The following is a 124,233-nucleotide window of genomic DNA, read 5'->3' on the forward strand; positions in this document are numbered from 1 at the left end:
CACATTGTACAGCCTGCTGTGTGCTTCCAGCTGCCATGGTATTGAGCTTATGTGTCAGGGCTCTCCGATAAGCATGGTGCTGCTCCATCTGAGTGTTCTGTGGCTGAAGCCTACACCCTTCACAACTCCAGCCAGGAAGATGGCCGGACATGTGTCCTTCCCGGTTCTCTTGATGGACAGCAGACATCCTCAGTTTCTGGTGCTTCAAGTCCCTGGGTCATGGCTATATCCCTCTGAGTCTCTCCAGGATATGCACTGAGAAACAAGGGAGAGCTCGTACTCACAGGAGAGTAGACATGAGAAAAGGGCTCTTCTGAGACACACATAGCCCAGGGGCAGGGTTCCGGAGCTTCCTCCTTCAGCCACCTGGTCCACCTGGGGGAACCTGCCTTTCCTGATCATGGTATCTCCCCTGCTAGGTAAGTGGAACTTTTCTGTATCCAGAACAAAGGGCCTGTCACATTTGGTTTCTGGTCCCCCTTGGAGCTCAGATGACTGGCTACATGGAAGGAACAGATGGAGCTTAGACACTAGGAGTCAATGCAGTATATTTATTTATTTATTATTTAAATTTTTTTATCAAACGGGTGTGGTGGTGCATGCCTTTAATCCCAGCACTTGGAAAGCAGAGCTAGGAGGATCGCTGTGAGTTCCAGGCCAGCCTGGGACTACAGAATGAGTTCCAGGTCAGCCTAGGCTAGAGTGAGACACTACTTGAAAAGAAAAGATTATTTGAGACAGAGAGAAAGAGAGAGAGAGAGAGAGGGAGGGAGAGAGAGAGAAGAGCAAATGAGAATGGGCACACAAGGGACATATGTCTGGTTTTACATAGTACTGGGGAATTGAAGCCAGGCTATCAGGCTTTGCAAGCAAGGGTCTCTAACCACTGAGAAATCTCTTCAGCCCCTATGCAGTAAATTTTGTCTACCTCACAGCATGAGCTTACAATACAGCTCAGGCATATCCTCAATCCCATTATCCTTCAGAGGGCCATTCACTTCCTGTGTTCAGTTCCATCTTCACTGGCCCAGCATGTCCTGTTATTGTGACCGGCCTTTCTTGTCTTGTTATTTATTTATTTGTAAGGAGAGAGAATATGGGTGCACTAGGGCCTCTTGCCACTGCAAACAAATTCCAGATTCATACACTACTTTGTGCATCTGGCTTTATATGGGCATTGGGGAATTGAAATCTCAGGCTGTCAGGCTTTGTAAGCAAGCACCTTTAACCACTGAGCAATCTCTCCAGCCCATGAGTGGCCTTTCTTATGAGTGGTAATAATGAGTAAGAGTTGATGCTGGGGTAAAGTGGACTAGCACTGTAGTGATCGATCAGCAGAGGGCTGTCTGCATGTCCAGTGTACTTGCCCACTGGCCCCTGGAAATGATCCTCATTCAGGCAAGGAAGCTATCTCAGAGAGATCACACAGCTAGAAGGAAGAGGGCCCAGACAAAGATAAGGAGGAAGTGGCAAGAACTAAGCCCTGTTGGGCTGCATCTTCTCACATTGCTGAGTGCTGAGCAGCAAGCCTGGATCTCCCTGTGTTCTAGTGCATACGTGCTTCTAGCACGAGTATTGTGACCACTGACACAAAGCAGAGCCCTCGCCAGCCAATGCCATGAGTGAATACAGACCAGGGAAAGGTAAACAAGGATGAGGACTGGCACTTGAGGGGATGTCAAGACAGCAGGGTCAGTTCTAAACCAGGCCTTTAACCCCAGGACCTGCTTGTGGGTCCTTGTGTCATTATTTCCTTGGAATTGAAACATTCCCTTCTGGAGGTAGGAGATGAGCTCTTGTAACTTACTAGGCTCAGGCAACTCAGAAAGTTAGGCTACTCTCAAGTATATGAGTAGTAACAATTGCTAGGGAGGGAAGACTCTCCAGTGGAGCTGCCTGCAAGTTGTGCAAAGTGCTCTACGGATGCAGCTTTCATGAACTGTCACCCGTGCTGGGTGGGCTTTTGGCGATATAGCTGACTTGGAGTCACAGTGCTCCTGTAAGTTGCCCCAGTAAACTGGTTCACTACTCTAGACTTGGGTGGAATTATTTCTTTGGTTTGTAGTAGCCACTGCCACCCTATCTAAGGTGAATAAGATGTTTGCTCATGTCTCGCCAAGACAGTCACACATCTGCAGATCAGAAATTCCTGCAGCAGAAGAAAGGCCTGTGCCCTGAGTCTAACAACACAAGAAGGGAACTCCCCCAGCCAAGGCCACATTCCTGGGGCTCCCTAGACCTTCACAGAGCCCTGGGCCAAGGAGCTGTCCAGGATGTCTCAGGACCTCATCTTTAATCTCAGCAACTCGGGATCAAAGGGGCAAAGCAAAACAGGCAGACAAGGCTGACATTTTTCTCATAAGCATTCAAACACTCGGTTCATTAAACAAACCAGGAAAAAAAATCAAAGAAACTGAAAGTTACCCATGATCACAGATTCCTTTGCCTTTTCCTGAGGCCAGTGACTGCTCCCCCCTCAGTGGGTTTTCTACTCTATCCCTCCCTGTCTCTGTCACTCCTTGTGGGTCTTTCTGTCTCTCCTAATGGAGTCCCCAACATGATTGTTAAATGTTACATGTACTCAGCATTTGAATCTGTCTTGGCCTATTTGTGCTGTCAAAAGAGAAGACCTGAGTCAGAGTAGTTTGTGAAGAACATAAATTTCTTTCTTTCTTTTTTTTTTTGGAGGGGTGGGGATAGGGTCTCACTCTAATCCAGACTGACCTGGAATTCACTATGTAGTCTCAGGCTGGCCTCGAACTCATGGTGATCCTCCTACCTCAGCCTCCCACCCCCCTCCACTGAGTGCCAGGATTAAAGGCATGAGCTGCCACACCTGGCTGGATATGTGTTTTGTACAGTCCTGGAAGCTAAAGTCCAAGATCAAGGCCCCAACATATTTAGTGTCTGGCGAGGCCCACTCTGCTTCCATGATGGCACCTTGTTGAGTCCTCGCCTGGCAGGAGGCAGCAAGGCAAAAGAGCACTGCCCTTCAGTTTGAAGCCCTTTTACAGGAGTGCTGTGCCATTCTTTAGGGAAGGGCCCCTTGACTCAGCTACTTCTTATTATTCTTTTCATTGTTTTGTTTTGTTTTTGAAGGTTAGGTCTCAGTCTCTAGCCCAAGCTGATCTGGAATTCACTATGTACCCTCAGGGTAGCCTCAAACTCACAGTGATACCTCTGCTTCCCGAGTGCTGGGATTAAGGCATGTGCCAACACGCCCGGCTTTCAACTACTCCTTGATCGGCACACCTCAAAAGTAGTTGCAGAGCTGGAGAGATGGCTTAGCAGTTAAGGTACTTGCCTGTGAAGCCTAAGGACTCAGGTTCAATGACCCAGTACCCACATAAGCCAGATGCACAAAGTGGCACATGCTCTTGGAGTTCGTTTGCAATGGCTGGAGGCCCTGATATGCTCATTCTCTCTCTCAAATAGATAAATTAATTAAGTATATATATTTGTTGCACTGGAGAGTCAGGTGCAGCATGAATTGTGGCGAGCACATCGTTGCCAAACCAGAGCAGGGTATACCTAGAGGGACTCAGAAATGGCCCCTGTAGCCGCGAGCACACTGTTCCCTGCATGCTGAAGGGTAATGTTGCTGGACAGAACACCTTGGCCTTCCGCTCAGCCTGCTGTGCAGGGCACCCACCCTAGGAACCCCCAGCCTTAGCAGCAGCCACTGCCACCCTGTGACCTCCTCTAACTTCTCCAGAGCCCTGTGAGTTGACATTGTCTCTTCTCCCATGACAGGTGAGGAAACCGAGTCTCTAAGCTAAGTAACTTTCCCGCAGCCAGCAAATGCAAGAGCTGGGATTTAACTCCTAGTCTTTGCAGCTCCAGAGTCTGACATGGTCTGGGATTTGTGTAAGAAGAGAAGCCCAGGACCCCAACAGCAGAGGCCTCGACAGACAGTGGTCAAGTATCCAGCCCATACTTCACCTCAGCAACAGGTCTCACCTGGCTGCCTAGGTGCAACCGTTTGCAGGTCTCCTAGCTGATCAGTACTGTTGTGAGCACCAAATCTTGATTGGGTGGCTCTGTTTGAGCCTCTTATATCCTGATCACTACCCACTGCTTTGGTTGGCCTTGGAGTCACTGTGAGTCCATTGCTGACTGTCCAGAGTTCCCTCTAGTCCCTCTGGCTCCCTTCTCAGCGTCCTTGTTCCAACCCTTATACCCACTGACTATCTCCTAAGTTCCCAGTATCCTTTCCAGGGCCCATTCTGTGAGGCCTCTGCCCTCTCACAGAACTCCCTCTAATCTTGTCTTGACAATCAGCCTCAGGGGCTTGGGGTCTTAGTCCTTAGGTGCCTCAGGTGGACATGGCCAAATGTCTGAAGCTATGGTTCCATCAGCTTGTCTTCATGGTTCCCTTGGCCTCTAGTGAGCCCCTGCCCCACCCCACCTCTAGCTGGAACCTGACTCATCCCTCCCAGCTCCTGGACATGCCAACATATTATAGCTACTCTCCTTTCTCCTAGACAGCAGCCCCTGGGGCAGGGGGACTTGGAGGTCTTTGGTGGCTTCCCTAGACTCTCACAATGAGACCCCTGTGTGCATGCAGGACAGCTAGATGGCATGGCTGTGTGTATATCCTATCACCATCATCTGGATTCTTCTCTACCCCCAACACATGTCCTCCCATGGCTGACTCTGGAGAGGGACAGCCCAGTCTGAGAAAATTGCAGAGAATAGAAGAGACTAACCAAGTCCCACCAGTCTGACATAAGTGTTTGCCCAATGATGGCTGGTGGCAGCTCTGTTGGCCCCAGCAGCAGAGAGGCTCAAAATACTCTTGCCATGCAAAGGATGTGTGCCTGCTCTCCAGAGACCAGAGAGGTGCAACCTACACTGCAGGTTGTGGACTGTGCTTCCTATTGTCTTGCCTCTGGGCTCCCCAACACTTCAGGCTTCTGTCTGGGGCCTTAATCCAACTAGTTCACACCATCCTTCACCTGGCCTGTGGTTATTTAGACATGATGTGAGCTGGTCCCATCTTGGGCATTAGCTGATAGGCTCACAGCCATGTTCCATTGGATGTGAATGAAGAAGTTTGCAGTCTTAGAAGTTGCTGGAAACATTTGGGAATTTAGGATGAAGGTGGAATTGCAGAGCAGGGACACAGAGAAACTTGGCTGTTGGCAATATTGTTGAACTGCTGGATCAAGCCTCATATACTTTCACCTGAATGAGGAAATTCCCTTTTGTATTCCAAATACATTTAATTTATTTATTTGCAAGCACAGAGAGGAAGAGAGAATGAGAATGAATGAGCATGCCAGGGCTTCTTGCCACTGCAAACGAACTTCAGTTGTATGTACCACTTTGCGCATGTGGCTTTATGTAGGTACTGGGAAATAGAACCTGGGTTAGCAGTGTATACAAGTAAGCACCTTTAGCTGCTGAGCCATATCCTAGCTCCACTTTGTTATTTAAGCCATTTGGAACTGGGTATCCGTATGTAGCAGCCAGAATCAAGAAAGATCTCCATTAATGTAGGCATGAAAGATAGAAGGAGTAAGGCGCTGTTCTGACTCTCATGCCCTGGGGTCCCAGCATTCAGACCTGCAATCGGAGGAATTGGCCCAGCCTCAGACATTCTTAGCCTATGTGTGATTCTGTGCATGTGTCACTCAACACAGCTGCAAGTTCCTTGGAGGGTTGGGGTGGGAGGATAGCCCCGGACTGTCCAGGGACAGTTGCACTTCTATAGGCTGTATGGTTTGTTGACCTGGCACAGCTACACACTCTGACATTCCTCCTGTTTCCCTTTGTCTCAGCCCCAGGCCCTCCTGCACACCACCTGTCTATGGCAGGGAGTTGGCAAGCTGGACTCCACCATACTCTTCTCCACAAGGACCACTCCTACAAACCACGGGTCAGAAGTCACACAGTGGCAGCCCCATATGCATGTAGCCAAGCCAGGTGTGAAAATTACTCTCTGGTTGTCAGCTTGGCAGAATTTAGAATCACCATGGAAACAAATATCTTGACATGCCTGTTAGGGATTTTTCTATATTTGATTAACTGAGGTAGGAAGACCCACCCTAACTATGGGCCGGGCCATTCCATGTATAAAAGGAGAAAGCCAGCTGAGCACCAGCACTCACCTTACTCTACTTCCTCCTGCTGATATGAAGGTGTGACACTGCTTCCTGCTCCTGGCAAACTTTTCCCACTATGATGGATTGATTCTATCCTCAGGAAACTGTAAGCTGAAATGAACTCTTTCCTTCCCTAAGCTGCTTCTGGTTAGGTATTTTGTCCCAGCAATGAGAAAGTAATTGATACACCAGGTAATGTTCTTCTCTGCTGATTCAGAAAGAATTTACTGGTGGAAGGCAATCAACAGGACAAAAGACCTGAAAAGCATAGGCTGTCACATGATCTACAGTGGCCAGTGTTTGCTGCTGGCTTCAGCCTCACTAAGGAAATGAAGCTAAATCAGCAGTGGGTGGCAGCCCAACCCAGCATGGCACAGAGCAAAGATGTTGGTTTGATAGTATCTATCAGAGAGAGACTGTGATGAACAGGTGCAGCCATACTAGGCACTGGAGACAATCTGATGGAATCTATCAGAAATTACTCAAGCACTTCCACAAACAGAGCCCTGCATCAGGAAAACACTCACATGAGAGCCAGTTGTGGTGGCACAATCCTATGACTTGAACCCTTGGGAGATTGAGGCAAGAGGATGATAAGTTTGAGGTCAATCTGTGCGACATAGTGAGACCTTATTTCAAAAAAAAAAAAAAAAATGGAGGCTGGCACCTGAGGTGGCAGAAAGAATGTAAGAGCCAAAGGAAGGGTGGGACTCCTTACAACATGCTCCTCCAGCCACAAAATGGCGTGGATAGCCATGACCTCACAGCGCCTGACACTACTTACACAAGACCATCACAATAGGAGGAAAAGATCGTGACATCAAAATAAAAGAGAGACTGATTGAGTGGGGGAGGGGATATGATGGAGACTGGAGTTTCAAAGGGGAAAGTGGAGAAAGGGAGGGAATTACCATGGGATATTGTTTACAATCATGGAGGTTGTCAATAAAAAAATGGAGGCTGGGAAGATTGCTAAGTGGTTAAAGTGCTTGCTTGCAAAGCTTGTCGGCCTGGGTTCAATTCCCCAGTACTCACACACATAAAGCCAGATGCACAAAATGGCACATGCATCTGGATTTCATTTGACGTGGTAGGAAGCCCCTGGGCACCCATGCTCTCTTTCTCTCTCTTATAAATAAATAAAGGTAAAGATAAAAAAGGGAAAGAAGGAAGAAGGAGACGAAACATAAGGCAAACCAGTACACAGAAATGTCCAGTGAAGCTGGTGATGATGATGGTCATCATCATCATCATGAAGAATCATCATCTTCATCATCATCATCCTGGGCTTCCAATCCTGAGAAACTCACCATGGGGTCAGCAGTTGAGAATGAGGCTCTGCTTTACAGACCTACAGAGAAACTTGTCTCAGAGCAAGACACCTAGTAGCAGGGAGAGCCAGGTGAACTGCTGGGTAATGCAGCACCTCTGTCAATGACACCCATACATAGGGAAGTGGTCTCATAAACTCTACTAACAGGGGACAGTTCCCATCACCTAGTAACATTGTAGCATTGCTAGCCACATGAAAGTAGAACACTTACAGTCAGGCACAATACCTGATGAGTGACAAGCTGCTGGAGTGTTCCTCTATGGATTTGCTCTCTATCACTGTTTTTTGGTTTATCCTTAGGCATATAAGGAGTTTACTATGAAACACTATACCATGTGTCACCAGCACAGATTCCCCATCCTGTGGATTACAGCAGTCCTAGGTTGCTTGATGAGGCCACATGGAGTGGCTGGCCCATACCATCTAGGTCAGTGTGCACTCACTCTATGGTGTTCACACAAAACAAATCCTTCAATAGCACAACGCATTTCTCAGAGTGTACCCTATTGTTAAGTAACACATGGCTAGATGTATAATCATGCAGAAAAAATGGCCCAGGAAGGTCCTTCCAAACTGCTTCCTAGGCCACCTCTCAGGGACCTGTGCCAACCTCCACTGTTAGACCTTCAGCCCCTGAGAGCCCATATGGTGTTCTGGGGCCACTAGGACCCGCATTGTGCTAGTCTGTGCCTCAGCTCAGCCTGTGCCAGCTTGGCAAGGCTTGAACCTGCCAATTCTGGCCAGTACCCAGCAGTTGAGCCCTAGTCATTCACTGGGGACTACCTCTGTGTAACCCTGGCAGGACATCAGGAGTGGGGCTTCAGTGGCTCTACTACACCATACCACACTTGCAAGCTGGAGAAAGCTGCAGGAAAGTGGGGCAGATGAATGACAGGATTGAGGGTGAAGATGAAGATGCAGTGTGGAGGGCTCCTTGCCAGGAAGAGAGTGTGAGGCAGACAGAAGATCAGAGCCCGAGTTCCTGGGAGGTCTTCAGTGCCAACTTTAGGACTGGACTTTTCTGAGCCTGTTTGTCCTTTCTGTGACTCCCAGGCCTGTATAGACAGGCCACATTTAACATAGGATCCTGCAGCCAGGAATGACCCAAGATGGCTCAGGACTAATTCATCCCAACCTTGCAGGTTGACCCTGTGAATGTTGAGGGGTGCAGACATAGAGGAGACAGCAATGTTGTGGTGAAAAGAGGCCCCATTTGTCCTAGGCTGGCCTGGTTTGGGGTCAGATTCTCTGGAAGAACAGTCTGGCATGGTGTTCCTGTGCATCTGGCTTACATGGGTGCTTGGGAATCAAACCTGGGTCCTTAGGTTTTGCAGGCAAGTGACTTAACCTCTGAGCCATCTCCCCAGCCCTTGGCATGGTGTTCTTATATGAGCTACTCCTTGGGAAGTGCTTGTTTTGTTCTGTTCTACCATATCAGGACACCCTGGGTAGCTGGAGACAACAAATTCGTTGCTCAGGGTTCTAGAGTCCAGGAAAAGTTAAAGACAAAGGTGATGGAGGTGCCAGAAGATTCGATATTTGGAAAGGACCTGCAACCGTATAGACAGCCTCCTCCCTTTGCCCCCATAGTGGGAAGAGGCAAAGAGACTCTTCCCGGCATGTTTTTTTTTTTTTTTCCCCAAAGGTAGGGTCTCATTCTAGCCCAGGCAGACCTGGAATTCACTATGTAGTCTCAGGGTTGCCTCAAACTCACGACAATCCTCTTACCTCTGCCTCCCAAGTGCTGGGATTAAAGGCGTGTGCCATCATTCCTGGCTCTGGCCTGTTTTAAAAGGACTCTGATCCTATGCATAAAAGTGGAGCTCTAATTACCTCTCAAGGGCTGTCTTCAAACTCTGTACTTGGAGATGAGTTCTGAGTGAACACAGGGGGATCTCAGGAAGAAGGGAGGGATGCAAGATGTGTTTTATGTTTGGGGACCAGCCTCAGCTGACTCGGGCACCTTAGGCAGCCATGCTCACCAATGAGAGGCCCCTTGTGCCCTCATCTACTGGCTGTTAGCTAAGGTCTAGGTATATGGCCCCAGGTCAGGGGGCTGTTTTCTGAATGGAATGCTGAGAGCCATGAACACCCAGGGGCCGCATGGTCCAGGTGAGCACTGTGTTCCCCACCCTATGTAAGGGCTAGCACTGTATTGCAAATGCTTTGTTTTCTGTGGGTCCCCTGTCAGGTATTTGCTGTTCAAATGTCTACCATGTGGTACACACCCAGTGGGGGACAAATAACAGGCAATCAGTGGTGGGGCTTCAGACTCACTGTCCTTTTACTTCTGCACACTTTGGACCCCTCAACGGGCCGGGCACAGCTGGGCTTAGTTCTGGTGCTCACCTTGAACATGCCCAGCTCAGGACACAGGCTCCTTACTGTTGCCACATTTCACTAGACACTTCCCTTTGTCACAGCTCATTCTGATTGTCCCACATTTACACAACAGCCTTCAAGTTCGGTCTAGGCCACCTGTACACAGATGATCCTTCTTGCACCCAGCTCTGGTATGAGCCATGGACACAAGATCCTAAAAGTGGTCAGCCTTCTGGGACCTTCCACTCCTGTCCATTTCAACATTCTACTCCCTGGACTCTGAGAAGATGGGGAGGGGTTATTTCTGATGGAAACCCTGGAGGCCAGCGGGAGCCAGACACCTGCTGAGATCTGGTAGGAACATCCCTGGCCAGGGAGCTGAGACCACCATGGGGGTGTTTGCAGGGTGAGCTCAGCACATGCTCTAATACACTCGCTCTCCAGTCCAGTGCAGCTGTTTCCTTAGACAGCTCACCCACTCCTGCTGTGAATAACATGGACCCTCCTCATGCTGCCTATCTGTGGGGCCCACCCACATCCCTGAGTATTAAGCTCAAGCCCTCCTCACTTTCTGTTACTTATATTACAGTGTAGCATGTCCTCTGCATGACATAACCATAATCATCATCATTGTCATCATCATGAAGCAGAGCTGATGTCACTTGGGCCAGCAGCAATGACATTGAAATCAGCAGAACAACACAGTGGATGGCTAGATCTACAGTAATGGTGATAGGCTGTGAATATCTACTCACAGGAGGAGGAAGAGTATTGAGACCTTCACCTGAGATTCCAGCCATCACTTTCTCCTGCTCCTAGCTACACGAGGTCTGGGGTGCTGGAGTAGTCAGGAGGTGGAAGGCTGACTGGGGGAGGTGGCCCTTCAGTGGTGCAGCTTTTCCTGGGTGGCCCTTGCTTAGAGGTCGGACATTTTGGTGATGCTCTTGTAATAATGCCACTCACTGGTCCATCAAGCCAGTCTTGGCCAGTCATTTCTTTGGCTAGTCTGTGTCCTATCTGGGATGAACAGATATTTCCTTATATCTCACCAAGAAAAGTATGTGTTTAAAATGAAACTCCTGGGATTCCAACCTTGTTGACTAGTGCTGGGCCACGTAGGGGATGCAGACTCCACACCCCTTCCTTTCATTGAGGACACTGCACACTTCTGGGTATGTGAGTCATGACACTACTTAATGCTTTTCTGATCTTGGACAAATGGCTGAATTGCTCTCACCTGTTTCCTCATCCGAACTCCAGTTCCTATCAGAGAGGATGTGCAGTTGCTGTGTTAGGTGAGATCTTCCTCATTAAGACCAGAGTCTCTGTTTTGGCAAGTGCCCAAGGAGAATGAGTCCTGGGCTTCAGAAGGAACTGGAAAGCTCGTTTCACAGGGAAAACCAAATTCAGGGGATGGTATTGCTTTTCCCTGCTTCACAGCAACCTTGAGGGTAACCTGAACTCCTGCCTGGCTCCCCGTTCCTTCATCCCACTCACCTAGCTGCACTGAGGCTACCAGCTATGGCTTCACTCTAAGGTCACTTCTCTGTCTAGTTACTCTGTGCAGTGCCCTTCACAGCAACTGGAGAGCCTCAGATTGGAAATCACAGGATGACTGCATTACTATAACCAAAACCCAAAGGAGGGCCCTCAGCATGAGAGAAAATTGTCTCAGTAATAAAATGTTTCAATCTGCAGTTACATGTTATTATAGATTCTAGACTCTTTAAAAACACTTTCTTTTTATTTATTCATGTGTGTGTGTGTGTGTGTGAGAGAGAGAGAGAGAGAGACAGAGACAGAGACAGAGACAGAGAGAAAGAGTGGGGGGAGAGAAGAGGGAGGGGAAGAATGGGTGGACCAGGGCCCCTAGCAACTGCAAACAAACTCCAGACACATGTGCCACCATGAGCATTTGGCTTATGTGGGTTCTGGGGAGTCGAACCTGGATCCTTAAGCTTTTCAGGCGAGTGCCTTAACTGCTAAGCCATAGACTTTTTCTTGAGATAGGGCTTCATGTAACCCAAGCAGGCCCCTAACTTGATATATAGCTGAGGGTGATCTCAAACTTCTGATCCTCGTGCCTCTACCTCTCAAGTGCTGGCTCATTACTACTACACCTGGCTCATATTCTGGGTCTTAATGAATGTGTCGTGCTCTGTAACTCAGCCACTGAATAAGCTATGGTGGCAGAGGCAGGCTGTTGTTAGGCAGCAAACTCTTCTTGTCCTTGGAAGGGCCACGCCTGGTTCACTTGGCTAGAGCCTCAGACCTCCTGGGGGTGAGGGGATGACAGCAGGTGGTGAGGCAGCAAGTGACCTTTTTGTTTTATGATAAGAAATCCAGAAATAGACTCCACTGACTATTTTATTACCCACAGCCAGATGTTGGTGCCAGCTGTGCCCTCCCCAGGAATACCTTCATTTTTCTTCCCAGTAAGCTGGCTGACTAGTGCAGCTTACAACTCTTACTGTTTGAGCACATGGAACCTAGTCCTGACCACGAGATCTGGTGCAGACACCTAAACCCTCAGGCTGTGTGGGTGCATGGATGCTTCTGGTCCTCACTGTTCTGTGGGTTTCACGGTGAGACCTGATTCCCTTCCACAGACGCCCTCTGGCTGCAGGAGGGAGCCTAGGCAGGACTTCCCGCTGGAAGGAAGCTTGAAATAAATGCACAAATGCAACTGGATGCCATTTGGTATCATTAGACTGGTTGCAGCAAAGGCTGACAAAATAAAGTCATAGTGCTGGTGGAAGTAAGCAGTGGCAACCATTTCAGAAAACTAGTACTTTCCTATAAAGCTCAACATACATCTATGGAGTTACCTTAGAGGAATAAAAAAAATGCCCATAAGGACTTATGAATTCGAAGATAGCTTTATTTATAACAGACTTATGAACTAAAAGAAACTTAGAAATGACCCGGATGTCCCACATGTGAGTATGTACCAGAAAATGTGGCTGTCATTCAATAAAAGACACATAACACCAAAAGAACAAGTTACTACATACATGACTTGGATGAACCACAAAAATCTGTGAAACAAGGAGTAGTGGCTAATGTCTATAATCCCAACACTTAGGAGGACTGCCCAGAGTTGGAAGCCAGCCAAGGCTAAACAATGAGTTCAGGCTCCTGTCTAAAAAAAAAAAAAGAAAGAAAGAAAGAAAGAGAGGGAAAGAAATCAAGCCAGGTGTAGTGGTCCTAGTAGTCCCAGCACTACGGAGACTGAGATAGGACCGCGTTGAGTTCAAGGCCAGCCTGGGGCTACAGAGTGAGACCCTGCTCTGGAAAACAAAACAAAACAAAGAAAAGAAAACAAAAGCAGAGTGTGAAAGAACCATCTAAAACTATGTGTTTCATGATTATATTATACGAAGCTCTACATGTGAAAATACTAGGAAAAACGGACCAAAACCCCAGCAGTGCCCTGAAGGACACAATATCGCTGATGGCAGTGCAGGTTCCAGGGGATTTCATTTGCAAAACACTTCGGCACTTTGTTTGCACGTATATTTGACTTTACCTTAGTAAAAATATGCATTCTTGGTCATTTCGAAAGTCACATGGGCTGAGGAGGGGTACGTGGCAATGGCACAAACTAAACAGAAAATCCAATGCCACTTGTAATTAACGTCCAGTAGCTGTGGCAGCATGCCTGACTTTGACAGCCAGGGTCGACGGTTCGAGCCGCCTGTGACCGCGGGAGATCCCCGGCTCCCGGCCCACCACCCAGCTCCGCCTTCTCCGAGGGCCACGCAGCCTGCCAGGCCTGGGGCGCCCGCCGAGCCCGAGCAGCGACAGCGGCCGCAGCGGCGGACGACGAGCGCGCTTCCGGGCTCAGGCACGGAGGCGGAAGTCCCGCCTCGCCGGCCTCCCGTGAGGCCAGGCGCAGCGCTACGTAGTCGGAAGCTGCTGGCGGCTGGTGGGCGACCTGAGAGCCCTCTCCGCTCGGCTCTCCCGCTGACCCGACCCAAGCTCCTGCTCGGCCAGTCGGTAAGCGCGCGTTTCGGACTCCCGAGCCCCCTGACGCCAAGCCCCGATGCCCAGTCCCGACTCTGTGGCCCGCCCATCTCCATCGTCCCCTCGGCCTCACGATCCCGGGTTACCTAGCCCCCCCGCCCCATCCCCTAATCACCCTGACATTCCGACATCTCTGCCTCTCGGTTCCTGAGCCCTTCAGCTCCCAGTTTCCCGGCCCCGACCTTCTACCCTCCCCGTTTCTTGGCCCCCGACTCCTCGGCCTCCGACCTCCCATTCCCCAGTTTCTTGGCCCCCGACCTCCCATCCCCCAGTTTCTTGGCCCCCCCAACTCCCCGGCCTCCAACCTTCCATCCCCCAGTTTCCTGGCCCCCGAATCCCCAGCCCCCGACCTTCCATCCCCCAGTTTTTTTGGCTCCCGACTCCCTGGCCCCCGACCTTATATCCTCTAGTTTCTTGGCCCCCGACTCCCTGGCCCCCCAACTTTCCATCCCCCAGTTTCTTGGCCCCCGGCTCCCCAGCTCCCGACCTCCTATCCCCCTGTTTCTTGGCCCCTGACTCCTTTGGCCACCTGGCTCCCGGCTCCTGGTCGGCTTCAGCAGCTTGCCCTCCAACTTCTTTTCCACCCTCTCCCAGACTCCTTGCTCTCCGAACCTGCCCACTCCAGCTCTCCAGGTTGTTGGCCCATGTATGTCTCTTTCAGTACCCTGGTTCTGAGCACTCACCGACACAGACCTGGCCTGCCCAGCCCAGCCGGCCTGGGAGGGCCCATTGCTCTTCACCCTCAGAAGTGTTTCTCCAGAGGTGCCGCGAAGCCTGGCTGACACCCTAGCCTCAGCTCACTTGATAGCTTCCTGCTTTGGCCTTTGATGTAAGTACTCAGATGAGTGAGAAAAAACACAAAACCAGCCCCTTGTCGAAAGTAATTCTTCTGTCTCAGTCTCATGTTCCTGATTGCTGTGTTAATGATCACAGGAGGTAAGGTAGCCCTTAGGTGATGTTCAGAAGGCACCTGCTCTTCAGAGCAACGAAGTACAGTTCTTAGATGTGGGTTTTTTGGATACTCTGGACAGTTCTGAGAAAGACTATCAGTATGACTCTGTCACCTATGCTGCAACCTTAGGGCTAAGCCATGTCTTTAAATGTCCCTTTTCCTCTCAGAGGTTGAGAGTGCTCTGTAGGCTGACAGGTAGCTTTATGAAACTCTGGAAGCGTCCTCATTTGCTTCAATATTTACTGAAGTTGTACTTATGGAAAAAGGAGTGTTACTGTCATCTTGATTTCATGTTAAGAGTTATTGGGCCATTTGTCATCTTATGTTAATGTTATAAAAGTTAGGAGATACTTGTTTTCATACTGTTAAACTTAGCATTTCAGATAACTAAGGGATCTTAAACATCCAAAGTTGATCTCAGGAATTCCTCATACATTCAAGTACATTTCCTTCCTCCATAAGCCATAGATCTTGGTGTAGCCACTGTGAGAAGAATGTGTCCAAAGGGCTTTGTAAACTGAGACCTCCCAGGGTCCCAGGGGTGCATGAATAGATAGATGTCTGGGGTGGTAAATATTCTGCATTAGTGAGCCATGTCATGCCTAAGTCTTACAGTCAGGAGTCTGCATTTGGGCTTTCGCCTCATAATCTGTAGTTTTGTAGTTTTAGGACACTGTTCTGACACAGAGTTACACAGTGATTTAGGGGTTCATTTCAAACAATTACAGAAGTCAAATACATTCTAATATCATATAGTAAAAAATGGGTCCTAGTGATGTTAAGCAGAGAGTTCAAGATACAGGAGGTTTGGTGGGTTGAGAGTCAAGATTCCCTTCAGTGAAGAGCTTTCAGCAGATGTGAGATTAAAAATAAAATACAGCCAGGCTTGGTGGCGCATGCCTTTAACCCCAGCACTTGGGAGGCAGAGGAAGAGGAGCACTCTGAATTCAAGGCCATTATGCCTCGAAAAACCAAAAAAAAAAAAAAAAAAAAAAAAAAAAAAAAAAAAAAAAGAAAGAAGAAAGAAAGAAATATAGACTGCAGTAAAGAGATGTTTGGGTTTTGTGAGCTACACTACACATTAAGCTGTGCCTACATAATTAGTAGAAAGCCACTCTAAGGGCTCCTCTTCAGTCCAGCAGAGAAAGATCAAGGAGACGACACTAAAACTGTCAGTGGGACACCTGTTACTTCTGCTCCAGAGTGCTGGTGTGATTTCCATACTTGTGCCGCCTTCTGAATGTGCACCATCCTCTGAATTCGAGGGAGCAGCACTCAGGTCTGTTGAAGGATGTACTCTTTAGCAGTCACACCTGATTGGTGGATGGATGGTAGCCCAGGTCCAGTGCTAATGTGAGAACTTGGGTAAATTTGTATCTGACATTGCTTCAACTTTGACTTTCCTGGTCATGAGTCAAATGTACTACCAGTTGAAATTTAACTTTGCTCAAAGTAGCAGATCTATGACCCTGACCCTTGTTGTACCTGCCATTGGCCCTGTGAGTTGTGGTGGCATTCTGGTAGTCTGGACCCATTATTTATCTTGTACCTCTGTATTCTCACCTTCATGCCTGAGGATGGCTCCACAGAGGACTTCTATTTACAGACCACTCAACATCATCAGCCAGGGACCCATTGTTGCCCCTTTTCACAGACTGAGGGCTTCCTTGCACCAAGTTGGAGAGCAGGGAGAAAGGTTGGGAGTACAGAGTACTTGGGCACCCTGTTGGGGTGTTGCCCTTTAAGTGGGGGACAAATTGAGCAGCCAGTCTATGTGGTTTCTAAAGGCCACCCCTGTGAGTCCATGAAATGACAGGGCTTTTCATAAATTGTGCAGCCTGGTGGGACACAGTGACTAAGTAGTTCATGATATTCCCAATTATACTTGGGTGGCTTGGGCTTCATAATATCCTGAAATAAGCTATATGGAAGTTCTCATGAAGATACCAGTTCATTTTCTGTCTTGTACAGTAATCCATTGTAAATTTAAGGGTTTGTTTTTCTCTCCTTTGCAGCACAGCACCATGGCCAGCCCAAGAACCAGGAAAGTTCTTAAAGAAGTCAGGGCACAAGATGAGAACAATGTAAGTGATGCATTTGGACTAAGCTTGGGTGGGCTAGTGAAGGTCTTGGAGTCCGGTGGATCTCAGTGGTATGGCTTTGGGGAATGGGGCTCCCTCTGTGCTGCACGGGTTGCTCTGAGAATGCTTGGTCTCTCATCTAGAGGTTTTTCTCATGTAGGAAGTTCTTTCCTTTCAAAATGATTTCCTGGGCAGGTTCTGGCACCTCCAACTTTGCCTGGTGGCCAAACAGCCCCATTGGGCTTGTTAGTACTACCTTTCTGTTCCAGGCCTTACATCCTGTGGCCTGCCCGTCTTCTACATCCTCTTGGGGTACCTGTTGAGTCTTTGGGTCTTGGCTCTGCCCCAAGCTGCCTGGTGAGTTGCTTGTGCTCCCCCTTCACAGGTTTGCTTTGAATGTGGTGCATTCAACCCTCAGTGGGTCAGTGTGACCTATGGCATCTGGATCTGTCTGGAATGCTCAGGGAGACACCGTGGGCTTGGGGTGCACCTCAGGTCAGTGTTCTGCCACTTAGCCCTTGCAGATCTATATCTGTCCTATTTTTTCTTGCTTGCTGCCTAAAGTTCAGGAAACTTGGGGACTCTATTGCACCATGCTAGGTGGCCCTCACTCCACTTGGCCTAGTTGGCTTACCATAGGAAGCATCTATATCTGCCTCAGGACATAGCCTCTCATAACATCACATGGGGGAGGTTACCAAGTCTCCTGGTACTTGTTAGTCAGTTCAGTCCTCTGGTTTCTAGCTTTGTGCGCTCTGTTACAATGGACAAATGGAAGGACATTGAGCTTGAGAAGATGAAGGCTGGTGGAAATGCTAAGTTCCGAGAGTTCCTGGAAGCACAGGAGGATTATGAGCCCAGCTGGTCCCTGCAGGACAAGTACAGCAGCAAAGCTGCAGCTCTCTTCCGGGACAAGGTAACGACTTGCTAGGCATACGTGTGTGTGTGTGTGTGTAAGTGCGTGTGTGTGCAAACGCATGTGTGCATGTGCCCACACACAGAGCCATTCAGAATATGGCTTTTGTGGGTCTGGAAGGCAGGTCTCTTCTGTCACTCCAGCTACCTGTTGAAGCCATACACTATGTAGAAACAATATGGTATGCACACTATTTCTCTTCTGCTCCCTTGTCAGGTGGCTACTCTGGCTGAAGGTAGAGAGTGGTCCCTGGAGTCATCACCTGCCCAGAACTGGACTCCACCTCAGCCCAAGACACTGCAATCCACTGCCCACCGGTACCTCCTCTGACTTGCTGGTCAGGCCTCAGCTCTACTCCCTTTAGTGGTAGTTGGGTCCCCACAGAAGCCTCATTTCTTCCACTTGTGGAAACAGATCCAATTGTGAGGTGCTCTGAGAAGTCATTGTGAAAATTGCCTTTGTAAAATTGCTAAGACAGTACAGGCTTCTAGTGGAAATGTACCCAATGAAGATACAGCTGTAGGAAGAGGTAGCATTAGCATTGTCCCTTCCAGGAGGTTTGCACTTCTGCAGGTGTGTGTATGAGCCTGTGAATAGGGCCCTGTGGGGGAGCATGGGACTCCTTTTGAGAGTTGCTGGTTCTCTAGTACAGACCCTAAGATGGTGCAGGCCTCTGGAGCACACTTGTTCCACTGAAGGGGATGTTCCATCCAGTGGTTGGTGTAGGGTGAACGAGGCACCAAAGGCTGGCATCTCCTCTGCCCCCCAAGTCCTTCAGGGATCTGGTCTCCTATTATCACTGCTGACTTGAGCCTGTTTCCCAACCCTGAACTCTGCCTTTCTTGGGTGGCCCAGACCCTAGTCAGCTGCTGTGGGACTGTGCTTCTTAGGGCACAGGAGGGCTTTCTGTAGCTGTGCCCAGGCAGGCATCCTATGGGCCAAGGCTGGTGCCATTTTGACCCCAGCTATGACACGAAGGCCCCTTTCACACAGCCCATATGGTTCCAGTGAGCGTTTCTGGGGCTTCCCACTCCTCTTAGTGCTGACCTCACTGACCTTTGACTCTTGATTTTAGATCCTCTGGCCAGCCACAGACTGTGACTGCCTCTGGGGACAAGGCTTTTGAAGAGTGGCTTAATGATGACCTTGGCTCCTATCAGGGGTAAGGATCTCTCAAACCAGGGATAGAAGCAGGCAGCTGGTGGCATCTTATGGGCCACACTGTGAAGGATTATCCATTAGATTAGGGCTGTTTCCTTCAAGGTGGGCTGGGCATGCTCATTCTGTATATAGCAGAGTCCAACTGTGTCCATTAATAAGGGGAGTCCCAGCTGGCTCAGGTTTTAATTAGACTCTTGCATGTGGCAAAAACCCAAAACTTAAAAGATGACATACTTTCTCCTGAGTTTACCAGGTCTGTAAATTATTATTATTATTATTATTCTGTATTTTTAAAAAATTTTAGGGCTGGAGGGATGGTTAATGAAATGCCAAAGGACCCAAGTTCGATTCCCCAGGACCCACATAAGCCAGATACACAAGGTGGACCATGCGTCTGGAGTTCATTTGCAGTGGCTGGAGGCCCTGCCGCACCCATTCTCTCTGTCTCTGTCTCTGTCTCTGACTCACTGTCTTTCTCTCAAATAAATAAATAATTTATCTGGATTTGGTGGCACACACCTTTAATCCCAGCACTCAGGAGGCTGAGGTAGGAGGATGACTGTGAGTTTAAGGGCAGCCTGAGAATACATGGTGATTTCCAGGTAGCCTGGGATAGATGAAGACCCTACCTCAAAAAACCAAAGAAAAAAATTATATTTATTTATTTGAGAGAGAGGGTATGGGCATGTCAGGGCCTCTTGCCAGTGTAAGCAAACTCCAGATGCATTGTGCATGTGACTTTACATGGTACTGAGGAATTTAACCCTGGCCATCAGACTTTGCAAGCAAGTACCTTTTTTAGCTAAGGCTGACCTATAATTCACTATGTAGTCTCATCCCCAACTCTATAAATGACTTTTAAAAAAATTTATTTATTTATTTGCAAGGAGAGTGGGGGAGAGAGAGAGAGAGAATGAGAATGATTGTGCCAGGGCCTCTATCCACTGTAAACTCCAGACACATGCACTACCCTATGCATTTGGCTTATGTAGGACCTGGGGAATCGAACCTGGGTCCTTTGGCTTTGCAGGCAAGCATCTTAACTGCTTAGCCATCCTTCTAGCTCTGAATGACTTGATGCCTCCGGTAACCTTTGTCACTGGGCTTGAGTCTTACTTGGAACCCTTGGTGTGATATGGCAGGAGGGACATTTTAGGTGAGCATGTACATGACTTGTGGATGCCAGGCTCTTGCCACTCAGAGTGTTAGGATTCATGGCTGTGGCTAGTGTTGTTTGTGCTCATTCTCAGGGCCCAGGAGAATCGCTACGTGGGGTTTGGGAACACAGTGCCATCTCAGAAGAGAGAAGATGATTTTCTGAACAATGCCATGTCATCCCTGTACTCGGTGAGAACATCTAGTTTCTACAAAGTGCCTCTTGAAGACCCATCATTGGCAGTGTGGGCAGTCCTGGGATGTGTACTCTTTGGTCTGATCAGAGGTCCTTTTTGCTTCCAAGAAAGGTTCTTTTCCACATGTGGCTTCCATTGTGTAGACCCACATATATCCATCCACTTATTTACTCTGGCTACAAAGATATTTACTGAAGTCTGTTCCTTAAAGAGCCATAGGTTACTTGCAGGTCCTCTATAACTGCTCTCCAAGGCTTGTCCTGAGCCCAGTGGGAACCTGATATGGCCTACTGGCCTCTGGGCTGTGTGAACCAACCCAGGAGGTCAGGTTCTCATGCCGAGGCAGGACAGGGCAGAGAACTGCCCACAGCTTATGTTCTCCTGGAGTGTGGTGTTTGGTCTCCAGGCATCTGCTGCTTTCTGAGCTACTTCAGGTACCTGGAGGTTCCAGAGCAGATACTGTGGTTATGATATCCTTGCTCACTGATTGCTGTGGAGATAGACTGTGTCCACCGTTTATTTTCCTTAATGGCTCTTAGGAGCTCCAGGTATTCAGTGGCCTGAGAGGTGGCTGCAGGGCTGTGGCAGCTGAAGTCAGTCTGTCTGTAATCACACTGGCAAATCACACTGGCTATGCTGAAGGCCTTTCAGTCCCAGTGATCACTTCATCAGCTTCTGCTGCTGACCCTTTCCTGGGAAGACTGCTGAATGCAGATGTTTCAAGCATAAGGTTCCTCTGTACAGCATTCAGGAGGAAAAGGGATCAATAGTGATAAATATGAGATATTTCTATTTTTTAAAAAATTGAAAAAATTTTATTTATTTATTTATTTTGAGAAAGAGAGAGAGAAGCAGATAGAGAGAAAACGGGTGTTCCAGGGCCTCCAGGTGCTTCAAACGAACTCCAGACATGTGCCACCTTTTGCATCTGGCTTATGTTGGTATTGGGAGTTTGAACCTGGGTCCTTTGGCTTTGTAGGCAAGTGCATTAACCACTTTAGCCACTAAGTCATCTTTCCAGCCCTCTTTTTTTTTTTTTAATATATTTTTATTTATAAGAGAGAGGTAGAGAGAATATGTGCCAGGGCCTCCAGCCACTGCAAAGGGACTCCAGATGCATGCGCATCTACTTTGTGCATCTGGCTTTATGTGGGTACTGGAGAAGTGAACTTGTGTTCTTAGGCTCTGAAGGCAAAAACTTTTTTTTTTTTTTTTAGTTTGAATTCTTTTTTTTTTTTTTTTAATTTTTATTAACATTTTCCATGATTATAAAATATATCCCATGGTAATTCCCTCCCTCCCCACCCCCACTCTTTCCCATTTGAAATTCCATTCTCCATCATATTACCTCCCCGTTACAATCATTGTAATTACATATATACAATATCAACCTATTAAGTATCCTCCTCCCTTCTGAAGGCAAAAACTTTAACCACATCTCTCCAGCCCTGAGATATTTTTATTTCTTAGTAGCTCTAATTTACTTTCAAAGGTGTCAGGGAAACAACCTTGAATTTAGAGGAAGGTCTGTGACCTCTGGGACATGGGAAGGGATGAGGACAGCAAATACAAGTTCAGCAGGCTTCCTAGTATGTCTGTGGCCATGGGCACTGGTGACTGTCCCCTTGCCATGGTTGGTGTTTGAGTCTTCCTTGGGACAGTACTGAAGGGTTCTGAGTGCTATGCACTGCATCTGATGAGGGGATATGAGTGCTGCAGTGGCCAGCAGCCTCTTCTCGCTGGACACAGCAGCCACAGAGGTGCTTGAGTGCCCTCTGTCCAAGCGTCAAGACCATGGCATGCATGGAGTCTGGGACAGCCATACTCATTTGTTCTCTGTTGCTTCCTTAGGGCTGGAGCAGTTTTACCACTGGGGCAAGCAAGTTTGCCTCTGCAGCGAAGGAGGGTGTAAGTTATCTCAGGATGCATGCTATCCACCCTTGGCCTGGGGTCCCTGCACATAATTGGGCTTCACTTCCCCAGCAGGCAGACCTGAGGCTTGACCACTGAAGGATGGCCCAGAAGCCCTTGTTATAACAGCAGTTGTTTCTCTGCATGTCACATACATGCTGTCTGAAGAGACTGACTTGTCCTCACAATAGTGAGGTCGACATGACCCCGGTCAAGTTTCAGTGAATAGATGGTGGGCTTCTGTGTCTGAGTTTCTGCTTCTGGGTCTGCAGCCTAGTGTGGGGTGGCCTGGCTCCTCTCCTTCACTTTTGCTTGAAATTGAGGAAGGACTCCATTGTAGTTGGGACAGACTCCATGCTTCATGGAGGGTGTATCTGGCTCTGATAGTGACCCTGCAAGCACTGCTGGGAAGATGCCAACCAAGCCAGACAGAACAGCCTTGAGGAGAGACCACAGGTCTGGGATTAAGCTTTGTGACCTTGGACAGGGGCAGAGGTTAACTGCTCTGCCAACCCAAAGATAACAGGTGTGTAGTGCCTACAGCCATTCAGATAATTAGACTGGTGGCCATCTATTGGCTCTCACTGTCTGTTTGCTATGCAGCAGCTGCTGGTTGCTGTCAGGGCCTACATTTCCTCATCTCTAGAAGGCCTGGTGCCAGGGGGTCCAGGTATCTTCTAGCCTAAGACTCTCTGGCCAGTACTTTTCTCTTTCCTCCACTGTTAGTGACTGGGGTGCTGGGCAGCTGCATGCTGAACACTGAGCTGTGTTGGAGTAGCTGTTGGGCCGACATCCACAGTCTTGGGAACAGAATCTGCTCGTGGCTCCCCCAGCTTGGACATGTCCTAGACATGTCCCACCCCCAGCAGTGTGGGGAGTTGTTGCGTGGAGTTTAAAGTTTGTTTAGAACTGTTTTCTTTGTCCCCAGGGAGTCTACTGTTTGCCCTTAAGGAGCTCCAGGCATAGAGTTGACACATGTGTACTAGTGAGCCAGCTCTCCCAGTAGCCCCTTGCACCTCAGAACTGCTGCAGGTTAATGCTGGCTGCCTGGGTTGTCAGAAGAGAGTCCTGGAACTGACCTCACCCAGGAATGAAGCCTTGTGGTCAGGATCAAGATCTTTGACTAAAAGCACTACCTGTTTTTCTTTTTAGGCTACAAAATTTGGATCCCAAGCAACTCAAAAGGTAAAAAGAGGAAGCTTTGATGTATTTAAAGTCTTGACCCAGGTGTGGTGGCACATGCCTTTAATCCCAGTGCTTGGGAGGCAGAGATAGGAGAATTGCCTTGAGTTAAGGACAGCCTAGGAGTCAGAGTGAATTCCAGGTCAACCTGGGCTAGAGAAAAGTCTTGAGAGTCTAATGTCACACAGTGTCTAGGAAAGTCCTCTGTTGTTACCCATGTCCTGAGGGTTCGGAGCAGAAAGGCCCCTCCTATCCTCACAGTTAGCATGAGCGCCTCAGTGCCTGCACAGCTGTTGGAGCCAAAAGCTGCCCTTACTCAGGGTTTCTCAGATCACACCCAGTGGCAGGTGTGAGGCTGTTGTACCTCAGCCTCCTTGTTTGGGAAGGAACTGGATTGTCTGGGCCATGGTCTTTAAGTCTTGGGCTATTGGCCTGGGAGAAATATTATTACAACTATACAGAGTGGCCTGAGTTCTAGAAACCATGGCTGTGCTCTAGTTTGTTCCTTACAAGCAGTGACAAGTTTGGGCTTGGCATTTTATTTTTCTTCCAAACTTGAGTGCAGTCTAGAAGTTGCCACTAGGTGCTCAGGTCTCTGGTGGACTATCCTCCATGATGTGGTGGGTTGGATTTTAGGATCTGCCTTGTGTCCTAGATATGGGAGGCAGGGTCTTGTGAGACATCTTGTCCCTGAAGCCTGCAGTACTCTTTGTGTGAGCACTCTTACCTCCCAAGGGTTCTTCCTCCTTCCTTATCTCCAGTCACCCACCTTGGAGACCCCCCCTACCTTTGTCTCAGGACCTCTTAAGTTAGGCTCCTGAGACACATCCAAGATTCTGGACTTTGGTAAGTTTGGAGTAGAAAAAGTATTGCTGTAAGGTCCAGAAACAGGCTGGTGTGGGTCTTGTGAAACCATCAGAGATTGCTCGGGCTGGACATGGTGGTGCATGACTGTAATCACACAGTTTGGAAGCTGAGGCAGAGGATGAGGAATTAACAGCCCCCAGCAGCATAGTATGCTCCTTTTCTAAAGACAGTGTGTAGAGGTGTGCATTCTTGGGTGCTTTTGGGTATTGCTAACCCTGCTCCCACCACCTGGTCTCTCTCTGTAACTGCCTTCATGCTATCTGGGTCAAGTTTTGGGGTTACAAGCAGCAGCCAGAGCCGGTAAAACCCCCTTGTCTGCTGGTGCATGCCACCCCACCTCTGCTGAGAATGTGCTTCATTCCTGCCTGTGTTGCCTGGTGTGCTCGGGTTATCTGTGTGTGCTATGCTTGCACCTCCTCTCTGGCCTGCTGGGGCTAGAGGTCCTCAGCTTCCCTAAAACCTACTACCCAGCCAGAGCAAGCCCAGCTAGACCTGGGGTGTCCTAGGAAGCAGGGTGCTTAGCTTAGTTTTCATTTCATGGCATAATTACCCCAAACCAGTTAACCTTTGAATTCACACCCTTCTGGCAAGGAGCCTTCCTGTGTTATGGAACTATCCTCCATAAAGCCTTTTGTCTGAGTTTGTCTTGAGGTTAGGAGTAGGCCTGTCACATCCCCAGGTGACTTAAGACCTCATGGCCATAGCCATGGTGGAACCAGGAGAGGCTGTAGCCTTTCTCCTCTGCTGCTTTTCTCTCCTAGCCTCCTCATCTCTCTACAGTTCCCATTTCCCCCCACTTCCCTCTTCCCCTGCGGGGCAGGTTCAGTGCCTGCTCTGGGGAAAGGAGAGAAGTGCCTGCAGTGGGTCCATGTCCATCTTGTCCTATGGACTGGAGCCAGAGCAGCTGTGGTGGTATAAGGGAGAGCCCTGAGCATGAGAGAGATTCCTTTGCCTCCTGGTTCCCTCATCCTGGTGCTACTTCCTCTCCTGTGGCTGGGACCCTGCTCCCTGTGTGTGTCCACATCCCCTGCCTTCTTGCTGGCAAAGCTTGTGCTGCCCTGTGCTGACAGTGACCTACGGTGAAAGTTGCTGCATGGGGAGCTCATACTGTTGCTTCCAACAGGCTTCGGAATTGGGCCACAGCCTGAACGAGAACGTCCTCAAGCCTGCGCAGGAGAAGGTGAGGGTGGCACCAACTGTTGAGATTGTGTGTGTCTCACTGAGGTCATTTGTGAGTGTATTTGGGATCAGCAAGACCTGGTCTACCCCTTCCTCTGGCCCAGGTGACCTGAGGCCCCTCATAGCTTTCTTACTCCCAAGGGTGTCCCTGAACTTGCTCTTTCCACTGCCTCACCTGGAATCAATCTGACTTCAGAAGGGGGTGGGAGGTATGAACCCTGGTAAGGGTCACCATTCGCCACCCCTCTTCAGAACAAGAGCCTGAGCCAGGTGGCAGGTGTCCTCTCCAGGGAGGAACAGGGTCCTTGTGATAAGATCTGGTGAGGCAGAGGCCAGTTGGGGTTATAGTGGATCTTCTGAGGACTTAATGTGGCAGATCTCCCTGGCACTTTCATGTGACCCTGTACTCAGAAGCTTCCCCCTAATAATGCCCTTTACATTGTGCAGGTGAAGGAGGGAAGGATTTTTGATGATGTGTCAAGTGGGGTCTCTCAGTTGGCATCCAAGGTAGGGCCACTCTGCAGACTTGCAACATGGCCAAAGCCAGTCTCCATATTCCAGGCCCCACTGTTGTGCTTGTGCCCCTTGAAGGCCTGGATCAGTTATGTCAATGGCCACTGCCCTCTGGTTTATGAGGGCTTGAGGAGTATGGAAACAGCTTGGCTGGTGGGGACTTGTCAGCCACTAACCTGTGCTTCTCTCTCCCCTGTCTTGCTGCTGTTGGCCTGTCCCTTGGTAAGTGCCAGTGCTATTACTAGCTGCTAGTGGTCCTGTAACTGTCTCAAAGCTTGTTTGGTAGGGTGTCAGGGGCTCATTCAGTTTCCCAACACAAAGTGCTTAGAGGATGGGAAGGCCTACTGAGGGCCTTTAGGCCACTGTGCTAAAGACAGAACCTATGCTGACATGGAGCTCTCACACGTACAAAGCATTGCTTGTGACTTTGAGGAGGCCATGCCTTTTATCCTCCATGTGAGGTTGTCCCACCTGCCATAGCAAATCCTTCTGGTCAGGAAGACACAGGAGGAGGGCAGGGACAGTTGCTTAAGGAAACCAAGCAGCAGACGCCCTGTCCCTCATACTGTCTGCATACCACTGCCATGTTGTATATGTTTGTGTGTCTGTATGTGACACTCTTCCAAGTTTTGTCCAGGCCTTCTCAGCTGGGCAGTGCCCATTTCTGTTTGTGTCAGTCAGAGGTGCTATGTGGAATGGGCCCCAGCCTGTTTTCCTGTTTCTTTCCAGGTCCAGGGAGTTGGCAGCAAGGGATGGCGTGATGTTACCACCTTCTTTTCTGGGAAAACTGAGGACTCCTCAGATAGGTAGGCTGTGCCTCAACTCCAGGCCCTAGGTTCCTCTGCTCTGCCCTGCCCTCTCTTCTCAAGGCTTCTTTCCATGGGCTTCCTAAGTGGCAGCTGGTGTCCCAGCTAGTACTCTGCCCCCATGCTATGCACACAGGCCTCCATCAGAGACACAGTGGCTGCCTTCCCACTCTCTGACCACCAAGGCACCTGGCTTATGGGCAGAAAACCTCTTTTTTCCTTCATCTGTTCTTTGGCAAATAGCCTCCAACTTGCGAGGTAGGCAGGAGTATGGGCCGAGATAGCAGGAAGCTCAATCCCTTCCGGCAGGTTCCATATACCTGGCCCCAGGCTGTGACTCACTGAGAGGATTTACTCTCCTCTAAGAGAAACAGGCACCACCTGGTGGCGTGCTGTGACCTCACAAGGGTGGCTAGGAAGCTCTTAGCAGGACCTAGCAGCCCTGATCCAGGCAGGCAGAAAGCATGGCTCTGTTGTGGTCACTGGCCATACTCTGGTAGGGTTTGGTGTACCAGGTGGGGGCTGGGCTAGCATAGAGTGCTGGGTCTTATTCTCCAGGCCCCTGACACCTGAGCAGGCTGAACACTGACACACACCAGCACAAGTCTGTTTCTTTGACAAATACTGAGAATTTCTTCTTCTCTGTAATAGACCACTAGAGGGCCACAGCTACCAAAACAGCAGTGGGGACAACCTCCAGAACAGCACCATCGACCAGAGCTTCTGGGAAACCTTCGGGAGTGCTGAGCCCCCCAAGGCTAAGTCCCCAAGCAGTGACAGCTGGACCTGCGCAGATGCCTCAACGGGGAGAAGGAGCTCAGACAGCTGGGACGTGTGGGGTTCGGGCTCTGCTTCCAACAATAAGAACAGCAACAGTGATGGCTGGGAAAGCTGGGAGGGTGCCAGCGGGGAGGGCAGGGCCAAGGCCACAAAGAAGGCAGCACCACCCACTGCTGTTGATGAGGGGTGGGACAACCAGAACTGGTAGGCCCCTGCTCCGCTCCGGCCCCAGCCCTGATGGGCTACTGCTGTGTTTGCACTTTACCCTTGTCTTTCGTTCCTCCTGTTTGACCTCTGTGGAGACAGCATCTCAGGCAGGATTTGAGTTGGTGCTGCCTGCCTGATGTGAGGTGGCACTCTTCAAGGTCTCAAGGGACCTGCCATCCACCTGCCTCTTGGGTTCTCTGAGCAGCTGTCCTGGACTCTGGGTTCTTGGGACCTGGCTGCTATCATGGCAGCCCTGACATGGCTGGGATTACAGCCCGTGCCACACTATTGGGCAAGCCAGACATTTGGTTTAATTTTTTTTCTTTAAACTTTAAAGACTTGCTCTAGTCCTCTTTTCTTTTTGAAGAACATGCCTGGAGTCTTAACGATGGAAATGAATGCCAAAAGCAATACTGGAGCTCGCACTGCCACCGGTGTCCTAATCTCCATGTCCATGTCCCTGTGGCCTGTGCTGTGAAACTCACCCTTGTGACCCTCTGCCTTTCCTGCATCAGCCCTGCCCAGCCTTGGTTCGTTGACACAGCCCTTCCATAGATGGACACGTGCGGCAGAGGGGCCTGCGGCCCTCCTTATGTACCTAGCTGCTCTCGGCATTGAACTCAGCAGGCCTGGGCGCCCTAAGCAGCTGAAAAGTGAGAAGAGCAAAAGGCTGGAACAGCTTTGGCTTGCCTGTCCCTTCCCGTGCTGGGGATGATGGGCCTGGGGTGCTTCAGCAGCCCATGTGATGGGGACCCTTCACCCCAATACATATTCACGACAGCCAGGGCTGCTTCCAGCATGGGCACTAGAGGGTCAGACACAGGTGAGCACACCTGGTCATGTCTTCCAGCTGGCCCTGTCTCATGCCTTGTGGACTTTGGAACACTGGTGCCCTGCAGATGAGATCTGGCATGTGATGCCAGCAATTGGTGTGACTGCCTTTCCTTCCAAGAGTTCCATGATACGCTATGTGGCTGTGGCTGGAATGCCCAGCTGAGCCTCTGTCTCTCAATACCCACTTCTGTCTGACCCTCAGTTTGACCAGCAGTGCATGACATGAAGCTCAGTGTGGTTTATATGTGACATGCTTGCTACCCTCTGCTGGGGATGTATTTTTTTGCAGTGCCATAAAGAGCCATTGGGTCCTGAGCTTGACCCGCTCTGGGGGTTCATGGTTCCCTACAGGATAGGTACATCTTGGATTTGGGGGAGCCCTCCTAGGTGTATGATCCTTGGGTAGATGTGCCACCTACCAGTGGCCAGGTCTTAACTTTGCTGAGCTAGGAAGGGAAGGGGTGTTACCCAGTATTGGTTACTTAAGACAGCAGCAACAGGTGGATGAGGCTTGGGATATACACCACAGGGCAGATGAGTCCGGCAGGTAGCAGCTGAACACCCAATTCATTAGACCCTGGTGAAGCTGCCTCCTCTGGGGTTATATTGAAAGTGAGGTGGTGGCCCTAGCTATCACAGTCCCCTCTGAACCTTCTCATGGCCACTTCTGTAATTCCTCCTAGCAGAGGATGAATGGGAGTGATGGCCATCCAGGGCAGGGTGACATGAGCATCAGAGTCTGTATCCTTGAACCTATGCATGGTGCCTTGGCCAGATAGCATCTCAGACAAGCACAGAATATATGTAGACCCGGAGGCCCTATTGACCTCTGCCCCAGCCTGAATGGGGTCTTAGCACAGAGAGACCCTTGGGGTAGCTTTCAGAGGGGCCTACTCCATCAGTGCTTTAGGCTGGAGCTTTAGGGTTACTACAGGTGTGAGTCCCCGGGCAGGATTTGGTCTGTCTGAAGCTTGGTTTTGACATGTGGTCAACTGGTTAGGGAGGGGGATTCTAGTATCAAGGGACCAGCTAACCTGGGCTGGGCCTGTGTAACAGAGTTTCTGCCCAGGGCACTGGTGTGATCTTTGAGCACAGTCCTATACTTCCTGGAACTATTTGCAGGGGCATTCTGAGTGTCCCTGGCCCATCCTTTCATCTGTGTCATTGCTCCAGACAAGTGGCACTTGCTGTTGGACAGCGCACCAAGCATGAGCATGAACAAACCCTTGGGTGCATCCATGTGGGGAGCTGCCATTGCTGGGGCTAGTGGAAATGACCTTGGTTGTGACACTGGGCAGCTTAGTCCTATCTGAGCCCCAGCATTGCTCAGTTGTCCCGGCTGGTGCAGGAAGAACAAGACATGACACTCATGGTGTACATAGAGATCTGGGAGCGCTTAGGTTCCCTGGTAGAAACTCAGTGTGAGGTGTGGATGCATGTGCGTGTTCCTGGGCTGTAGCTACATGTATGTGTCCAGGGATTACCAGGCTGGGCACACTTGGCCATAGTAAGGGTCTACAGAGACTGGGGCTCAGGCTTCTAGTCACAGGACTTTTGGAGTTTTGGATCTCTAGAAGCAGAGACTGGGTCAGGAAGTGAGGTGCTCTTAGCATGCACTAGGAAAACAAACTGCATATCTTGCATGGGTTAGTTGTTGGCCAGGGTAGCCTGCAGCCATGCATAACCCAGGCATTTGACAAGGGTGCCCTAGTGGGAGGGGCATCAGGAGAGTTGGCCCAGAGAAAAGCAGCACCTGATGGAGGAAGTGTCTAACATTTGCTGTTAACTCAGATGTGAGTAGCCTCCGACCTAGTGGAATGTGTCTCAGTCTCCAGGAACAGCATAGCCCAGGGACCAGAAACTTGGGTCCCTATTTGTCTTTACAGCAACCCAGTTGGAGGGGGGTCCACAAGGACCTATAGAAGAGAGGCTGGCACCTGTACAGCCACTGGTCCTGATGGGTTCCTGAGCTAAGTCAGAAAAAAAGATGAGGAAAGTGTTGGGTGGGCCAGGACATTGAGGCAGTGAGTCAAATGTGATGAGTTGGGGGTCAAGATGGGCAAGACAGGATCTATAGGAAATAAGGGGTTGGTTGGGTTGGAAACCACACCTTTAGTAGGGGTAGGGATCCAGTCCACAGGACCAGCCTTTAGGGAGCTGTAAGGAGCCAGGCCATGAGGGCCTTAGAATGGACTAGGGGGCTTGGTTCAGTGGGTGGGAAGGGCTCAGGAGGGTAGATAGTGCTGGCTGTCCTAGGTAGGGGCAATGTAGGCCTGAGCCTGGAAACCACCTATAGATTGGGGTTCTGGGGCAAGCAAGAGGGGGAGGGGAGAAGAAACTCTGGCCACCTGGTGGGTAATGGAGTCCAGGTGCTGTTCCAGCCTATCACCATCCCTGTGGTCTGGCAGAAGACTTCTAGTGCCTGGCACCTACCAGCTTTCAGCCCAGGGCCACCTGTATTGGTCTTTGTCCTTGAGTGGCTTTCCCCAGAGCTCCTCTCCTGAGTCAGAAGTGAAGATACTGGTCCCTACACACTGCCTCTTAGCCCTTGCTGCGATTCCCACCCCCTTGTGGGATGGAGTTCTTTGTATTGGGACCGCTGTCGGTCTTGGGGACACATCCTAGGAGGCAGATGTGAGGGGAAGGGACTGAGGGGCGGGCTAAGCAGTGACGTCAAAGAAGGAGCTCTCATAAGCCCCAGTCTTCCTTTGGTTGCAGCAGGACCAGGGTAAACCCGAGTGCCCTAGGGAGTGAAGGACGCTGTCCTTGGAGCAGGAGGAGGTTAGTGACATCTGTGGTTCTGGGGCTGGGTGGCTGAGGGAATCTTCAGAGCTGCACTGGGGGATGACAGCTTAGTAGAGAGAGAGATTGGGGTAGGTGCTAAGGTCCAACCTGCAGAGGAATTGGGTGCAGCTTGAGGATCTTCGCAGCAGCAGGGTCTCAAGACACCCAAGGCTGTGGGGCCACAGAGGGCAGGTGTTTGAGAGGGGGTTGTGTTTATCAGCTGTGGCCATCTTGCACCTTGGGTGGGAAGGGATCTGTCTTCAAAGCGTGGGTCAAGAGGGTCCAGGGGCCTGGAGAGTGCTCGTTGCTGTCTGCTTCTGGCTACTGACGCCTGGGGCTCCTACTACCACTGGCTGCTCATCTCTGGGTCAGCACTGGGACCTTTGTTTAAATTTCCTGGAAGGAGATAAATATGCTGGTGTGTATGAGCCTTCTGCCTTGCTGCTGGCTCCCTGGGGCGATAGCCCTGAGCACACTAGGAGGGTGTGCAGATGGGGGTCCTCTGTTCAATGTGGTGGGGATCTGGATACCAAGGACTCCAGGTTGCCTCAGGCCACATGTCCCAGACTTGATCATGTTGGTGTCCTACCAAAGTGGCATCCCTGGGCTATGGGCACTGGGTGGCCTTGGTCTGTATTCTATTAGCCTTTCCTTTAAGCAGCCTAAATCTGACTTTGGCTTCCAACCTCTGAGGGAATCAGGGCTGTACCCGCACGTGTACCCTGCACCCCCATCCAGCATCCCTAGACCAGCCTGCTTCTGCTCTCATCTCAGATGTCCTTTTCACTTGAGAATGAGGCTGGATGTGTGCAGACCTTCACAGTAGGAGTCCATCCAGGACAGTTGGAGCTACCATCTGGACTGGGTTTAAGAGTCCAAGGCCTGTAGTTATTTTTGGTGACACTACAGTGGAGACTCCACTGTGACCCCAGCTCGGTCTTTAGCTCCTCAGCCCTGGGTGGCAGCATTTCTATAACTAACATAAGGCCTCTAGGCCCCACATACATCTCTGGACAGCCTGCCTGCCTCACAGGGGAGCAAGTGGAGAAACTGGCCTAATGCAGGGTGGGGTAGATGTTGAAGGGCTGTGACCTCTCCTCCTACAGGCTGCACACCATGAGCCTCAGAGGCCTTCACCTCTGCCTCTGGATGTGGCTGGGCACCACCCTAGTGCATGGACAAGGACAAGGTAAGGAGGGCCATTCTGGGACCAATAACCCCACTTCCTCTGGGAGGAGTCCCGCTGCAGACCTTTGACCTTCCCCAGTAGCCATTTTCCCCACAGGTCAAATGCCTGCTTACGAACCATTGTGGCAACGAGCAGGACAGCTTTTGCCTTGGCCTTTGGTCTTGTGGACTTCAGCTTTGCTCGGGGTGCTTTTGTTTTCTACCTCTGTTACCCCCAAAGTTACTGGCATACTCCATGTTTGAGTCTGTATTACTGTTTTGTTTCTCATTGTTGCACAAACTCCTTTCATTGTAGTTTCAGACAGCACACAGTTGGATAGAGAGAACAAGACCCGTTCCATCTCTTCTGAGAGGAAAGTACCCTCCCGCTGGTTTCTCCCTCCTGCACTGTCCTGTCTGGGAACATAGTTCTGAGGCTTCCTCTGCATAAATCTTGGGACAAAATGCCTCCACCTGCTCTCATCCTATTGCTTACTCCAGCCACTCACTCCCCATTGAAGACTCCCCTTGTATCTGACTCCCAAGGAATATGTACAAGCATTCAGGGAACGATTTTGCTGGAGGCTCCTCCCTAAGAAAATGCTGGCTCAGGCAGGTCTCTGGAATGAGTTTCTGTGTCCCCGGAGCCTACACAGTCATAGGATCACATTACAAGCGGATGTGGCACCCTCCTGCATATGGCTGGTGTTTGTTCTTGGTGGCATCTGATCCCTGCCTGAACCTGTACCTTGGGTTATCACAGGGTCTAGTGCCATCAAGTTATGAAAACCTCTTCCCTCCGCTGCTTTCCACAGCTTGGGCCCAGATCTGGCCTGGGACCCACCAGGCTTCATACCCAGAAAGTAACTTTATGTCACCATGGGCAGCTCCCTTCCCTCAGTCAGAGGAACTCACAGGTGGGGCCTATGGGCCAGGAAGGCCCTGCTGTCATGTGAGCCAACTCAGGAGTGATGCTGTAAAACCAACTATAGCTAGGCAGAGGCAAGCACATTGCCGCCCCCATTTCAGGCCTCAACATGACAAGTGGCCCCTCATGAGCCCCTTGAAGGGTTTGTCCATTTCCTCAGGAGGGCTGGCATGTGGCCAGGCATCCACCTGGGAGATGCAGCTGTAGTTAGCATGAGGGGAGTGTGTGCCTGTGCTGTCCCCAAAAGAATTTCTGAAGGCCTCCACGATGTCACACGGAGAGGAGACAAACAAAGCTCTATGGACAGGAGAATGGCCTCTGTTCACAGCTGGCTTGTCAGAACCCCCACCTCATCCAACACATTCATGCCTTTCAGTAAGACACTCCCAGAGCAGCTGGGCCACATCCGGAGACCAGCTCATTCTGAATGGGTCATTGTATCTACTGCAGGAGCCCCCAACCCCTGCCCATCTCTCTGTGACACAGCTCACAGTGGAAGAGGCCTATTTCAGTCCCATTTTCCAAAAATACCCATTTGTACTATGGAGCCCAGAAGCTTCCTAGGAGGTCAGCCCAGTCCCTACTGAGCTCTCCTCCCCTGGCCAGTCATGGGCACCCTGTTCTCTCCATGGTGACAGTCACCTCCCAGCATGGGTGCTGTGTCCTCAAGCTGCCTGTATAAGTATATGCACAGAGACACTGTGTGTACAGGCACTCATCACATGCAGCTGCAGATCTGCACCCAGCTTGCCCACAAGGGACAGGCTAACCTCGCATGGTCTTGGCAGCTGGAGGGGTCTGCGACATCACAGCCGCTTCTCCGGTGGCACCAATAGTCTGAGAACTCCAAGACAGCTACCAAGGCCCTGGGTAGTGGGTTGGCAGCTGCGCTTCAGCTCCACATCTCTAGTCATCACAGAGTGGGCACTGACCTCCTAGATGCTAGCCTGAGCCTTCCTCATGGTGGGGGCTTCCTTGGTGAGACCGCATGCCTTCCTGCTGAAGCTACGAGCATGGCTGTGCCACCAAAGACCCAAGGACAAGGGTCTCTTACCAAATCACTGCAGTGGGGCCATGGTCTCCTCAGACATCTTGGGGTGGTGCACCTTCAGATTCCCCAGGATGGAACTGCACTCCCTCAATCCTCTCAGAGCAGGGTCTTCAGTGGGCACCCTCAATGCTGGATGCAGGAGACCAACCATCCTGTTTTTGTAGTGAGTGGCCGCCTGAGACTGGCAGTGTTGCCTGAGGACCGGCTGCAGATGAAGTGGAGGGAGGCAGAGGGGAGTGGCCTTGGCTACCTGGTGCAGGTGAAGCCCATGGCAGGTAAGGGCCTATGCCCCCTCCTAGCCCCTCCTCACCATTCTATTAGGACTGATGCTAAAGATGATCAGCACATGGCCACTGAGCCACTGCAGCCAGCAGCTACCCTCGCTGTCCCAATGCCTCCAACTGATGGCATGGCCATCACTGACAGACATGGTCCCTGGTCATTTTGTATCCCTTTGCTTCAGTCACATCAGGCATATGTTAGCAAAACATGTCTGCATGTCCCACATGGAACACACACACAAAATGCTTAGGACATGCATTTTAAAGAAGCGTTCTCGGGCTGGAGAGATGGCTTAGCAGTTAAGCGCTTGCCTGTGAAGCCTAAGGACCCTGGTTCGAGGCTCGGTTCCCCAGGTCCCATGTTAGCCAGATGCACAAGGGGTCGCACGCGTCTGGAGTTTGTTTGCAGAGGCTTGAAAGCCCTGGCGCGCCCATTCTGTCTCTCTCCCGCTATCTGTCTTTCTCTCTGTGTCTATCGCTCTCAAATAAATAAAAAAAAAAAAAAGAAGCGTTCTCTTCTCAGAATGAGTTTTAGAGCCTTCAGGAACTGTCAGAATGGCCTGGGTCTTTGAATGCCAATGAGCATGTGAGGGGACTGACAGTGGGGAGCTACTGAACCCTAGTCAGCCCTTGAGTTCTAGGGATGGGGCCATGATGACTCCTGAAAGGCTTAGGACAAGCTGGGTGTGGTGGCCCATGCCTGTAATTCCAGCTCTTGGGAGGCTGACTCAAGGAGGGCTGCCTTGTATTCAAAACAAGCATGGCTACACTACATAGTAAGATTATGCCTTTAAAACAAACACACAAAAAACCCTAGGTCCTTCTTAGAGGATGATTAATGACTTTAGCTTCATATGCTAGAAAAGAAAAACTGTAGATATCATATTCGGTCAGTTTCACTGCTCATCTAGAAAAGTCTCAAACATAGCCTAGCACCACTAATGTGCTCCCATGTTAAAACTATTTCACAGCTCTCTTTATAAGGTTGGGTCTCACTCTAACTCAGACTGACCTGGATTTCACTATATAGTCTCAAGCTGGTCTCGAACTCATAGAAACTCTTCTACCTCTTCCTTCCGAGTGCTGGGATTAAAGGCATGCACCACCATACCTGGCCAGAAAGATTTTATTAGAGCTTAGAGCTTTAGGAGAGAGACCTTTAAGAGAAGGAGAGCTTAAGAGAAGGAAGGAAGACAGTTCTTGACCAATGAGGCAACAGCGGGTTTAAGAAGCCCAGCTCCGGGCTGGAGAGATGGCTTAGCGGTTAAGCGCTTGCCTGTGAAGCCGAAGGACCCCGGTTCGAGGCTCGGTTCCCCAGGTCCCACGTTAGCCAGATGCACAAGGGGGCACACGCGTCTGGAGTTCGTTTGCAGAGGCTGGAAGCCCTGGCGCGCCCATTCTCTCTCTCTCCCTCTATCTGTCTTTCTCTCTGTGTCTGTCGCTCTCAAATAAATAAATAATAAATGAACAACAAAAAAAAAATATTTAAAAGAAGCCCAGCTCCTAAGAGAAGGAAGGAGGGGAGACTGGACAGTATAGGTAAAGCCCCCTACAATTGTCTTTAAATACTCAGTTGTGTTTAAAATTTCTAGCTTGTCTAATAGCTGTCTTTCACAATTGACTTGTCTCAGTTGGGATTCCAAGTAAGGATACACACTTTTTTTTGAGACAGAAATCTTTCTATGTAGTCCAGACTAGCCTTGAATTTACAACTCCCTTGCCATTGTCTCCTGAGTACTGGGGTTACAAATGTGCACCACCACTCCTGATTGAGGCCTGTTGGGTTTTTGTACCTCAAGTCTTTTTTTTTTTGGTTTGTTTGTTTTTCAAGGTAGGGTTTCACTCTAGCCCAAGCTAAACTGGAATTCACTATGTAGGCTCAGGGTGGCCTTGAACTAACAAGTGATCCTCCTACCTCTGCCTCCCAAGTGCTAGGATTAAAGGCGTCCACCACCACGCCCAGCTCCAGTCATTTTTCACCTGCAGCAGTTTACCCACTCTCTCCTTCAACTATTTGTAGGAGAAGACAGGTCTCTGTCTCTCATTTGCAATGGTGTCAGCTTTTGTTCCTCTTCCTGTATCTCCTGCAGATTAGTCGTTCGATTTTAAAAGTTTGGTCAGGTTCAAGTTGAAGTGTATTTGCTAGCAAGGATGGCTGCCAGGCCAGGGATGTGCGGGTGTTCCTGCAGCATAGCTGGCGGTGCACAGTGTCTGTTCTTTCTGTGAAGTTAACACTGGCTAGTAGGTGTGGGACAAGGAGCCCATGTCTCCATGAGCTTAATAGTTACATATTCATCCCCCCATCTCTTGGTGACCACACTGGAGACAATAGGACACATCTTTGACTTTTAAACATGAGGCATGTGTGTTGCCTTTCCTGGGTGGTGCCCCATCCAGCCCTCTGCACATATCCTAATTTTATATTTATGTCAGCCCTCACTAAGTATTCTCACAATGGCAGCTGGCCATTAGTCATACATCTGTCCAGGTGGGCTCATTTTCTAGTCTGTCTTCCTTTTTGTATTTTTCTTTTTTTTTCTGTTTTTGGTGTTGTTTTTGGGGGGTGTTTTCAAGGTAGGGTCTCAGTGTATCCCAGGCAGACCTGGAATTCACTATGTAGTCTCAGGGTGGCCTCGAACTCACGGTGATCCTCCTACCTCTGACTCCCAAGTGCTGGGATTAAAGGCGTGCACCACCATGCCTGGCTGTTTTTGGTTTTTTGAGGTAGGGTCTCATTCTAGCCCAGGCTGACCTGGAATTTACTATGTAGTCTCAGTCTGGCCTAGACTTACAACAATCCTACTACTTCAGCCTCCTAAGTGCTGGGATTAAAGACATGTGCCATCATGCCCAGCTCTTTTTGTGTATGTATGTGTATACACACATACACACACACACATATATACATATATATACACACATATATATTTAATGTAGTTGTCTGGCCTCAAACTCAATATCCTCCTGCCTCACCTTCCTGAGTGCTGGGACTACAGGTATGTGCCTGAAGCAGTTCGTCTTCTGCTGTTAGAATATTTTAAACAATTGGAGCTTACTTGGCCCATGGATTACCCTGTCTGTGCTGCTGCCCTGTGTGGGGCTGAGGCTGGGACGGGGAACCTCGCTGTGTGAGGGCAGTGGTCTACATTCCTCTCAGGTACAAAGGGTCTCTTCCTCCACTTCCTCCCCTTCGTAGCACTTGAGGCCCCAGGAGGCCCATAGGTTTTCTGTGTGTGTCCATAATATGGCTGTTTCTCTTCAGCTCTACTGCATGTCCACTTCTGGCTTGATCCTCTCAGATGAGACAGAGTCTCCTTTGGAATCATGTGATTGTTGTTACTGATACTTGTAATACTATCTGTAGATGATGGTCTTATAGGGCAGGAAAAGTGAATGTTTTCTGCATGGCAGCTTCCTCCAGTAAGGTTTTGTAGGGGACATGTCTTTACTCTTTAGTTTTTTGCATGTGGGTGTAATGCAGTGTGTGTGTGGCACATGCACATGCATGTGCCCATGAGGTGCCCACAAGCTTGCCTTCAATAACATGCACTAGCCTGTGGTGGCCAAAGCTCCATCACTTTTACATTTAGTCTTACCTAAGCCAGAGTTTCTTAGTGATTTCAGAGTTTACCCTTTGTGTGTGTGCACATGCACGTGCATGTGTGTTCACACATATGTTCTAGAAATTCTTGGGTCTCTGCTCCTCTAGGGTTACAGGATGTGCACGGACATGTCCAGCTGTTTATGCGGGTCCTCATCAGGCCCTCATGCTTGTGTAGGGAGTGCTCTTAACCACAGAGCCATTTCTCTAGCTCCAGAGGACACTTCTTTGCACTGACATTGGTTCTTCCCTGTCCTCCCATCAGACCCTCATCCTTTCCCCCTAACTCAAGAGGAGCTAGAGAGGTCATTCTGGAGAATTACACTACACACACATGCCATGTACACATTTGCACACATATGCATATAACATGACACATGCATGCAGGGCACACATGTACACAGTAAAACATATATGCATATTTGCACATACATGCATACACATTAGCCCATATACACATGCATACATATGTATACCTTCTCATGGCACACACCTCACACATAAACTCACAGTACCATGCATTCACATGCATCCATATCCACCCACAGGCATATGCACACATGCATGGCTGCCTTGGTAGCTCCAACAGCTCTCCCACCACCCCAGGGAACTCGGAGCAGGAGCTGATGCTGACCACCAAGACCCCCAAGGCCACAGTGGGGGGCCTAAGCCCTTCTAAGGGCTACACTTTACAGATCTTTGAGCTCACAGGCACTGGACCTATGCTGCTGGCACGGAGGGAGTTTGTGAGTAAGTCTACTCTGCTCCCCTGCATGCAGCCAGGGGTGACTGTGGGTGGAAGGCCTCTGGGCTGGGATCCAGAGGTCTGGGTTTGTGGGCTGCCCATGCGGTACCTCTTTCCCACTTCTACCATTTCTGATCACTTCCCAGGGTGTGGGAGGGTCTGAGGATGTGCCTCCCAAGAAAGATATGTGCACAGGCCCCAATCCAGACCCTCTGATCCCACTCTGGGCTGGGGTCCTGATAGTCCCTCCTCTCTTTGCAGTTGAGAATTTGAAGAGCCACTCTCTGGGCAGGGGCAGCCGGAGGCCAGTGGGTGCCAACCAGGAGACTACTTCGTTCCCTCTAGGGACTCCAGACCCTAAGCAGGCTCCTGAGCCCAGCATCACCTTCACCCTAAGCCAGGACCCGCCCATTCTTGGTAGAGTGACAATGGGTCCTGGGAGTGGAGTAGCTCCCTAGAGCTTCATGTGCCCCTCACTGCGTGGTCACCAGTTCTTTTTCATGTCGGACTACATGCCCTAGCTTTAACTTAAGTTTTACCTGCTATGTTCCTGGACTCCAGGCATGGGAGGCATCTGGTCTCTGCCTTGGAGGCCCAGCCTAGGTCTGGGCTGTACGAGGTAGCAGCTGTGTCCTTCCCCCAGGAGTGCCCAGCAAAGATCAGAGGAAGCTTGAGCAGAGCTGGTTCCAAGGCCCTGGAGTACAGAACCCTCTTCAGTCAAGCACAGACCCAGCAAGGCAGAGCCACATCCAGGCCTCTGTCAGAAGGAAGCAGAAGCTAGGTAAGCTGGTTTCTCTGTGCCACAGGGCCAGGCAGAGTGGGGCTGCCTTCCTGACCAGGTCTTCATCACATCAGGATCCTCAGGTGGAAAGTTCTGCCTTCCCGGTCAAACGCGGAGCTGAGGGAGGACCTCTGTCTCAGACTTGAACACTAGCCCCCCCGAGGAGGGTCCTTATATCCAGCCTCTGTGCCCTTGCAACATCTCCAAGTGAGGGTCTGCTAGGGTGATGTCACCCTACCATTTAAGGACTTACAGGCAGGTGTGGCCTTGCCCTTTAGACTAGGTGTCAGAAACTGAGGAAATACTCCACTGCTTGTCTCAGGAGTATTCCAGGTCCTGTTTGGCTCCAGGATCTAGCCTACCATGTCCTATCTATGACATATCATCAGGGGTTCCAAATAGGGATGTTTTGTCTGCGGAGTCCAAGGCCTTTAGCACCCTGTGGTCTCAGTAGTAACTGCTGGATAATCTGGAAGCCCTGCCCTCCAGGGCGGGGTTGCCAGGAGCTGTCCATGGTTCTGGGCTTGGGAACATGGGTTCTAGAGCTCTCAGGGGGTACTGCATAATCACATATAGATCCAATGATGCCAGGCAGAGACGGACCCTAAAGATAAGGCTATCATCAACCCTCTTTAAGAGGTTAGGTTGGCCACAAACTCCCTGATCAGGATCCACATGGGATTTTCCAAGCCTGGTGAGATCTGAAGTCCTCAGAGTCTCTGTTCCCCCTTCATAGACCCTAGGGAAGGGTGTTCTGGGAAGCTTGAGCCAGGCCTCATACAGAACTGCACCCCCTCCCTGTCTGCCTCAGCTGTCCCCCAGTTCCACTGCACGCCACCCACCCCTGCTGACATGGTCTTCCTGGTGGATGGGTCCTGGAGTATTGGCCACAGCCACTTTCAGCAGGTCAAAGACTTCCTGGCCAGCGTCATTGAACCCTTTGAAATAGGACCAGATAAAGTTCAAATAGGTGGGTCCCTTCTTTTTTACCCTACACATGGCTTTGGCCATCACAGTCCCTCACCAGTAGTGGGGTGGTGGTTCCCTAGAGAAGGAACAGGGACTGCTGTGGCCTCCCAGGATCCCCAGCCTATCAGGTGGAATGAAAGACCCCACTGATGGAAGCTGATGATTTCACCCACTTTCTACATGAATTGGAGCTTCTGCAGGGCAGGGCTGCCACCCTGGTATGTAGGAATGGCTGGCACCAGTAGCCTCTTTGGAGATGGCCCATTGAGAGTCCTGAGCTCTGCAACAGTGTCTGTTCATGGGAATGGGACTCTGGCAGGCTATGTACACAGCAGACAGCTATTTGGGCCTGGGTCTTTTCCTGTGTTTTCTCATGGGACACACAACATTCTACACTCCATTCAGGGGCTGTGTCTATTACTCAGTGGAGTAGCACTTGTCTAATATGCATAAGGCTGTGGGCTCTGGGCACTGCAGAAAAAGGAAGAAAAAACCCGTAGCTTAGCATCTTGACCCCATCCCTAGGCCTGACTCAGTATAGTGGAGACCCCCAGACGGAGTGGGACCTGAACTCTTTCCACACTGGGGAGCAGGTGCTGGCAGCTGTGCACAGCCTCCGCTACAAGGGAGGAAACACATTCACAGGTATGTCCTGAACCTTGAGGTCTGGGCCTTCTGGAACCTTGCTTTACCCTGCTGCCTGCCTCCTTTTATATACAGTCCCCTCTGAGCACCTGTGTGATGTGTGGGTGCTGAGCCCACTTCACAACCTATGGAGAAAAATCACCCTCTTTTCACCTTAGCAAAAGTATAGGCCTTGCTGAGTGTGAGTGGCTTATCTGATTGCACAGAGCTTTGGTCTGTTTTTCTCCCAGCTGGATAACTGCCAACCGTGCAGGTGGGCATGGCCTTTCTGGGCCACAGCTACCACTGCTCATGGGTGTCCTCAGGCTGGCAGAGCAGGGCCAACAAGGTAGATAAACAGAAAGTCCTAGGATCAAGTGCAAGGAGCAGCTGTGGCTGAAAGAGAACCTGAAGGAGGGGTGTTGGCTGCCTGTCACATTGTCTCTGCCATTTCCAGGCCTTGCTTTGACCCACGTGCTGAGGCAGAACCTGAAGCCAGCAGCAGGTCTCCGTTCAGAGGCAGCCAAGGTGGTGATTCTGGTGACGGATGGCAAGTCCCAGGATGATGTGCACACAGCTGCCCATGTCCTTAGGGACCTGGACATTGATGTCTTCGTTGTGGGTGAGTCCACACAGCATTTGGGCCCTGGGTTGGAGTTCCATGGCTAGAGTGGTCCATGAGCTTGGACATGTTAACACCCTGGCTTCACTACCCTGACTGGAGAAGCAGATGTATGTTTGACCTCTGACTCTCAGCTTCTGTATCTGTGGAGCCCAATGGCTGAGTCCCTGCTTAGTCTGCTTAGTGGAGCTGCACATGGAGCCAGCCACCTTTTTCCCCTGGTTTTTCAAAGTAGGATCTCACTCTAGCCCAGGCTTACCGGGCATTCACTATGTAGTCACAGGGTGAGCTTGAACTCACAGTGATCTTCCTACCTCTGCCTCCCAGTGCTGGGATTAGAGGCGTGCGACAACACACCCAGTACCAGGCACCTTCTTAATGCTCACATAGGCACTGAGCATGGCTGCTCCTTGCGGAATGGGCTGGTTTTCAGTATCTCCAGAATCTCTTGGCTCTGCCGTCTTTGCTGCCGCCCTCCCCACTCGCACTTTTGCCATACTCACCAAGCTGCCCCACACTTGTTCCCGGCCTAGATACTGTCATTGTGCCTGGGGACTTATTCGCCTCCTGCCCTGACTGAGCCATAGTGAAAATCATGCCTGATGGCCTCTGGGACTTCAGTCACATGTTGTCCCATGGAAAGGAAATTCCAGGTTTGGGGGAGTTATGCTGCCAGATCCTCTCCCACATGAGCACCCAGCACCTGCGCACACAGCCTGGCCTGATGCCAGAGCTCCTAGGACCACCTCACCTGGGCCCAGGGCATGCTAAGCACTCTGGCCTCCCCTGGGCCATTCCCATGTCTCTCTGGGACCTCATGGGGTCTGCGCACAGGTCTCCAATATGCACTCACCCTCATGTTGGGCACTGGACAGAGCCTTCCACCATGGTCCTGTTCATAGATAAGACGAAAGTCTCCGATCAGGTTATTGGCACTTGCTGCCTCTTGCCTCTTGAGCAGGTGTGAAGAATGCTGATGAGGCTGAACTGAAGCTCCTGGCATCCCAGCCACTGGACATTACTGTTCACAATGTGCTGGACTTCCCACAGTTGGCCACCTTGGCTGGCCTCCTCAGCCGCCTCATCTGCCAGAAGGTCCAGGGAAGAAACCTGAGCAGGGGTCCAGGTGAGCGGACATCCCTGCAGCCACAGGACGACAGGAGGTTGTGGCTCCTTTGTGGTTTACCAGGCCAGTTCTCAGGGCCCGGAAAGTCTGTAGCTAGGGAGAGAACATCAGGCCTGGGAAGGCAATTTTCCAGTCCTTCCCATACATGGCCACCAGGGGGCAGAGGCAGACCTGCCCTCTTGGACTCATGACCCTTCCTACCCACAGTCACACCAGCATCAACAGGTCCGACCCTGCACCCTTTCCTTGCACCCACCAACCTGGTTCTGACCCATGTCACTTCCTCCAACATCCACCTGTCATGGACTCCGGCCCCCCACGCACCCCTCAAGTATCTGATTGTGTGGCAGCCTTCCAGTGGTGGTGCCCCCAAAGAGGTAAGAGAGACCCTGCTGGCAGCCTCTACCACCCATGTGAGTAGGGGCAAGGGGCAACTGGCAGGAACTTCAGCAGCCGTAGGACGGCTGGGGTCTGCAGAGCTTTGGCTGAGCACTAGAACAAAGGCCTGCAGATGACCAAGTTCACAGTCAAAGAGAAGAGCCAAGGATGGCGGGTGTGGGGGCAGCTACATACACACTGTAGCCCTGTGTCACCCCAGCCCACATTCCACTGATGAAGTTTTCCTGCCCCGCCCCCGTGCCCATCCCTGTGTGCCCCACGCTGTGTCCAGGTGGAGGTGGAGGGGTCTGCTTCATCCACAAAGCTCTGCAACCTGACCTCGAGCACAGAGTACCTGCTGTCCGTGCTCCCCATCTACAAGGGCGGGGTCGGAGAGGGCCTGCAGGGCCGGGCCTCCACTGGTAGGTTGGGGGGGGGTGCCCTCAGGATAGCACCAGCAGGGCATGGCTGCAAACAGTCCTGGGTCTGAAGCACCCCAACAAAGCTCCATTTCAGACCTCCAACCCACTCCCTCTTCTGTATAGAAGCATCAGATCACAGCTTGTTACTGCTGCTGCTCCCAATGCCCTGGGGCAACAATCTTGCCTGGCCACTGACTCTCAGCCACCCTCCTGGAATTGCCATGCACCCCTACTTAACAGTTCCACTGAGCTATAACTCATGTGTCACGTGGCTCAGCCATTTACAGTGGACAGTTGGCTTTTAGGATATTCAGGGTTGTGCACCTGTCACCAAGTCCCATCATTAGAGCTCACTCAGCCCAGAAGAGAACTCTGCCCCTCTGTCAGCGTTCCAGGCTACTTGACCAGCTCTGGCAGCCTCTACTCTGCTCTTCCGCTTCCAGTCACTCGCAGAGATGCCATCACAGACCGTACGACCTTTTGTGGGGCCCTTTCACTGTGAGAACTATGTCCTTTCCACTTTGGGGGCAAATAGCCTTAGGCCCGTAGGGAGACCTGTATCTCCTAAAACTGTGAGCCAAAATATCAGCCCAAGTGAAGTTTGGGGACAAGTGGCTTAGAGTCCTGCACTCTGTTTGTTTGTTTGTTTTTGTTTTTCGAGGTAGGGTCTCACTCTAGCTCAGGCTGACCTGGAATTCACTCTGTAGTCTCAGGGTGGCCTCGAACTCTCGGCGATCCTCCTACCTCTGCCTCCCGAGTGCTGGGATTAAAGGCGTGCGCCACCACGCCTGGCTGCGAGTCCTGCAGTCTGGTTGGCAGTTGCCAATTGGACCTTCCCCTTCTGCATATCCAGCAAGGCCTACACACAACTCTATCTACTGAAAGCCTTGTCATTGGAGCATGGGCCTCTTTGTTATGTATATGAGTTCTACATGTTTCCCAAGTGCCACTGACAGTCACCTTCTCCTCAGCACCCCTGCCTCCACCCCGGGCACTAACCCTGGCTGCCGTGACACCCAGAACCCTTCACCTCACCTGGCAGCCCTCTGCTGGGGCCACTCAGTACTTGGTGCGGTACTTGCCTGCCACTCCCACCAGGAAGGAGCAGAGGAGAGAGGTGCGAGGCTGGGGATAGGGAGGGGAGGTTAGTGTGGGCTGACTACAGAAAGCAGCCCATGTAGCTCTGTCTCCCAAGGTGCAGGTGGGGCAGCCCGAAGTGTTGCTGGAGGGCCTAGAGCCGGGCAGGAACTATGAAGTTTTGGTGCAGAGCCTTCGAGGACCAGAGGCCAGTGAAGCCCGGGCCATCCAAGCCAGGACTTGTGAGTACCCTTCCCAGGCTGCCTGTCCATATAGCAGTGCCCCACTCTGGTTCTTCAGCCTGGGGGGTTACAGACAACTCTGAAGGTCCCATAAACCCAGCACTGCTCAGCCTTTTCCCCAGGCAATGGGGAGGGTATGTCAGCCTCTGAGGCCTTGCTATCCTCTGCAGCTGCTCTGGGGCCCCCAAGACACTTGGGCTTCTCAAATGTGAGCTACAATTCAGCCGGCGTCTCCTGGGAAGCCCAGAGGCCTGTGCGCCTGGTCAGGATCAGCTACATCTCCAGCGATGGTAGTCACTCGGGGCAGGTGAGAGCAGGCCTGTCGTGAGGGCCTCCCATGGTACTTGACATCTATGCGGACTTAGGAGATCTCAGTCCCCTCAGCCCCCCACCCCACTTGCCCTCTCTCCACTGGTTCACATGCTCACAGTCCACTCTGCTCAGCTTCCCCATGTCCAGCCGTGGGGCTGGTACGGGGAACAGTGTTGACATTGCCCTAAATATTTGGGGAACCTGGTCTGGTGGGAGGTTGGGGGAGATCTGGAGCAAACACTCACACATACACACACACGTGTGTGTGCAAAGTAATATTGTCGGGGGAGGGGTGGCCATGTCTGCTAGAACTGTGTGTGGAGGCAGGAAAAGGAGGGGTTCCATGGTTGATTTCCTTTTTCTCATTTTGGGGATCACAGGGTAGTCTTGGCTGCTGGTCTCTGGCCTAATTTATCCTGTCAAAGTCTCTGGGTACCTACTGAGTCTGTCTGTGTCTCTCCCACAGACACAGGTTCCTGGAAATGCCACTTCAGCCACCCTGGTCCCCCTCTCCTCCTCCACCATGTACACTGTCCATGTCACCTGTTTCTACGTTGGGGGTGGCTCCTCCATGCTGACTGGCCATGTGACCACCAGTAAGTGGGGGAGGTCAGGGCTGGTACCCAAGCTGGGCAATCAGGTTCGTAAGCCTGAGATGGGCATCTGCTCTGGCTGTGCTAAGGCAGTGGGGACAAGTATCTGGACAGGTACAACAGGTGGACTACATTACGACGCTAGGCTCAGCCATACTCTTCCATGTGACAGTTCACCCCATGCGCCACACGCCATCTCCACCTTCATCTTCCAGGGAAAGCCCCTAGCCCTAGCCAGCTGTCGGTGATGGAGCTGCCGGGGGACGCAGTCAGGCTGGCGTGGGCTGCTGCAGCCTCATCTGGCGTGCTGGTTTACCAGATCAAATGGACCCCCTTGGGAGAGGGGAAGGCCCATGAGGTGTGGGGGCAGGGGTGGCTAATCCAAGGTCCCAAGGCCAAGTGGGGCTTAGGCTGCATGTGTTCCCACCCCAGACATCCATCTCGGGGACAGCCATCTGCCCATGGCCTGGGAGCCCTAAGGTGAGGCCCTCTATGAGCCAGGTGGACCCCTGGGCCCTCCTCTCTGCAGATTTCTGTCCCAGGAACCCTTAGCACAGCTATCCTGCCTGGCCTGGGGAGGCATGTGGAGTACGAGATCACCATCCTGGCCTACTACAGGGATGGCACCCGCAGTGACCCTGTGTCCCTCCGCTACACCCCTCGTAGGTGGTCCTTTCTGCATTCAGCTGGGTTTGGGGCAGGAGCAGCACCTGGGGAACCTAGACTCTCCTGCTATATGGGCCCAGGACGTCACACCCCCAGAAGCTGAGAAGCAGATGCCCCAAGTCCCTAACTAACCTCTAGCCTGACCACAGGTCTGTAGAGCCTTGCTGAGCTAACAATGGGGTGAGAGGATTCTTGGGATCCAAATCACCTGACATGAGTGATACTGCCTTTGTATGAGGTGAGAGGGCTGTGGAGCATGCCAGAATTAGGGGACAGGGAAGGGGCATTGTGCAGGGCTGGTTAGTTGCCTGGTCTTCTGGCTGCATTCTGGAGGGCTCTGAACCCCATGTTATTTGGGCTGCTTGCCAGGTACAGCAAGCAGGAGTCCCCCATCCAACTTAGCTCTGTCCTCGGAGATTCCCAACAGCCTGCAGGTCAGCTGGACACCTCCAAGTGGCCATGTCCTCCATTACCGGCTCACCTATGCGCTGGCCTCAGGCTCGGGCCCTGAGAAATCAGTGAGTCTGATGAAGAAGAAACTCCGGGGTCTGTGGTGCCTGTGCTGAGGATGGCAGGGTGCCCGCAGATGTTGGGGGACAGCCTTGCAAAGGATAGGAGAGGCTCTAAGACGGGCAGCTCAGGGTTTCCTTTCCCACAGATCTCCGTGCCAGGCCCCAGAAGCCACATCACACTCCCTGACCTGCTGACTGCCACTAAGTATAAAGTCATGGTCTCAGCTATCTATGGAGCAGGTGAAAGTGTGGCAGTGTCTGCCACAGGCCACACAGGTAAGTGGTCACCAGGATTTCAGTTGGAGGCTTAGCCAGACTCAGGCTCAGGTCAGGGTTAGATCTGGTCAGACACCAGATCTAACTGAGAACCTAGACCTGTGGCAATAACATGGGGAGTGGGGAACCTGGGACCTAACCATTCTGGGGTGACAGGAAGATGGGGGTTTCCTCAGAGAGTCCCCCAGCCAGCAGGCAGCCCTCACGCAGTCTGAGGTCATGACAGTCTGCCCAGCAGCCAGGGACTCACACTCTTAGCTTCTTGTCAAAGCCAGCTAGCCCTTCTCTATAAGTTGTTGGAAGTCTTCAGGGCCCAGCATGCTAGGTGTGCAGAGCAAATCAGGACAGACCAGAGTCAGGGTGACTGGGACATGACCAGGAAGAGTGAGGGAGGGCTCTGTCCAGGAGGTCTTCCCCATGATGCTGTAAGGACATGGTCAGGTCTTCTATAATAGCCTAGGACCTCTATCCTACAAGGCCAGACCAGCTGTAAGCAGCCCTCACTTGCTATTGTTCTACTCTGGCTTTCTGAACAGCTTCAGCGACCACGAAGCTGCCACCTCAGTTCCCCACTGACATTCTTGTGGGCTCAAATGCGTAGGTATGGATCCTCACTGCTCAGTGGATGCCACCACTTTGGCCGGCACTCTGGCCATCTCTTCACTTTCATTGATTTTGGTCATGGAGCCAATCTATAACCTCTGTCCCCAGGCCTGCCCCCGCCCCTGATGCTGCTTGCTATATCCAGGTTTCTCCTGACACTGCTCTCTGGGGCCTGGGGCATGTGTGGAGTCTGTTCCCTTCTGGAGCACAGCTCTCAGTGGACCCCCACCTTTGGTCTTAGACTACACAGGGCAGTAGGGTTACCTGCTCACTTAGTGAGGTATCAGGGTAGCAGCAAGGTGGCGACCACAGGGCTTGGGTGCAGAAAGCAGGCACATGGGGTGTGGTATAGGCCACCGTGCCCATGAGAGGCAGGACATTGGCCTATGGAGCAGCCCTTCTCCTGACGGTTGGACCATTCTTGAAATGGCTCACTGGACCTTCCATCTCCTCTCAGCAGCCTGCCCGGCTCTGCGCCCAGACAGTTCCCTTCCAGGTAGGTCCTGCACACCTGTGATCACTAGGCTTGGTCCTCTGCTTGCCCTGTTTTTTCTGGGGCTCCTCTGTGGGGGTTGAGTAGTTACAACCTGTGACCAAACTGAATGCTAGAATATGTTGAGTGAGGCCAGAACTTTTTCAGGTGGCCCACAAATCTGGCAGGGTGGTTTTATTCCTACTTCAGAGTAAGAATGCTGAGGTGATCTGAACTCACATCAGCATGTGCAGAATAGAGGCAGAGGGGGGCTTTGTTCGCTCTGGACTAGAGAGGCCCCTGCTGCTAGGCAGCTGGGGTGTGAGGTCCTGAGCTTGGAGTCCTCATTTGGCTCAGAGAGACACTTAGCATAAAGTATGTGCTGAGGGGACTCTGCCCAGCAGGGGACATCCCTGGAGGTTTCTGGTGAATGGACAGCCTCTGTGGCATGAGGGCTATGTCTTGCCTGTTCCCCTAGCAAGGGAGCCCCAATTGGGCTGCAACTGCCTTGAGCCCTCTGCACAGCTGGCAGGACTAGTCGGCAGTGATACCAGTAGACAGCGGAGCCAGTTAAAGGTGGGATCAAGAGGACAGGGCCAGTGGGACAGAGGGACAGGGATGGCTGCTTCCTTGAAGGGCTGGGCTTCTGGGGGCCTGTCACCCTGAGGCTTTCTGGCAGTGCTGATAAGCACCCAGCCTAAATGTGATTCGCCCACTCTGCATTGTTCCAATTAATACTGGTGCTTGGAGAACTTGCTGAGTGGCAGCGCCTCTGTCGGCTCAGCCTGTGGTGGGGCAGGGCTGGGATCAGGACCATGGAGGGTCCTCAAGCTGTATGGGGTAGACTGAGCTGTGCTGGCCAAGGAGAACTTGGCAAGCTTTTTCTTGAGGGGAGAAAAAACAACAACAGCAACAATAAGTTGGAGGCTGCATGAGACTAAGTATGGGTGCTGGAGTGCTCGACTTTCAAGGAAGTAGTTGGGCTCATGGTTGGGGCTGAGTGCTGGGGGTTCCACCCTATCCTGTCCCTGGGCCTCCCAAACTGGGGCATTTTCCTCAGCACCAGATCAGGAACAGAGGGAAAGGAGGCAGCGTGGCTTGGAGTGTGGCAAGCAATGGGCTGGGTTCTTCCCTGGAGGGCAAGGGTTAGGGTTAGGGCCTGTCCTAGTGGCCCTGCCCAGGTGTCCTTTTGGGGTCCTCCCTCTCACCTCCTGCTACTCCTGCTTCCAGCTGGAATCTCTGCTCCTGCTTGTCCTTTTCTCTCCATTGTCTCTGGTCATTGTTCCCTCTCCACCAGGGTTTGATCTGATGGTGGCCTTTGGCCTTGTGGCAAAAGAATTTGCCTCCATTCAAGGTGTAGCCATGGAGCCCTCTGCCTCGGGCGTGGCCCCGACCTTCACACTCTTCAAAGATGCTCAGCTGATACGGAGGGCCAGGTGCGAGGGGACAATGGGATTGGGAGTGCAAGTGGGGGCTGTGGAAAATCCAGTAGGTAGTATTGGCATTGGAAGAGGTCTGCCACACTTGCTGTAGCCCCACCACGACATTGACCCAGAACTGATACAATGTCAGCACATCATAGACTTGCTTTAGCCCATGCATTCCAGAAAGTCTCATTTGACAAATTAATAAAATCTCACATGTGGAGTGAGGCCCTGCCGCATTGAGCAACTTAAAGTCATGCATGGGTCATTCTGTACACAAGCCACCCAACTCTGTCCCCTGTGACTGGCAGTGGCATAACTGCCCTGTAGCCTGACAGGTGACTCCACCAATATCCTAGGTATGTGGCCCATGTGGCCCCTGGTAACTGGCAGTGACCAATCCAGGCTTACTCCACACTTGAACCATAAACCTAAATGATGGGTGATACACACAGAATGACTGAACACAGGGACAGGCTTGCTTCTCACAGCCTCTCAGGACACAGGCCCAGGCACACAACAAAAATAGAAGGCCTCATGGAGGTACACAGGGAGCTCTGAGAGGCACTGGCCTTCCTACAGAGATCACATACTTCTCAGAACAAGGGCTAACGGTGGAGAAAGCATGGCCTCGGGTGCTGGCGGCAAGCCCAGCAGCTTGTTCTTATTTATGCCCTTCCATTAAAGCAGGCAGAGACTAGGGGACCAGAAGCAATCTGGTCAGGTTGGAAGAGAAGGCTTTGGGGACACCCTGTTGTCCAGGTAGCTGAGTTCTACACAGGTTCAGGGGCAAGTGGGACTGACCACAGGTCACTGAGTGAGGAGCTCTTCCATTGCTGAGCTTGGACCTATTCCTTTTTTCTTCCTTTCTTCTTTCTTTTAAAATATTTTAAATTTTTATTTATTTGTTTGACAGAAAGTGGGAGAAAGAGAGGGAGAGACAGAGAGAATGGGCATGCCAGGGCTCCAGCCACTGCAAATGATCTCTAGATGCATGCTTCCCCTTGTGCATCTGGCTTATGTGGGTCTTGCAGAATCGAACCTGGGTCCTTTAGCTTTGCAGACAAATGCCTTAACTACTAAGACATCCCTTCAGCCCTCTGTTTTAGGTTTTTCAAGGTGCATCTCACTGTAGCCCAGGCTGACCTGGAATTCACTATGTAGTTCTCAGGGTGGCCTCAAACTCATGGCGAGCCTCCTACCTCTGCCTCCCAGGTGCTGAGATTAAAGGAATGTGCTGCCATACCCAGCTCTAATTTTACTTTTTAACAATACATATAAATATGAAAAATTGTCCATATTAACAGGGTAGTACATAATATTTCTATAGCTACATATGTATATTGACTAATTGTTAAATCAGATTAACATGCTCATCTCATCAAATATCTATCATTTTATTACAGTGAAAGCAAATCCTTTCTTCTCACTATGAAACATAAGGCCAAGTTACTGTCTGCAGCTGCCCTTCTGTCCAGCAGCATGCCAGAGTTCCCTGCTTGCTGCTTCTGCCAAGCTCTGTGTGTTCATGTTGTTGCTCATTTTAATGACTGTCTCTTGGTTTTCTTCACTAACCTCTTTCTGCTGCCCTGGTCTTGCTGCAAACAACTGCCACATTTTCATGTCTTTGTAGCTGGCATGGAAGTTCTGTCACAGAGCAGGTGGCTCTGTTCCTCACACCCAAGCTTTAACCTGGCTGTAGGGCAGGCAGGGCTGGAGCCCAGGCAGCTCAGGGCTCTACATTTTACTTCTAACCCCCGAGTTCTCACTGCCATCCCCAGCTCCACTCTCCACAGTGCAGTACCAAAGTGGGCTGCTGCTTCAGGGGTGGCCTCCCTTAATTGACCACTGACTTCTGCAGCCCTCACTGTGTCCGTCTGCCTTTCTGGAGCTCAAAAGCTGGGGACAGGTAGCTCCCTAGGTGTGTTCACCTGCTCAGAAGCAGCCTCACAATGATTGCCATGAAGGGCACTCTGGCTGGTGTGAGTGGAGGCATCCTTCCTGTGGTGGGCTTGGGGGGCTCTTGAGGGTTAGCAGATGAATAAGGGAAAGGGTGGGAAAGAAGACTCAGGAGGACGGAGCAGCAACATGCCAAGGTCCTGTGATCAGTGTGCATTTAGGGTTGTATTGGGTGTGGTGGTGTACACTTGTAATCTTGGGAAACTGAGGTAGGAGGATCATTATGAGTTTGAAGCCAGCCTGGGCTAAATAGTTAGACCCTATTTCAAAAAAGAGAGAATTGGGCTGGAGAGATGGCTTTGTTGGTTAAAGTTGCCTGCTTGCAAAGTCTGATGGCCTGGGTTCAATTCCCCAGTACCCACATAAAGTCAGATGCGCAAAGTGGTGTATGTGTCTGGCAGAAGGCCTTGGTATGCCCATTGTCTGTCTCTCAACTGGCAAGTAAATAAAAATATTTAAAAATATATAAATATAGTTTTTTTAATAAAAAATTGAGACTGGAGAGATGGCTTAACAGTTAAGGCATTTGCTTGCAAAGCCAAAGGACCCAGGTTTGATTTCCCAGGACCCATTTAAGCTAGCTGCACAAGGTGGAACATGTATCTGGAGTTCATTTGTAGTGGCTAGAGGCCCTAGTGTACCCATTCTCTCCCCCTCCCCCTGCCGCCTCTCTCATAAATAAATAATAAAATATATTTTAAAAGAGAAAATTGAAGGAATGTGGCTGGGTTGAGTCTCTCAGGCTGCTGGTTGGTTTTCATTCTAAGAGCACATTAAGGTCAATAGGAGACTACAAGCTGTTAAGAAAAGTTTTATTGGGTGGCTCAAGACCCTATTCTTGGCTCTTACTTTGTCCTTAATGAGCCTGGACCAGCATGGGCATGGATTACCCCCAGTGCCCAGTTCTTGCACCCCAGGGCAGCTCTAGAGACCTACAGTGTCTTTGACCAGTGCCCTCTTCACCCACAGGCTACTGAGCATAAGGGTGTGATAGACCTTTCACGGGGACCTTCACCGTGGTCTTGGCCAGGCCTCCATGAAGCAGAGAACTTTTTCGGGCCAGGGATCCCTGAACACTATGTTGAGCCCTGATATCTCTGAGCAGGGAATTTCCTCTACCTATTTTCCTCATGGGGAAACTGAGGCAGGGGCCCTTAACTCTGCAACCCAGGATCCTGGGCAGGTGAACGCTCCTGGGGAGCTACCTGCCCCAGCTTTTGAGCTCCAGAAAGGAAAACAGACACAGTGAGGGCTGCAGAAGTCAGTCTGGGCTCTGGGTGGAGGGCAGCTTCCACACTCTGTCCATAGCCGAGGTGGCTATGTGGGACCGGGGTCCACCATGGCTGGTAGAGAAGCCTCAGAAGTATGGCTGAGGCCTGGGGCAGGGATTGCCCTATCAGGCCAGTGCCCTGTAATCTGTCCTGATGCCTTTGTCTTCAGTGACATCCACCCAGCAGCCCTTCCACCAGAATATACCATCGTTTTTCTTGTGCGCCTGCTCCCTGAGACGACCCGGGAAGCCTTCGCCCTATGGCAGATTACAGATGAGGACTTCCAGCCCATCCTTGGGGTTCTGCTGGATGGTGACTCTGGGCCCCATGTCACCCTTGGCAATTGGGAGGGATGGGGTCCTGGGTCGCCTTCTCTTGACACTATGGCAGGTGGAGGTGTTGTGGGTCTCTCCAAGCAGTGGGCAAGACTCATGTCTCCTGAGGGTCACCACAGTTTGGCACTGTTTGCCCCTGCCTAGGCCCTGGGCATGGCCTTGGGTCTGCCACCCCTATACTGCCCCATCTTCCCAGCTGTAGACCATTCTTATCTGGTCCCCTGGTTCCCTGGCAGCTGGCAGAAAGTCTCTGACCTACTTCAACCACGATCCCAGGGCAGCCTTACAGGAGGTCACCTTTGATCTGCAGGAGGCGAGGAAGATTTTTTTCGGAAGCTTCCACAAGGTCCTGGGAGCCAAAGCCCCACAGACCCTGCCCCTCTGGCCTGGCCTTCCCTACATGTGCCTGTCACCCCCAGCATACTAGAACGTCTCCTGAGGGACCCATCCTGCACCTCTGACTCTGATGTCCCTATGCCCTGTTGTTTTATCTTAATTTGGGTCAAAGATCAAATTCCTCTCTTGGAGAAGCAGAAGGTATCCCTGGAAAGGTTTAGGCCCTGGAGGGTGGCTTCCAAGAATCCCAGGGATAGTGGAGTCAGGATCCTGATGCAAGGCCTGAGATGGTGGGCTCTTTTGCTTATTTTGGCCTGGTCTAGCAGCTGGGACAGATGTTGACCTGGCCTGGGGTGGGAGACCCTCTGCGGTGTCTCTGTAGGTACATGTGGCTGTGGGCCGCGCCAAGGTCAGACTCTATGTGGACTGTCGGAAGGTGGCTGAGAGGCCCATTGGGGAGGCTGGCAGCCCACCTGCAGTTGGCTTCGTCACCCTGGGGAAGCTGGCCAAGGCCAGAGGGCCGCGGAGCAGCTCAGCTGCAGTGAGCTTAGGCTTGTCCTGCCTGGCTGGGTGGGGTCTGTCTGCCTCAGTGTCCTATTGAATGCTACCCTGCTTCATAGTTTCAGCTGCAGATGCTGCAGATCGTGTGCAGCGGTGCCTGGGCAGACAAGGACCGGTGCTGTGAGCTTGCTGCATCCGTAGGTGGCATTGAGGCCCTGGCTGCTATCTCTTACCACTGTGGGAGTGCCCACCCACCAAGGGTTACAGGATCTGGGATAGATGGACCTGTCTGGATGCTTACTGTGCTAAAAGAAGAGGGTGGGCTTCCTGGAGGAGGCAGCAGTGGGGCTGGCTGGTAGACCCGAAGTAGTGGGAGCCAGGAAGCCCACCTGTGGCTATGGCAGCTGCCATGTACTAGGCATGGACAGGCTACCCCAGCTTTGCCAACGGCAGCAACGTGCCAGCCAGAAGTTCCTAGTCAGCCTTAGGGAGAGGTTGCTGTTCTTTGTGGGTCCAGGCAAAGGCATATTCAGTAAAGGGCCCCTGAGAACTGAGCAGCTGTCCTTGCTAGTCCCCTAAGAGCCCATGGTGGGCCCTGGGAGGAGAGTGAGGACATACTGTCCTGCCCTGGAGCTCATGCACATAGTTGGGAGTGGCCCCAGGACCTGATCCATCCACAGGGCTTAGCAGCTTCCCCTCCACATGCCCTACCTCTGGGGGTCGGTCTGGGGGTTTCTTGGGGGTCAGGTGTTCTGAGCTATGCTGACCCCTAAGGTCAGATTTGAGCTAAGGAAAGTTTACTGAGTGAGTGGTCTTCTTTCTTCCAGAGAGATGGAGAGACATGTCCCGCCTTCCCTTCTGCCTGTACTTGCTCCTCCGAGACTGCTGGACCCCCAGGGCCTCGAGGTCCCCCGGTGAGTCAAGTGGCCACTACCTTGGGACTAACCAACAACTTCTGACTGGCACATTGCTGGCAATGGCAGAGGTCAGATGATTTACACACACACCTTCAGCCTACAGGATCTTGGGCTTGCCACACACATGAGGCACACTCATGCTTCCTGGGGTTTCTGCTGTGGCCATCTGGCCTAGGAACCCAACCTGGCCAGCCCTTCCTGTCCACTGGCCAGGCTCCCTCTCCTAGGTGTGGCCTTCTCTCATGCAAATAGATGATGGCCCCTCTTTGGCAGAAAATCTAGATTTCCAGTGCCCCTATTGGAGTGATCCCAGGCCCACCTGATCCCCAGGGTTATGCTGGTGGTAGATAGTGGGCTGTAATCTGGCGTCTTGTAGGCAACTCTGCCCCAAGTATTGGGTTGATGTTCAGTTTATCACCACCAGATGTCCTGGCCCCTTGGTCAGCTGTAGGTCCCCAGAGGGTGATCCAAAGTCAGCTGCCTCTGCAAACCTAAGGCTCCTGGACCAGTTTTCCAGGCTTGTGAGCTTCCAGAGCTAGCTGTGGCAGGACACCTGCCAAGGACACTACCATGTGCTTGGAGGTCCACAGGCTCACCATACAGACGCAGGGTGTGACCCCAGACCTGGCTGAATGCAGTAAGGGGGAAGCAAGAGGGAAGGTAGTTAGAATGCCCTTAGAACCACCCCCCCCCCGGCAAAAAAAAAAAAAAAAAGACAGGAGTCCAGAGCTGGGTAAGGCTGGGCGCCCAGGCAAGGCTGGGGACTCAGTACTGTCTGCATCTTTACAGGGCCTTCCTGGGAAAAATGGCACCCCAGGAGAGCAGGGCCGCCCAGGGCCCAGGGTAAGTTTCATGGGAGGCAGGAATGGTATGCCTGCTTCTGACCTGCAGAGAGAGGTAGGTCCCCCAGGACATTCAGAACACAGGAGATAGGCTGCGTTTCACTAGCTCTATCAGAGTGGAAGGCTCCCGCTGTAGATAGGAGGACCTATTTATTTATTTGAGAGAGACAGAGAGAAAAAGAGGGAGGGGGGAAGAGAATGGGCATACCAGGGTTTCCAACCACTGCAAACAACTCCAGACATATGCACCCCCTTGTGCATCTGGCTAACGTGGGTCCTGGGAATCGAGCCTCGAACCAAGGTCCTTAGGCTTCACAGGCAAGCACTTAACCTGCTAAGCCATCCCACTAGCCCGATCATGTGATTTTTGACCTTCAGTCTATTTATATAGTGTATTGCATTTATCAATTTGCATATGTTGAACCATCCTTGCATCTCTGGGATAAAGCCTACTTGTTTGGAGTGATTTTTTTTTTTTTTCGAGGTAGGGTTTCATTCTAGCTCAGGCTGACCTGGAATTCACTATGTAGTCTCAGAGTGGCCTCAAACTTTTGGTGATTCTCCTACCTCTGCTTCCTGAGTACTGGGATTAAAGGTGTGTGCCTCCATGCCTGATCAGGTGAATGATCTTTTTGATATATTCTTGTATTGTTTGCCAATATTTTTTTCAATTTTTATTTTTCTTTCTTTATTTTTTATTAGTTTTCTATTCTGCAACTACGGGCAGTTTGGTACCATTATTAGGCTCATCCGTGACCTACCCCTTCCCCATTGGCCCCTCCTTGTTGAGGTATATGGGTCGTGCATTGTGGAGGTAGCCCACAGTTATTGGTATGATAAATGTCTCTGCATATCATGACCAAGCACATGGCTCTGACATTCTTTTTGCCCCCTCTTCCGCAAAATTTCCCTGAGCCATGTTGGGTTCATTTTTGGTCTGCTTCAGTGATGAGGTGTTGGGGGCCTCTGGGGCTCTGGCTCTCTGATTTGGTAGGCATTCATTTTTCTCTGTGTTGGTCTCCTTCCCCCTTGTGCTGGTATCCGGTTCATCAGGTAAACAGCAACCTTGCTTGTTTCGCCAGTTTTCCTTAGTTTCAACCGGGGCCCTTTTGAGGTATGATGGGGTGGCTCTCTCCTTAGGATCTGCATCTATCTGAAAAAGAGAAGCAGATTCTCCAACAGAGAGTAAGTTAGCACCAGGACAAATGAGATAGCCCTTACTTTTTTTTATAGAGAGTTTAATAGGTGTAGGCCCTCTTGTAGCCCATGATTGATGGTAGCTTGCTATTGGAGAGTGGGCTTATGTTTAGATATGGTTCTGACTTGTTTCCCAGCTCCAGCTATGGGTCTTGTACCACTGAGGGGCTCAGTTAGCCAAATCAAGAGCAGTTGGTTCCCCACCATGGCTGTGTTCCACTATTGCACTTGTGTGGGCATCACAACTGGTTATTTGCTGCTAAGTAGTTGGACCATGAGTTGCTTGGACAGATATTGGTCGTTTCCCCCAGTTGCCCATGTAGCACCTTCTGGCACTAGACACGCTGACTGTCTGGGGACTGACTCTCTCCTGGCTTCCAGCCATGCCATTCCATTTTACGTGTCAGCTGCATATGGTGTCTTCAGCAATAGGGTCTTACTACTAACCTTTGGTGGGTCATCAAGTACTCTGACAGAAATCTGTCATTATTTTAGAAAACCTTGTAGGTTTCTCTGATCAAAATCTCATTGTGGGTGATAGCCCCATGCTGGTACTGGGAATTACAGGTCAGTGCCCCCTAAGAAAATGAGGAAAAAAGGTAACCAATATATAGGAATTAGAGAGGAGGGAGAGGGAGAGGGAGGGAGGGAAGATGTAGAGGATTTAGGTTAGACTTGATCCTACCCTCTCCAGTGTCTTGTGGTTCAGGTGTTTCCTGTAAGGGCCTGGTGAAGGTTCAACCATTTGGTCTGCCTTTTAGGAAGTAGAATTTTATGGTACCATTGCCATTTGGGTCTAGATTAGTGTTTTCCACCCCTTCGATGCCCTCCCCTCCCTCCTCATCCCTCCTAGTGTCTAGTCCATGAGATGCTTGCTGGGTATCTTGGGTAGATTCAGGTTAGGTGCTGTAGATGAGTGAGACTATGTGGCAATTTTTTTTTCTTCTGTGATTGGGTAAGTTCACTGAGAATGATCTGTTCCAGGTTTGCATCTATGTTCCTGAGGGATATTGATCTGTAATTTTCTTTTTTTGTTCAGTCTTTGTCTGGTTTTGGTATCAGAATGATGCTGGCTATGTAGAAGGAGTTTGATAGTAGTTCTTTCTTTTCTATTTTACAGAAAAGTTTGAAAAGCATTGGTGTTAGTTCTTCCTTGAAGGTCTGGTAAAATATACCAGTGAATCCACTTAGGCCTAGACATTTTTAGTTGGGAGAATATATATATATATATATATTTTTTTTTTTTTTTTTGAGGTAGGGTCTCACTGTAGCCCAGGCTGACCTGGAATTCACTATGTAGTCTCAGGGTGGCCTCGAACTCATGGCGATTCTCCTACCTCTGCCTCCCAAATGCTGGGATTAAAGGCATGTGCCACCATGCCCGGCTTGGGAGAATATTTTTTATAGCTGCTGATCTCTATACTTGTTATAGGTCTATTTATCTCATCTTGATTTAATTTTGGTAAATCATATAAATCAAGGAATTCATTCATTTCTTTCAGACTTTCAAACTTAGTAAAGTGTATGTTCTTACAGTATGTCCTTATGATTTTCTGAATTTCTTTGGTATCTGTTGTCATGCTGCCTTTTTTCATCTCTAATTTTATTAATTTCTGTCTCTTCTCTCTTTCTTCTGGTCAGATTTGCTAAGGATTTATCAATCATGTTTATTCTCTCAAAGAACCAACTCTTTGTTTCATTGATTCTTTTTATTTATTTATTTATTTTGTTTGTTTCTAGTTCATTAGTTTCTGTCCTAATCTTTATTATTTTTGCCCATCTACTGATTTTTGGTTTGCCTTGTTCTTCTTTTACTAAAGCCTTAAGGTGAAGCATTAAGTTGTTTTCTTGTGACCTTCCTAATTTTTTAACATAGGAACTTAAAGCTATAAATTTCCTTCTTAGGACTGCCTTCATTGTATGCCAAAGGTTTTGATATGTTGTGTTATCATTATTATTTGATTCTATGAATTTTAAAAAATATTTATTTTTATCTATTAGAGAGAGTGAGACAGACACAGAATGGGCATGCCAGGGCCTCTAGCCACTGCAAACACACTCCAGATGCATGTGCCACCTTGTGTATCTAGCTCACGTGGGACCTGGAGAATCAAACCTGCATCCTTAGGCTTTGCAGGCAAGAGCCTTAACTGCTAAGCCATCTCTCCAGCCCTGATTCTATGAATTTTTTGATTTCCTTAATGACCCCATCATCATTCAGCAGTGTACTATTTAGTTTCCATAATTCTGTGTATGCTGTATAGTTTTTCTTGTTGTTGATTTGCAGTTTAATCCCATTGTGACCAGATGGAGTACAAGAAATTATTCACTTTTCCTACATTTGTTAAGATTTGCTCTGTGTCCTAACATGTGGTCTATTTTAGAGAATGTTCCATGTGCTGCTGAAAAGAATGTGTATTCTTCAGCATTTGGATGGAATGTTCTATAGATATCTGTTAGGGCCATTTATTCTATGACCTCATTTAATCTAGATTAAATCTCTCTGTTTATTTTTTGCCCATATAACCTGTCAATTGATGCGAGTGGGGTATTAAAGTCACCAACTACAATTGTGCTTGGTGTTATCTGTGACCTTATGTCCAATAGTGTTTGTTTAATGAAACTGGGAGTACCCACATTAGGTACATACGTGTTTAGAACTGTAATGTCTTCCTATTGAATTGTTCCTTTAATCAATATAAAGTGACCTTCTTTATCTTTCCTAACTAATGTTGGTTTGAAGTCTATCCTGTCAGATATTAGGATAACAACAACTGCTTGTTTTCTAGGCCTATTAGCTTGAAATATTATTTCCATCCTTTCACTCTAAGATAGTGCCTGTCTTTTATGGAGGGGTGAGTTTCTTGGTGGCAACAAACAGAAGGATCCTGCCTTTTAACCCAGTCTGCAAGCCTGTGTATTTTGGTTGGGGTATTGAGGCCACTGATATTATGAATTATTATTATTATTATTGGAAAGTATGTAATTATTCTTGCCACTCTTCTTGTTTTGTAGTGCTTCCTATTTTCCCTATACTCTCTTGTATTAACTATTATTCAAGTATGGTTTATTTTTCCCTATTTCCTCATGTGTGTACTTTCCTTTCTCTTCAGAATGAAGGATCCCTTCAAGTATTTTCTGTAAAGCTGGCTTAGTGGTCATATATTCCTTTAACCTATTTTTATTGTGGAATGCCCTTTATTTCTCTGTCAATTTGGATGGATAGCTTTGCTGGATGGTTGACAATTGTTATCTTTCAGAACTTGACTTACATCATTCTAATCCCTTCTGGCTTTTAAAGTTTGTGTTGAATAATTTGCTGTGATCCTGATGGGCTTGCCTTTAGAAGAGACTTAATGTTTCTCTCTGCTTTCAATATCATTTCTTTGGTTTGTGTGTTTACTAGTTTAACTATAATAAGGTGAGGAGAGGTTCTTTCTTGGTTTTGTTTGGTGTTCTAAAGGCTTCCTATATCTGTATTGGCATCTCTTTCCCTATTTGGGGGAAATTTTCTTCTATGATTCTGTTGAAAACACCTACTATACCTTTGGAGTGAAATTCTTCTTTTTCTATGGATTCTTATGTTTGGTCTCTTCATAGTATCCTGAATGTCTTTAAATTTCCATTCATACCTTTGTATTAGTTTCTTTCTCTTTGTTGGACTGTATTAGATCTGCCACTTTGTCTTCTTTAGATATTCTGTTTTCTCCTTCATTCATTCAATTGGTGAGACTTTCTACAGAGTTTTTTTATTTGACCTACTGTGATTTTCATTTATAGTATTTCTGATTGGTTTTTCTTCAGTATTTCTATTTCCTTACTCATATCATGTATTGACTTCCTTATTTCATTAAATTGGTTTCCTGTGTTCTCCTTCAGGAGTTTGTTTTCTTCTTTGACTCCTTTGATTTCTTTGAACACACACACACACACACACATATATAAACATATATATATATATATATATGTATATATATATATATTTGACAACTTCTATACTTATAGACAATAAACCATAGTATATCCTTCCCCTCCCCCACTTTCTCCTTTATAACTCTGCTCTCTGTCATATCCCCTCCCTCTTTCCATTAATCTCTCTTTTAATTTGATGTCATCATCTTTTATTTTTCCTATTATGAGGGTATTGTGTAGGTATTTCTAGGCACTGCAAGGTCTTGGATATTGAGGCCAAATTCTGTCCAGACAGTTGTTTGTAAGGAGTGGTACCCTTCCTTTGGCTCTTACATTCTTTCCGCGGCCTCTTCCACAATGGATCTTGAGCCTTGGTGGGTGTGAGATGTTTCAGTGCTGGATACTCCTCCATCCCTTCTTCTCAGTACTATGTTGCCTTTGGATCATCCCAGTGGTCATTTCCATCTGAAAAGAAAAGCTTCTCTAACCAGAAGTGAGAGTAGCATTAATAAATGAGTATGACCATTAAGTGTAGTGTTTTCTGCGCAATTTGGTAAGTGTAATATATGCATTTATCCAGACGAGAGTAGGCTTTATACCCCTAAGGCTCATGACTTCCTCTACCATAGGCTTTTGATTAGGTTTTCAGTACCAGGCAGGTATTCCCTCCCATAGAGTAGGACTTCAAATTCCAATTAGAGAACAGGTGGTTCCCCCCAGAGCAGACATGTCACTATTGCACTTGTTTAGTCATTTGATCTGTCTGGCCAAACTTGAGGCTTCCAGTGTCCACTGTTTTCACCACTGATGACTTCTGTCTCTCATAATACTGCATACAGTGCAGCTTTTGCCAGCTTTCAATTGGCTGGACTACAGGGAGAAGGTTTTTCTGCTCAGCATCAACTTTATTTCTCAGTGATTTTGCTTTCAGCAATAGGGTCTTACCATCTGTTTTTCATAGGGAACCAAGGGCCTTGGCAATAGCCTATAATGTTTTGGAGGCAACAGGGACTTCCATGGCCAATGACTCATGGGAAGGTATCCGATCCCAGGCACTGAAGAATTTCTAGTAATAATCTATGGCTTCTGAATGTACCATTATTTAAGAAAGTAGATTTTCATATGTCTTATTCAGAATATCTTGAATTTTGATTGACCCTCCCCCACCCTTCTTTTATACACTCTCTTCCCCTGACCTCACTTAGGCCTTTTCCCTCCCTATAATCTGTTCTTCTACTTACATATATACAATACCATCCTCTTAAGACCTTCCTTCTCCTCTCTCCCTTATAGCCTTTTTCTTGCTTATGGGCCTCTGCTACCAATTTTTGGTTCCAGATCATACATTTGTAGCTAGGATCCACATATAAGAGAGAACATGTGACATTTGGCTTTCTGAGCCTGGGTTACCTCATTTAATATAATCCTTTCCAGATCCATCCATTTCCCTGCAAATTTCATAATTTTATTTTTCTTTACCACTGAATAAAATTCAATTGTTGCAGATGTACCACATCTTTATTATCCATTCATCTGTGGATGGACATCTAGGCTGGTTTGAACACAGTCTTAATCATTGTTTTGAAATCTTTATCAGGCATTTCATCTAAATCAGTCTTACTGGATGTCATTTCTGATAGATTTATAATTTTTGGTGGAATTATATTGTCTTGGGTTTTTGGGTTTCTTGTATTATAATATAGAGATTTTTCCACCCAGGTTATTTTGATGCTTGGGTTTTCTTATTATCTTCAGTATTCTTAGATGTGTAAATTTGACATTATATGTCTTCAGGGTAGGAGCTTAAGGTACCAGGTGTGGCTCTTATATTCCTCCCAGAGTCATAACAGAAGTGACTTTAGGTGTTGGGTTTCCCTGCTATGCAAGTATTCTAGTAGGCTGGGTAGAGCAAAATACAGGCAATATACACATTCAATCAAAACCAGCACAGAGTATTTATGTAAGAGTGGGTATTAAAGCAGTCTAACAAAGTCAAAGTCCCTAAGAGTGTATATTGCCCTACACCTTCAATCCTGTCTACTGAGAGGCTGAGATTTCTGGTCTGTAAAGGGTTCTAGGTCAGCCTGGGGCCAAGTGAGACCCTGCCTCCAAGAATGACAGAAGAAGGCAAAGGTACTGTAAATTGGGAAGCAACAAAGGACAACCCAAAAATACAGCTTATTTAAGAATGGCAAAGCAGACCATCAACCAGATCTAATACATAAGCTGCCCTGACATGGAAGGTGCAATTAGCACTTCCAGTGCAGACCTATATACCAGGCTTTGGGGCAGGTACTGACCCAGTGTAGGTAGGCCCTGTTACCTTTTGGGATGGCTTAGGTTTCACCTATGCTAGGCGCCCACTTGGGTCCCTCTTTACTGTGCTGTGGGCTCGGCTAGGCTGGCTGGGTCAGTGGGTCTGCTGCTCTGATTGCCTGTGCTGGGTGCTATGTAACTGAGTCTCTTCCCCAGGTCTCCAGTGGCTGCCAACTGGCAGTTGAGGGAAGGGAGGCTGTGGAGGGCACCTGAAGTAGTGACAGAACTGCATAGCTGGTCCCCATGGTCCTCTTCCTCACGAGCAGCTCAGCTGGTCCCTGCTGTCTTCTCTTTCAGGCGTTTGACTTTGTGAGGAGGCTGGTGTGAGTGGATAGTCCCCCCACCTGGGTTCTGCTTCTATGTCTCAAGCACGTAGCTCTTCCCAGAGTCTGGGACCGGACTGGTGCCATGATGGGAACTGATTCTGGCTGGTTACATGTTTGCTGGAAGCTCTGGGTCTCTCCTGCTTCTCTGCTATGGTTGATAAGAGTGTATTATGGTGTTTTTTCCTGCCACCATCTTACCTGGTAGTCTGTCTTTGAATCGGCCTTGAATATTGTATTGTGCTCTATACCCACCCCCTCTCATAGACAGGGTCATTCGCATGGCATAGGTGAGGAAGCTGATGCCTATGGAGTGGAGGCCTCTGCCCCTTTCTGACTCTGCAGCTCACTCTTCATTGCCCTCCATAGACATGTGCCAATGCCTCAGTCTGCAGCAAACAGTAAATTGACTTTCAAAGTGGTTTCCAACATGTTTAGCCTCCATAACTAGTGCCATCTGCAGGGTCTGTGGGTAGGGTGTGGTGTTACTTTGGGGAAATGCAAAATTAGCATCTGCACAGACAGTTCAAACTCATCATGATGAGCAAAGTGAGTTTGTTTGGGATGACTTCAGGAGTGAACAAATGTGGATAGCCGTGTTTCCCCAAAGCCATGTGTTGTGTCTTCCTTCACTCTTCTTCCCCTGCTTCCGCTTACCAAACGTCTACTTGCTCTGGCTCTCAGTGTGTGACCAACTTGATGTGAACCGTGGTTCAGAGTGCTACTACCCAGAGCTAAAGCCACAGAGGTGGCTACAGCTCAGACAACATAAGGCACAGGCAAAGCCAAACCCTGGGAAAGCTAGATTTCTGTGTATACTGTCCTTATCAGAAGGTGTGCTAGTCTTGGAAAGCACTTTCCATCCATGGGAAGGATGACTTGTTTTGCTCCAGTCTGGAACATAACACAACTAAATGGTAGCTTACTGCAAGATGGGGTTCCTCAAGCTGGGATTTGAAGGTCTTGTCTCAGTACACAGGACAAAGGCCTGGCACTATAGGGTCTGTGGGTGTGTCTGGGAAAGGGTTTTGCTCTGAGGAGAGGGAAGTTAATGGTGGTGCTCCTCCATAGCAGCTTGGGAAGGCATCCTTCTTGCTTGAGTCTATGAGTTACTAGACCACAGTGCTACACGCACAGGTCACAAGCCATGTACAGAGTAGAGCCTGCTGGGATGTGCTCTCCCCTGCCTTGACACTGGTTCTTCCCCTGCAGGCCACCTGGGCTTCTGCACACCTGTGCTCCCATCCTGCCAGGCCCTGGCTCTGGCCCTGGCCCTGGGACAGCACCTCTTGGAAAGGACTGTGTGTCCTTGGGCAGAGCTGGCTGAGGCCATGTGTGCACCATGGCGAGGCCTCCATCTATGACATGAGGTGCTCAGTCTCCACTATTAGGAAGGGAGTGGTGGTGCTACACTCTATGTGGGCAGGATGCTGTGCCCTACCTGAATGCACTGCACAGGAATTTGAGTGTGTATCTCAGGGATGGATTCACTGATGGTCAAAGAGCAAAGCCCTGTGCTGTGTGCGCAGCATCAACTGCTCCTTGGAAACTGAGTGAGGGACGTCCCCCTCCAACGCCATGGTGAGCCAGCCTGCCTCTAAATAACTGGTTGATGTGGGACAGTCTGGTGGGAAAAAATGATGGTTCCCATGTTCGTGTGTGTATATGGGTGTATATGAGCACACATGTGCCGTGAACCATGTGTGAAGGTCAGAGGTGACCTCAGGATCTTGGTCCTTACCTTCTTCCTGCTTAGCTTCTTCAAACACCAGACTCTAGCTTCAAGATCCTCTTGACTCCATCTCCCATTGACATAGCATGTTTGGGATTACAGATGCATGCACATGCCACTTTATACCTAATTTTACATGGGTCCTGGGGATCTGAACTCGGGTGGTCAGACTTGCCCAGCAAGTGCCTTAACCACCTTCCCAGCCCTCTCCATGGTTTTAATCTTTATTTCTCTGACAACAGCTTGGGTGCCCTTTGGAAGTTGCCAGGATCTTCCTGTTGGAAATATGTTCCACCATGCTGTTTGCTCTTGCTTCCTTGTGGGGTGCCCTACACTGTTTGGAGTCAGCTGTGAAGTGATTTATAGCTCCCTTGCCATTTTTTTTTTTTTTTTTGGTGTGTGTGCTTTGGCCTTGTTTTTGATGGGTTTCCATGCATAAAAAATGCAAAATATTTTTTAAATTTAGTTGTAAGCAAAGAGGAGACAGAGAGAGAGAGAGAATGAAGAGAGCATGAATGGGTGAATGGGCACACTGGGGTCTCTTTCTACTGCAAACAAATTCCAAATGCATGTGCTATTTTTTTTTAATATATCTGGCTTTATGTGAGTGGGAAATAGAGCCCAGGCTGACAGGCTTTGCAGTCAAGTGACCTTAAGCATTGAGCCATCTCTTTAGCCCCCATGCAGATTTTTAAGAAAACTTTTGTGTAGTCGACATCATTGTTCTGTCTCTTGAACTTTATTGCCCACTTTAAAAGTCTGTGAGTAGACAGTATAAATCCTTGGGGTTTCTCTGGAACTTACCAAATCTTTCTGACCTACATGTGTTGGTTCAGCCTCAGACTGGTTAGAGGTTGGAGGAGCCAACTGCAACCCAAACAGATCTCAGCCACTTGGGGTCCCTGAGTAATCCCACCTTCCATTTGCACGTTGTCCTTGCCACTGGTTTGTCCACTGGGCCCATTAGCTCAGTCTTGCTAAGCCTTTCCTGGCCACTGGCCAGGTCCATGTACTATAAATGACAGCCAGCCCTTCGTACCTGCAACTTCACGTACAAATTCAACCAATAGCCACCAAAAACATTTGGGAAAAAAATATATTTGTACTGAGCATGCTCAAACCCTTTTGTTGTCATCCTCCCTAAACAATATGGTATGATAACTGTTTTCAGAGCTTTTACAAGTGTATCAGGTCTCCATAATCTAGAGAAAATTTAAAGGACACAAGGGATGTGTGTAGGTTCCATGAAATACTGCCCATTTTCTATAGAGACCTTGAGTATCCATGGATATGGGCATCATGAGGTCCTGGAGCCAGTTCCCATTGATACAAAGGGACAGCTAAATCAAATGTTCCCAACTCTCCCTGCTTATTTCACTATAACTGTAGAATCCACTTGTCCATTTAGCCCAAGAAACATGGTATCTTTATTGGAAGCACATTCAGTTTGTAGCTGAATTTAGGAGCAAGGGACACCTGTGGAGTTTGAGCCTTTGCATCCCAACAGGAGGCTGTCCTGTGTGCTCAAGGGCTTGCTGTGCTCTACCCCTGCCTGAAACGCTGGGGAGGCCACTTCTCAGACCCACGGGGCACACAGTCATCCCTAAATCTCACCTTTCCTGCTACATTGAAGGTGGGGGCTTTACCCTGTGGCAGCCTCAGTCTCATTATTTACATAAGGATTTTATTCCCCAGTGTTATTTTTGTCTCCAGCTTTCTTGTCTTATTTGTGATTTTTTTTTAAATATTTTTGTTCATTTTTATTTACTTATTTGAGAGTGACAGAGACAGAAAGAGGCAGATAGAGAGAGAATGGGCACGCCAGGGCTTCCAGCCACTGCAAACGAACTCCAGACGCGTGCGCCCCCTTGTGCATCTGGCTAACGTGGGACCTGGGGAACCGAGCCTCGAACCGGGGTCCTTAGGCTTCACAGGCAAGCGCTTAACCGCTAAGCCATCTCTCCAGCCCTTATTTGTGATTTTTAAAAAATGATTTTCATGTGCTTTTTTTTCCTTTGGAGGTTTTCAGGTTCAAGTGAGTACACTCATGCAGAATTACTTCTTTCTGTGTCCAATTAGAGTTTATGTGGGCAGGATGCTGTGCCCTACCTGAATGCACTGCACAGGAATTTGAGTGTGTATCTCAGGGATGGATTCACTGATGGTCAAAGAGCAAAGCCCTGTGCTTTGAAATTAGAGTTTATAACTCTAATTTCATTTTCTTTTCTTTTTTAAAAAATTATTATTATTATTATTTTGTTTTTTAAATTTTTTTTGTTCATTTTTATTTATTTATTTGAGAGTGACAGACAGAGAGAGAGAGAGAATGGGCACGCCAGGGCCTCCAGCCACTGCAAACAAACTCCAAATGCATGCGCCCCCTTGTGCATCTGGCTAACATGGGTCCTGGAGAATCGAGCCTCAAACCGGGGTCCTTAGGCTTCACAGGCAAGTGCTTAACTGCTAAGCCATCTCTCCAGCCCTTATTTTGGTTTTGCAAGGTAGGGTCTCACTCCAGCCCAGGCTGACCTGGAATTCACTATGTAGTCTCAGGGTGGCCTCAAACTCACAGTGATCCTCCTACCACTGTCTCCCTGGCATTAAAGGCATGCACCACCATGCCTGACACCACCTCTTCCTCCTCTTCTTCTTTAAAACAACAACAAAAGCTTTAGGGCTGGACAGATTGCTTAGTGGTTAAGGCATTTGCCTACAAAGCCAAAGGACTCAGGTTTGATTTCACAGGATCCACATAAGGCAGATGCACAAAGTAATACATGCATCTGGAGTTCATTTGCAGCAGCTAGAGGCCCTGGTGCTCCCGTTCTCTCTCTCTCTCTTGCTCTCTACCTTCCTTTTTCTCTCTTGCTCATAAATAAATAAAAATAAAATATAAAAAACTGTTTATTTATTTATTTGAAAGAGACAGAGAGTGAGTCAGTATGGGTACTCCAGGGCCTCCTGCTGCTGCAAAGTAACTCTGTGCTTCTGGCTTTCTGTGGGTACTGGGGAATCAAACCCACACCATCAAGTTTTGTAAGCAAGTGCCTTTAACTACTCAGCCATCTCCCCAGCTCTCTATTTGCCTTTTCTTTCCTAATCGTGTTGGCAACTGCTGCAGAACCATGCAGGGGTGCAGAGCCTCTCATCTTCTTTTTCTTTCTTCCTTCCTCCCTTCCATCCTTTCTTTTTCTTTCTTTTCTAGGTAAGGTCTCACTCTAGCCCAGGCTGACCTGAAATTCACTATGTAGTCTCAGGGTGGCCTCAAACTCAAAGCGATCCACTTACCTCTGCCTCTCAAGTGCCAGCATTAAAAAGGTGTATGTCACCATGCCCAGCTTCAATTTCCTCTTAGCTTAACAAAAATGCTTTGGTATCATCAAATGCAGAGCAAGCTCAGACACCTAGACAAATATTCTTTGTCATGTGTTGGTAATATCCCTTTAATCTTAATTTATTTGAGATTTTAAACTTTTAATAATGGACACTAAATAAAATTTTGCATTTGTTTAATGGTTCTGGACAAGCTCCAACAATTTTCTTCTTAGAGCTACTTGCTATTAATTTTGGTGTTTCCCCAGATGCTAGCTATTCTTGCATCATTAAGATGCCAGCAGGGCTCCTGAGTCTTTGTCACTATGTAGCATATAGCAGTGCTCTGTTTGCTGGCATTTTATTTATGGCTGTGCATTAATAAGACTGAGAAGTTCATGGTATCGTGTTTGGAACATTGATTTGCTTAATTCAAAAAATAGCTTGGAAGCATGTTTTACCCCAATGTTAGTTTAAACAGTACTGAAGCCACCTGTCCCTTAGCGCTTGGATGTCCAGTGAGAACTGTGTCTGGTGCTTGGGAGTCAGAGCTTTCGTAGATGTCTTCTTCTCCCCCATATATCAGACAACTGGCTCCTTCTCTCCTCCCAGGGACTTTTGCACACACTCTCTCTCTAGCCCCTTTGGAGCCAGAGTGGTATGAGAGGCCTGGGGCAGAGTGGGACAACTAACTTCCCATTCTGGCTCAATTTTTTCTCACCTGTGGCTCTGGAGAAAACACCAGCAGAGGACCCCGCAGATGAGGTCACACCAGGATCCATCCAGGGTGGGCATGAGGGCACATGAGACCTCTACCTTCTAGTAGAGATGCCTATGGCCTGATCTGAAAGCCATGGGTGACAGTCAGAGGGCTGAGGGCTGGCAGTAAACAGTAGGGATCAGTATGCATGCCTTCTCAGTCCCCACAATACCCCCTGTGTCTTTAGGGAGAGCCAGGGCCACCTGGACAGACAGGACCTGAAGGCCCTGGAGGTCAGCAGGGGTCACCAGGGAACCACGGCCGCACAGTCCAGGGGCCCATGGTAGGTACTACCCCACTCCTACTTCCTCCCCTCTGTTCCTCCTCTATGCTGCCCAGTCTGCCTTCCCCTCCAGGGTCCACCAGGGGTCAAAGGAGAGAAGGGAGACAGTGGACTCCCAGGCTTGCAGGTATTGTGGTCAGGGGTATGGCAGGGCAGAGATATGGGCAGGGCCCACCTATGCATATGACCTTGACTCCTGCCTTGTTGGCCATCTCTCTTCTTTCCAGGGTCTCCCTGGCCAGCAAGGTACCCCTGGGAGAGCTGGCCTCCAGGGACCAAAGGTACTGGCTCTGGGCACCCAGAGGGTGCAGAATGGGACAGATAAGACCTGGGAACAGAGGCTGTGGGAGTGGAAAGGGACAGGGGCTCTTACTCTACCTGAGGCTCTGGCTGCCCCACATTATATGTCCTGTCCAGGAGAAGGAGCCGCCCAGGTCATACCAGGAACAACTGTTGTCACCATGGGGGTGGGGTGAGGAGCAACAGCTTGGAGACTCCTCTGGTCAGAGCTAGAGCAAGCGTAGGCCTCATTTTCTGAGTGGTCACCTTCTTGGGGAGGCATTGGCTCTAGACCCCAAAGGCATTGAGTGAGTGATAGAGAGGTCCCAGTGGTAAGAGTGTTCCAGGGACTGCTGAGGGAGGGGCAGACACCATGAAGGGTGTGGGCTAGTATGAACCCTCTTATCAGTTCATCTCTCCTCCTTTCCTCCTCAGGGAATGAGAGGCTTGGAGGGGCCTGCTGGCTTGCCTGGACCACCTGGCCCCAGGGTAGGCACTGTCTGGAATCACTGGGGCTACCTGGATCTGGGTGGCTGATCTGGGCAGGGATTTAGCACCATCTGCTGCTGTCCAGAACACATCAGAAAGTGATCTGGAGGAGGGCCTCACTCCTGCTGGAATCTTCCACAGGGCTCTGCTGAGTACCTGGGGGGTCTGTGCTCAGGAACACCACCTACCCCCCAGTGAGGGCCCTTGCCAGGGAAGGGTTCTATGGAGTCAAGCCCTTATGTAGCTCTAGAATGCCTGTAATGGACCATATAAGGCAAGGGTGCTAGAGGCTCTGGCTGGACCTGGTGGGGGTGAAGGCAGCCAGGCTGGCTATGAGGATAGGGACCCAGCCCTGTCGCTCCAACTGTCAGACTTCCTCAAAGGCAGCCCTCTAGTTCTACTGAAAAGCTGAGGCTCACCCACATTAGGAGGACCTCTCCTCTCCAGCCCTATGGAATCTTGACTATGAGCCTATTTCCCCCTCAGGCCAGCAGCCAAAACCCAGTGGGGACTGGCCAGAGGGACCACCTTCTGGGATGGGGAGAAATCCCACCCAGCAGGGGTCACAAACAGGCAGAATAAGGAAGGATAGGCAAAGGGTGAAGTCTTTCCTGGGTGCTGGGTGGAGAATGAGGGGTGATAGGTCTGCTCTGGATTATGAGCAAGAGAAGTGGGGTTCTGTCCTGGATGAGGGGTAAAGGTCACTCTGGGTGCTGGGTAACAAGTGGGGGTTTGCTCTGGATGCTGGATGAGGGGTGGTGGTCTGTTCTGGGTGTGTGACGAGAGATCTGGTCTGGGCACTGGGTGAGGGGTCCTGATTTAGGGACTAGGACCTGTAGCAGGTTGGGGAGGAGGACAAGGCTACATGATAACATGATAAACAGCCTGAATCAACATAATGGGTCTGGCCTCTGTGGGACACCATGATGACAGGAGCCAGGATTGGGGTGCAGGCTCACTAGAAGCTCAAATGTTGCATCTGATTCTCTGCAGGGGCTCCAGGGCCTTGCAGGGGCCAGGGGCATCAATGGGGAGCCAGGGCCCCCAGGGGCTGTGGGACCTACGGTAAGTCTCCCCGTCCCAGCCGTCCAGCGAGGGTTGGGGCTGCAACACAGGTGTCCATGTGCTGCAGCTTCCTGCTTGGCCTGTTCCAAGCTCCTTGTGGCTTCTAGGAGGGAACAGAACTGGGAAAGAGAATCATCTGACTTTTGGGGATCCAGAACCCTGGAGCTGCCTGACCTCAGGCAAGGGGTGCTTCAATACCTCATAGGCCCTTGAGTAAGCTCCATGCTGCAGGGGCAGCTAGAGAACAATGAAGGGTGATGGGAAGGAATGTTTAGCTTGGGCTCTGGGCTGGAGGAATGCCTGATTTCTAGGAAGTGTCTCAGTTGTTACGGATCCTCCCACCTCCCCTTCCTGTCCCCTAGCACAGATCCACAGATACACAGCTATTACTTCCAGCTACACTTGGGAACTTTCTCTTCTGAGGCATAGTGAGTCTCACTTGCCTGCCGTGTGGCAGAGCTGAAGGCATGTGCTCCTAGGACTTGGGAGCTGGGTTGGGCTTTGGCTCCACACCAGCCTGTGTGTAGACCCCTACCCACATCTGCATGGAGACAGGCTGCCACTTGTCACCATGCCTGTGTCTTCTCATCTCTGTACTAATGGCTCTGTTCTTTTATCTCCTACTGCAGGGGCTGCCAGGCCCCAAAGGGGAACGAGGAGAGAAGGTGGGTGAGGCTTTAGTCTAGGGGATTTGGATCTTCTCTGGTGTTTGAGGCATCCCTAGTGGCACTGACCGTGGGTCTCAAAGCCATGTCCTTCTTCCAGGGTGAGCCACAGTCCCTCACCACCATTTTTCAGCTGGTGAGCCAGGCTTGTGAGTCAGCAATACAGAGTGAGTGCGGGCCACCCTGCGCCGCCCCATTCTCTCCAGTCAGGTTGGGCCCTGCTGATACCTCTTTTCCTAGGACACATGCTGAAGCTGAACTCCTTCCTCCATGAGAACGCCAGGCCCCCAATGCCCATCTTGGTAGAGACCTCAAAGACGAGCAGGTCTTTGGGGTCTCCTGGTTCACGCAGCGAGGCCTTTCTTCCCAGAGAAGAATGGCATGAGGGCCACCCCGAAGACCAAGGTGGGTAAAGGGAGGGGGTCGTCCTCTGCATGTGTATCTTTCCTCTTTGCTAGAAGTTGGCTGAAATCCCCCTGTGCCCCAAAGATGTCTCAGGAAACGGAGGACAGATTTTCCCAGAAGATATAGCCTCTACCCTGGCTAATGAGTACATGATAAGATACCTGTTTGGGGTTCAAGGACTTGGTCTCTGCCCAAGGGCAGGCTTGCTGTCTATCCTGGGAAGGCCCCACTTTCCTTCTGGACAGGCAAGGTCAAGAATAAGGAGGTGTTGCCGCTGCACCCCCTGATCCTGGAATGTCCCCTTTCCTCTCAGGTGAGCCTACAGCTACCAGTCAGATGGACAGCCCTGGGTTGCAGGGGAGACAGACCCTTGGACCCATGTAGTGAACAGGTGAGTTTCTGTCATATTGCCAGCCAGGGCGCATGCCCAAGAAAGAGGGGCAATGAGGGTAGGAGATGTCCACCTGGGCTCCGCTGTGAGGGGCTAGATGATCATGCTGTCTAGACTGAATGGGCTTGAAGGATGCCTGGGTTTTGAAGGTGGGGTGATGTGGGCTACCCTTGGGACTCTGGAAAGGCCATCAGGTATGGAGGAGTCACGGAGCAGAAAGGGGATGAAGTTGCAGTGGCTTTGGAGGCTTGTGGTCTATGGAGGAGCCCAACAATGAGTGAACTCTTAGCAGGACTTTTTGCCCTGCAGGGGTGGAGCTCAGGCATGCACCACAGCAGAACCTGGCCTAGGTGGGAGCTCCTGGGGTCTGGATTGAATTACTCTGGAGTCCTGGGTATGGGTGAGAGTTAAAATTAGGGAACAGGCTGGGTGTGGTGGCGCACGCCTTTAATCCTAGCACTCGGGAGGCAGAGGTAGGAGGATCACTGGGAGTTCGAGGCCACCCTGAGACTCCATAGTGAATTCCATGTTAGCCTGGTCTAGAGTGATACACTACCTCAACAAACAAAAAAGAAAAGAAAAGATTAGGAGACAGGATCATGGATCCAGTGACCTCTGCTCTTCTCAGGATGCTCTGCACAAGCAGCCCATGTACAAACCCATCTGAGGGGCTGTTTCCAGGTGCAAAGGTGGGAACAGGGGCAGGTGGGTACAGGTGGCATAGATGGACATCGGCGGGCAAAGGTGAGCATAAAGGTGAACAAAGGAGGGCTCAAGGGGCACAGGTGGGTGCAGCAGAGCATTATCTTTTGGTGAGTGGTGGCATTAGAGGGATCTGAGGAGCAGACTTTTAAAGCACAGGCTGTATGGGATGCCAAGGAGTGAGAGTGTGCAACGGAGGAAAGGTGGCAGGCTGGGGGCTGCCTGTGGACATGCCAGGGCCCCGGGGTTAGGATCACAGCTTGTCTCTGCTCAGCAGACTTACCTGAGAACAAGCCAGGGCTCTGCTCTACCCATGGCCCAGCAAATAGAAACTCCAGACAGTGGGATTCTCGAGGGAGGTCTGAGCCCCAGTACCAGGAGGCTGGGCTGCTGTGCACCAAGCTGCCACTGCTCCTGGTCCCTTCTAGACAGGTCTGCCCTTCTCTCCTGCCAGGCTGCTCCCTGTGCCACTTCATAAACAACCCTGCACCACACAGCACCTTCATCCCTGGGTTTATCTGGACACTGAGAACAATGTATCCTGGAAAGGCGAAGAGCGAAACCTTGGGAGACCTGAAGTGGAAGAGTGGGAAGGGAGGAGGATGGATACCCGGAAGCCCTTCCTTGTAGCACTTCCAGGTTCAGATAAACCTCTGCTTTCTCATCAGCCAGTGCAAAGTGCTTGCTCACTGCTGGAGAGTTGCCTCTCACACCTGCTCATGTTACCTGCTCCCACAAAAACCTGGCAGGGTTCCTAGCTTCTTTCTCTAGACCTTCAAGGCTCAGCCTGACTGTGTCTCCTATGATGACTCTTTCTCATCACCCTACCCAAGGCAGCAGACACTTTCCTGCTGGTGCACTCACTGCTCATCTATACCCCAGCAGAAAGTCTACCTCTCAGGGCTCCATGGGTGAAATCCATACACCCTCCTGCCAACTGCTGAGTACAGCAGCTGCCTGCCATGGCTGCCCTGGGGCCTTCAAAGGTGCTGTGTGTGCTACCCTCCAACTCTTCCCCAGGGGCTCTCTTTTACTGGTAACATGCAAGTCCAGGCCTCACTCCCTTACCCCACAGTGCCATATGAGGGTCATGAACACACGACGTCTGTGCTTTCCATTTTCCTGGCCCAGGAGGAGGTGGGAACTTCTACTTTGTTCTCTGACAGTCCCACTGCTCCCATCTGTGTGGTTAAACACGAAAGGTCCAGAAACGAAGAGGGAAAAACACATCACTGGGGGTGGGGATGAGTAAAACTTTTAACAAGGTGCAAAGAGACACTTAATGCTGATGGAGCAGTCCACCAAGAACCCAGGGATACCTGCACATGCCAAAATGGCCCTAAGCAGGTGAGCAGCAAAACAGCCTCACAGGGTAAACACCCAACCCTGACCATGGAGGAAAACTCAGTAACTTATTCTAGAAACCAACCAAACATGAAGCTACATGGGGACAACAGGAAGAACCCATGGTGAGACAGGGCACACCCTGACCTCCATAAGAGATACTTCTCTGCCAGCCTCAATCACTGGCTCACACAACACAACCAAACAGAAGCAGGCAGCCTGAGGTCTCACAGGCCTGCATCACAGACCAGGGCAGCGTAGGTCAGAGCTGAAGCAGCGTCAGGATGAACCTGGCCCTCAGGACCAGTGAGAGCATCAGCCATTGCCATGGTGCAGGGATGGCAGCCTCTGGGGCTGAGCCATAGCCTCAGGTGACAGCCTCAGATACATGGTCACTGAGGGCAATGGCCCCAGTCAGCCTTGTCCTTCAGGAAGGACACCCACACCACTTGGCTTCTGTCTGGCAGCAGTCATGTGGCTGTTTTTTTTTTTACTATTTTATTTTTATTGAGAGAGAGAATGAGGCAGAGGAAGAGACAGAGAGAGACAATGGGCACACTAGGGCCTCCAACCACTGCAAATGAATTCCAGATGCATGTGCCCCTTGTGCATCTGGTTTATGTGGGTCCTGGAGTATCGAACCTGAGACCTTTGGTTTTGCAGGCAAACACCTTGACAGTTAAGCCATTTCTCCAGCCCACATGGCTGTTTTCCAGGGCCAGATAGTAAATGTCCTTTGTCAACTGAGAAATCCTCTTGAGTGACAGAACAAGAGCAGGTCTTTGTTACAGGTCTGGAACCAATCCCAGAGTCACAGGGTGTCAAGGCTTCTGAAGAACCCCACCTGAGGTGCCTTGGTGTGATGAGTGCACTGGGACTGGGGTTGTCTCAGGGGGACCAGCTGGCAGCATGGGGTGATTTTACACCCCACCCCCCGCATACTCATCTGCTCCTGTGGCTTGGATGGTGGCCTCAGCCTCAAATGAGTCAGCACCTCCTAAGGAAACTGATTCAGCTGAAGACCAAATAAAATAGTATGCTAGGGAGTGGTGTGGTGGTGCACACTTGTAATCCCTGTACTTGGGAGGCTGAGGCAGGAGGACTGGGCATTCCAGGCCAGCCTGGGCTTCTCAGTAAGACCCTGTCTACAAAATAATGATGATGATAAAACCTGGTCTAGGCAGTGGCTGGGTGTACGGGGCAGCATAAGGACAGGTCCCTGAATCCTGCCCTCTTCAGCATGGTTACTTAGCTAGGTAGGAAGCAAATGAGTGAGTGAGCACAGAGCTCCAAGCCATCTAACTCCATGGAAGGAAGATGGAAACCTAGGGCATCAGTCAGGCGAGCACCCACCAGTCATAGTCCACCCAGAGATGTCCGCCAGTCTTCAGATGCAGTCAGACTCAGCTGTGGCTTGCGTTCCTTGCAGCTCTCTAGCCTCTGAGGTCCAAGCCTAGGGTCCCTGGAAATAGCCCTCCTGTGTCCTGCCCAGCACAGAAGAGCAAGGGGCTGCTCTCTGCACATGGCTCCAATATTTTCACTTGTAGAAGGCCCAGGTCCCCTGCTACTCCTAGAACTAATGACAACAGCTTCTGCTCTTTGGGTATGGGAGCTTCCAAGTGAGATGAGAGACCCTTGGTTTCAGCTCAGGGCTCATGGACAAGTGTTGTCCCTGAATCAGCCCTGCCATGGCACCATGAGGTAAAGTCATCACACTTACTTGTAGCCTGGGACATTCCACTGGGCTGAGTATTACAGAGTTGGTCTGAAGCTGAGGCCTAGTCCCTGGGTCTGCTGGGTTGTGGTGGAGTTATGAGATCATGCTGGGACCTGGAATGGTGTGACCATGGGGTCATGGGTTATAGAGTCACAGAGTCATGGTGAGGGTATAGAGTCATAGAGGATCATAGCATCTCAAGGTGCTGACCATGGGGTCATGGGTTATAGAGTCACAGAGTCATGGTAAGGGTATAGAGTCATAGAGGATCATAGCATCTCAAGGTCACAGGATCACAGTGGCTATTAGGACCCAACAGAGTGGCAGTGCCTGACTGATAGTCTGGGGTTTGCAAGGATTTGTGAGTAGCTTGGTCGGAGGTCTGGGGGAACCAGGCAGGTGTGACAGGGCAAGGTAAGAAGGCGTGGTTCCTATGTGTGGCTTTAGGAGTATCCCATGCAGAACTGGTAGGTATGGAGGTGGGGGCAGATGTGCTGTCAAAGTAGAGAGCATGGATTCAACCTGGAAAACCACTCTGGCCCTCAACAGGCCCAGAGGTATGAGTTTAGGAAATCCAGCCCTGAAGTAGACGGCCTGCCCACCACCCACACCTGTGGCTCAGCCACTGCATGGCTGCTAAAGTCCAGGGAGACACACAGAGTCAGGATCATGCAGGCCAGAGAAAATGGTGAGGTGAGACAGCACACTTGAAAGATGTGGCCACCTGAACCCAAGTCACATCACTTTTTCTCTTTGAAATTCCATTCTCCATCATATCCCCTCCCCATCACTTTGGGTAGAGAATCTTCTCTTTTCAGATAGCAGTGACCTTTGGATGACTCAGCAGGTATCATGGTGCTGGAAAGAAGTGACTAGAGTACTGAGTAACATCTCAATTACACCTTCCAAGGCTCAGGGTCTAATGTGGAAGAGGTGGCGGAAAGAATGTAAGAACCAAAGGAAGGGTAGGACTCCTTACAATGTGCTCCCTCTAGACATAAAATGGCCTGGATATCCATGACCTCATAGTGCCTGACACTACCTACACAAGACCATCATAAGAGGAGGGAAAGATTGTGACACTAAACATATTTAAATAGTAGAAAATAAACCCTTGAGAATGAATTTGTGAGGACTATGGTCAGCTGCATTTAAATGAAAACATAATTGCAGTGGCTTGACCAAATAGGTCTCTGCTAATTGTACATAGTCTTGGAGGCTGGAATGAAAGTCAGACTGTTTTGCCATCCTGAATATATAGCTGCTTTTTTCCCTTCCCCCCTCCCTCCCTTCTTCCTTCCCTCCCTCCCTCCCTCCCTTCCTCCCTCCCTCTCTCTCTTTGAGGTAGGTTCTTGCTGTAGCCCAGGCTTGCTCCAGTATCAGCCTGGCCTCAAACTCACAGTGTCCCTTCTACTTCTCCTCCTGTCTCCCCAGTGCTGATAGTAAAGGCATGTTCCACCGTGCCTGGTTGTGTTTATCACAAGATGGCTATTGCTTCTCCAGAAGTCACATCATGCTGGCCAACATACATCTTCTATATTTGTACAAACGGTCATTTTAACACAAGCCCCACTTGGGGCACTTCTGCTTGTCTCCAACTCTTTTCCCCATGTATGGGGGTTTCAAGCACATCAGGCAGTGCCTGACGTGGAGTGATATCCCTTGTCCATTTTGGAGTCAGACATGCTACTGTCGTGCAGCAAGGTCCTACCCCCGTCCTTTTTGTGTTTCTTATTTTGAGGCAAGACCTCAAAAATTTTCCCAGGCAGGTGTTACATTTTTGATATTCCTGTCTCAGCCTCCCAAGTTGGGATTACTGGCCTGCACTCCCCAGACTGACAGAAAATGAGGTTTTAGCTAGATTCATGGCTACCTTCAACAAAATAGTAAAAAGTATTGCTCAGGACTCAAAAGTGGCCTGGGGAGCTTTAGCAGGTCAAAGCAGACTCTACTTGAGGAGCAGGATGGTGAGCAGGGCTGCTGTGCCTCTTTCTTTTCTGTGGTTCTGCACTGGCCACACAGGCTTTGACTCAGGACACCTCACCGGACACCTCCTCTTGGTCATACTGAGGTAAAAGGCAGGAGAGGGGTTGGCCTGAGCCCTTGAAGGATGGATCTCCACATGTTTCTTTGCAGTTCTGCCTAGACATGGGTCACATTATTGGCTCTCACTCCAGGAAGCTGGGGAGTGGGATCTGTCCTGGGAGGCCATGGGCGTGGACAGAATTCAGGGCTGTTTCCTGGGGTACGAGAGGAGAATGAGTGTTGGGATCCACAGGGGAGGGCAGCTGGCCATACCCATCAAGCCTGAGGGAAACAGAATGCCACCCAGCAGCTAGCCACCTATGGTGTGGGTCTCACAGTATGAGGAGCAGGGAGAAGCAGAGCCATAGATAGGAAGGGTAGGGACCACAGAATACTTGTGGCATTTGATGCCTGAAAATCTGTGGACCTAGAGGAAAAGAATATTGAGTATGTAAGTCTCTAGAAAGTCTCCAGAAGACTCCTGACATTAATATGGCCACATGTCCAGGATTCCTACCCCTCTCAAACCAGCCTAAAGCTAAGAAATTATCATAATGCTGTGAGAATGCTGGGGTTACTGATAGCTCAGTATGCATGCCTATGTGTGTGCATAGGTACATGCCTGAACACACATGCCTTGGTTTCTGTGCAAATGCATGCATACATGTGTGTGTGCCTATGTGTCTTCACATGTGCCTGCATGGGCTATGTCTGTGCATGTCTGTCTATGTGCATGTGTGTGTACACATGTCTCTGTGTATGTGTGTAGGCATGTATACATTTTAATGTATGCAATACCTCTGTGTGTACATGTGTATCTATGGTGTATGTATATGTCTATGACCACATGTGTGTCTGTGTCACTCATGTATACATGTGCATGTGTGTGCATGTGGCAATCCTAAAGAAGCTGTTCCATGACAATGGACTATTTCCTCCTGAGTCTCTTCATGCACACATTTGCCAGCACATACACACACACACTCATGCCCACAGCACACTCAGCCCTCTTATCTAGGTTGAGGGGATGCATGGCAAGGAGGAGATGTCTGAGGAGAAAACTGCCAAGAGAGAAATGAACAATCCATACCAGATAAAGAGGAATTCATATTCTCTTTTACCTATTAATGTTTAAAAATCATGATGGGCCAAAGAGAGACATTAATAACATCAAGCCAGAAATAAGAATAAGTAAAGCCAACTGAAAGTATGGTGTGTGAAAAACGTGAGAGAAGAACTAAAAAGTCAGCAAGGTGGCTGAGAGAAGAGAGCAACGCTGAAGCCATCAGTGACGGTCAGGGCCCAGGAGTTTCGAGACAGGAGAGGGGCAGGGCCTATGCAGGGCAGCAGCCTCAGAATGAGGCCCAGAGGAAAGAAACAGTAAGGACAAGACAGGAGTGCTGGGGTTTTGAGATAATGAGGCTTTGAAGATGTGAGCATCAGAGAAAGAGCTCAGATCTCAGACGGATGACAAGGATTGTGGGTGCAAATGGGCAGGTTGTTAAGTGTGTCCTTAGTGCCCTTTATAACACACACACACACACACACACACACACACACACACACACACACACGTGGTGAAGGCAGTGGTGACACTTGCTAAGAAAACTTTGCTGGGGAGACCCTCCAGCCTGATCCACTGGAAGAAGGAGAGCCAGGATGACAGCAGTGCAGGTCATGACTTCACAGTGCTGAGGGGAAAGTATGCAGTTTCATATCCAGTGAAATTATTACTTAAAGAAGTGGGGAAAAAGATATTCTGATACCCACAATGCTTTCAGGTGTAACACTCAAGACCCTCTTTGAAACCTGTTGCCAGAAAGGTGCCTAGCAGACATGTGGAGTCCCTTGTGGTAAATGTGGGGTGAGCTCTTTACTCCAAACATCTACACCTTATCTGGTCTAGAACTAGAATCATTTTAGATTATTCCAGCATGCTGGTGCAGGGGCAGCAGGAAGCTGTGCTTTGTTGTTGAGAGGCAGAGACATAATAGAGACCTGTTTCAGATCAATGTGGAAAACTCTTGAGAGCAGAAGTGTTTGCTGAAAGCTAGAAGTACCCTCCAGGAGAATAAAAACAGATGGAGTAAATACCCAGTTGACTGATTAGATCAAGTTTTGTCTCTGTGGAGGGGATAGATCATGGTTGTAAGAAACAATAAATAAATTCATATGAAAGATGACCTGACTTCCCCAATGTGGCAAAAATTGCTATAAGTATGCTACTCCTATTAAAAGATGAACTCTCCAAATCGCATTGAAAGACAAAACCCAGCTGTCTGCTCAGGTTATGATGTGACCATTGGGGACTCACCATGAAGCTGGGCAAGGTATTTAAGGAAACTGTTCTCAGGTCTCCAAGGGAGAAGACAAAGTTCAAACAAAAGCATGACAAAGCTCAATGCTCACATCAGAAAGCAGTGAGCCTGCACCTCGGACACACAAAAAACAACTCACAGAACACCCAAGCTCGTGCTGAGGCTCAAACTACACTACAAGGGAGGGGTGCACACCCCACGAGCGTGGGGTAGACAAGGTTCTTAGCAATAACCATAAGAGGAAGAGGGTAAGTGGCCAAAGCTCTTTCTTCAAAAGATATCTATTTTTTTTAATTTTACAAAAGTCCTTTTTATTATTTATTTGCAAACACAAAGAGAGAGGGAGAGAATGGGCATGCCAGGGCCTCTAGCTGCTGCAAACAAACCCCAGATGCATGTATGTGGAGAGCTGCGATGTGCCGCACCCTAAAGATGGCGTCGGCTTCCACCTTCCGCTAGCCCGATAGCGAGCGCTCTCTGGGATAAACAAGTCCTTGTTTGGCTGAGGCTGCTTAACTAATTCTGCTTCCTTAATTGTGGACCTATCTGCATGGGCCACAGGGCTCACTAGGATTGGCTAGCGCAGGACTACTTAGCTTGTGGGTCGGCTCTCCCCAGGGTCAGAAGATTGTTCAAGGTTCCTGAATAAACTGCTTAAAGAAGAGCTCTCGGGTCGCGTCATTCTTGCTGGTCGAGGTGGTCGCGACACATGTACTATTTTGTGCATCTGGCTTTATGTGGACACTGGGGAATTGAACCCAGGTGGTCAGGCATTGCAAGCAAGTGCCTTAACTGCTGGATCATCATCTCCAGCCCCAGAAAAAACTTTTTTCCTAAGGATATTGTGGTGGTTTGATTCAGGTGTCCCCCAGAAACTTAGGTGTTCTGCATGCTAGGCCCCCAGATGATGGCAATTTGGAGATAAAAGCCTCCTGGAGGCAGTGTATTGTTGGGGGTGGGCTTATGGGTGTTACAGCCAGCTTTCTCTTGCCAGTGTTTGGTACACTCTCCTGTTGTTGTTGTCCATCTGATGTTGGCAGGGGCATGATGTCCACCCTTTGCTCATGTCATCATTTCTCCCTACCATCATGGAGCTTCCTTTTAGTCTGTAAGCCAAAATAAATTTCTTTTTCCCACAAGCTGCTCTTGGTGTGGTTTTTCTACCAGCAATGTGAACTTGACTGCAACAGTAAAGTTAGTCCTGAGAAGTGGGATCATTGCTGACAGAAACCTGACTGTGGCTTTGGCCTTTTGGAGCTGCTCTGCAGGAGGAATGCGGATGAATTTGAAATCTTGGCTTAAAAGAAATCTTGCAGTGCTGTAAGTACAGCTTGATGGACCATTTTGGTCAGAGTTGAAAGACCTGAATGCAGTGGGAACTATGGACTGTGAGGTTTGGTTTATGAGGGTGAGGAAGAGTTTTGCTTGGACTGGGCTGGAAGTTTTTGTGAAAAGCTTGCTGTTATGCCCATGGTCCTGAGAACTTGTGCAGGGTTGCATTGCATAGAAACAGACTGGTGTGAGCAGAGGCATATGGCATAGAAAAAAATGAAAACTTTGGGCCAAAACTGTGGCCCATTCAGCTGCAATTGTATGAGAGATTACAACCATTGAGATTGGGTCAGCTCATCTGCATTGGGATAACAGGAACAATGCAGACTCTTTTAAAGGGGCTGAATGCTAAAGCAGTGTCCTGTTCTTCAAAGTCTGCTTTATTCCCCCCATGGATTAACAAATTGGAAGCCCACCTGGTACTATGGAGTATAATAAATGCAGGAAAGAGAGGGTCATTGAGCTTGCAACATTGTTTGTATTTAGGAAATGGCCATGGGCATTATGAAGTAGGCTTGTTGGATTACCTGCATGGAGACCTGATGGAGCCATTAGGATGAACCATGGGTTGCAGTGGAGACCCAATAGAGATGCCAGGACTATGGAATGGATGAGAGCTGCTGGCACCAGAGGAAATTTTCCAGGACTGAAGTAGCCTAGCTAGAGGGATGGAATTGAAATTCCAGAGATTTGTCACTGGTTAGAATTATTGGACTTGGAGACTTGTCATTGACTAGAGTTGTTAGACTTAGAGCTACAGAGATAATGAACACAGAAATGTGAACACCTCAATTCTAAAAATGCTTTTGCTTCTAGGATATTCCAAAGGAAATGAGAACAATCGCAGAGGAAGGACTCCTGCCCGCTTATCTGGCATTGCTCTTCTATGGAATGTAGTCATATAACTCTTAGAAAACAGACCTGAAAGAATAGTGGGTGCATTGTTTGGACAGACACTTCACAGAAAGATGGCCAATAGGAAGTATGTGAAAAGGTACCCACAGGCCATCAGAGAAGTCCAAGTCACACACTTATTTGAATGATATTTGGATATCAGCAAGCCCAGATACTACCTATGGGCAAAAATGGTGTGTGAGGGCTGGAGAGATGGCTTAGTGGTTAAACACTTGCCTGTGAAGCATAAGGACCCCGGTTCAAGGCTCGATTCCCCCCCCCACACTCTCTGTTACTCTTAAATAAATAAATGTTTTAAAAATAGTGTGTGAGGGCTGGAGGAATGGCTTAGCAGTTAAGGCGTTTGCCTTTAAAGCCAAAGGACCCAGGCCCAATTCCCCAGGATGCATGTTAGCCAGATGCATAAGGGGGTGCATGCATCTGGAGTTCGTTTGCAGTGGCTGGAGGCCCTGGCGTGCCCATTCTCTCTCTCCCTCTTTCTCTGTCAAATAAATAAAAATATATTTTTTTTAATTTTTATTAACATTTTTCATGATTATAAAATATATCCCATGGTAATTCCCTCCCTCCCCACCCCCACACTTTCCCGTTTGAAATTCCATTCTCCATCATATTACCTCCCCATTACAATCATTGTAATTACATATATACAATATCAACCTAGTAAGTATCCTCCTCCCTTCCTTTCTCCACCCTTTATGTCTCCTTTTCAACTTACTGGCCTCTGCTACTAAGTATTTTCATTCTCACGCAGAAGCCCAGTCATCTGTAGCTAGGATCCACATATGAGAGAGAACATGTGGTGCTTGGCTTTCTGGGCCTGGGTTACCTGACTTAGTATAATACTTTCCAGGTCCATCCATTTTTCTGCAAATTTCATAACTTCATTTTTTTTTACCACTGAGTAGAACTCCATTGTATAAATGTACCACATCTTCATTATCCACTCATCTGTTGAGGGACATCTAGGCTGGTTCCATTTCCCAGCTATTATAAATTGAGCAGCAATAAACATGGTTGAGCATGTACTTCTAAGGAAATGAGATGAGTCCTTTGGATATATGCCTAGGAGCGCTATAGCTGGGTCATATGGTAAATCAATCTCTAGCTGTTTTAGGAACCTCCACACTGTTTTCCACAATGGCTGGACCAGATTGCATTCCCACCAGCAGTGAAGAAGGGTTCCTTTTTTTCCACATCCCCACCAACATTTATGATCATTTGTTTTCATGATGGTGGCCAATCTGACAGGAGTGAGATGGAATCTCAATGTAGTTTTAATCTGCATTTCCCTGATGACTAGTGACGTAGAACATTTTTTTAGATGCTTATATGCCATTCGTATTTCTTCCTTTGAGAACTCTCTATTTAGCTCCTTAGCCCATTTTTTGATTGGCTTGTTTGATTCCTTATTATTTAACTTTTTGAGTTCTTTGTATATCCTAGATATTAATCCTCTATCAGATATATAGCTGGCGAAGATTTTTTCCCATTCTGTAGGTTGCCTCTTTGCTTTTTTCACTGTGTCCTTTGCGGTGCAAAATCTTTGTAATTTCATTAGGTCCCAGTGGTTAATCTGTGGTTTTATTGCCTGAGCAATTGGGGTTGTATTCAGAAAGTCTTTGCCAAGACCAATATGTTGAAGGGTTTCCCCTACTTTTTCCTCTAGCAGTTTCAAAGTTTCCGGTCTGATGTTAAGGTCTTTAATCCATTTGGACTTAATTCTTGTGCATGGCGAGAGAGAAGAATCTATTTTCATCCTTCTGCAGATATTTATCCAGTTTTCAAAACACCATTTGCTGAAGAGGCTGTCTCTTCTCCAATGAGCATTTTTGGCATTTTTATCGAATTATCAGGTGGCTATAGCTACTTGGGCTTACATCTGGGTCCTCTATTCTGTTCCACTGATCTACATGTCTGTTTTTGTGCCAGTACCATGCTGTTTTTGTTATTATGGCTCTGTAGTATAGGTTAAAATCAGGTATGGTGATACCACCAGCCTCTTTTTTGTTGCTCAGTATTATTTTAGATATTCGAGGTTTTTTGTGATTCCAAATGAATTTTTGGATTGTTTTTTCTATTTCCATGAAGAAAGCCTTTGGAATTTTGATAGGGATTGCATTAAATGTGTAGATTGCTTTAGGTAAGATTGCCATTTTCACAATATTGATTCTTCCAATCCAGGAACAAGGGATGTTTCTCCACTTTCTAGTGTCTTCTTCAATTTCTCGCTTGAGTGTTTTAAAGTTCTCATTGTATAGATTCTTTACTTCCTTGGTTAGGTTTATTCCAAGGTATTTTATTTTTTTTGATGCAATTTTGAATGGGAGTGATTCTCTGATTTCATCCTCTGTGTGTTTGTTGTTAGCATATATGAAGGCTACTGATTTCTGTGTATTTATTTTGTTTCCTGCTACATGGCTGTAGGTTTTGATCAGCTCTAACAGCTTGCTAGTAGAGTCTCTAGGGTCCTTTATGTATAGAATCATGTCATCTGCAAATAATGATAACTTGATTTCTTCCTTTCCAATTTGTATCCCTTTTATGTGTGTCTCTTGCCTTATTGCTATGGCTAAGACTTCCAAAACTATATTAAATAAAAGTGGGGACAGTGGACACCCTTGTCTTGTTCCTGATTTTAGTGGAAAAGCTTCCAGTTTTTCCCCATTTAGTAATATGTTGGCTGTAGGCTTGTCATAAATAGCCTTTATTATATTGAGATATGTTCCTTCTATTCCCAGTCTCTGTAGGACTTTTATCATGAAGGGATGTTGGATTTTGTCAAATGCTTTCTCTGCATCTAATGAGATGATCATGTGATTTTTGTCCTTCAACCCGTTTATGTAATGTATTACATTTATAGATTTGCGTATGTTGAACCATCCCTGCATCTCTGGGATAAAGCCTACTTGGTCAGGGTGAATGATCTTTTTGATATACTCTTGTATTCTGTTTGCCAATAAAATATTTTTTTTTAAAAAATGGTGTGTGAGATGCCTTGGCCACACAGTGACCATTTGGTGGGTCCTTCTAAGTACAAATGGAAGGCTTCTGTAACCCAGCAATGTTGTAAAGCATCTACCCCTCAAAATTTCTGCATAGAAACTTCTACAGGCAATATTCTCATGAATGCTGTCTTTATAATAGCTCCATCCTGGAAGTGACCACAGCTCCATCAGGAATGAGTAAGTTACACACGTCTACCTGTGGGTGAATACCCAAAACATGCTGAACAATAAAACTGTACATACCGGAACATGGCCCATGGAGGTGAATCAGTCTACAGTGAGAGGAACTACACCAGCAACCTCCTGGCTTTGTCTCCAAAGGACACAAAAAACTCTTGGGAACAATGGACATGTCCCATCCTGACTGGGGCATTGTATATGCTATCTGCCAGAATCCTGCCTCCTCCATCATGACACAAGGAGGCTAAAATTGCATTGTGGGAAAGACAGATTATGCCCACATTGCCAGAAGTGCCATAGAGGGGTTGGGAATATAGCTCACTGGATAGCACTTGTCTAGCATGCGCAAGGCCCTATATTCAATTCCCAGCACCCCAAAGACAAAACAAAAGTGCTATTCTATCACCAGAAGAGTAGGTTCAAAGCAGTAAGAGCCATGTAGGGTACAGTGGTACATCATATGATAGAGGGGCAACCCATCAGGAAGATAGGGTGACCATGAATGGACCCTACAATCTAGAAGCAGGTGAAGCATAAATGAGCAGAAGTGGAAGGAGAAGGGACAAGCCCACCATTACTCTCCTCTTTCAGAAATCCATGAGAAAGCAGACAGAAAGTCCATGAAGCCAGAGAAGACCAGAGCAACACTGTTACCCACTGGACCTGGTCAGCATTTCTAGAATGTTCCCCTTTTTTTTTTTTTTTTTGGTCTTTTGAGGTAGGGTCTCAGTCTAGTGCAGGCTGACCTGGAATTCACTATGTAGTCTCAGGGTGGCCTCAAACTCACGGTGATCCTCCTATATCTGCTTCCTGAGTGCTGGGATTAAAGGCATGTGCCACCATGCCTGGCAGAATATGCTTCTTTTTTTCAAGTGTGAGTTGGGACAGGGTCTAAGATAGACCATGTGAAAGGCCCAAAAACAAGAGTGGCAAATTTCAGAAAACTGGGTTAACAGGACATTTCCCTCCCAAAGAATCGAGATAGAAGCCAGGAGGAAAGATAAGAGAAACTGATGAAAGGTAAGGATGAGTATTTTCTGGAAGAAACATGAACAAGTCAATCAATATGTGCTAAGATGCCCGCCCTTACTGCAGTTAGAGACACACAACTCCAGGCACGGGGTGGGTGAGAGTTGTATTCCAGCCAGCCTGGCGAAAGCGCAAACCTCTGGCATGGATGGGAGAAGGCGGAACATTCCTGCAGCCCGTTTAGAGAGCCGCTTGTAGAGCTCACACAGTAACCATAGCACCTTCTCCTGATCACCTGCCCTTCAGTTGTGTCCAATAGAAAAAATGTAGATATGCTTGTTTTTATTTTTTGAGACATTTTCACATAGCCCAGACAGACTATGAATTCCCAATGTAACTGAAGATGTCCTTGAACTCCTGATGTTCCTGCCTCCACCTCCTAGTGCTGGGATGAAAAACATAGATATGTATGCCAAAGCCTGTCCAGAGTAGCTCATTAGCCCTGAACTAAGACAACCCAAATGTCCACTGCCAAGAAAAAGGGTGACTGAATAGTACAATAGCCACACAGCAAGCACATTAGAACTCTGGCTACACATGGTAAATTGACAAAGCCCAAATGGGCTGAAGAAAGGAAACTAGGACAAGAGTGAAGTCCATGGAATGGAGCCCACATAAGAAGATTGAGCAGGTCTACATGGAGGAGGTTATCAGCTCAGTTCCAACAGGATTTCTCAGTGGCCTTGCAGCCCAAGTATGTGGAGTCTTCAGCAATAGGGTCTTATCATCTATTCCTGGTGGGAAACCAAGGGCCTTGGCAATGGCCTATAATGTTTTGGGGCCATCAGGGACCTCCCTGGCCAACAACTCACTGGAAGGTATCCTATCCCTGGCACTGAAAATTTTCTAGCAACAATCTATGGCTCCTGAGTGTTCCATTGTCCAAAAAAGTAGGGTTCCATATGATTTATTTATATCCTCTTAGATTTTGATTAGCCCTCCCTGCACCTTTCCTTTACTCAATCTCTTTCCCTGACCTCATTTTGGGCCTTTTCACCCACATTAATCTATTCTTCTACTTACATATATACAATACCATTCTATTAAGTACCCCCTCCCTTCCTTTCTCTTCCCTTTATATCTCTTTTCTAGCTTACTGGCCTCTGCTACAGAGTTTTTTCCTTCTCACACAGAAGCCCAATCATCTGTAGCTAGGATCCACATATGAGAGAGAACATGCCACACTTGGCTTTCTGGGCCTAGGTTACCTCTTAGTATAATCCTTTCCAGATTGTCCATTTTTCTGCAAATTTCATAACTTCATTTTTCTTTACCACTGAGTAGAACTCCATTGTATAAATGTGCCATATCTTCATTATCCACTCATCAGTTGAAGGACATCTAGGCTGGTTCCATTTCCCAGCTATTGTGAATTGAGTGGCAATAAACATGGTTAAGCAAGTATTTATAAGGTAATGAGATGAGTCCCTAGGATATATGCCTAGGAGTACTATAGCTGGGTCATATGGTAGATCAATTTTTAGCTGTCTTAGGAACCTCCACACTGATTTCCACAATGGTTGGACCAGATTGCATTCCCACCAACAGTGTAGAAGGGTTCCTCTTTTTCCTCTTTTCATACATCCTCGCCAGCATTTATGGTCATTTGTTTTCATGATGGTAGCCAATCTGACAGGAGTGAGATGAAATCTCAACGTAGTTTTAATCTGCATTTCCCTGATGACTAGGGATGTAGAGCATTGGGCACAGTGACCTCTGGGGAGAGGAGTCCTGCACACTGGTGATACGAGCAGGTCTGGTCCGAAAGCAAGTGTGAGCAGTGTGTGTGGGCATGCTGATGGTGACTCTGCTCATTCCTTGTGTGCATCACCCACACGGTCAGTAAAAATAGCAAAAAAAAAAAAAAAGAAAAGAAAAAAGAAAAAGAAAAAGAAAAAAGAAAATGAAAGGAAAGGGAAAAAAGTCAGGTAGGATTAGGGCAGTGGGAGCGCCTTCCTGGAAACAGCTGAGTGTAAATAGCACATCTGTGTAAAAAACGTTTTGAAACATCTTGTAAATCTCAATACAAATTCCAACACCTACCATTTCCACCCCATATTGTGTGTCCTGAGCAATGTGCTTCCAACTTTGGGTGAGGAAATTAATTTGGGTGTGTGTGGGGGGGGATGCAACTGGCATTTTCCCACAGATTAAAATAGGAGAGAGTAGAATAAAGCAGCCAGTGTCCAGGTGAGTTCTCATGTTGCTATTGTATAAACCTGTACTCAGGCTGTGAATGCATACCTGGGACAATCTGGCTTGTTCCAGGAAAGGTCAAGCAATTCAAGGACATGTGCATAACCATGTTCCAATGGACTTCTATTCATGTGGGTAGCAATGGGTTTGGGACACCAAGGGTGGTCCAGGGTACTTTGAGCACTGGACTCTCAGACACTTCTGGCAGGAAACCACTGCTATCCAAGAGCCACTGGCAACTGGGAAGCCACCTCTGTCCCGGGGGATGTGCCACCTACCTAGGATGGACCCCAGGGCTCTGTGCACAGGTCTTAGTTACAAGGGAGACAAGAGACCCCTACCAAGGCTGATGCCATTGAAGGAAGGCTCAGCTGCAGTTCCTAAGAGGAGGGACACATCCCAGGTAGCTACCTGAGTGGTGGGCAGTACTGGGTCTGTCAGGAGGTGGAAGTGGGGAGGAAAAGCAGTGTTGCAGCCCTCAGAGGGGTGTTGTGGGAAGGTGGAAGGGCAGAGGGACCAGCACATGTGGCCTGTCTGAACATTTTCCTGCAATTTTCTGTGGTTGTTTAATGTAAAATGTTCCCCATAGCTTCATGTCTGTGATTAAACGCCAACCCTAGCTGGTTGCAATTGGGAAAAACTGTGAGGCCTGTGAGAGCTGAAGGCTTGCTGGAGGAGGTGTCATTGGAGGCCGACTTTGGGGTTATATAACCCAGCTGTAAGCCCAATCAGTACTCAGAATACTTCCTTCCTGCTGATGTGGAGATGTGTCCTAGGCTTCCTGATCCAGCCATGCTTTCCCTGCCTCGATGCATGTACCCCTTGAAACTGTACCTTTCCTTACATAAGCTGCTTCTGGCCAGGTGTTTTGTCCCAGCAAGGAGATAGTAGCCACTACAACCTCTTCAGGTTTGGTACCATAGAGGGGTCTCTAATTGCTTCATGGCTGTCCAGGAGAGATGATTTGTGGCAGGAAAACTTTGGTCTGGTGTATGTTTGGTAAGGAGATAGCACAGCCCTGGTTGGTCCATCAACCATGAAGGTGGATGCCAGACAAACTACACACTGGATATCAGCCAGCCCTAGAAGGGTCAGTCTTAGGTATGAAAAGCCCCCCAAATGTCAAGACATTAAAACATACAGAAAACAAAGAAATGGGAAAAGATACAGAGATGGACATATATACTCACAACACCTTGACTGACAACTGGAAAGGAGGATAAAACCACTTACTGATGGGTAGACACACTGTGACTCAGTTTATTCAGACAGAAACAGCAACTAAGAACCAACAAGCATACAACAGCAATGAGCCCAGTGTACACAGCACTGTGGGTGACCCTTGGCATGAAGATATGGCGTGAACGAAGCCAGACATCACAGGGTCCAATGCAGGAACCCAGGCACACACAACTAGTCTCCAGGGCTCATGTCCCAGCTGCTGCCGCCCACAGGAGGGGAAGAAGGGCTGGGAGCTTTGGTGGATAGTGTCCGTACATCAGGAGCTGTAACCATGTTGCCTTTGTTTCTTAAAACTCACTGCCCCAAAGGCCTCAGCTCATGCATTTTGCCATAATCAAACTTCACCTTGACCATCAACACTGGAAGGAGGTAGGCAACATGGCTGGCTGGATGTATGTGCAGCCGGGTGTGGGGTGGAGTATAGTGGTTTAGTTTCCTTCTATGGATTCTGTGGGTAAGGGCAGGCATGGCCTATAAGGAGTATCCTGGCCATCTGCTTCTCCTGACCTGAGGGCTCCCACAGATGTCCAGCCCTGAACTTCCTGCACATCTGGACACTGGAGACAAATATGCAACATGGATCACTGTGCTCACATCTGACAAGTGCGTCTGCCACTCTCCTCCAAGGCCTGTGTTCCCCAACAGGAGCCTCAGTCCTAGCATAAACTTACCCACCAGGGACATATGCCAACATATGGAGAGCTCCAGTTAGAACAGTGGGGGAATAGTTGATGACCCAGCCAGTCAGCAGTGCAAGGGCACACTGAAGTTTGGTAGGTGGGGTCCTCAATGCCCTGGGGACTCAGGGTAATCTGGGGATGCCCAAGAGTTTGGTACCTAGGCCTCTGCATCCCATGAGAAGTCTCAGAGCCTCCAATTCAGGGTTCCCCTCCCACTTTGGGGTGAGCAGCAGCCCCATGTTTACAGGTGGGTTTGCCGGCAGGTGTGTGGCTGGCCCTTCAGGGCCATCCCATCTTGACATCACTATCCAGCTGTGGCTCAGCACATTTGCCACGGTGATAGCAGGCAGCTGCATCTACCAGAAGCTTGGTGTGCATCTGTCATTAAATTCTTTGTTCATGAAGTCTCAGGAATGTCCAGGCAGACTTCAGCTTCAGGGCCCCAAGGCAGGCTGGCAAAGGGTGTAGGGCCCAGTCCTGCTGAGCTCAGCTGGTTGGGTGGGGAAACAGCTGGCGATGACACAAGTGATCCTTTGGGTGTCTTGCCCACCCAGTGGAGAGGCCATGCTATCCTTGACCCTCTGGGCATTTGGGATCTCTCGGAAGTGGGAATAACATGTGAAACCTTACCCCACCACCTGGGACTCCCAGAGCTGCCTGGAGTCATCTTGGGGAAGCAGCACCTCAGATCTTACCTGCCACCTGGGAGAAAGGCAGGCATGTGGGACCTGCTTCTTGGTCCATGTCCCTATAGGATGAGTCAGAGGCTTTGGCTTGTCTGGAGGCTCCCAACCAGCCCACCCAGCCCTTAACATCTTAGAGACTTTCTACCACCCATTGGTCCACAGGGTCCTAGGTCTCTGGTGCAAGATGTGCTCAGGGGCACTGTGGCCTCAGTACAGAGACTCAGTACAAGAAGTCTTTCCTTCAGTCTTCTGGGCTCAGAGATGGTGTCCCAGACTATGTATATCTACAGAAAAGATTTCTGGGGGAATCTATATCCTGAAACCTAGACATAGCTTAGGTCTTTCATAGCCCTAGGAAACCCCACATCCCTGCCCTTGGGATCCTGGAGGATAGCAGTTACTCTGGGAAGGGCTTGTCACAGAGCTCTGTGACTATGAAGTGAATGCAGGGCTCCCTGGGGCTGAAGTCTTGCTGTGTATGTGGAGGGGTGCCTGCACTCGTTCTCTGGCAAGCAAGTGGGACCCATCCACACAGTCCTTGATCAGACCCTGTAGCACAGGGGCCAGCTTTTCATCAATCCACTCCAAAGTAGAGAAAAGAGAACTGGCTTGAACCCATACCTGGAGGAGACTGGGAAGGGTTTTCTCTTTACCATGGGTCCAAGTAGCTCTGTCCTGGGAGGTATGAGGAGGGACATGCTCTGGTGTTTGTAGAGGGCATGGCCAGCACAGGCACAGTGGGCACTGCCTGGGCAGGTTGGATCCTTCAGGAATGAGACGCTCTGGGGCTGAAAGGGGCCAAAGCCTCATGGCCCTGTGGGACAGTTGGGATCATTGCCAGGCCATGTACTGAGACACAGATGAGTGTGTGTTGTCTGTAGATTGGGGGCAGCTGTTGCCTGCTCTGAAGAACTTTAATGTGGCTTAACTTGTTACTCTGCCCTGTGGCTGGAACACACATACCAGCCCCCCAGCTGGCTGTACAAGGACAAGAGCCTGACCAGAACGAGCACTGACTTCCAGTCCCCAGAGCAGCATCTCTTTCCTAGGTGTCTCACAGCAGATTTGGAAGATGGGGACAATTGGACAGTAACATGGCCCCACAGAACCCAGGGAGCTGGAGAGAGCAGGCCTGCCCCTGTCATGTCCCTAGATCATGCCAGCCAGCCAGGGCGGCAGGAAGAGGCCCACCGTGCCCAGCAGGCAGACGATGATGAACATCCAGAGGAAGATGCGGTCGATGACCATGGCCACGTACTTCCAGTCCTCCTTCACCTGCAAACACAGACACAGGTTACTCTAGCTTCCCACAGCCTCATGGGTAATGAGAGAACCTTCTGGAACTAGGTACTGTAAGCAGCAGGTTCTGTATTTCCCATCAGGTACCCATCTACTCACACACCTGTGAGAGGTGACAAGTGAGGAGTCAGCATGTAGCTGTCAAGTTATGTCAGAGAATCAATGCTGCACAGCCAGGGCAGAGGGAGGATGGACAAGTCTGAAGCCTGTGTCTAAGTGAACTGGTTTGTCAACATGATAGCTTCTAGAATCACCAGTGAAGGATTATGTAAATTAAGTCAGCTTATTTGCTTATCGGTGAGGGGGTTATCCTGATTAGGTCGATAGAGGTGGGAAGAACTACCTCAACTGTGGGCAAGGTCCTGGACTGCATAAGAAGGAGAAACACCAAGAAGTAGAAATACCTTTCTACTTCCTCACAGTGGCCTGAAGGTGATCAGCTGCCTCAGCTCCTGTGGCCATGCCTTCTCCATCATGACAGACTGCAGCCTGGGACTGCGAGCTCACATAAACTCTCCTCCCTTGAACTGACTTTTTTTTTTTTTTTTTCGAGGTAGGGTCTCACTCTAGCCCAGGCTGACCTGAACTTCATTCTGTATTCTCAGGGTAGCTTCGAACTCATGGCAATCCTCCCACCTCTGCCTCCTGAGTGCTGGGATTAAAGGCGTGCGCCACCACGCTGAGCTCTTACTGATTTCTGAAAGGGATTTGCTACAGCAATGAGTGATACACGAAAGTGGTATGTGTGCAGCCCATGAATTCTGACTGAGTGGACTTTCCTAGTGGCTTACACTGCTACAGGAGATTGGGGTGAATGTCGCTAACTCCTTGGCATTACCTGACCAGCAGGCTGTCTGAGCTCAAAGGAGGCATAGGCAGCATGCTCTGTACAAACAGGACCGGTGGCTTTGTGAAAGTTTTCTCTGCTAAATCCAGGAAAGTACAACAGAAGCCAAATCACCTCCCCACAGGGCTCAAAGCACAGCACTCAAGCTGGAGCCCAGACCAGAGCGTCCAGAGTCCCAGAAGAATAAGGGCCAGGAGCATGCTGAGTAATGGGTGGATCACCCGGAGGATCCACACGCGGCCATATAGAAAGTGAGGGTCTGAAAGCAAGGACCAACGCTTCTCTTGTACCTGCACCCAGCCTCAGAGACAAAACACTGCTGCCGGGACCAAAGATTTCACTGTCCTGTCCTCGTGAAGTCAACTTGCTTCCCAAGCCCAGACCAGGTCAGACAGCTGTGACAGGCCAGCAGAGACAGCAAAAGCTTTGAGCTCTGGTTCCCAAGATGCTGTTGGGAATGCACTGGTTTCAGGAGGATTTTGGTTTAATTGTCAGCATTGGTCCTCCCCTATCATACATCACTGGAGCCTGAAGCTCTTTATCCATCCCAGAGCTGCACCAAGACATGGCCCCGAAGTAGCTTTTCCTGAGGCAGGTCTCTGGAACCCAGAATATTTTGGATACCTCCAGAATGCCTTCACAGCACCTTGGCACTGAATGAGGTGACTTTGAGGTCAGTGACTCACTCCTGGATTGTGGGGTGATAGTTCTCTTCATTAAAAGCTTAATAGCTCCAGAAGGCAGGCAACAGACAACTGGAAGTGGAGGCCAGGCAAGCCCCAGGTAGGGTATGAGGACAAGTAGGAGCCAGGGAAACCAAGGTTTTAGGAGGGACAGTGGCAGGTGCCAGCCCAGGACAAGGTCAATGTGAAGGACACTTGCTAAGTCACCACAGATCATTATAATTGGCACAAAAGAGAACCCACTCTTCCCACCTGTGCTCTTATTGGGACTCTCATTCTACCATCTACCTGAGTCCCCCTCACAGACAGAGTCAGACTTGAGGAGCAATCTGCTTGGCCCCAGAGTTCCCGAGTCTGAACCTTGGGTGCACTAGGGTCCTATCCTGGAGAGCCCCACAACCAGACAAATGTGAAAGAAAAAGGAACTGATACTGTGGGGGCAGCCGTCAGACTGAGGCCCATGGCCCACAAGAGCTATGCATTCTATGTGCAAAGTATATAAGTGCCTTTGGGTCAGGAGATTGGCATTTGCAGAGGGACATGGCCATTCTTAGGTCTGTGTCCAGTCAAGGCTTGGAGCATGAAGAATGAGAGGGAGTTGGCTGGCCAACAGCTGCTTTCCGGGGTCTCCAGGTTTCTGAGGGTATTGCAGCTGGGTAGTGTTAGGTCCCATGCCATAACTTTCTGTGAGCGTATAGTTTGCATCTCTTCCCAGCAGTCCCACCCTGTTTTCCCTCAGCCTCTCTCACTCATCCTGGGTTCCAGACACCTATCTGTCCCCAAGTAGGAGCCCATGAGAGGGCTGTGCGTGAGGCTAAAGATCAGGGGCAGCAGTCCTGTTGCATTGTGGGGAAAGGCCAGTGTGGGCCCTTTCCCATCACCTAGGCACGGTTGAATGGGAGCTCCCAATGGCCAGCCATAGTCCAAAGACCCCCAAGGACTTTTTTTCAAGGACTTCTTTTGAGGTCTGCTGGGACAGCAGTGTTAGTGGCTGTCTCTTCCTACTGTCTACTAAGGCTCATGAGTCCTGGTGTCTGCAGGGGCATCCTTCAGCCAACCGTCCACCAGTGACTCTGAGCCAAGTGCTCTTACCTGGCTTTGGCTGAGCCCAGGGACCTACGAGGGCTGTGGGACAGAGGCCCAAGGTGAGCAGCCTGTTTAGGGGCTGCATTTCTAGATGGTATGTGGGAAACAAAGCCCATCCCATCTCATATGGACCAGGGGCATTGCCTAGGCAAAGGCACAGGCAGGGCCTTACCGAGAAATCAGTGTCTTCGGCCTTCAGGTGGTCTGCAATGTACTGGACACCTTCCACTGCTCGTGTCAGAGCTGGGGACAAAGGCAGATGCCGGGGTGGTGCTTTGGTGCTTTGGGCCTTGAGCACAGTGACAGGGGACACAGGCGACGGTTCCTTACACATGCATTTGCACGGAGAGGGCTGGTTTGGAGGTGGAAGCTCAACTGGGCAGGATTTCAGGGAGGCTGGGGAGCCTGCCTGTTGGCTTTCAGCCAGGGAGGCAGCGCCATCTTGGGAAACGCAGTACTGGATGCTCCGAGAGCGGCAGCGGACACCACTTTCAGCTGCTTCACAAGGGCTGGGCACGTGCTGGACACTCAGAGACTTGGCTTTGGTGAGTCCTGGTGCCTCTGTGCTGTTGCTTGGGTGACAGAGGTCAGGAGAGGGGTGGGCACTGACCTTCTCAGCTTCTGAGGGCTGCAGGCCAGGAACCTGTCGGGAAGGAGACTTGCACGTTGGCTGGGGCTCCACCGGTGTGTCCAGGGGGACACAGAAGGATGGAGTGGGTGACAGTCCCTGACTGCGAACACCAGCCAGGATTCCAGGTTCGCCCTCAGGCTCAGGCCAGAAGCGAGGTGCATTAGACATCTTGTGCATTGATTCAATAAGCCGCCGGCAATTGTCCTTTACCACGGATGGGCGCTTCATGAAGAGTAGGCGTGGCACAATGTCCAAGAAGACCCTGCGTACCCAGGCGGGCATAGTGTGCGTGCGTGGTGAGCGGTGGTGTACGTTGAGCACAAAGACCGTGATGACGATGGACAGGGTGACAAAGATCATGGTGAAGAGCAGGTACTCGCCAATGAGCGGGATGACCAGCGAGGTGGACGGGATGATCTCCGTGATCAGGAGCAGGAACACAGTGAGCGAGAGCAGCACGGAGATGCACAGTGTGACCTTCTCGCCACACTCAGAAGGTAGGTAGAAGACCAGCACGGTGAGGCAGGAGATGAGCAGGCATGGGATGATGAGGTTGATAGTGTAGAACAGTGGGAGCCGGCGGATGATGAAGGCATAGGTGATGTCGGGGTAGATCTCGGCACAGCACTCGTACTTCCTGGTGTTGTAGGTGCCCACGGCATCCACGATGACCCATTCACCACTCTCCCAGAAATCCAGCTGGTCCACACGACTGTGCATGCTCACCAGATCAATCTTGGCCTTGTCATAGGTCCAAGACCCAAACTTCATGGTGCAATTCTGCTGGTCAAAGGGGAAGAAGGTAACATCAATGCTGCAGGAGCTCTTGTAGATGGCTGGGGGTGTCCACTGCACCCGCCCATCATGGAACAGGTGGGCCTTGGTCAGATGAGTGACTGCGAAGTCTCCGTCTGCACTGAAAAAAGAGGAGAGCAGTAAGACCTGAACATCCCTCCCCAGCCCCACTCCAGTTCCCTGCCACCTGCACCTATTCACAGGAAAGTTCACAGCCTGGCCTGGGGACCCTGCCAGTTGTATGTAGAGCACAGGGTTCTGTGGATTGGTGCGTGTGGCCCTGGACCATTACCTACTTTATGCCTTCAGTTATCACTCCCAAGTCACGCTGGCATGTGGTTAGAGGACAGGAGAATGAATGGAGCCCGGCTCAGTGGGCACAACAGCACTATTGCTATGGTCATTACTATCTGTGGGGGAGGAGGAGCTGGGCTCTGTCTCCCAGCTCTCCTGAACTCCCACTGTCCCTGCGCCACTGTGCCTCTGAGCAGAGAGGGAGCTGGGTCACTTCTGTGCCTTTGCTATTTGAGGCAGCCTGAGAATTTCCCCCGGCTGTCTCGAGCACTGAGTCAGGGCTCAGTCCTAGAGCTGGCAACTGGCCCTTGCAGTGTGCTATGGGCCCTCTTGAAGTCCTTGCAAGACACAACACTCCCTCTGCATGACATATATGTCCATGTGAATGGGAAAAGTGGTCCCATGGGCCTGGCCAGAAGGATAGGCTCCTGCTGGGCCTGGGAGCAGAGGGAACTGGGCACAGCAAGGTTTCAGCCCTGTCTCCCATGCAAATTTCCTTCCTGGTGGGAGGCAAGAAAAGTACTGGACCAAGCAGCTGCTCACCAGGCCTCTGCTGGACAGACTGTCTTGCCAGAGGTTAGGGTTATGACAATGGTTATCTAGAGCTGTCCAAGGTGCCTCCTGGGACCAACACTGGCCCGTAACCCTCTGTCCCCTCTGTCCTCCCTCTGGCTAAAACATCACTCAAGGTGGACCTGCTCCACCTCTGCTTCAGTGGCTGAACAGACTGCTTCCTCTCCAGTGGCTCCCAAGGACTCAGCAGTGACCTCCCACAAGCCCAAGCTCACAGCAGAGCATGAACTCCACCTGCCCCATTCAGGCCAGTGTCTGATTGTTGGATGCCTGCCTCTCCCTTTGCCATAGGGGAAGTTAGCAGCTCACCCATAAGGCCCAGAAGAGCAAGAGGTCAAGGAGCTGTTGCCCTTCAGGCTCCCCCTGTTGGAGGGCAGAACTTCAGCCTTTGTCCCTGGGCTTCACAGTGATGCCATGCTTCCCTTTGCCCACTGTAGGAGCTCTGCAATATTAGCAAGCAGACCCCTGAAGATCTTCTCCAGGCAGCTCCACGACTCCCTCCCCAGAGCTGGTCCTAGAAGCCTAGCCCCATCCTCTCACCCCATCCCAGGTGCCTTATGGAGTCTGGGCTACGGTGTGCTACTCTAGGCCTTGGTTTCCACCCAGACCCTGGGTTGGCACCCACAGAGTTTTAGAGGCAGCAGTTGATGCACCACTCCCCGCATGCAGACCCTGCCAATTTCTGTTCAGAAACACTAGGGGGAGCCCTCAATTTACAGCTAATGAGCTCTATGAAGGCTGGTTAAATTCTCCATTAACAGCACCCGTGAGCATCACCCTGATCTCAGTGCCCAGAGGATAGCATAGCCCTGAGCACAGGCTCTAGAACCTTCTGTTTACATACTTTCCCCTGTCCATTCCTTCTTCAGGCCCAGCTCAAGGGTTAAGGTTTCCCAAGGTCCTTAGGAAGAAGGGGTCTAGCTCTCGTAAGCATCCTTAACTGGCCAACTCATCAAGTTTTAAGCAGTCATATAAGGCTATGGTAGCCACTTGAGTCCCTTAGGGGCTTTTCTTTCTTTGCCATCCCTACCACTGCAGCATCCCTCACAAGGTCACAGAGACCTGAACCCCACAATGGGCTCACTGGGAGACAAACCCAGGCCTCTGGCTACGTTAACTCATCCTAGGCCAATGCCACGGGCTGTCTGCCACGCAGCTGTGCTGCATGCGGAAGGAGAAGCCAGGATAGCTGCTCCCCATTCGCATCCCAATGAGGCTCCTGCCTGGAAGTCTGGCTTCCACATGAAGCCGAGGTTCCCTCCAGGCATTCGCGGGGGTGGCTCTTGCAGCACATTTCAACCCGTGTGGAGTTGGGATTGGATTTGTTTCCTTCCTCCAGCCCCATCACTCTGAAAATCAAAGCCTCATTGCTCTAGACAAAAATTAAAATTCTCTCAGGACAACTGAGAACCCTCTGCTCTGCAAACATTTCACAGGGAGGGTTGAGAGGCTGTGACTAGGCTGGCAGAGCAGGGGTTCTCTGGAGGTTCACTTGAAGTAGTAGAGACTCAGAAATCACAACCCATGCCACTCTGTCTCTGCTTGCCTCCGGCTGCAGTGACTTCCATGCTCCCTACCCTGTCTAGTCTGGCCCAGGCCCCTGGTGAGCCTCGCAGAGGACGGAGGCCTTGTGAACAACTCCCTTCTGGGCTTGCTATCAGGCCTGCGTCTGCGAACAGCTGCCCAACTGCACTTTTTGTTGCTGATTTTTGTTGTTGTTTTCAAGGTGGGGTCTCCCTCTAGCCTAGGCTGACTTGGAATTCACTACATAGGCTCAGGGTAGCCTCAAACCAACAACAATCCTCCTACTTTCACCTCCTGAGTGCTAGGATTAAAGGTATGCACCACCATGCCCAGCCCAACTGCTCTTTTAGGAAAGAAAAGGTCTCAGGAGGTGGCAGGGTGGCTAACCTCCATCCCATCCTGACTCTGGGACCTTCTACTTCCACAAGATGCCCCCATGAGGCTTCACCAGTAGAGGGAGTGACAGTGGGGCTCACGGGACTCAGGGCACAGAGCAGTCATTCTGGCTGCTTTGTTCGTCGTCCCACAGTGCCAAGAGTCCCCAGAAGGCCCAGGGGATAATGCTATCCTGGAGAACATCAGCAATGCAGCCACATACTAGGACAGAGGCTCCCATGTGAGCCATCAGCATGACCGAAAGGCCTCTCTGAGGCTGCTGGTGCTAGGTGGAAGTAAATGGCCCCGGCTTCCACCCCATATCCCACTCCCAGAAGCTTAGGGCTCTTAGGAAGCCAGAGGAGGCACAAGCACCTGGGCTTGACCATTTGCCCAACATGAGTCAGTTCTGGACTTGGTGAACTGGCCAGCCATTGGTGCAGCATGGGGTTCTGGGTCCTCCTCTATACTCAAGAGGCCCAACCATGTGCTGCTATACTCCTGAAGCAAATGCGACCCTTTGCCTGCCAGGCACCAGGGTGTGGGCTTCTGGTCATCAAGGAGAAGGGGGTCCCTGAGCCAATAGAGGAGCTGAGGCCTCCCCTGTCCAGCAGTGGAGCTGACCATCCAGCTAGCAGCTAGCAGCTACCAGTAACCCCTGGAAACAGCCCTCCTCAAGGCCTGTGGCCAGACCCCAGCTTCAGCTGCCACTGCCAGGGTGTTTTCTACCCTCATCAGCCCCAAGTTCTGTCCAGATAGACCTTAAGTACTAATGTTAGCCCTACCAAGAAGGGGGTCTGCCCTCTCACATGAAACTTGGCAGTGTGGCCTACTGAGTGCCAGTCCCTGGGAACTTGGTCCTGGGCTGTTTAGAGTTCCCAGACCTGCTTTTCTGTCTGCCCAGTGTCACCCAGGAAATGCAGTTCTTCCTGGTCTACCAATGTCCTCATGGATTCGACAGTCTGTCAAGGGTGGATTCAGTGCCTTGCCTCAAGTTTAGACCGTGGGACAAGCAGGGTGTGGGCTGAAACAAAGCCGGTGCTGGATGACTACTAGGGCTCATGGTCAGCTGGGAGGTTGCAGAGAGCCTTCTGCAGAGGGAAGAGCAGTGACCACAGCCATTCCACTCCTTTCCACTCCTTGCAGCCACCCTCCCTCCTGGAAATACACATGCGGCCCCTTCTGCGTGCTAAGGCCTCAGCCATTACCAGACTCAATTAAGGAGGAAGAGGAGCCTAGTCATTTTTAATCAAATAGGAATGTTTGTAGGTCAGGCGGCCACCCCAGGGCCTGGAGGGCACTAGGGGAAGATGACTGGGACCAGTGAATGGAGAAGCTTCCATTTGCTTTATTAAAAAAAAAAAAAAAAAAAAAAAGCAGGCAGGAACCCATATGCCCAGGCTCTGAGGGAGTATAGAATCACCCATGGAGATGGATTCAGCCCATAGGGCTACCTGCTCCTAGTCCAGGTCCCCTGGTGAGGGTCCCTGGAAGGATACATGGGATGCTGCCCGCACTCTGCCTTCCAGGCCAGTTCTTGGAACTCTTGCCCTGGCTTGCCTCCATGCAAACTTCTGCTCACTTCCCAGTGCCCTGAGACAGGGTGTTGAGACCTACTTAAGAGCCACAGTTGCCCACTGGCAAGATGCCCAGTATGAGGCACAGCATGGGGTTGGGACCAAGAAGGGGAAGCTACTATCCCCTTCCTCACCTCTTTCCAAGGCCCCTGAAGCCTGTAGGATCTTCTAAAAGGTAAACTTACCTGGTGAGAGTAAGGGTAGCAGCGTGAGTTGGGGGCTGGTTGTGAACATCACTACAGTCTAAAGGCAGCAGTCTTGAGGCCTGTAGTCAAGTGTCAGGACAGGGTGCCCAACCCCCATCCCTGACCTCAGAATATCAGAACCAGGAGAAGGTTCCCAGAGCCCAGGACTGGTGGCCCAGGTGCTAGTGACCACATCTGGCACCTTGGGCTCACCTACTCAGATGGCCCCACCCCAGGAGCCCTCCTCCTTTGCTCCCAGGGGATTCCCCGCTGGGTCCACCAGGGCCCACAGGCTCACTTGTTATAGAGAACAATGTCTGGCCTCCAGATGAGCTCAGAAGGGATGCGGATGGAGGTGACATTCTCATAGTCGCCAGGGTCCCAGCGCAACTTGTAGTCATGCCACTCCTAGGTGGAGGATGGAGCACAGTTGGTGAGAGGGGCATGGGGCAGGGGCAGGGGCGAGGCAGCCCTCCTCACTCACCTGCTTCACCCACACATTTGTTGTCATCATCTGGTTCTTCTCATCCTAGGGCACAAGAGAGAAGGGAGCTTAAGTTCCCCTTCAGTCACAGGACACATCCTAGCCTGGGGCTCTTTACTGAGAGCCATGAGAATAACTGGAGCCAGGGCTGGGCCTCAAGAGGGATTGGGCATCTCAGCCTTGAGGGCAACCCTGCCTGGGATGGGAGCCTGAGGAGAGTTAGGGACAGGAGACAAGGCTCTGGAACCTTTCTAGAAGGAATCTAGGGATAGGTTCAGCCAATGTCACCTCCCTCAACCCGCTCATCTCTGACTATACCCAGGCTGTTTATAGGCTAAGCCTCCTTCCCAGACACCTGATGGCCATGACCACCTGTATTGCTCCTTAGGGGCTTCCCAGGCATCCCCTCTGCAGATAAGCACTGAGACAGCATGTGCTGTCTTCTTGTGACACCAAAGTGGGTCCTACTACTTCCAGGGAAGCCTCTGTCCAATATATCTGGACAGAACTGGGTGGGCAGCATTAGGAGACACTGGTGGTCCCACCTCAATCAGTGTTTATCAATGCTGGCCACAAATCTAGCAGCCACAGGACCATCTTGTGAGGATCTTGGAAGCCACTGTCTGAACCTACCCACTTTCCCCTCTATCTTCATTTCCCCTCTGAGTCATGAGATTGGGTTCCTCTGTCACATCTCTGATAAGGAGCAGGCTGAAGACCTGTGATCTGGGAAGTCAGATCCCAGGATATGCTGGAACCTTAGGGACAGCAGGATCAGAGCAGGAATGGAGTTCTGCAGGGGCAGGAAGTCCTCCAGTATGCTCACACACTATAAATGCTAAATGCTGACCCAGGTGGCCACAGCCACATCCTGCCCACTTAGGAGGGGTCAGGGGTCTTGTGCCACAACCAAGGGAGCAGCATTGGTTCTTGCCAGACAGCAGGAAGATCTGATGTGGCAGGGCAGTGTCCTAAGCAAAGGTGTGTGCCCTGCTTCTGCTGGTCAACATTTTCCCTCATTAGCCTGATCAGAACAAACTGGCTTCTCTGGGAAACCATCCATCCAAGGAGATCCCAGGACATCCAGGGAAGGCATCTTGCCAAAAGCAGTGTGAGAGGGAGAGGACACCTGCTCCAAAGAACCATCACTGGCTGTTCAATATGAGTCACCTGGGGAGGTCACCCAGTTGCCCGACTGATCCTATCTCTGGCAGCATGCAGAGGAATAGATAGAACACAGATCAGCACATTGAGGCTATTCCCACTTTGTGGCACAACCTCATCCTTGCCAATTGCGTTCTTGTACAACCTCTACCCTGTATGATCTTGACCTATGCTCAAGAAACTTGAGAATGGGAGACCACCTGTCTTACCCTCACCACAGCTCTAGAGTCCTCAGAACAAGCCTCACCATGGCAGAGACAGACCCTGAGACTGTCACTCCCTAGATGTCTTTGGAGGCAGAATATATGCCAGTGTGCTCTGGGGCACATTTCATGAGGACTCAGCATTAAGTCAGGAAATTCTTGGGGATTCTGTACCCTGCTCTGCAGCTGGTACCAGAGTGTGACCTCACACAGCACTGCACTGCAGTCTCCTCCCCTGAATATAGACCCAGAAGTGATGTCTGTGGGGGCTATGGGAAACCAGAGTGGGCACAGGCAGGCTGGGTGCCAGGGTAGGGGCACCAGGATACCAGCCCCTAGTGGGAGAAGGCAGAGTAGTCCAGATACAAGGCAGCCCCTTCCACTCACAAACATGGCCAGGAACCTCCAGCCAGGGGCCAGGAGCTGTCTGTTTACACGTGTGTGTGTGTGTGTGTGTGTGTGTGTGTGTGTGTGTGTGTGTGTTTTCACATGTGAGTTTAGGCAGCTACAGGGCAGAGATCAGGACTGAGAGCTGGGTCCCTCACAGGTGTCTTGGTGCTGTGTGTGCTCTGAGCCTCAATGTCTCTTGGGAACAAGAGGAAGCATTAGAATGAGCAAGACAGGCTTGACAGGCCTGGTGGTAACAGACCCAGAGCTTTGACCCACCGCCAGCAGTGGCCTTTGCCAGCCATCTCTTTGCAACTATTTGCAGACCTCAGCAGGGTTGAGGGGCCCGTACACCTTGCACTGTCCTTTGGCTGGGCCCCAGCCAGGAATGCTGTAGGAATCATTCGATAGCCAATTCCAGGATACCTGAGAGTGGAAGTCTGAGTGGCAGGCTCTGAATAGGGCAGACTGGCCAAGTCTCTGTGCCCAGCCTTCCGTAGGGTGAAGCCGTGGGATGCTGTCTGTTCTGTCTGAAAGGATCCCACTGCTCTCAGTTCACATCGTGCAAATACCTGGGCAGCCAAGTATCGCCCAATACATACAATGCCAGGGGTGGGCCTTTGGGACACCTTAGGCCCTACAGTGACAGCAGATTTGGGCTCCACTCCTGGTCAGCAATGCAGCTGGATTCCAATGAGGAAAACCCAAATAAGACAACCTTCAACCTCCTTATCAACAAGGCCATACCTGTCCATAACCATCCCTCTAACTAGCCCAGAGCCCATGCTGAGGTATAGTATGAAGGCAGACTCTTAGGTACTACTGCAATTGGGGTGGGACTCCAATTGTGTACTACACACTGCCTGGATCCCTGAAGGCTGATTCTACCCTATATGCAGCAGCTGAGCCTGGTCAGGAAAAGCTGGGTGCTAACACAGCACATTAAGCAAGTGCCTTTAACCACTGAACCATGTCTTTAGCTCCTAACAGGGCACCTCAGCTTTGTATACACAGCCTGTCTCCTGGAGGGCATGTCCCTGAGCCAAGCAGAAGGGGCAGAAGATGTGGGAGCAGCCAAGGCACAGAGATGAAGGAAGGAGAGCTAGGACAGCCTGCTCCCATCTAGGACAGCATGCCCTTCATCTCTGATGCTCCCCCTTGGGCTCCAAGCCACAGCCCATGCTCCAGGGGTCTCTACCTGGCCTCCATGAATCCTCTGTGAGGTCTTTCTGGCCCCTTATCATGGGGGTGAACACACCCAAGTGAGCAGAACCATCTGAGCCTTGCTCTGGCACCACTTTCCAGACTGGTGGGTACTCGGTAGACTTCTGGGACCAGTCCAAGATCAGGATTCCACCAGTGCACCACAGTCCCCACCCTATGGGTGCCACAATCAAATCCCCTCAGCTCATCTCCTGAAGAACAAGGATCTTGTCCACCACCACCCATACAGGTCTTTTCTGTTCTTGCTTCTTTTGAAAAATATTATTTATTCATTTGTTTATTTATTTATGAAAGAAAGATGGGGGAGAGAAAAAGAATGGACATACAAGAGCCTCTTGCTACTGCAAACGATTTGTGTGTTTGGCTTTATGTAGGTACTGGGGAATTGGGCAGTCTTTGAAAGCAAATGCCTTTAATCGCTGAACTATCTCCCCAGCCCTGTTCTCACTTCTAAAGGTGCCTGGCTCACTGTGGGAAACCCAGTCAGGGACAGGGGCAGAGCTGGATCACAGAGCCCACCTTCCCTTCCCAGTGCTGGGAATGCACACCTGCCAGGGCTCAGTCTGACATTCTGCCACCAACCTTGGCCAGACACAGACATGTGAACCTCAGAGTGATGGCCCATGCAGGGTGACCCAGTTGTCATGTATGGCACCAGAGCATCTCCATACCTACCACATCAATGAGCTGAGCAATGGACAGGCCGAAGCGGACAATGACTACATCTGAGATGTTGGCCACTGGTCGGGACCACTTGTTATAGCCAGAGAAGAGTCTCTTCAGGAGCCGTTCCTCTGCATGGGCCCGGGTCTCCACATGGCTGCTAGCTGCAGATAAGTCAGGGAGCTCAGGAACAGGTGACGACACAGGCCACCCTTCCAACCCCATGCCAGACCCTACTCCACCACAATTCTTTCCTTCTGTTTCCTCATACATGTCACCTTCGACCTCAGGACCCTTGGTAGAGCATGCACCTCCTTGATTCTCTGCCTCACTTGCCGCCCCCCACTCCCAGAAAAGCCTTTCCAGGCCCCTTAGGCTGGGTCAGGCCCTCCAGCACCTCAGCGGGAAAGCAGGAAACCAGACAACTGACACAATAAGCATTGACTTGGGTACATCTCCCCTAGTGATGGTGATTTCAGACTGAAGAGCTGTATCCCCAGTGACCAGCAGAGACAAAGAACATGAGGTGACAGATGCATGAGGAAGGAGCAGAAAGTGTAGGGCAGCCAGGGCAAATAGATGGAGGAAGGAGAGCTACGACTGTCCAGAGAGCCTGCTCCCATCTAGGAGAGCATGTCCTGCTGCCAGAGTATATAGTGCCCGCTGTGACAATGAGTTCGGCCCCACAGGGCATCCAGCACCCTGTGTCGGTGGGCACACACAGGATACCCTGCATGAGCCCTACTCTGCTGCCCTAGGAGGGGATCCCTATTTACTTAGTGCCACTAGTCTATGTCCCCTCCATGCTCCCTTCACTTGGCCAGGGGCTTCCCTGAATCAGCTGGCTGGGTGGCTGCATCACAGAGCAGGTTGGGAGGAGGGAGAAGAGACCCTTGTTGTCTGTTGGCTCCTGTTCGCCTGAGAGCAGCAGCAGCAGGACCTCGGGAAGGGGCAATTCTAAACACAGGGGTCCCGAACTCCAGCCAAAGCACAGCCCTCAAGCCGTTCTTCCTGGTCCTGTTGACCAGTGAGGCACAGCCGGGTTTTAAATCTCTGAAGGAAACCCCTAAGCAGGTTGGGGCACAAGGTGGCTGCACGGAGGATGAAAGGTGGAAGGTGAACAGAAATGGTGGGGTGTGGGTTCCAGAGGAGAAGCCCCTACTGATTCCCTAAATAAACCTGGAGCAGACACCGAGAATCTACCAGGGTGGCTAGGAATTTACCTGAAAATTTATCAGGATGGATGATCCCCTTGTGGAATTTACCTCTGCCCAAGTTGGAGGGTCTGGTGCTAGCTCTGGAAATGCAACCGGAACCCCTCGACCCCTCACCCAAACCCTCCCCTTCCCCGTGTGTCTGCGCAGCAGGACAGTAGGAGCCTCTGGCGGGTGGGGGAAGTCTCTGTGGCCGCCCCTTTGCGCGCACCCGTGGCTTGGCACCGCAGCCCGGAGCCTCCCTTTTCCTGGCACTCTAGTCCCAGGCGCCTGAACCGGGGCAAAGGGGACCCATTCCGCACCTCAAAACTTACCGGGCAGGAGGACGGCCCCCAGAAGCAGCAGCTGCAGCAGCAGCAGCTGTGGCCGCCGCGGCGGTGGCGCCCTGGGGCCCCTGAGCTCCATGGCGCACGAGCGGGCTCTAGACGCGGGCGAGTCCTGGCTGTGCCGCGCCCCCGCTCCGAGGCCCGCGCTCGCCCAACTTCATGCCCCGCACCGCAGCCACTCGTCCCCGGACCCGGCTTGGCTGCTCGTCCCGCGGGGCGCGGCGGCGGGGCGGGAGCGCGAGGCTATGGGCTCCGCGGCGCGGCCCCGCCGCCTGCAGCCGGCGGCGAGAGGGGAGGAAGGGGAGGGACGGGAGAAGGGAGGGAGCGAGAGGGAGGAGGGGGCGGACGGCGCCCGGAGGGCATGTGGAGGCCGCGCTCGACCCTGCGCGGGGGCAAAGTTTCCTGGTCCTCCCGGGGCGCGGGACGTGTGGAACAAGGGTTGGGGACCCCGTGGCCACTGCGTACGACTGGCCGATCGCAGTGAGGGCTGGATATTCGCCTCCAACTCTCTTCTCCAACCCTGACCCCTCAGCCAGCCTGATGGCTGGGGGCGCACATCCAAAGGCTGTGCGTGCCAAGAGAGCACCCCACTGGCTTGAACTAACTCCATCACCCCACCAGGCCTTAGGGAGACTGTTTGCAGTTTGGAAATCACAAGTCTTGTCTTGCTCCCCTGTCCTCCGTTGAGGAAAGGACCCATTCTCCATCGGCCTGCCGCCCACCTCCCGCCCTGCAAGTATCTGCGGCGCCGCGCCGAGGCCTGCAGCTGCCCTTCAGAGAAAGGACCCGAGTGCCCTCGGCCCGGCGTCTTCCTGGCCAGCCAGAGGCCAGGATCCACCACCTCAGAGCCCTGTAGACTGCCCCATCCGAGCTGTGGGCAGCGGAGTACCAGGGATAGTCCTGAAAGGTGCCATTAGGGAGGTGGCCCCTCCTCCCAGTGCCCATGATCCCCAGGGAGTGGACGCCCACAAAGCAGCAGGTGCTGAAAGGAGGGACCTTTTTGAGGGGATGAGTGCTCTTGGAGGAAAGAGCCCCGCCTCCCCCAAATGCTAGATGTGGTTCAACCTCGCTCTGTCCCAGATGGCATTAGACCAAGGCCCAGACTGAGACTCTTGGAGGTTGGGGCCAAGCAGAGGCTGTCCCTGTTCCTGCAACACAGCGCCCCTCCATACTGAGTCAAGGTTGTTCTGGGGTGGAGTGTCCCTCTGGGCCCCCATCCAGCACAGGCGCAGTTTCCATGACTCAGCTGCGACTGCCCTGCCCCTCCTCCCTATGGGCCCCACTTCCTCTGCCTGGCTCTCCTCACACCCCCAGCAGTCTCCAGCTTTCCTGCCCTCTGGCCTCCCTTGAGCACATATGTCTCTCACACCTGCTCTGGGACCTTCACGCTCCCTCCTGGCACAGGAGCCATCTGCCCACTCTTTGTGGACAGGGCTTGCAAGGGCTTTCAAAGTGTTTACCTCCTAGACAGGCCAGCTCAGCAGGGACCATTGGCCCCCTCCATGCCTTCCTAGGTACTAGCTAGCTCAAGCAATATGGAAGTGTGGGCAAGCTGGACCATAGCACCCCTGAAGACAGAAACGGATACCAATACATCAAGCAATTTGCCCAAGGTCACATAGACAATAGTGGAATTCCAACCCAGGTGGACCATGTCCTGAGGATGCGCAGGGCCTATCTTCCTGAAGTTCCTAGAGCCAGGGGAAGCTGCCTCCCCACCTCATGTTTCCACTAAATTAGGGCCTCTAGAGGGACCTGCTTTGCCTGTTCTCACACATCCCAAGTTCTCCACAAAGCCAAACCCTGAATCAGGTCTTTAGGCATTCAATAACCCCATCCATGAACCAGGTGTTCTGTGAGCAGATTGCAGGCTTGGACTAACAAGCACCTGGTCCAGCACTTCCAGGGTGAGTGGTAGGGAGTGAGGCATAGAACAAGCCTGCTAGAGGCCAGGCATGGCAGACCCCAAAGGAGCTGGAAAGAGCAGCAGGCCTATGACTCGCTGTATGGGAAAGCCACGGCTGGATCTAGTACACACCATTTTGATGTAATACCTCAGCTTCATGCTGTCATGGAGGAAAGAACAATGCCTTTGGTGACAGCACACAGAGCCAGTCCCATGTTCTTCTATCAATACCAGAGGCCAAAGCCACGTGCCATGGCACATGTGTGCCTATAATCCCTGCCTCAAAAGGTTGTGGCAGGAAGATTGCCATGAGTTTGAGGTCATTTTGGGTTACATAGTGAGTTTCAGGACAGCCCGGGCTGTTGGAGATCATAAACCAATCAATCAATCATCAATCAATCAATAAATGCCAGAGGGCAGAAATGCTCCAAGTCTCTCAGAGTGTCTTCCAGCCACCCCTCAACCCTGTGATCGGGGCACTCCCTCTGCCCTGGCCATGGCTACGACGGGAGACCCTGGCTCCTCGCTGCCTCTGGGTGCTATTTGCCTCCCAGATTCAGGGCTGCAGGTCCAGTCACTTCCATTGGGACAAGTTGTTTGGTTTTTTTTTTGTTTGTTTGTTTTGTTTTTGTTTTTGTTTTTGTTTTTCAAGGTAGGGTCTCACTCGAGTTCAGGCTGACCTGGAATTAATCTGTAGTCTCAGGGTGTCCTTGAGCTTGCAGCAATCCTCCCACCTCTGCATCCCAAGTGCTGGTATTAAAGGCGTGCGCCACCATGCCCGGTCTTTTAGAAATTTTTTTATATGTCTTCCCAACCTTTGGATGCCTTAAGTTGGGGCCTTCTTTTGAATGTCTTGATATAGTCAGAGGGTGGGAGTTGGGGCAGTGAGCTGAGTAAACCCATGGAGGCTCCCTAGAGGAGGAGGCACAAAGGAAGGAGCACAGGTATTCATCCCTGGAGGTCTGTTTAAGAGTCCCGGCCCTGGCACCCACTATGTGAGACTATGGGTACTGTCCCAGATCCATGACTTTCCACAGTCATCTCTGGGCAACTTGAATGTAGGAACCTCAGACCACATCTGAATTGGCTCCAGGTATGTGTCTGGGCTTGCCTATAGGAGCAGGATGGAAACCCCAGGGCCTTTTGGGGCAGCACAAATCGATCTCCTGTTCTTTGATGCTTCCAGTGAAACACCCAGCTTCCTTGTGTCCAGCTTCCCCAGGACAGTGGCTTTTGCTAGCAGGCAGTCTCTCCTGGGGCAAGAGGCCAGTCTGGGGTCAGCTCCACCCTCAGGGCTCTACCAACACTGCCCTGTAGCCATGCACACTAGCTCACACACATCTGTCTGGCTGGTTGACTCTCCCTGAGGATTTGCTAATGCAGCAGATTAATCAGTCTCACTCATTAATTTGCAGGCCCCTCCTGCCCCACCTGTCAGCTGGAAAGCACTGCTGGGAACCTGAGAATCATGCTATTGAGTGAGGCTCTTACCACAGGACCCCAGAGGGAAAAGCCCAGTTCACAAGCCCATAAGACTGCTCTGTACAGAAGGTGGTGGTGATTCTGAGGCTGGGGCCTTTTGTCCCCTGAGGGTAGGAGTGGAGCAGGCCCTTACACATGCCTCTGCACCCCTGCCATGGCACTCCCTCTCCATGATGCTGATGCCCAACTGACCAGTAGTTCATGCAGGCATGGCCGCTGAAGGGACTTCCCCTCTCTCTCTTTACCCTCCCTACCCTCCACCCTGTCCCAAGGACATTTCCATGGTAACCATCTGCTAGTGTAAACAGGGATTGATATAGAGACTGTGTTTGGCCTTCACCCCACTAGAATGTGAGTCCACGAAAGAGGCTCTGGGCCTCACACATTGGCAGGACTATTAATGGAGCTGACCATGTGTGTTGAATGCCAGGATGGAGAAATAAGTTGATGAGAGAAGAAGGCACAGGAGAGAGGGGTGAAGGGAGGGGATGCCTGTCAAGGGAGCCTCAAGGGCTCTATCCTGCTACTCTGAACACCAGCCCTAGACAAGCTCAAAGAGGCTGAAGGATCCATGCTTGGGATGGATGGTCAGGGCTCTGCAGCATGTGACTGAAATGAGCAGCTGAGTCAGCAGAGGGGAGCCAAGGCCATTTTGATCAGGCAGGAGCAGAGGTGCTGGGGCTCAGAGCATCCATTCTCACCATTGTCCCCAGGATGAATGGCAACAAGTTTGTGGCATAACCTTAACTGGGCAAGGACAGGCCTCCTGCCGCCCACTGATCAAGAGTCATGCTGCCCCCTGGCTTCCTTGAATGTTGCTCTTGGCCCTGATTATGGCCTAAGGGTCTTTGATGCCCTATAGTCTGGCTGAATGAGGATAGAGGGGAATGCCATCTGGTTCCAGCAGCTGCGCTATTGGGGAGGATAATGGTTAGGGCCCTCTGTGACTAGGGCTAGAGTCTGTGGGCCCACTCTCACTGCTTCAGTAGCCCACTGACCTCCTGCTTCCCCTGGCTGTCTATGGGTGGCTCTTCTTTGCAGAGGGGTCATTGATCCTCAAGACTTCCATTCTGTTAGTGCCCCGCCCCTCCCCACACATTGGCACCTCTGCACTTGGTAGTTAATTGTGTATAAACACTCCGAAGAGAGCAACAAATGAGAGCCATCACCCTGTCGTCTCCAAGTCTTACTGTTGGCACAGGAACAATGCAGTGGTTGGCAGCCAGGATTCATTTAAGCCCAGCTCTGCCCCTTGCACCCTGGGACCTCAAGCAAGTCATTCATCTTCTTGAGCTCTGGTTTCCTCAGCAGTTGAGTCGGGGTAGAGGTAGTCCCATGTCACCAGTGGTTGTAAGGAGGATGGTGAGGGCCTGGCTCTTGGTACCTGGCACACTTGTTGCCTAAATCATCACCAGAACCTCTCAGAAACTGTACTTTCAGGAAAATACCTCAATTCCAGCACCCACAGGTCACAACTCAAGGGCCTTCAGAGTCCAGGTTTGGGACCCAAAGGACAAGACAGGTGTGGCATAACTTGGAGAGATGGGTCCTGACACCTGGTTTTCCTCTCCTTAGCTATGGGCTGCTCTACCACCCTAGAAGCTACAACCCTCTCAGGTTCTGTCCTTGGCAACCACTAGAACTCTCAGTACTGCCAGTTCCCAACCCTGGGGCACAGCTTGGGCTCTGCAGCTATGGCTGAAGCAGGCAGTGGGTCTTAGAGATTCTGTGAAGAATGAGTCCCAACAGGCCACCAGCACAGAAATTCCTTTTTCCCTCCATCTAGCTGCCTAGGAACGATTTCTAGCCAAAGTCCCTCAGAAGTGGCCTCTGCCCAGGATGGCTATAGCTTCAGCCCTGAGGGATGAATGGACAGGAAGAATGGGAGGGACAGGAGGCCATAACAGCTTCCCTGCAGAGGTGGTGGGGGAGGGGTGGCCCTATGAATCATTGCACTTGACAGCTGCTGGGCCAGTCAGGGATTAAGTGACCTTCCGCAGAGATTGTGATGCCCTTCCGGTAAGTTCTTTTCCTTCACCTCGAGTCACCTTGCCCTCTCTTATATCTCTAAGCCTAGCCAGGTAGTAAGGAGATCCCTGTGGTTCTACATGGAGCAAGTGCCCTGACACCCCCACCTCAAAACTCTACTGGGAATACCTATGGTGGGGGGGGTTGGTCAGCACTCCCCATAAGGTCCTGGGTCCATAAAGGTCAAACTCTGCATAACCTCCAGGGTAGATCTGGCTCTCATTTGGGTTTCATCCCATGGTATTGTGATCCCACAGTCTATGCATCTCCACACCATTTCCTCCTGCAAACACCTGTGAGGACAGCAAGCTTGTCCTGGGGCTGCAGGTCCACAAGGTTTATGGGTGTTTAGCTCCCTCACACACCCTGAGCCCCTCCCAACACAGCTATGGGCAGAGGTCACCCATCACCTGCTGTGAAGAGCAGGGCTCTCACAATCATGTTTTGCCCACGGTAGAGCTTGGCAGCTGCCTACAAGGCTCTGGCCAGGGTCTTTCCAGGGAGGAGAAGTTTCTTGGGGGTGAAGTCATGACTGGACTTTCAGAAATTGCTCTAACAGGTACAGTGGGAGGTTCACGCCCTGATATCTCTCTGAGTGGTGCAGGCAGATCTTTCTTCCAAGATCCTGGGCAGAGCTGAGCCTTCCCAGTAGTGATGTCACCTGGGCACAGTCATCTCAAAGACCCTCACTTTCTGGGATGTGTGTGAGCCATGGAGCTCCAAGTCAAAAGACCTAGGGCTGTCTCTGTTCTTCCAGCCACAGACCTTAAGTAAGCTCTCCTGCCCTTTCAGCTCAGGCTCCCCACAGAAAACTTGGAGTGCCACTTCTCACTGCAGAAGCTTTGAGAACACATGGACCTAACCATGGGGAAATGCTGCCCCCAGAGAACACGAGGCAGGCCTCAGATCAAATTTCTCCTCCATATCTGCTGAGACAACCAAAACTTGCCCCAGGCTCTGCGAAACAAGCATAGCTCCCGGAAGTCAAATAGTCCAGTTGTTGGGGACCCATGTCCCCCAAACAGTTTGGAAGAGGAGACAGTATAGGTGTCCTCATCAGTAGGCATGGCATTTGCCAGCTACAGGGACTGTGCAGGTACATGCCCAGCAACCTGGCTCCTATAAAGGTAAAGAGTGAAAGGTTCTCTGTGGTGATGAGGCTGGTTCAAGTCCAGCCATTGGCAGAGGAGGAGGCCCTGAGCAGGGCCTTGGCCTTTCCACCAAGACTACAGGGCAATTATAACCCAGAGCTTGACAGATAAATTCCCTGTGTGTATACATGGCATCTGTGTGTGTGTATAGAAACTGAATGTATGTCCAATGGGGTGAGGGTATGTGCATTGTGTATGTGTGTGGAGTGTGGGTGTACATGGTGGGTGTGTGCATGCCATATATGTGGGTGTGGTTGTGCATGGGATGTGACTTTGCATAGATGTGTCTATATGCATAGTGTGTGAATATGCATGGTATGTGGGAGCTGTGCATGGGGTTACACATGGGATGTATCTGCACAGATTGAGTGTTATAACCCTGAAAATGTGTTCACCCTATCAGGTGACCATGACCTGTCCTGTGGCCCTAGGGTCCAACCCCAATCCTACTCATTTCCACTCCCATTTACTGGGAAGAGCTCTGCATGGAATGTCCGCTCAAGTTCACAACTGCCCACCTTGTTCTCCTTGGATGTGGTAGGGCTCCCATACCACTGCCCTTTCCAACCTGCAGTCTTGAGGAGGTCTCCTAGGCTTAGGAGTTCATTTCTTTGCCAGACAACTGGGCTTTTCTCAGCAAGAGACAGGAAAGTGAGACTCTGTTCCTACTACCACTGGCACCCTTGCGTGTCCTCGGGCATCTCAGCCCTAAGCAGTGACACCCGAGACTCCTGAAGCTGCACTGTGAGCCCACAAAGTGACTCCGGCACTTCCTGCTGATCAGCAAAACGCCGCACTAGTACATGGGGGGCCCTAACCACTAGCCTCTGACCAGGCTGTCTCTCCATTTAGTGCCCTTCAGCACCCAGGACAGGGTCTTTCTCTGACCATCCTGCCCACTCCCGTTCCTCACAGCGACTCACATACCTTCCTCCTCACTGTCCGAACTATAGTGCAGTGGACACCATCAGTGTGTGTGAAGGGGTGTGTCCTCGCCATTTCTCTGTGGTATGTGCACACTTTGGGCCTGCCCAGGCCAGAGGAGCTTGCAGAAGGGTGGGCTTGGGGTGTCTCCCAACACCCTGTGGAGGCAGCTGAGCTGTCCTCAGTAGGATGTCCTGGGTGGACACATCTTCTACCAGCTTGAATGCTAGTTCTCCCATAGGGTAGGAAGGACAAAACTAGATATGGCACGTCTGGGCACCCAGGGCTGCATATTGGGCACTTTCCATGTGAGAAAGCCCATCTCTAGGATCATGGATACCAAGTGAAATGGGCAAAGGTGGGGGCCCATCGAGTAGTGGTCCCAGTGGAGGAAGACAAGAGATGGGGATTCCTAGGAATCTAGAAGAGGGTTATATGTGACTAAGATGTCCCCAAACCAAGGTTCCAGGCTCATAGAGGAAGGCCCAACTGAACCTCAGGCTCCTCTACAGCAAGAAGGGGGGCTGGGCATTTGACTCCACCCAAGGGGTTGGAAGGAACCCTGGCTCAGAGGGAAGATCTTCTGGGAAGAGCCATGCCTGAGGGGAGGAGCAGCAGATGGTAAGCTCCTGGTACCCAAGCAGGATCCTGGGCTTGTGAGATGTGGCTGACTGTCAGCATCCTGCCAGCCGAGGGGTGGGTGGGTCCACCTGCCCCAGGTTTCTGAGGTGTCTCAGCAGCGCTGTGTGGAAGGATCATCTGCAGCACAGAATACTTTTTCAATTTCTGCATGCCTGAACACTTGTCATACCAGATGGATTGTCATAAGCATCTGGGCTGACAGTATTAATCTGTTACTCTTATGATGTCAAAGCCAAGATTACCAGCCCAGGAAGAAAGATCCAGGTCCTCTGAAACCAAGGTTCTCTTCTTACCCACCAACCTTCAACATCACAGTCCCCAGACCTGGGGCACAATATCCTGGAATCTTGAATTTCATGCTATCCTCTCATCCCTACCTGCCCAGAGAAACCTTGTTCTCCTTGAGCTGTGCCTGGAGAGTATGTGTGCTCAGGGGAGTGCTGAACATTCCTTATTGACAAAGCCACTTCTACAAATAGCTCTTCACATCTCTAATTCAAAAGTTCTTGTGTCGTTTTAAGAATTAGATCAGAGCCAATTCAGCCCCTGCCAGGACTGGTGGCTAGCTGGGGCAAGGCTGTGGCTCATGAATATTCATCATTCAGGGTTCATCTCAGGCCCTCTTTAATTACCTCCAATTAAGTCAAGGGAGCTTCCCCAGCACTACACTGACTTTCAGCTCCTCACCCCAAATTGCTCTCTTCCTTCCAATAGATAGAAGGGGCAGCCTCAACTTCCCTTTCTGCACTCAGGCTGTCCCACTGCCAGCTCACTGTCTCTCTGAAGCTCATGGCATATTCCTGCCCTGTTCTGAGGAACTCTGGACCTTCTCCCAGTCCTGGTGGAGATAATTACCCTGACATCTGTTTGCAGAGTTTAAATATGATTTCTCTGCATTGGAAACACAAACTTGGCTGTGCTGTTCTGATGGGCTGGCTTGTGTCCCCTCCCTCTGGCTCAACCCCAGCTAGAATGGCCATTTTCACCTCTGAGGACCAGGAGGTTCCTTCTCACTGGGCTAGCAACACCAATCCAGCCATGAACATCAAACACCAGTGTGTTGGAACCTGCTCACTGGAGAGAGTGGCTGCCTGCAGGGCACCTGGACATCTTCACGAGCCTAAGCTGGCAAGAAGGATAGCTGTTCTTGTGCTTGAGCATAGAGCTGGGGTCTGGCTACCTGTGTATCTTATGTCCCTGCAAATAGGCTCAATCATGATCAGGGGAGACAAACAGAGTCTTGGGGATCTGGGATCATGGGAGAGATGGGGTACTAGCAGTCTGGAAGATGTGTCCAGCTGAGGAAGACTTCCAGTTCAGGTATTGAAGCCTCTAAGAGAAACATGAATATCAGACTGTAGGAAATTGGGAGACCCCATGATTTATGCTCTTATTCTGTGGGAATGACCTGGCATCCCACAGAGCCCCTGAATCAGGTGGCTACTTGACTCATAGGGGCCACAATGAAGCCCAAGGCTCAGACCATCCCAGTGCAGGACTGCTGCCTGTCCTCCACCCATTCAACCCAGAAAACATCAGGGCATGTTTCCAGCTTCATCAGAAAAAAGACCAATGCAGGTCCCCACCCAACCCCTCGCATCTCAAAGCTCAGATCAGGATAACCTTCAGGGCTAAAGGAAAGGACAAGTGGATTCATGTTACTTTACCCTCTGCCAAGAGGACATCAGTGCTCTACCTTGTCCATTCTGCTCCTCATCCTCAGGTGCATGGCTAGGGGCCAATGCCATGCCCCTCCCTATGCACCTGCCCCATGTCATGCAGGGCTCTGGGGTCAGTTATCTGCTTCACATGGGGAATGATGACTCTTCTGCTTTCTCCCTAGCTCAAGCACAGGACAGCACCTAGTGTCCCAGGAAGGATGGATAGGATGAAAGGGGATGGCCAGAGGCTTCAGCATGGTGTGGGAGCTATGGCATACTGGGGACAGTCCTGCACTAGAGCGCTCCCTCAGGCCTGATGGAGGAGCCAGCTGTGGCTGAGAAGGCTTAAAAGGAGGAACATGGAATTGACTTCTCATATTTAAAATCCAGCCCTAAGAGACCAATCTGGCATTCCAGAAGGAAGCCCTAGAGCTGGGCATGAGCTGTTGTCGTCAGGTGCCTGACCCCAATCTTCCCCCTGGTGAGCGGCTCAGAGGCTTTGCGGCTTGAGCACCAGCCTCACTCTGGAGCTCACACTGGGCCAAACCACTGGGGTTCTGAGACAGCCCCACCTTGGCACCTTGCCTCCTGCCCCATTCCCACAACTTTCACTGGACACTGGCAGAGTCAAGGGCAGAGGCCCCCGGGGGGGCATCCTAGGGTTCAGTTAAGCACACTCAAGGACCAGTTTGTAGGCATGTTGCCACCTGTTCCCTGTTCTCATATAAATATATAGCCAGTCTCCCACAAAAACCTCTTCCTATGTCCTCTTTCTGAATCCTGGCCCAGCCCTCAGTTATGCCCTAGGGGAAACTGAGTCATGATCTGACACATGAGCAGTCAGTCAATAGGCAGCAGCCAGTGTCCAGATCCAACATTCACCAGGTTCAGGTGCTCAAGGACTCAGTTTCCTCATCTGTAAATGGGACAATCAAGGCCTGGAATTAAAAGCCCAAGACAACAGGGCCTTAGCATGGTACACTCATTCCCTGAAACCACCTTCAGAGCAGTTCCTTAAAGGGAGCCACGGCATGCACACAGAAGCTGGACAGCTGAGGGACACTTCAGGGCTTGGTCAGAGCGACCATTGGCCCACTCAAAGGCCTGAATGAAACTGGGAGCCTCACAGAACATGCCCTTCTTGCCTCGAGGCCAGTCCTTTTAGCTCCGGTACCATTGCTGCTGGGCTGATAGATGATCACTGTGTGGCGACATCAGAGAACAGAGAACTAAGTGTTGGGCAAATTGAGTTTCTTCTTCAAAGCACTGTTTGGACACAGGCAGGCTGTCTGCCTGGAGCCCCACCTGGATAGTAGGGCTGGTAAGCCCTCAACTATGTGTTGGGGCATGGAAAGAGCTTTGGGCATGGAAGGAAGGAGTGTTGCTGATTCAAGGATTCTTTGCTTCTCAGCTATTCTGTCTGTGTCAAGGCTGGCTCATCCAGAACCTCCAACGCCTGTTCTCACTGGAATCAAATGTCCGCCTCACAAACTGCCTCCATGAAAGTCTGAGACCTAGGATGTTACTAATTAAGGTTCCTGGCCCTCACCTACCAACTTAATTAGCAGTGACACCTCCTCTGCCCCAGCGGGCTTTCTCTGTCTCCCACAGAGGGGGCCCGAGGCTGCGCCCAGGCAATTATGAGTTTTAGCTCCTTCATCTCCGCAGCTCCGGATGCAAGGGGGTGCTCGGCGGCTCTGCTGCAGGGATGCCTCACTCATAGACACACGATTTTAATAAGGTTTCTGTGCCTCAGGCTGTGCTTGCTGGATAATGGGCATGTAGGAGGGGTTCCTAGGCTGGCAGGCACCCCTCCCTGGCCTCACCAAGGTGAACTTTCAGCCAGGCATGAAAAGATATCAGGCCACAGCCTCCCTGGCCTCAGACAGCACCTGGTGTCCACTCTGGAGCCCATCTGCCCAGCCACTGTCTCTCCTCCACCCACTGCTTCAGGACAGGCAGTGATGGCACCACAGGACAGGCACCCAGGTGAAGGTGGTAACTTTGTTCTGTTCCTAGGACTTATCTTCAAAAGAAAGCTTGAATGGTGGAGCTTCTATTTATAAAATTGAAAAGGCAGAGCTGCCTTGACAGAGACTGGGTTTGAATCAGGCCAAACAGCCCCACATCCCACCCTGTACCAGCCTTATACTCACCCTGTAACTACCCTGTACCAGCCCTATGCTCCCAACACTGTGCCTACAGTCCTGAGCCCCACCCTGTAAAGGCTCCATGTGTTTCCCCAGAAGCCAAGGCATTCTTGTGTCTGGGACAAAGAACCCCACCAAGAGCAGCTGACGGGACAAAAGTTGCTTATTTTGGCTTAGTCTCAAGGGGAAGCTCCATGGTGGCAGGGGAAAGATGGTAGAGCAGAGACTGGATGCCACCTCCTTGCCACAGCATGTGGCAAACAGCAGCAGGAGAGTGAACTGGATGCTAGTAGGGGGTGGCGTTGGTTAAAACACTCATAAGCCCACCCCCCAACACACCTCCTTCAGCAAGTCTCCACCACCCAAATGCCATTGGCTGAGAGCCAAGTATTCAGAACACATGACTTTATGAGGGACACCTAATTCAAACTCCACAGCCAGCATTGCAGGGCCCAGCATTTCCTGCATGAATTGATCTGGAGGGATCAGCTCATGGGCTTTGGAGTCCCACCTCCAACTTTGCCTTAACATGTTTACCAGTAGGTGCTGCTGTGCTCTGCTTTCTGCTCAGCTCAAGTTACTATTTCCTTACGTGGGAGTACTATGTGAAAAGTATGTATGTATCTGGTACAGTGTGTGTCGCGTGGTGTGTGCACGTTTGGATAGAGACGCATGTGCCTACATGTGCACGTGTGCAGGTCAGAGGAATGTCAAGTGTCCTTCTCTTGTCACTCATCCATTTATTTTCTTGAGAAGGAGGCCTCACTTAACTTGGAGCTGATGTCCATTAGCAAGGCCCAATGATTCTCTGCTCTTAACCTTGCAGACTGGAGTTACAGATGTGTGTGGCCATATCCAGATTTTCACATGGGTTTTGGGAAGCTGAACATGGCAGTCTATGGTCCAAGAGGCCATGATGTTTAAGCTATAAGTGCTCTTACCCACTGAGTCTTCTCCCCATCTCATCCTTATTTGTTAATAACAGTAAAAACTATGATTGGATGCTTATCCATTTCTATGATCTTTGGTAATGACAGACTTTTTTTTGTTTTTGTTTTTGTTTTTGTTTTTGTTTTTCAAGGTAGGGTCTCACTCTAGTCCAGGCTAACCTGAAATTCACTATGTAGTCTCAGGGTAGCCTCAAACTCTCAGCAATCGTCCTACTTTTGCCTCCCAAGTGCTAGGATTAAAAGTGTGTGTCACCATGGCCAGCTTAAGTACAGACTTCTGACCCTGGAATGGTTTGCACCAGAAGAAGACCTGAGAGCCCCACCCCTAGACCTTGGTCCCTTGCCTGCCAAAGAACTGGCCAGTTCAGGCCCTTACTGCCAGAATCTGAGACTGCTATGAGTAGCTTTTTAATTTGTAAAATATATATATTTAATTTTAATTTATTCATTTGAAAGAGAAAGAGGCAGATAAGGAGAGAGAGAATGGGTGCGCCATGGCCTCTAGCTACTTCAAATGAGCTCCAGATGCATGCGCCACCTTGTGCATCTGGTTTATGTGGTTCCTGGGGAATAGAACCTGGGTCCTTTGGCTTTGCAGGCAAACACCTTAACTGCTAAACTATCTCTCCAGCCCATAAGTGCTATTTTAAAACTTTGGTTTTTGTTTTCACCTGTCCATTATCAGCACATAAAAATACAGTGGAACTAAGGAAGTGGAGGATCTCTACAATGAAAATTTTAAAACACTCAAGAGAGAAATTGCAGAAGTCACTAGGAAATGGAAAGACATCCCATGTTCTTGGATTGGAAGAGTCAAGCTTGTGAAAATATCAATCTTACCAGAAGCAATCCACACATTTAATGCAATCCTCATCAAAATCCTAATGACATTTTTCACAGAAATATAAAAATCAATCCTAAAATTCATATGGAAGCACAAAAAAATACCCCAAGTGGGGCTGGAGAGATGGTTTAGTGATTAAGGCATTTGCCTACAAAGGCATAGGATCCAAGTTTGATTCCTCAGGACCCACATAAGCCAGATGCACAAGGTGGCACATGTGTCTGGAGTTTGTTTACAATGGCTGAAGGCCAGGGTGTGCCCTTTCTCTCACATTCTCTATCTGCCTCTCTCCCTCTTTCTCTCAAATAAATATAAATAAAATAAAATTTTAAAAAATCAAATAGTCAAAATAAATCTGGGCAACAAAAATAAGACTGGTAGTATCACCATACCTGATCTTAAGCTATATGACAGAGCCATAGTAACAAAAACAGCATGGTACTGGCACAAAAACTGATATGTAGATCAATTGAACTGAATAGAGGACCTAGATGTAAATCCAGGCAGCTACAGCCATCTGATTTTTGACAAAAATGTCAAAAATATTCATTCATGAAAGACAGCCTCTTTGATAGGGAGGGGATATGATGAGAATGGAGTTTCAAAAGGGAAAATGGGGGGAGGGAGGGTATTACCATGGGATAGTTTTTATAATCATGGTAAATTGTTAATAATTTTTTTTAAAAAAGACAGCCTCTTTGAAAAATGGTGCTGGGGAAACTGGATATCTGTATGTAGAAGGATAAGATAGATCTTTATCTCTGTCCATAAATAAGAATCAAGTCTGTCTGGAAAGGATTATACTAAGTGAGGTAACCCAGGCCCAGAAAGCCAAACATCGCATGTTCTCTCTCATATGTGGATCCTAACTACAGATGATTGGACTTCCTTGTGAATAGGAAGAAAACTCAGTAGCAAAGTCCAGTAAACTAGAAAAGAAATATAAAGGGAAGAGAAAGGAAAGGAGTGGGGTACTTAATAGGATGTTATTGTATATTTGTAAGTAGAAGAATAGATTAATGGGGGTGAAAAGGCCCAAAGTGAGGTCAGGGGAAGAGATCGAGTAAAGGAAAGGTGGATGGAGGGCTAATAAAAACCTAAGAAGGAGCTGGGTGTGGTGGCGCATGCCTTTAATCCCAGCACTCGAGAGGCAGAGGTAGGAGGATCGCTGTGAGTTCGAGGCCACCCTGAGACTCCATAGTGAATTACAGGTCAGCCTGGGCTAGAGGGAGACCTTACCTCAAAAAAAAAAAAAAAAAAAAACACCTAAGAGGATATAAATAAATCATATGGAATCCTACATTTTTGGACAATGGAATCCTCAGGAGCCATAGATTGTTGTTAGAAAATTTTCAGTGCCAGGGATAGGATACCTTCCAGTGAGATGTTAGCCAGGGAGGTCCCTGATTCCTCCCAAAACATTACAGGCCATTGCCGAGGTCCTTGGTTTCCCACCAGGAATAGATGGTAAGACCCTCTTGCTGAAAACTCCACATACTTGGGCTGCAAGGCCATTGAGAAATCCTGCTGGAACTGAGCTGATAATCTCCTCCATGTAGACCAGCTGGCAGAAAGCTGGAAGAAGCCATTCTGCATGCAGTTCAATGGGAGAAAGATACACCACCAGTGAAGATACTCAACAGTGGACACTGCAAGCCTTATATTTGGCCAGCTAGGCCAAATGAGCCAACAGGTGCAATAGTGGCACATCCGTCATGTTGGAAACCAGCTGCCCTCTAGCTGGACTGGAGGCCCACTCCATGGGAGGAAATACATCCCTGATACTGAAAACTTAAAACAGGGCAGTCATGAGCCCTAGGGGTGTAATGTCTGCTGCTGTCTGGCTAAATGTATACACTATGCTTATCAAACTGCTCAGTAAGCACTTCTCTTAATGTTCATTCCCTTATATTAATGCTACCCTCACTTTTGGTAGAGAATCTTCTCTTTTCAGATGACAGTGACTTTGGGATGACTTAGAAGGTAGCATGATGCTGGAAAGAAGTGACAGGAGTGTTCAGCACTGCAATATCTCTATCACACCTTCCAAAGCTCAGGGTCCATTGCAGAAGAGGTGGCGAAAAGAATGTAAGAGCCAAAGGAAGGGTAGGA

General features: G+C 50.1%; 3 protein-coding genes across 15 annotated transcripts; 2 read left to right on the forward strand and 1 right to left on the reverse strand.

Annotated features, from left to right (window-relative positions):
- Positions 1–13,634: 13,634 nt before the first annotated feature.
- On the forward strand, positions 13,635–28,844 carry Arfgap1 (ADP ribosylation factor GTPase activating protein 1). 10 transcript variants are annotated; one of them, XM_045156415.1, is made up of 16 exons: positions 13,635–13,761; positions 14,450–14,617; positions 15,875–16,019; positions 16,756–16,824; positions 17,207–17,316; positions 17,566–17,737; positions 17,954–18,054; positions 18,813–18,899; positions 20,149–20,245; positions 22,102–22,158; positions 23,314–23,346; positions 24,481–24,510; positions 25,334–25,390; positions 25,837–25,896; positions 26,632–26,708; positions 27,360–28,844. In XM_045156415.1, exons 4-16 carry the CDS (start codon positions 16,765–16,767, stop codon positions 27,694–27,696), a joined length of 1,278 nt encoding a protein of 425 aa, XP_045012350.1. In that variant the 5' UTR covers positions 13,635–13,761; positions 14,450–14,617; positions 15,875–16,019; positions 16,756–16,764; the 3' UTR covers positions 27,697–28,844. The 10 variants fall into 10 exon arrangements, with proteins under 10 accessions (XP_045012350.1, XP_045012349.1, XP_045012351.1 ...); XM_045156414.1 differs by lacking the exon at positions 15,875–16,019; XM_045156416.1 differs by lacking the exons at positions 15,875–16,019; positions 25,837–25,896.
- Positions 28,845–31,244: 2,400 nt separating this feature from the next.
- On the forward strand, positions 31,245–74,142 carry Col20a1 (collagen type XX alpha 1 chain). Its single transcript, XM_004669456.2, has 36 exons — positions 31,245–32,502; positions 34,624–34,734; positions 38,948–39,091; positions 39,348–39,503; positions 40,679–40,837; positions 41,362–41,481; positions 41,918–42,082; positions 43,044–43,208; positions 43,416–43,585; positions 43,879–44,008; positions 44,980–45,125; positions 45,204–45,327; positions 45,498–45,634; positions 46,106–46,235; positions 46,448–46,590; positions 46,762–46,894; positions 47,268–47,416; positions 47,557–47,686; positions 48,747–48,785; positions 50,059–50,197; positions 53,585–53,727; positions 53,987–54,096; positions 54,469–54,627; positions 54,707–54,784; positions 55,415–55,501; positions 56,294–56,347; positions 70,086–70,181; positions 70,255–70,308; positions 70,409–70,462; positions 70,896–70,949; positions 71,943–72,014; positions 72,644–72,679; positions 72,780–72,846; positions 72,920–73,084; positions 73,330–73,397; positions 74,104–74,142. The coding sequence occupies exons 1-36, from the start codon at positions 32,388–32,390 to the stop codon at positions 74,140–74,142; spliced, it is 4,041 nt and encodes a 1,346-aa protein (XP_004669513.2). The 5' UTR covers positions 31,245–32,387.
- A 17,332-nt stretch (positions 74,143–91,474) lies between these two features.
- Chrna4 (cholinergic receptor nicotinic alpha 4 subunit) lies at positions 91,475–108,462 on the reverse strand. Of its 4 annotated transcripts, XM_004669504.2 has the most exons (6): positions 108,372–108,462; positions 106,856–107,007; positions 103,203–103,247; positions 103,017–103,126; positions 96,937–98,311; positions 91,475–94,124 (listed from the first exon to the last, which is right to left on the reverse strand). In XM_004669504.2, the coding sequence occupies exons 1-6, from the start codon at positions 108,460–108,462 to the stop codon at positions 93,999–94,001; spliced, it is 1,899 nt and encodes a 632-aa protein (XP_004669561.1). In that variant the 3' UTR covers positions 91,475–93,998. The 4 variants fall into 4 exon arrangements, with proteins under 4 accessions (XP_004669561.1, XP_045013396.1, XP_045013397.1 ...); XM_045157461.1 differs by lacking the exons at positions 103,017–103,126; positions 108,372–108,462 and having other exon boundaries at positions 106,856–106,937; XM_045157462.1 differs by lacking the exons at positions 103,017–103,126; positions 106,856–107,007; positions 108,372–108,462 and having other exon boundaries at positions 96,937–98,306; positions 103,203–103,229.
- Between the last annotated feature and the right edge of the window lie 15,771 nt (positions 108,463–124,233).

This window comes from Jaculus jaculus, chromosome 8 (assembly GCF_020740685.1).
Source record: "Jaculus jaculus isolate mJacJac1 chromosome 8, mJacJac1.mat.Y.cur, whole genome shotgun sequence".
NCBI lineage: Eukaryota > Metazoa > Chordata > Mammalia > Rodentia > Dipodidae > Jaculus > Jaculus jaculus.

What these genes read in the sequence shown, in the direction of transcription:
- Arfgap1 (XM_045156415.1), top strand. Translation starts at nt 16,765, where the DNA reads ATGGCCAGCCCAAGAACCAGGAAAGTTCTTAAAGAAGTCAGGGCACAA. An exon ending in CTGCAATCCACTGCCCACCG is followed by an intron (nt 18,055 to 18,812) that starts GTACCTCCTCTG and finishes TCTTGATTTTAG; the next exon opens with ATCCTCTGGCCAGCCACAGA. An exon ending in TCAAGCCTGCGCAGGAGAAG is followed by an intron (nt 25,391 to 25,836) that starts GTGAGGGTGGCA and finishes TACATTGTGCAG; the next exon opens with GTGAAGGAGGGAAGGATTTT.
- Col20a1 (XM_004669456.2), top strand. Translation starts at nt 32,388, where the DNA reads ATGTTGAAGGGCTGTGACCTCTCCTCCTACAGGCTGCACACCATGAGC. An exon ending in GCTGTGAGCTTGCTGCATCC is followed by an intron (nt 54,785 to 55,414) that starts GTAGGTGGCATT and finishes TCTTTCTTCCAG; the next exon opens with AGAGATGGAGAGACATGTCC. An exon ending in CAGGGCCTCGAGGTCCCCCG is followed by an intron (nt 55,502 to 56,293) that starts GTGAGTCAAGTG and finishes GCATCTTTACAG; the next exon opens with GGCCTTCCTGGGAAAAATGG.
- Chrna4 (XM_004669504.2), bottom strand. Translation starts at nt 108,462, where the DNA reads ATGGAGCTCAGGGGCCCCAGGGCGCCACCGCCGCGGCGGCCACAGCTG. An exon ending in GACATTGTTCTCTATAACAA is followed by an intron (nt 98,312 to 103,016) that starts GTGAGCCTGTGG and finishes CTCTTTTTTCAG; the next exon opens with TGCAGACGGAGACTTCGCAG. An exon ending in CCGAAGACACTGATTTCTCG is followed by an intron (nt 94,125 to 96,936) that starts GTAAGGCCCTGC and finishes CTGTGTTTGCAG; the next exon opens with GTGAAGGAGGACTGGAAGTA.